This window comes from Haliotis rubra, unplaced genomic scaffold, assembly GCF_003918875.1.
Source record: "Haliotis rubra isolate DU_JTF1 unplaced genomic scaffold, ASM391887v1 Scf845, whole genome shotgun sequence".
NCBI lineage: Eukaryota > Metazoa > Mollusca > Gastropoda > Lepetellida > Haliotidae > Haliotis > Haliotis rubra.
Genome location: NW_025767574.1, coordinates 1 through 123,952, shown reverse-complemented (window position 1 = coordinate 123,952; position 123,952 = coordinate 1). Strand labels below are relative to the sequence as shown.

Genomic DNA, 123,952 nt, shown 5'->3' with positions numbered 1-123,952 from the left:
TAGGAAGGTTTAGGAAATATTCGGAGTTGAAGAAGTTATTACATTCACACACAGTGAAATACCAATTTATGAAAGAATCCATGTATGCCATTCGTTCTGCATGTAACTGTTCAGATTTATTCACTGACCCAGTATATGTTAGGCAGGCAATTTAAACATGAATATTTACTGACATTAACCCAAGTATTCCAAATATATTGTTTTGAACAAGACATTTTCTTTTGTAGTTGACTCAGGGACCCACTATTAGATTATTATTATCATTTAAATTTAATATATAACTTTATTGTTTTGGACAAAACATTTTCTTTTGTAGTTGACTCAAGGACCCACTATTAGATATTATTTTAATTTGATATATTGATATGCTCATGCCAATAATGGTTGTCAACCCCACCCCACCCCACCCCAAGCCCACACACACACCCCACACACCCTCTCCAATAAGGGGAGACAACCTTTATTGGCATGAGTATATATGGTTTCCGAGCAAACATTTCTTTTGTAGTTGACTCAGCACACTTGATATGATTCAGGATACTTAATATGACTCAGCATACTTTATATGCTACTAAGGTCATGATGAATGTCGGTAACTTCACTCCAGCAGCAGAAACATTTGAATTAAATATAGTCACAAAATACTAAAACAGTTTGCTGGAAATCCTTAAAAAATATGTTGTTGGCAATCTCATGCATTCTGTTTCTTCTTTCCGAGGGAGACATTTTATGTCTTGAAACACACTCAGAATAGTTACTCTTTCTGTTAAATGAAACCAAAGCGTGCACATCCTCGTGTTTCGAACTTGTATAACTCGTAGAAAAGAAAACATCACAAACAAGTGACCTAAATTCACATTTTGTATACTAATTCTCGCTCAAAGCAAACCCGTGAAGGTCCGGGTTAGAATGAGCCTTCAGTAACCCATGCTTGTCGTAAGAGGCGACTAACGGGATCGGGTGGTCAGGCTCGCTGATTTGGTTGACACATGCCATCGGTTCCCAATTGCGCAGATCGATGGTCATGCTGTTGATCACTGGATTGTCTGATTATTTACAGACCGCTGCCATATACCTGGAATATTGCTGAGTGCGACGTAAAACTAAACTCACTCACTCGTTCAAAGCAAACTGCGAAATTTGTCCAGATAAAACACGGACAGTAAGCGTTGTGACTATGCACACCATATTTGAACCCTGACATTGTTTTCCGGCGCAGCCAAAATTGGTGGACAGGAGAGTCTTTTTCTCGGGGCCAGTATACTCACCATCGTGGAACTGCTCGAACTATTGACTGCGTGTTTGCTTTCAAGCCTCTCATCGCTGTGGTCCAGACGAAAAGGTTGAAGAGCACAAAAGACTTCGGTAATCCAGTTGACCTTGTTCTGTTGAAGATCCTATTCCAAATGACGTATTTTACGAAATGTGTTCAATCATAACTGTCCAAAGTATGTAATTTTATATAAGATTGAAAACATTTCAGGGACAAATTCTTCCGACAGTCTAACAATCAGGATCAGGACAGGTCCATTGCCTTCAAAGGTGTGACAATTATTAGAATTTAGCATTCACTGGCAAACAGTAGAGATACAATATTATTTGCTGCTTCTCTTGTTCCAGATTGTTCAAGTATCGAGAAAGTTGACCCATTGTACAGGACATTTTGCAGTCATGGTGCATGATTGTGTTCATGTTCCTCGTCCCATTGGTAACAAGCTATCTTTTGTTTGTCGTACCTTGTCTTCATGTAGTCAAACAAGACATGAACTATGTGTACTGACAACGGTGGTAAAATGTATTTCCAACTGCTGTACAGCTCGTATGCATCAGTTACCAAACTGATGTTACATTGGCTTTCTTGACATTTTACCATGTTACCATGTTGTTGGGTATTTTTCAGCTGAAGAATTGACTTGCCTTTTTTGTGACGGATGCATACATGGATTCACAGACAAATTCTGATGGACTGCTTTTAAGACAGATTTCTTCTGTCACGAGGTCCCAACTGCCGGGTTCTGACTCTGTGTACGTTAGACTTTATCTGACACAAGTGTACAATGTTTGAAGCATATTTCTTTTGTCCTGTGCCAAGATATTGCTGGAATATTGCTAAAAGCGGCGTAAAAATCAATTCACTTACTCACTCACTTCCAGTTGGTGTGTCTTAATGCACTGTATCTTACAAGAAATTCCAGCCTTAAATAAACAGTTTAGAAATAACGTTAACGCAAAATGACTCCTTGCCTGAAAGTAATGGAAATGCCATTGGCACACTTAATTCGAGGCCGTTCCGGGATATGACAAACACACTTAGACAAGCTAATGCAGAATACACAATGGTATTTCACTATGGTCAAATCCTCATTCAAAGATGAAGCATTTCATCTGAGGCTGAAATGTTGCTCCATACAAGACACCATACATAGTAAATGTCAATGACAGTTGCCTCATGTAGGGTCTGTGAGGGGTTAAACGCGACACCCTGGTGTGCTATAAGAGAGATGAACCCCACAGTCACAGAATAATCGCGTTCACAGTCACAGAATGGAATCTTGTTTTGAATATATTACTCCATTGTTCATGTCAATATTTCATTTAAACACCGTTCAAGACATTAGTAGAATTAGATTTATTAAAGAAGGTGAAAAAGTTAGCAGTTCTTTTTGTAATTTTGAGTTTGAATTTTGTAAGTAAATCAATTGACTCATTTGATTTATGTGATGGCAATATGTTAACAGATTCTCACGATACAATTTTGGAAGCCGCTAGTTTTTATAAGAATTTATATGTGTAGTAAAGAACATATGTTTGAAGATTCTTAAACTCTGTTTTAGACACAATTTCATCATCGTCTTTGAATTACAGTGAAGACATGGAAAGTGCATGTTCATGTTCATAATAATTAAGTTCTTCAAAACATATGCCGTTTTCACTAACGATTTGGATTCAGCAATTGAGAAGATGGTCCGGGTTATCGATGATAAATCAAGATGGCTTGCATGATTAATTACTATATTAATTATGCTTTTATTAAACGTAACAATTTAATGTACAGTTTTGTAGATCATCGTAATTTACTGTTTGTAAAGTAATTTATTGCCGGTAACATGATTTACTGTATGGAATACAAGTTACTACTTTTTGCAACATATGTATAATGTACATGTATATGTATAACTCCAATGTACTCCTTTTGTTAAAAAAACATATTTGATTTTGATTATCGAATGCAATCCTGTAGTATTGTAGGATTGATAGGCTATTGTTATATTCCAAGATACCAGTAAATGAATAATCACTGCATAATGTATGCTGCTTTTATATTTTAAATACCTATTATGTTCCAAGATACCAATAAATGAATATTCACCACAAAATATATGTTGCTTTATTTATTGTATATTTTAAATACCTAGTCATTTCTTCAGAGAAATGTTATTTTCCAGTATTGCCCCAAAGTTCAATGGTATGCTTATATAATCTATGCTGAACGTAATACAAACACAGGACCAAACACCATTGAAATAATCGTAAATACAGTAGGAAATAAATGCCATGACCGGATTTACGTATGTTTTCAGATATTTCCTAACTTCAGGCATATATTTCATATGAATCTATACCTTTGAAACATATGCTCATCGTACATTTTCGTATGCACAAGCACCTCGTTCATGTATGCCCTGACCGGATTGTCAGGGATTTCCAAACATGAATTGCAAAACAGATACCCCGGTAAATACATGATCATACAGTATTTCCAATGCATTCCTTTGAATTTCAATGGGTGCTGAAATTTCCGATTTCGTTCTAAGTTTACTCGGGTTGGAAACATGTGAATTTACTTAGGTGGGGAAACACATGTAAATTTTCAAATTTGCAAATATTTACACACCTTAGATATTTATGTATCATACCGGATTTCATGGGTATGTATATAAACGGTTCATACACCTTCATGTTGCCTGTACTCAAGCAATATGATCATATATATCCATCATGTGAATTACTTGGTTCATGTAATTTCATTTTCACACGTTTTAATACGTTTGAAATCAACGTTCACATGACCTCAATATTCTTATCACCAAAACAGCCTGACAAAGAAAGCAGTATTACGCAAGCTAACACGCCTTATCAAGCTGCACTCGCTCTTGCTACCAGTATCAGTTACGCCTTGTCTGTGGTGTTGGCAAATCTTGTGAGGTGCATGATTCGAGGGATTAAAAGGTTCAGTGGTGAACAAAGGGCGATGCGTTGCCCCTTTGTCCTCGCAAGTGTTCCTAGCTGTCCCAATAGAATCGCACTTTGTCTCTCTTGGAGCACAGCCAAATATGCTACACGAATCAACTCGTAATTTCTTAAGTCTGTTCAGCTCGCGCATCACTACTGTAAAATATTTTGTGGCAGTACATAATTGGGAATATTATTGCACTGCATGAGACCTTCCTTAATAGTCTCACAGTGCCTGAACAATGTTATTTCTCCATTCGCTCAGCCTTTGCTGTAATAACGCCATACATAAACTTTAAAGTTGTCCACATTTGTTTCACTAACGCAAAAGTATACGATAACAAACAATGCCATATCAAATTATATATTCTGTGAGACATGAAATGAAAAATTGTTTTTTATTGTGTAGCGATTATGACCGGATAGCACAGGCGGGTGCGTTCTCTGAGTATATCATAGGCATGTTGGATCTCTATGCCTTTTGTGAAATTCGTCTATATTGTCCTGTTTAAATTGACGATCCATAACTCAGATTGCGAGTAAATATCACGTAAGTAATTGTGATGTCGCATTGCTGTAAATTTCCCTGTCGGAGAAGTCATTCTCACAAGATATATATTCCCTTGTTTGGAGAAGATCTATGGCTATTACGCCCCAGTGTTGCTAAACATCTTGTAGGCCTTTAGTCTGACACAGACGCAGACCTCGCATGTTCAAGTTCAGATCTGACAGGGGCTGAAAATATCATTCCGACATGAATACAATATCTCAGTGTTTTCCTAAGTAAGTGGAGAGCTTTCTACAACATTGGAAATAACTGTATCGTTGTCCTTCTGATATTCCCCCAAACGAAAGCTCTACCCATTTAGGGTACAATGTGTAAGTTACGGAATTGTAGGGAATAGTCTTAAGACTTTTCTACTTTGACCAGGATTCTTCGAACTTGTAACAGTCGTTTGAGAAGATAAAAAGAGAAAAGGGTAGTGCACAATGTATCTGACGGACGTATTTGGAGAACGTTCGAAGAACTTTATAAATACAATGATAGAAATACCGGTTATGTTTAAAACGTACCCTCAATCTGATAGCCAGATGGATTATTGTGAAAGATCGCAGTCTGTATCATCATAAACGGTCCAAGATAAAAGTACATGTCATTCATCCCCACATTATATCCCTTTTATAGACACGGTGCTTTTGTACTCATAGGCCCGTGGCCTCATAATATCAGAAATAAAGATTTGATATAGACACGGGACATCTTTGTTACAGGTAGGGCAAACACTTTCTTCTAAAGTGTCTGCCGGTTTCACGCTACATACTTGTGTTCAGATTATCGAGAAAACTAGCGACGCAAGTTCTCCTCCATCACACCAGAGACCACATAATCTATCATATGGCCTTTGATCACACATATAATTGTTTATTACCCACGTGGTCAACGTATGGGTAGTTGCATACTAATACCGTACGTCACACGAGTGTCGTATCGCGTTGACCTGTGTCGTAACGAGTTGACCTGAGATTCTAACGATTTGATTGGATAACCGATGACCTCTCAATTAGGTCACATTCTGACGTAACTATTTTTTCATTCATAACAAACACGTGAATTCATTCATTCTACAACTTAAATGCATTGTGGGAATGTAAACATCGCGAACGTTGCTGTGTCGCTGTTTAATTGTGAGTCGAACTGAGACATTATATCCGTCGAAAAACGTAAACGCAATGTTTCCACCAGTGATGTTAGCCGAATGTAGCAACTGCAAACCAAGAAACGGGGTGCTACGGAGTAGTTTACTGTAGGAGGCTGTACGAGGCGATGACAACTGACATGAATCGTGACGTCGGTCACCAAGGCAGTGACGTCATTACAGTGTGACGTCATGCAAATATTGTACTACAGTACAAAACTCTTCCGCAACCTCTTTATGGAACCGGTTTCGGTTTGAAACCAAAATATTAACAAAAAACACTATTTTGTCAATTTAATGCATGTAAGACGTGGGTAATAAAACAATATCCACACTCGGTTCATTACATATAAATTATACGAAACTCGTGACCTTCCTATGTTATCTGACCTCGCTTTCGCTCGGTCAGATACCATAGGAAGGACACTCGTTTCGTATAATTCGTATGTAATGAGACCTCGTGTAGTATTCTCTATATAGATACCCAGTGTTTATTGATAGCGATGAAGCAAAACTTATCAAATTTTACGGCCGACAGTATCATCTGCATTACTCTCTTACATAAGGTGACATATCACAGGGTTGTTATGGTAACGATAATTTGGCATGCTATTTATTGTGTTATTCTTTAATCTGCGATTAGAATTTAAATAAGTTTTGACGTGAGCATGTTAAAAAAAGAGAAGCTGTAAAACGAAATGTATTGTGATCGAACCTATAGGCCTTTGTAAAAGCGAGGATCAAGCTACCTACATAAAAACCTGTTTTCGTGATAAATATCTGCTAATCCTTGGCACGATTCCGACCATATCATGGGCATGTGTTTGTGAATCATAATCAAATAGTGATGTTACAAGGCGTCCATGCCGCGTCAACATCACATGCAAACAGGGGCGTAGCTACCATTATAAAAAACAGCTCTTCTAATTCTTGCCAGAAATACCTACAAACACGTTCCATTTAAAAAGTAGAAATCCCTCTATGAATCATACTGACTACAATATTCTTTGATTAAAGCATTACCATGTACAGTAAACAGGTTATTCTTCATATCATAACCTTCAGTGATGATAGTTTTTCCATCGACATGTATGAGGATGTTTTGTTACAGTTATGATTGTATGTGAATCATCACTGAAATGCAGTTGTTTATTTTTCATTTGTTTATCAATTATTTTAGAAAAAACACCAAATACTCGATGTATGGTATTGTATCAATGCAGCAGACATGTGTAAACTATGTCCAAACATATTTGTATAAGAGGAAATCACATTTCAATTTCCATGGTGGTAAGACCTCCGTCCGTATCCCCCCCCCCCCCTTAATTTTAACGATGAGGAAACTTTCGTTGAGGGGCATTTCTAGAAGTAGAATATGTCTTTCAGTATGTTCAGTTACAATAAACAAATCACGTTAAAACTCATCCTTATCAGTTGAGGAATATATACAGTATATATTCAGGTGATATGATTTGACTAGAATGAAATTTAAGGGGGGATACAGGCGGAAGTCTTTCCACAATATTTTGAAGCTATTGAAATCATCAAACGTCAAACGATAACTCTTCAGGTCTCATAAAAAATGAAAGTTGGGCAAGCCCTCAATACCACCAAATATAAGGCTTTGCAGCCCATAGGGCGTACATGAAAAAAATGGCTTGCTACGCGCCTGGCAAACGCACGAGAATTGCAATACGGGCCTCTAACCACTGATTCTCCGTGACCTGGAGACACATGTGACTGAGCGTATGTTGGGACGTCGTCTGTCATACAGACCCTGAAGCAAATATATCCAAGCCCACGCAAGTCTACAAAATGTGGCAAGTCTAGATTTCCACAGCTTCAGGAGAAAGTCTCAGGGCTCCTTTTCATTATATTATATTTTTTTTTACTATGAACTTGTTTTCTGTAAAATATGTTCATATCAGGGACTAGTTGTTAATCTAGTTCTGACGGGAAGAAGACAAAAGACAAAATGGATACTGTTACATTTTATTATACATATACATTCGTCTTTGTCTCGGTATAAATGTATATTTTCCACCAAATGTACCTATCCGAGGATATCGAAATCTAGGTTAAGCTATTTGAATCATATTTACAATTAAAAGACCCAAACAATGGTTTCTTCCGTCTCTAGGAAAACTCACTGAAGGGTTGGGTTATGGAGTGCCATACCAAACACCCACAGCTGGCGGGACCAACATCTCCAGTAACATTTACATCTGCAAACGCTTAATTCGCGAGTGGTGAGGCAATAAGCTTATGAGGCTAAGGGTCCTGTACCATGTTTGTGAAATATCTATGATGCCTTATATGAAGTCTATCATCTAAGCAAGTCTAGCTATGTATGGCGTTAAGTCACTGCTTGAAGAAAGGCTCCTTTAGAATTTTATTTGGTAAATACATGTATTAGTATTTTCATCATATTGGAAAATACATAGACTAACGCTCAGTGTCTGAATATATATAATTTTGATAGCAACAAACAAACCCATTTAAATTGAAAAGGAGCCCCAGGCAGACACGAGATTCAGTCCGGCTAGCCATGACAGTTAGCTATAGATATGTTTACTTTGTAACCCGACCCCCAAAGTGAGTTAGGTTTCTAGCAGATGTTAACAGACCCTGGGCCTGAGGAGATCTAGACTTGCTTCATTTAAGGCTTTAACATTGCAGAGAGGGCTTGGCAGTAGGTGCAATAATGTGGTTCAGGGACTGTGAGACAGACTAAGCAGTAAGGAAAATAATGTGGTTCAGGGACTGTGAGACAGACTAAGCAGTAAGGAAAATAATGTGGTTCAGGGACTGTGAGACAGACTAGAAAATGCATGGCAGCCTACACTTCATTGTGACTATGATTAAGGCATCATTTCAAAACACAAGAGTTATTTCCTTTGCGTTAACTGACAGGCTTTCGGTGTCAAATTATTTGGAACTCCAGCCCAAGGTGGTATTATGCTGTCTGGAAATATGGCCTTTTTGTAATGCTTTGGTTGCACATAATGATAAGTGATTGTTGTACATATGATGTTTTTGAAGGATAATCTCAGCTGACTAATACTTTGCACGTGTTTCCCCCCAACTCTTTCCATACCCGTAAAAGTTAATTTTCCATATATATGTCTGTAAGAAAATACTGTATATGGGATGGCTGAATTTGGCCACCTGAGGTAGTGACCACAGCACTCTGGTTATACTGCATTGAGAGAGGACAGAGCTTGGCAAGATACCAATAAATATGCTTGTCATTTAAACCTTTATCTGATGTTTGTGGAATATGATTTTATAATTGAAGATGCTTCCTGTAGCCCCGATATAGACGTTGTTAGTCTGTGAATCTTCCAAATTACTCCGTCTCTTTTTTTCAATTGAAATTAAGATCTTTGCCTTTTATCAAAATAATATATTTTCAGTACTTAATGTGCCTCTGTCGGAAAATAACCACCGGTTTTTGACCTGACAGGCGAACGCTTTAACCACGAGCGTACCCCATCATTCCTTGATACTGTTAAAGAATATACATTGGTAGATTTATTATACATTCAAGATTGAACCCAGTTTTGTCACCATATATCCTTCAGTTTTTATGTTAGTGACATGATCTGCACACTGATAATTTAAAAAGTGGAATATAAATAATGATTGTTTGCGATCTTTATCCAATTTAGTTTTCCATTGATCTAGTAATTTTCAGTTTCTATTTTCTCGAAATTCTGTACAAAGGTACTTTTAACAGTTTCACCCAATAACAGTAAAGCAAACAGATAATACGTTTCGGTACTTTGATAGATTAATAAGTACACATTATATTCCATGATATTGAGATTCCAAAATGATTAACATAATTATATAATGTATAACAAATTAGACAGCAATAAGCAAAAGCACGAAAGAAAACGCATGAGCAACATAATGCTGTCAGGTAGTAAGCTTTCAATAATTATCGAAACTGCTTTATGAGCTAATTGCAATCACTACAGTTTTCTATAGTCTACCCAAAAGATGGAAACAAAATAGGTCTATTATGAAAATTATGAGCTAACTGCAATCACTACAATTTTCTTTAGTCTACCCAAGAGGTGGAAACAAAATATGTCTACAGTATATTCCGTCGGGTAATTGAAATTTGAGAAAACGTCCGTATGGAATAATACCTGTATTCCGAATCAAAAAGAGGTCATACCAAGTATGTGCATGTTCACACATTTACAACAGTAATTTACACCGGGAATCATTAATACATTGTAATCATCTTTTATGAAAGTATAGATAATGAAATTTGTTCAGTTATGATCAGTCGGATAACTCATACAAGGGAGCACTAAAATTAGGGACCTACCGGTTCATGTCTGTGTGAACACATCTGTCTGTGATTGTAGATATTATTGTAATTAGCAGTGTCTCCTTGTATAGCATATATAAGAAGTGTACCTAAGGTCAGTTATTTAAACTGTTATGTAATTTCCATTACAAAGAGTATAAACGATATTACCTGCTGGTCAGAAAGACTTATCAGTACCCCAACACCGACCCACCGCCACCACCCCACCCTAGGCCTACCCCATGCCACACCCTCTCCCTCGCACACACACACACTCCCTAAAATACATATCGCTCTGGCCCATAGACCCGATATTTGAACCTGTTAAACAGACACCATGTGTATGTCAAGAAAGACACGCACATTATTAGTGGTGCTCAGTCATGGGTATCACTTCACCATGTGTTTCTAATTATCTCAGTACATTATGGCGTGGTCGGACGCGCTAACGAACCCTATGTGACAGTTACATTACAGAACCATTGAAATACATGTTAAAGTAGTGCTAACCATTTCCAACCTTTTACGCATGTACTAAATATATGACAAACCTAACCCTGGTCATACGAGATTTCAAGGGTATTGAAATGCATGTCCTACAATCACAGCATTTACATATGTTACACATGTTAGGAAACACATGGAAACAATGGCCAGATTTACACACCTGTGAATACATGTAAATGCAGAGTTGAATGTTCGTTTATTTTAACACCCCTTTAAACGTGTGTAAATCTGACGGCCAGATGATACGTAATAATACAGTCATTTTGTGTGGTGAAAGTGTGGAGTGTGTATCCCACCGAAATTGCTGAAATATTACTAAAAGCGGTGTAAACCATACGCACTCACTCACTCACTCACTCACTCACTCAAAAAAGGCAGAGAATATTATAGTTGCCCCTACTGAAATGCAAAACTAACATGTTTTATACACTTAAAATTTATAGAATTTCTGCTCTTGTACAATATAATCGTAGTTCCACAATGTTAGTAAATGTGCTTTGTGTTGGTGGATTTTCTGGTATATCCTTTGATTGTCTACTGTATTCTGCTAATCTTTTGGGCGTTCTGGGCAACAAAAGAGGTACTTTGTTTCCGTTGTCATGGTATCATGTTTGACTTTGATTCCGTATTGGTGAGTTTGTCTTGGCAATACATCCTAAACTACTCTGTATTCCTTCAAAAACACCTTGCACACACTGAAATATGTTTGTCAACTGGTGTCTCTTGACAGAATTTCAATTATTACGTGACATCTTCTCGTTCATATCTTTGCAAAAACCTACCTCGAACATGATGTGTATTAAACGCACCGCCACGTGGTAATGTTTTGGCAACTCAATAACTTCGGCATACTGGAAGATCAGATATTATCGATAATCTCAGCAAAAGTAAACAGATGGCTCTCGCAGAAGATACTCTAACGATAGGTTGATTTTGAGTTGTTTTCGAATTTGTATATATCGGGAAGATTTTGTCACCATTAGACTCATATTTCTAATTGTCCATTTTGTCTAGTCGCTATTTTGACATGCTTCGTTGCGTAGTATGAGCAATAACTTCCGTTGATAAACAAAAATATGTTATACAAATTGTTACGGTCATATGTAAGATACATAGTGATTTAATACAAATCTGACTATACCTTTTAATACTGAATAGCGTGCAAATAAATATAGAAATGCCCCAACAAACCACTATATAGTGACAATATTGCAACCAGTCTCACCGACTTCAAAGAATCAATATTTCCTCTTATAATGTACATTGTACATTATTATGATAATTATCGGATCTATATAGCACATCCCTTGCACATGCTTCTAGATGAAGAGCAACCATTAGTATGCATTTTAAAGAAGATGTTTTTGAATGGTGACCGAAAGCTGCTTATGACATCCTATCTCCTGACTCCTAATGGAAGTTCATTCCACAGACTCCATAGAACAGCACCAGCTCTGCTATTGGTTCTTTCCGTACTTTGTTGCCATGGCTGATGACAGCAGCATATGTTGTTGGCAAGCAGTTCTTATTGACCATTATGTTGGCAATGCCTTGTGAGTTTCTGAAGTGACAGTAGAGTCAGACCATGTCAGCCAATGCAGTTCTTAGAGGAACGGTGTAAGGTGAACATCGTGTAATAAGCTTGGCACCTGTATTTACACAAGCCGTTACCTGTTCAGATGATTTTGTTGAATGACACACGCGGACTAATCATTTGCATTTCTTCAATAAATTCGCAAATGTGTTCGAGTGAGTGAGTATTGTTTTACGACGCTTTTAGCAATATTCCAGCCATATCACGGCGGGGCACACCAGGTGGGCTTCACACAATGTACCCATGTGGGAAATCGGCTTGATGAGCGAACGCTTCAACCACCAATCTACCCCACCCGCCCCAAATGTGTTCGATTTTCCTTAGAGGGGCCACTGTAACGATGGGATTAATGCAGAAGGGTGCCCATTTTCTAGAAATAACACAGACGTTACCTCTTTGCACTATGCACGTCATATGTATCACTTTAATTTTATTCACAGGTGGGTAAATAGTTGGAAACAAATTGGCATTATTTAGCTTTATATAATTATATCAAATACTCAAATGGAAGAAACTTTATTCTTTGATTATTCATGGGCATAACAACAACTGAACAAGCAGGAAGAGGAGCACCATTTACGCCCATAGGGATGCCAGTTTCTTTTCTATATGTTCAATCCCAAGTGAATCTGCGATATGAGGAAATCCATCATTTGACATATTATTTCCAGTAAGCATACCTTAGCAACTACAATTGAATCAACCTGTACTTTGAAATGTAGCTAAACCACGTTTTTTGACAGTCCACCCATGATGTAAAGTTATTCTGTTTGTCATGTGAGAAAGTTGTTTATAGTGTTCTTTCATCGTATCCCAATTGCGCAGGTCGATGCTCATGCTGTTGATCACTGGATTGACTGGTCCAGACTCGATTATTTACAGACCGCCGCCATATATCTGGAATATTGCTGAGTGCGGCGTTTAACATCAAACCATGTTATGAAACAAATTAACATGCAGGCATCTGGACCTGGATGTCACCTTGATGTAATTTGATAGACTAGAGTACAGAGGAACAAAATGTAGGTAAGCACATCGCCTTCTAGATCAACCGCGTGAGAATAGATGCCCCATCATCATTATAGACGACGCCAGTGTGAGAGTACCGTATCTGGGAGGGACTGTGTGACTGCAAAAGCCGGGTTCTAGCGGAATTACATGCTTACCCTGACCTGGTGTTAGCACTGATTTTAAGTGATTGATTCATGTAATTGTGATCGATATTTGTCTTTTACCCCTAATGGAATCTGAGTATCCTCTGGACTTGACGTTTTTAACTGTGTATGACTTTACAACAGCTATGGAAGGCTTTCTGTGCTTCTATATCTAAGAAGCAGCTTGATGCACACTGTGATGGTTTAGAACAGATTCGTGGGCAAACTCAATACTAACACATATTCTACCGTCCACCGGTCAGAAAATGTTGAGTCTAAGTCTTTACTACATCTGATGCTCATAGTTTCGCAGTCCTAGTCGTTAAACAACAAGAAATACTTGATCATTGATTGACAGTTTATTCGATTGTGTTTGATAACAACTGTACAAAGTTTAGGCTTTGGCGGCATACCATGTCAGTCAAAATGATGCTGTGGTTTTGTCTAGTGTGACTGAAAGAAAAACATAGAAAGAATTGTATATCGTTACATATTGTTGCTGATAGTTTTAAACATACCACTAAATGCAATTAACATGTAAATTGGATAGATCACACTGACCTCTAATCAATTAAATATTAAGCAATCTGTCAATTAACTGGGTACTTAGACACATCTGTTTTAAGGGTTTTTTTTAGTTAAACTTTAACTCTCAAATAGTGAAACGTTAAATTTCACCTCTGCCATAGAACATATCACCAACAGTTACATACCTGGACTATCTTTTGGCAACAGTTGGCACAGATTTCACACACAGTGGCATCATGTAGGGTCTGTGGTTTGTAGAACGCCACAGCCTGGTGTGCTGAAGATGAGAGTACCACCGTCATCATTATCATCATCCATACACGGGATTAATATGTAATAGTAAACATATCAAAGATATAACAATCAAGCCTGTAAGGGTGTGACGTTTGACAACACTGCTAATATGATGACAAGCCATATTCAGTGACCTTATCGATGCATCACCGATTAGAATCAAATTAGAAATATGTGTAACATACTTGGCTCATAATAGTCAAAGACATGGATGGGCGACGCCTGTAGCTTAGCAACCAGACCATTCCTTCTGCCGGTGAACCTGATGCACGTTTCGCTGCTTTCAAGCTGGAAACATATTACATAATTCTTGAAATACTGCAGTTCAAAACAGATATTAGTTGTCAACAATTTGATCTTCATCAAGTTATTAGATTCTAGGAATCCTGTTGGTTGAATGTGAGTCATGAAACTTGTTCAGGCAACCCTTTGTAGAACATCACTGTATGTGTAAAACGAATATGTATATATCATATCAAAGCACATTTGACGCCAATTGCATTTTATAATATTTAACTACAAACAAAATTATGGTTACTAACATGGCTGAAGTAGAAGACAAAGTTCTTGCCCAGCAGTTCGGATCGCTGTAAGTTGCGGATGTCATTCAGTGACTCCATATCCGGTTCAAAGCCTGATGGGACGGTGATCTCGACTACGGCCATGTTGTTAGTTCTCGATTTGGTGTAACTGTTGAATAAAGAACAACACAAAAATGATATATTAGTGTTGAAAACAAATGTTTAAATGCATGTTTTTCGTGTAAGAATATATGCAGATTTGTCTAATGAATCGAACGATGTAATCTAAGGATATATATGCAGATATAACAGGCAACATCCACCTATCAGAAGTACAATCCCTCGGTAAATCAATTAGCAATGAGTGAGAGGAGATAGGCATTTTGAGACAGTAGGGCTGCAGTTTGCAGGGTCAAACAGGCATAGGCTCAACAAAATAATTGCTATTACTGATGAGAAACACTCCTAAATGATGGTTATGGCCATTGTATCTCACCCAAACCAACCCTCCATCAAAAGCTTTCACATAATGTCCGTACCTGACACAGGCCCTGAGTGTGTACATGTTCAGTGTCTCGATCTCTATGTCTTGGCTGATATCAAAGTATTGCTCCTCTACTGGCTTTTCAACGTTGAAGAAAGATGCAATCTGTGGAAAACGAAATATCCTGTCATGATTTCAAACCTGTTTAAAATAATCAAACGTTCCAATGAGCTTTTTAGATGAATATAATGAGAAAGATGAATCCAGAAATGAAGTAATGATCAAGGATTCGGGTGCTCTGATTTTGGTACAAGCTTCATTGGACACTAATCAAGTGAGTCATCGGGCGCCCATGGGCAGATGGAAAACTCTGTTGGTTAAGTCATCAAACGTTAAGCTTATTTTTACAGCTAAATGGTATAGAAAAGTGTTATCCAAGATACAAACCTCAAGGTATCCGACTCCGTGTCCTTGGGCATTTACGTTGAAAGTACCAGTGAATTCACTGGCCTGAAAGAGGAAAATGGCTTTGTAAATTGTGAAAGCATTTACCACGTTAAAAAGATTCTTTAATGACAGAATAATGTTACCATGATTTTGAAGTTACAGTATGTTGCATGGTATTGATGTTAAATAATGTCATAACTTACATCAGTAGCTTGAAGGTCAAGGGCGTTCTTGGCATTGATTTCAAAATGTTTACTGAATTTCCCAGAACTGACATCGGCGCTGATTTTGAAGGAATCTGAGTTGATGACGGTGGCAAATGCAGAAAGGGCGTCGAGAGCAACAACAGTATCCTGGAAATTATATGCACAAAACATTATTACTTTGTAAATGAAATCATAGAAAAAGAATGGTGAATTTAAGTTAATTCATGCTGCGTTCACATAATACTGTGTACTATGTCATTTATCATATTCTTCTCTTTTTTCATTTAAATGAAATCATGTTTGCTATACCTGAGTGGAAACGAAGCCACCATTGGGATTCCTGGTGGAAATGAGCCATTTCATGACAGACAGGCCTTTGACAAAGTCCTTCCTGAGAGCATATGTCTTCAGAGCGTAGCCTGTTGTCTCAATGTCGATGGCGTCAGCGTATTGGTGATATGGTCTCCAGTAGCTGGATCTGGTGTGGGTGTATCTCTCCCAGAACATCATGTCGTCTGTGGAGGTTACAAATTGATTTTAGCAGTGAATTCTTTATTTAAGGTTTAGGTGTTTATGATATGACACTTAATAAGCTTGGTATTTTGATAAGGAAGCGGGAGATTATATGGGTAATTGATCCATTGAGGCTTTACAAGACTGCACACATATGCATATTTCGGTTTTTGACATGCTCTAGTTACTACTGAGCCCAATTACCTTTGGTTTTCGAAACATGTTCAAGTTTCTTGAAGGCATCTTCAGCAAAAATGCTACCTGCTTTGGTTAGGGCATGGGTAGCGATTGCGATAGTGTAGGCATCATCAAACCGTATAATGTTGAACTCAAGGAAGGCACTGGCGCGGAGCAAAGTGTCGTTCAAGTTGTGAGCATTCACCTGAAGAAAATGCATACATGACAAATTAATATTAGGTAGTTTAAATGTGACCACAAGGGAACTATTGGCGGTTCGAGAATGAAAAGAAAAATCAGAAAGGCTGAAACGTACCCCTTCCAAACCGCGGACTTCAAGCAGAGCATCCAGAACAAATGCTGTCAGGGCGTATCCGTGTCCAGATCCTCCCTACAATAGAGACGTGATGATCATCAGCTTAATCCCACGTTAACAATTTAAATGTGTTATATATAAAGAAATAACAGTTTACCAGACAGGTATGACAGTTGCAAAATAAACATACTTTCTAGGAATTATTTGGCAAATGGAAAATTTAGATCAGAGTGGTTAAATTGGCATCTCTTGTTGAAGAAAGGAAAAGTGGTCACGGAATAGTGGTATGAATTGTGTAAGGAATGTTCAGCTCTCCTGATCTGATGGTGCAATCGTTTACGTTGACGTTTGGAAAAAAGTGAAGGGGGTGTAGATAAATTTACTAGACGAATGCATAGTTAACATGATGGGCTTACTTAGTTAAGTAATTAGAAATCTCGATGAAGACTCCTCAGTTGTGCATGAATGAAAAACAGTCCCCGATAAACCTTTCACATGTGACCTGAGAGTTCACGGTTATAAAATCAAAAGAACCTTGAAAGAAATATACATTTTCTCACCACCTACGTCTGCGTTGCAAGGGTATTCCTATTTGTAAACTTACCTGTAGGCTAGAGCTGTGCACGTAACCGTTCTCATGGAAGTCACCATTGGTGTTTTGCCTGCCCATAAGCCAGTTGGCAGCACGGGCAATGATTTGGTCATCAATGTAGACATACTGACGAGCCTGGATGAAAGTTTTCACAACAAATGCTGTCAGCCTGAAAGAAATGAACAAAATGTCCAGTCAACTTACATTTACCTTACATTCTGCAAAATACGTGCCTTTCAGAAATATATTTAAATCAAATTCTTAGCTTTAGACTGCACCTACCAGGTGCTTCCGTAGTAGTCGCTGTTCCCCCAGATGGAGTAGGAGCCATCATTGTGTTGGTAGCTCAACTCACGCTGGAAACCTGAGAAAAATTAACAGATGCCGATGAGTCTTTAAGATATTCACATTATGTCAAACTTATCAATATTGGACTATTTTTCCTCGATAAATGAATCAATGCAAATGAATATCTTTGATTTACATTTCTTCATATTATTTCCAATTAGATAATGTTCTTCAGTAATCCAGACTATTTCATGACAATATTGTATTATTTTCAACTTTTTCAGCATATTTGCAGTGACTCAAACGAACTTATTGTAGCTTGATGATTACCTTCCTCCATGAATGGAATGACCTTCTGTTCAATTTTGGCGTCATATTTCTTGGCACTGACAAGGTAGTTGGAGATGTAGACATCAGGAGCTAGTCCCATCATGTTCTGTTCCCCACAGCCAGTGGGCATCTTCAGAAGGCTGTCCAGGCCATCGAGGCTGGGACTCACCACGTCGCCTTTAACATACAGTACACATTGATACCATGTAAAGTGATAAATGAGGTGTCCATCACTTGTGAGCGATAAGGGAAAATTCATGTTATCTCTCGATGTTCTCGATGTTATCTCTCGATGTTCTCCTTGTATAGGATTTTGCAGTTGCCGTTATGAAGTTTGGAAATTCACGTTTGCAATGAATAAAAGATAAACGTCACCATTTAGCAGTCCTTCAATAGTTCAAACCTTTAAAACAAAATCGTATAAAAATCCCTCCGTTTTATACACATCAAGAAAAAGAATGGGATCAGTATGTGAGAGAAACACACTTACCAAAAGCCCTGACTCTTGCTTTCTGTGAGTCTTTTACGATGTAGTTTGGCAGAGGGATGGACAGAGTTTTGTTGTAGGTGTTGCCAGACAGGAGATCGATGGTGACAGGGAAGTTAGTCTCCTTTCTGATACCTTCCGGCTAAATGGGATTAAAATACGTGAATGATGGTAAGGAGTATTTGTTAATGTGGTCTAATAATTGGAGTTTATGAGATGGACAAGCATCGACTCCATTACGGTCCTGAGGAAGAATCCCTGCAACCCATCCTAAGAGCCACCTGGAACTTTTACATTGTCAAGATGAGTGATTTTATGGATTCCATTCTCCCGTAATGATGTGGATCGTTGTTCAATCCACCAATCACCACTGGTCTGTCACCGCCATGATACAGCTTAATAAAGACCGTAGCATGAAACATACCAGCTCGAATAACAATGAGATAAACCAATATGCACGTATTTTGAAACACGGTAACATAGATACAGTGCCCACTACAGGGAAGAGTGAGTGTGTTTAGTTTTACGCCGCACTCCGCAATATTCCAGCTATATGGCGGCGGTCTGTAAATAATCAACTCTGGAACAGATAATCCAGTGATTAACAGCCTGAGCATCAATATACGCAACTTGGTATCAACCAAGTCTGCGAACCTGACCACCCGATCCCGTTAGTCGTCTGTTACGACAAGCATGGGTTACTGAAGATCAATTCTAACCCGATCTTCTCTGTAGAACAACAGAGACTACAGGGAAGAACAAAGAGAATTTGCAAATGACATCAATAATCGTCTATTGCATACGACACGCACCTCCACTGTGATCTTTCTCTGAACGGCATCAGCAGCAGCAGTAGAACGGGCAGACACCTGGATGTCAAGTTGTCCCAGGGTGGTAGGGACGATGGGAAAGTCCACAGTCATTGCATCACCAGAGGCAACCTGAAGGACGTCATACTCTTACAAATGCAATAGAACTATCCAGCAATACAAAAGTTTCTTAATGGCAAGACAAATGGACCGATTAAGTTCCATATGATAACATGATCTATACTGAGATTTAAAGAGAATATTTCATAAAGGGAAGTAAGAAAGTAGCAGTGCAAGGATGTACTCACGCGAACTGTTTTGACTTGGTCTGCAGAGAATGCCTTGAGACTTGCAGTGGACGGATCATACTGGATGTTGTCATACTCGCTGGACTTCTTCATTGTCACCATTACCTAGTAGGAATAATTCAGGTATAGGGTTTCTTACAGAGTTACAGAAAACAGGTACTATAACTATCAAAATATATAATCAGTTCACTGACTTTGTGGGTTGGGTTCACTTCAACAGGACTACGTCTGGAAAGAGTGCAGTTCAAAGAAACAGAAAATACATCACTTTACATTTCACTCGTTGATCTGATATCGTTCAATTATTGCCAAATACCACATTTCCGTCTACTGAGTATCCATCTGAACCAGAATCAAGACCTGGCAACAAAGCTTCAAAGTTACAAAAGGTATCCACACAACACTCTATGAAAGAGGGATGACCTCAACTTTCTAATAGTGTCAATAGTTGAGCAATATTTCAGCAGCTCCGGCCTTTGGTTTGTACATGAATTTTTTTAGATACAATTGACAATCTTTTTCAACAAAAATTGCAAAGTGTAGCATGAAACACTCTTTCAAAAGTTGTTTGATTAAGGTTACAACATTCAAAGCTCTGTTTGAAGCTAAAAACGTTTTATGGCGGACATGAGGAGAACATTTGACCAACTTTATGACCACGTTGAACTGTGGCATGTGAGTTTGATTTTGTCTTTGTATTTGACGGGGGTTCATGGCCGGGAAGGCTAAAGTCGTGACGCTTCTCGGTTCAGTGAGCGTAGCCTTCGCGGTACTTGCAATGCAATGATATGGCTGAATGAACACGGCGCGCCTCGCTGGGAGGCTCTGACAAATTATTGAATTGGATGTTAAAAATTCATAAACGTAGTTTACAAATACGTGACCTTTGCACCATGCTACTTACAACCTCTTATTCCAACTTTCGATTTTTTCGAAATACATATTTGCAATTATTGATAATTAAATACATCTGAAATACAAACGCCACTTAAATAAAGTTGTAAACAAGCGAAGAAGCTAAACACTCTACTATAACAATGTTTTGAAAAGAAATCTATCTATTTCCGACATGGCTTATGCTTCCTGACACCGTATCTTTATCTTTGGCGGTACTCCCCTACTCCCTTGGAAATTAGCTCTCCAGGGAAATCCGAAATACATGTATACATTTTAGCCTTCCCGGGACATCTGAAAAATAAATTTTAGCCTTCCCGGCACGACACCGTGACGGGTGCTATCAATGGGGCAGGGTATTCGATAGTGATCGCACATGGCATAGTCGAGAGAATACAGTGGAGATATATTACGGTTATATTGTCGGGAAATCACGTAACTGGAATTAGATTTTCTGTATTTTCAAAATCATAGTCCCCACGGTCCCTAGTATGGTGACGTACCTTCAGTCGCTGGTGATCTCCAGGCCGTTTTTAGATTGTATTGTCCATAACAGTTTTCGCATTTTACAGTTACATGCTAGCTTTAATTCTCTTTCTGTGATAATATAGTTATTTTACTGCCCTTTGTTGGCAGGTTTTTACAATTTAATTGTGTCTATTATGAATTTATAACTTTTAAGTGACGATATGGCTGAAGTATTGCCAATGTGACTATTAATTTTTACTCATTCACTCACTCAGAATTGTGGGACTCACATCGAGATCAGTCTGCAGATAGTTGAAGACGCTGGCCTGAACCACAACTTGCTCACCACGGATAACAGACATTGGGACATCAACGCTCACAAAAAATGGACGGAAAACCTTCATCTGAAAAACAAAACATGTTACACATATAAATATAAGATACTATTTCAATTGGTTGCCTTAACATAAAACATTCCAATAGTCAAAATTGTCTCTAAATGTAAAAATGTAAACCAATTGCGGTTTGCTAAAATAGGAAATAAAATTTACATTCTTGCAAAAATATACAAAAATTATTTAAATGTGATTGAAACAAAGATTTCTTTTATGTTTTGCAGTATCTACCTTGGATGCGGAGTCTGTTACTCCGAGCCCGGACACTGGGTTAACTGCGAATGCTGTAGCCAACCATGACGTTATGGTGTCGGGGACAGTTGCAGATATGCTTGCAATGCCATTGGAACTGAGGGAAAGATGCGCAATGTCAATGAGGAACGAATTCTTCAACATCAGTTTAAACCGCGTTTATAACGAACACGCGGTGGTGGGGTAGCCTAGTCGTTATTGCGTTCGCTACAGACACGGGTTCGATTCCCAAAAGGGTACAATGTGTGAAGGCCATTTCTGGTGTCCCCCGCCGCGATATTGCTGGAATATTGCTAAAAGCGGCGTAAAACAGCACTCACTCACTCACTATAACGAACACGAACTGTCGGATGTGAGAAGCTAAGGTGTTTAGTACCGTCCACTTGCTATATGTTTAAGTCGAAGCGAACTACGGTTAAAAGTAAATTTAGCGGCCCTTGCAGTTCATAACTGTTTACTTTATATTTTTGTATGTTGATGAAACTGTTGGCTGGATCGTATCATATCAATTCAGTGGCATGTCTTGCTTGACTGTGTTGAATATTCCATCACAAGGGATAACTATTTAAAATCACGAACTATGAAGGATCTTTAAGATCAGTTTTCATTAAATTCTTGCATTTTTATAAGAAATAGATTTGTTAAGCAACTTGTAAATAGATAAATCTTTTATGATTGGAAGTTTGAATTAATAACTCAGATTGTTAGTGGCTGTATCCTCAAAGGGGGTTAAAGTACTGTAAAATTATTGTCCTCCTGAGAGGGTACGTAAGTCCCATAACATTCAAGTTAAATTAAACTTTCGACTTTTTTAATCGTATAATTTGTGCGATTTGAATATATGGCTAGATTTGTCTCAATTGCTAGCGGCTGAAGGGATGATGTAAATCAAGCTAGGGCCCATGCAGGAAGCAACTATACTGTAGTTCCCCATTGTCTCTAGTATAGTGATCTACCTTCAGTCGTTGGCAATCCTAGCCTGTTTTTATATTGTATTGTCATTTATAGTTTAAATGTTTTAGATTTAATTACTAGTTTTAAATTCATCTCTGTGATAATCTAATTATTTTACTGTCCTTCGTTGACAGTTTATTTATAATTTACCATTAATTAATATGTATACCAATAAATTGTTCTCGTCACGATATGGCTGAAATATTGCCGATGTGACGATAAATTTTAACTCACTCACTCACACTCAATTCAGTGTATCAGAAGTTGCATTCCACAACGAATTGACATATATACTTAGAGTGTTTGTTTTTACTGCCGCGTCAGCAATATGACGTAGATAATGATTACTGTATATAATGATGACTGTATATAATCGAGTCTGCACCAGACAACCCAGTGATTGACATAATGAGCATTGATCTGTATGTTTGGGATACGTCATACATCGACCAAGTCAGCGAACCTGACCACCCAATCCCGTTAGTCGCCACTTACAACAAGCATGGAATGTTGAAGACCAATTCTAATCCGGACCTCCACGGTATTTACATTCATACAGTGCCTTCCACTATAAAGTTTGTTTTTCACAGATACTTGTAAACATGTTTCATTTTTACATATGTATCTTATGTGTGTTTCGAGCAAGATGGTCAGATTTAGAAACATATCTTACCCAATGGTCGTGTTGGTCCATAGCCATGTTTCAGGGAAGAAGTTCCTTACTCTTCCCACTTCCTTCAATGGTTGCTGAGGGTTGATGACTCCGGATGGCTTTGGGTTCACGCTGGTCATATGGTGCATCGCGGGAAGAGCTGTTGGGATTGGCATGCCGTTCAGGAAGCCATTCGGGTAAGGCGTCGGACCCATGTAGGGTGTTGCACCCGGCATGGGTGTGTAGCCGATAGGTGCAAACGTGTTATAATGATAGCCAGGAGTGGACACTGAAAAGAAAAAAGGAGTATGTTTTAAAATCACAGAATCACAGCAAATTCACAGAAAATGGCTTATACATTGTACCCATATGAGGAATTGAACCCCGACCTTACGGGCAAACGTATTCACCATTAGGCTACCCCTCCGTCTCTCATAGAAAAAAATGATTTTAAATTGCGACCACTATGAAATTTGCAACATCCAGTGTTAGAATGACAGTCATTGGTAGGCACTGAACTTAAAAACATTAGATCCCAGTAGACTATGAACTATGAGAATTGAAGAATGATTGTTGAAAGGGAAATGATTGTAAATCAATTATAATCCACAGCTTGAAAACATCATCAGGTGCGCAGAAAAACTGCTGTTTGTAAATGAATTGAAGCTATCCGACTAGATCCCTCCAGAAAGAATAACAGGAGCATGGACTTCATTTTTGGAAATTCGAATTCAATTTGATTCAGTCATACTTAAAATTCGTGCAGCTTCCTGTTATTTGTCTACCTGTAATCTGAATGTGAATGTAGTTTATGTTTGTAAATCTTCTGCAACTACAATGTTAATGGTATTTTTTGCTTTGGTATTTTCCATACCAGATCCATGGCCGTAATCAATGCCGCTGGGATTGTATGGGATGGTGGCATCAGTGTAGATTGCAACATTGGCATCCTGTAACGATAGTGAATAGGAATATGGTGAACATTGCATTTTCAATTTCTAGTTATGAGGCTGTAACACCTTAATTCATTTGGAAAACTATTAGAAATATGTCAGCGTGTGCATTCATGTGGAAACGATGTCGGTGGAGAATATTTGTTGATATAATTACTACCGCCACACATTCTTCTTCCATCATCTTCTCCAACAAATAATTTCTTTGGAAAAGTGAGTAAGTTTGATTTAAGTCACATCGGCAGTATTTCAGCCTTATTGTGACTTGATCAAGTTATATGATTTCAAGCAATACATTTCAAACTAAAACCCGTCAACCAAGGACAGTAAAATAACTAAATGATCACAGATAAAGGTCTAAAACTAGTATGTAAGTATTAAAATGTGACTGCTCACTGCAACCTAAAACCCGGTTATATATCACCAGGAAAGTGTCAAGCTACATGTGGAACTCATTACATAGCACATTATGTGTGTGCAGATATCAAGTTACACATTATGTGTGTGCAGATATCAAGTTACACATGTGTGTGCAGATATCAAGTTACACATTTTGTGTGTGCAGATATCAAGTTACACAATATGTGTGTGCAGATATCAAGTTACACAATATGTGTGTGCAGATATCAAGTTACACATTATGTGTGTGCAGATATCAAGTTACACAATATGTGTGTGCAGATATCAAGCCTGAAACAATGTAAAACCTACCCTGAACACCTGACTTGCATCTGTCTCTCCTTCATAGTTGTTGCTAACTCCGCGGTTGTCATAGTACTTCAGTTCAGTCTCCACCTTTTAAGAGACACAAGTATTGTATAAGATCGTCAATGACAGTGATTCAATAATGAAATGATTGTTATGCTTCCTTGGATGTAATCTGTACATGAAGCTGCGGTTACGTTTGCTTTGTGATAAGTGTGATATATATTATTGGTATACAAACCATATCACTCGTGATGTCATTTCCGCTGGCCAAGAGAGTCACTGATTGGTCAACAACTAGCAAGCTGACCAATGACTGTGGGTCAGCTGAAACCTTGACATTAATGTCTTCATGGGGCTGAGATTCGTTCTTGCTGAACTCGAGTGCCACCTGGAAATACAATGAAATTTGTTATATATGTGTCATGGCACAAATGCGTTATAATGCACTATTCATATAACAAACGGAATATTTATTTTGTATGTGTTGTTCAATAACAACTTCTTCAACTTCTAAATGCCCATCAAGCATCTGATCCGCCATCTACATGGAGATGAATCTGTACGCCTCATGAACCTCAACATAATAAAGAAGTTGTAAATCCATACCATACGTTGTTGTGAACAACTTCTTGTCGTCAACAAATACTACAAGGTTAGCCCTTCATAATGGTGTGTTTTATGTGTGTACTCTACACCAAACAAATAACATTCTTTGATATATTCTTTCGGGACATTATAACAATTATTTCATTGTTGGCATTCTTTGTGAAGGGGTCCAAAGCAACGGGGCGTCATTTTTACTGATTGTGGCAGAAGCTTCCACCATTCATGACCCTATAGACAATGTTTTGTCACGTCGTTCAAACGTTAGATTTGATGTCTCCATTTCAGATTTAAGAATTCGCATTTCGTATTATCTCAGAAAAATAAAATAGACTGAGGGTACTATAAGAAATGTCCTATCCCAGCTCGAAATCAAGGCTTGGAGCTTACAAATGGATCAACGAAAAATCGCTGTTGCACCCAAGTCAACGCGAAAGGTTTATGTATATCTAATTTAATTAGCCTTCTGTTGTAGTCATTACCTTGTTGGTAAAAAGACCTTTCACTTCAAAGTTTGTGCTGTCTGCAATAACCTCGCCATCATCAAGGACGGAGTAGACAAGGACGCGAGCATGAGGCGCCATCTTGGGAGTGATTGGAAGAGTTAGGTTCAGGCTCTTCTTCATTCCACCATCGACATGTCCGGCAGTAACAAAGGACCCACGAGAGATGACCTTTGCAAAGCAGATTGAACATATGTGTAGGAAGGTGACCCATGAACACTGTCAACTAATCCAGAAAGTTTTCTTGTTTTCATTTAGTTTGTTTGTGTATTTTTGTTCATTTGTTTGTTTGTTGTTGTTTTGTTTTGTTGGGGTTTTTTGGGGGGTGGATGTTCCAGATTGACAATAGGAGAATACAAATTATATGTGGCAGTTCAATTATTTGTGAGAGTTAGACTTGATTACATTAATACTAACTTCATATTGTAATGTCGTCAACATATCAGTCATCAAAAACCACTTTGATTACCATATAATATCATTTATGAAAACAACACTAATTACATTACAATTATGGACTGGCGTTAAACATTTGATTAACCCATTCTGAAATTGTGAGCAACTTTGGACATTGGAGATTGGATCTATTTACCTCATACCACACTGTGTCGAGTGGCCGGGTGGAATTTATAAAGATATTGGAATCTTCGCCCGCCTGCAAATACAACAGGGACAAGTGTATTCAGAACGGAAATTACAAACATTATGAATACCCATTAGAAACGAAACATAAAATGTGTGTTTAAATATTTTGAATGTTCATATATAAAAATAAAACTATTTTACGAATAGCAGATTATATAGTTGGACTAACAGAATGATCGGTGATATAGTATACGCTTATCAGCATGGAAGTAATTTTCATTAATTATGTCTTCCAAATACATACTGTAAAATAAATATTATTTACCGTGACGTTGGTGTCGTGGATGTAGAGCTGGAGGAAGGAATCTGATGGGGAGTAGGCTTTCTTTATCGTCCATGAAATCGATGTTTCACCATAGAAGGCCTGTAAAACGCATAGAGAATTGTAAGCATCGAAACCAAAATGATTGTTTTCTTCTGGTTATCATGTGAAGCCTTGATTATAACCATCAATATGCGTCAAAACACAATGTCGTGTCGGTTAACTATTGAAATATATTACATAAAATATATTTGGGGAATAAATTATGGCCACAGTTAAAGGTGTCAGTGACATACAGCCAACAAACGCGGGAAATACACCTCGGATAAATGGAATATGTTTTTGTCTTGAAACCCTTGGCTATTACTGTTTAGTCGCTAAAGAAGGCTGCAGTAGGCTGCAACTTCTGGGCAGAGGGAGTGAGGGAAGAAACGTTAATTATCCCACAAAAACTGTACTTCTGACTTTACAAAAATGAAATTGTCAGACACCAAACACACATTGTTGGATCTTTTTTATAGTATAATAGTCTATATTAAAAACTAATATTTGATTTTGTTGATCTAAGTAAAACCATACCTAGTCGCAAAAAATCCCAACTGCGTTGTTCCCAATACGAAGTAGTCGGTCCCTAAGTAATCTTAAGAAATCCCACAAACCTCTCTTAATTTTCATTCACCACCCTGAAAGTTGTGCGTCAAGGAGAATGGATTGTTTGAGTATCACGTCTGTTGTTAAAACAAAACAGCTTTAGAAACTTAATTGACAATCTCATCACATTCTTAAATTATCACCAGCACTGCTCACCGTGATAGTAACCGAGACTGCATCCTCTGGTATCATAAGTTTGACATCTACAAGACCATCAGCAGGAACTGGGAATGTCTCTTCGGTAATACCATAGGTCCCCTGGAAGTTGGAGTCGCAGCTATGGTACTTCTCCTGGTTCGGGACTTTGATGCGGTACGTCACACATGGGTAGATGGTCACATTCTTTCTGGGTGTAGGCAGGGGCAAATCGTCTTGCAGGGAGATTTTCATCTGAAATTTAATGAAATAAAACGTTAATTGTATTAAATTTCGACATAGCAGTTCCATTTGTGTAAGCAAACTTTATTTTTTTTTTCAAAACAGTCAAACTGTATACCTGACAATTCAGTAAATGTCACATGCAGTTCTTCAAAGGCATTTAGAAATTGGTGTAGTAATACAAGACAAATCTCATAGATAACAGCTTTTTTTGTAGGACAAGAACTAGCCCAGAAACGTCGTGAGAAAGAAATAAAGAAGTTGTTATCCATACGATTTGTCTTGTATTGTCAGCAAAATGCAAAACATTTTCAGATGTCATTGGAGGCAGAAGTTACGAGGCGTGTTGAGCACAAAGATGCTTAATGCAAATACATCAAAGTTAAGCACCAGGCTACAACGTTTGTTCTAATAGAAGTTCATAACAGAAAATAAATATTGGGATGCATTCATATGGATGTCACAATGTTTTTTACCGTGCCACTGTAGATAAGGCCAGGCTTGAAATCACGAGCACTGTAGTCGAGGTATTTCATCTTGATGGCATTGCTGTAGAAGGTGGTGACCGACGAACCGTTTAGTTTCTTGCCTGTCAGAGTCTCAGTCACAAATGCCTGGATCTCCAGCTGCTTACCATTGAGGTAGGAGCTGAGGTGTTGAACCTCCACCATTGGGACCGTGAACTTACTTTCCCCATCAAGCTGTACGGAATATATATCTGAGCTATAATTTGGAGCTGTTATTTCGGCTATTTCATCTTGAATAATGACATGTCTAGTTAACGCCGCAGTAAGCTCTATTCAAGCTTTGTTCAATGAATATAGTGGCAAGTCATTAATTAGGGCTCCTTGCCTCCAGGCAGGAGACCTATTGTAATCGTTACTATTTATTATTCCGCCGTATTTTGTACCAAACATAGCTCCTAAACCAGTGGTCAGAATCGCCTCCAAAAAATCACCAAGGAACCCATAGCGCTAAAGTTGATTGCGCAATAACAAACTCTGGACATTAAGCCCAATAGCAAAAGGCTGATAATTCAAAATTAATTCAAAAATTTCAATTTCCAAAGCGATAATCTCCAAATCATTAATTGATAGGAGAATCAGATGCTTCACAAGGTCTGACTCAGCAATTTCTACATTTGGCGAGTGTTAAAAGGAAGCTTTGGGGAGCCGTCTGTAAGAAGCCAGAATCTCCTCTGGGAACATTCTGGTGTAGTTATATTTTACGTTGGATAATTGTGAGAAAAGGAACCGTATAGTATCAGATATGTTATTCACAGCATCATAATTTCTTCTTGTTGGATCCATTGGGAGGTGGTTAATCAGGGAAAATAGTAAATTCTCTACATATATATTTTAATCTCACAAAACAGTCAAAATACCTGCATTGATATATCTTAGTTTTCCTTTCAGACATAAGCATAGGAAGTAAATGTTGGAAGATACTTGAAAATAATACTGTATCCAAAAGGAATCTTTACTTAGAAACTCACGATATATAAATGCCTATTAAACACAAAATGTTCACACAGCGTATGAGCTGTGGCTGTAGAACCTTAAGTGTGTACATACCGGGAAGGACATGAGGATGGCGGGCTGCTCAGAAGAACAAGATCCAGAATAAGATCCAACAATCTTAGCATGTATTTCTGCAACACCTTTCACTCCCTCGCCGAATGTATACCTGCACAGAACAAATGACTTCTATTTCTCAATTGGACACCAAGTAAGAAATATAGCTATTTAAGAACAATAACGAATATAGCTTTTGAACCAAATAGTTGTTGAAAATAATGAATAATTTAGTCTTTCAGGGAATCAAGTGAAATCTGGTCTCAGAGTTTTATATCATTTATGAAAAGAAATCGTTTGACAATTGCACATGAACTCTTTACGATTCACTTACTTGGCACTAACTTTGCCCTTGATATCTCGATCTGTTACTAGAGCAAAACTTGGAACATCGACTGTTACTTCGAATCGTGGCAGTTCTGGATAAAAATAAAAGCGCGGATCGTAAATTAAATTGAACAACTGTATTTACCGATACCACAAACTATTTCCCATAAAATCAGAGCTGTTAAAACAGTTTACACATTCTAAGAACAATTTATTTGTATGATTTCTTGATAAAGACTTTCTGTATGTGTTTGTACATGTCGAGTTAATATTATGGGTTCCACTTACTGTAGTTTGACACCTCAAACGTTTTTTCTTCTGTCGGTCCCTGTGAAAGTAAAGTACATTTGTAACACTGTTCTTTAGTGACATGGTTATTTACGGTAATATATTTTAAAATGCCGATTGTCATTCATATAATTTCCACCACTATTTTGCCTTTTATGCAGTATGAAATCTGTTTTGTCATGAGACTGATTATTCTCTGACTTTGGCATTCTATAAATGATCGCTGTTCTGGTATCATATCATAGATATGTTATTACAATTTATCCACAAAACAACAATGATAGAATAAATTTGATTCAGGGATTGGTTGACATAAGAGCTAATGGTCACATTTAACCCGAGAAAAGCAATCATATGTTTGGCATCTTCCTCACATCGGGAATGGACACCCTGATCTTCCAATGTCCGAGGATGGGCATGGCGCTGAGTTTGAAGGACCGAGTGACGACACCAGACGGGTCTATCACTTCCTTCATCAGCATCAGCTTGTTATTGCTGGGGTCCTGCAATATAAGGAGTGATATATAAGGAGTCCCACATGGGTACAATGTGTGAAGCCCATTTATGCTGTCCCCCGCCTTGATATTGCTGGAATATTGCTAAAAGTGGCGTAAGACTAAACTCACTCACGCACTCACTCACTCACTCACTTATATAAGGTGTTTTAGTGGTCAGGAAAACTTCATCTTTATGCCTCCTTTCAATGATACAAGGACTGATACATTTACAGACTCATTTCTAAATCACCTCCAATATAAAAAATCTCCAGTATGTTCCAAGAAAACTTCTCTGTTAGCAGATGGCTAGATTCATAATAATATGATTACGAAAATAAATTAAATACGTATGTGTGTTTGAGGCAGGGTATAACAAACTTACAAACATCTCGATTGTCATGTTTCCGGTATAGGTAAGGAGGTCAGAGTACACGGCGAATGCACGGAAGTTGACTGCAACATAGGAAGTAAATACATGCAAAGTCTTGTAACAGAGATGGTACCTCACTGATTCTTTTTCAATAGATTGTTGCGTAAAGAGACTTCAAGAGTACTCAACTGATGATTGGAGAAGAAATTAATTTGAAAAACTTGGAATATATTTGCGTATATGTGCCACTCACCCAGCGATCCGGGTTTGTACATGGCCTTGTCTGTCTGGATAAATGTGGACAGGTATTTGCTGTAGTACTGCAGGTTGTAGCTTTTGACGTGTTCCTCTCCAGAGGTGGTCTCCACCTGAACCTTGAGGATGTAGTTGTCAGGCTTCAGATGTTGTGGGACCTGTGGGATATACACATGGCATTGGTGCATGAACACACAGTAGTCGTTGAGTGTTGATGGAAGATTAAATGTATTTGAAACACAAATGAAAGGGTGTTTGTCTTATTATTGTCGGATGGACTGGGGCACATAAAGAACGTTTTCCTGATTTTATGGGACATTTTGGGGTGAGTATTTTAAATTTAATTCAAAAGGGATATTGAAAACTTGTTATTGTATTTCTCTATACAATCTGAAGATATAAAGTCATTACTTGTTTCTAAATTTTTATGATTATATGTAACTCAATGCTCATTAGCATCCTTATGTACCCGAATCAGTGATCAACAGCGAAACCTGATTGACAAGATAGATACTGTAAACAGTCCTTTGTACCTCCCGACTGTGTCACAAGCACGTATTTCTTAATCGATAACAATATTCATGACACCTGGTGTTCGCAAAAGGCACTCAGGGCAAGTGTTTCCCTGAAAAACCACAGGAGCGTATCATCAGACGACAAGTGTCATCGGACTTATACCGCCATTTTGGTCAAGGTGGGTCAAATTTGGAAATGCCATCCATAAGTCCAATTTTAAACATTTGAAAGGTTTTATTGAGACCTTGAATGATTTAGCCCGGAAAATGATTGTTCATGAACACAAATAAAGTCAAACGATTTTCACTTCTTTCAGCGGCAATTGCTTGTGCTTACGGTGAGCGAGTGGCAACAGGGCTACCCAACCGCACCCTTGTGCTTATAGAAAGGGGTTTTCGGGCTATTTTGCAGGTTTGTTTGATGACAAAACACTATCTCAATTTACCTTCAGTTCCACGACGCCGGCGTCTCCTGAAAAATGCAAATTGTAAAGACAATAAGACTTATTTCATATTATCACCAGGTGTGTTTGAACGTGTCATAACAAATGATTGAGATCGCCATTTAACAGAGCAACGCACTTGATCTAGAAACATAATCTCTGTACAAACGAAGTATTTTTTTACATTTGTGTTAAAACCATTCGAAACAAACCAGGTTTAATGGTTTAAACTGGTTTCATGACCCACCACACGTGTACAAAACTAATGGCAGTTCGGGTTCATATAATATCCGTCGGCTACTTTTATGGTACAATGGCCATGACCTACCTGCCATAACACTGTCCGATGTGTTAGCATGGTCGACGTAGATTTGTTCATAGTGGTAGTAGGGGTAGTTACTCCACTCTTGTGTCTGTACACGTGCTGTTACAGTCAGGTCCTGGGTGGCGTTTAGGGAGTTGACCCCCAGACGCAGGGTTGTCGAGGGGCTGATGGTCTTCGGGGCAAGGATCAGAAAGGAGCTGCAAAAGAGAGAGATTACAAAATGAATGAACTGATTTCGATTCTTTACATACTGGAGTTCATATTTTAACGTTTCAAAACAGTAGTTGTCACGAGTCAGGGTTGACATGACAAAAATGTACAATTACCCCCGAAATAAAGTAGTTACAGTCATCTGTTTGAGTAATAGTGATATAACTCTTTCCATAATTAATTAAATACATCATGTCTACAGTACATAAGAAATATTTAACTAGACAGTTAATAATTTCTAGTTATATAATTTCTAGTTCCAGTATGTGCCCTTCTTAACCCAAGCCATATAAGTGAGTAAACGGCTTTGGTGTTTCAAAATCGGGAAAAATCGCATGTATATTATTATACTTATATTATTATACTAGAATACAAATCTGCCAATTTCGATTTTCCCAAATACGTTTCCGATTTATGATCTAAGAAACACCAAAAGAAGACTTACATAAGTCAATACCTTGCAGTAAAGTGTCTTAACTACTTACTTTTTAGCGTTTACAACGCTGATTAGTGTCAGTAGCAGTAGTTTCCACATGGTTGAGTTCCAGGTAGTGGTCGCCTCTATGAAGAACACAGTTGACCAAGGTTTAACACTGATTGCTACACAGTATTATAGTTTGACAGAAATACGTCAAAAACGAGTGATTGAACAAAAAGGGACATGCAAAGATTAAAACACAAATATTTCATATATTCTAAGCTCCAGTCTTAAGGGACAATTAAAAATTGACAGTGATATACTTCACGTATTTCAAACTGATATTAGGTTGCCAAATGATTATAGGCATATCCAAGCTGAAGAAATAGAACAATTAATTGTTTAGTTCTAAAGCTTTCGTTTATAATTAACATAATCTAAATTCACTTGCCTCATGTTGAACAAAACTAACGTAAATAGTCTTGACAATGTGCTTTTCACAGTGTCTCTTATTTAACAGTTTCAATGATTTGCAACCTACTCTCTCTTGCTGCTGTTTAAGGACTTGGTCCTGTGTTCTCTTCTTGTCTCGGCTGTTATCTATTCGTTATTGTCGCACCTGGCTTGCCGCTGTGCCCGGAACTGGCGTCAAGTATTGGTGCCTGGCTTATATAGAACACCTCCTATCTTATCTGTCCGCCCTCAGTACTGCACAGCCTACGATTGCAGACGGACGCTCTCACGCCGAGGCGTTGAAGAGAAAAACAACGCCTACTGGTAATGAAGCTTTGACGATAATTTTCAATGTTTCTACGACATGTTGGCCTATGTCCTCTATATCGTATGGGGGCGAGGGATACATGTACATTGCTACCCCTTGTTTTCTATTTTCAGAGGCGTTTTTATCTATGAGGTTGTGATAAGATTCCAGATGAAGTGACCTCGTCCTAGATAAACTGGACATGGCCACGTTGGACATAGGCGTGAGTTAATGTTTTGTTTGTTTTAGAGACTTTAGAAGATATACTGCAGGAGAGGTGATGGTCGCCTGGTACATTAACTTGTTGCATGGGTAGTCTTGCCTTAGAAGGAGCCTGCCTTTTAAATAGCAGAGGCACCGTAAGTTCTCCTGATCCCAAGTATGGTGACCTTACCTTCGTTACTGACTGGTCCCTTTGTATCACCACCTAGTAAAAATGTTGTAATTTTCCTAAATTAGTTTAAAACAATTCTTTCACATAATAATAATAGTGTCACTTATAGAGTGCAAATGTCCACACACTTATGGAATGTTCAGTACGACGTATTGCTAGTTATTTTCTCTCTTCCAAATAAGAAACGCATAAGCCATTTTAGACGAATTTATTGCGTTAGTTTAACATCAATTATTTCATTTAATTTCAATGGTAAAATAGTGAAAATTCAGAAAAGGAGTTCGCCAACAAAACAGCAACCTTTATTGGTGTGTTTCTGTCCACAAGACTGGCGTCAAAGTCAGTACTTTGTATGGCCACCACTGGCAGCAATTACTGCTCGGCACAGATTGGATAAGCCGACGAAGTCGCTCTTGCGGAATTCTTTTACATTCTTCCTGCAATGCGATATCCAGTTGTGGAAGTGTCTGATGCGTCTTTTGATCTGGTGATTGGGAAGGCCATGGCTAGACATTAACGTTGGAATTGGCAAGCTAACGGACCGTGACGCGTGCTGAATGTGAAGTAGCGTTGTCATGCTGGAACAACTCCCTCTGTCGGTCCATAATCGGAAGCATGTGACGTGCAAGAATTTCGTTGATGTACCGATTTTGTGCCAAATTCCCTTGAACCACCACTAGATCATATCTTTGTGTGCTGGATATTGTACCCCAAACCATGACACTGTCTCCATCGAATCTGTCGACCTTTCGAATGCATTTAGGGGCAAAACGATCATTTCTTCATATCTTCCATCTCGCCTTTTAAGACGAAATCGTTATTCATCATTGAACCAGACACGCCTCCAGTTTCTAAGGTTCCAGTTCCTAACTCTACGACATCACCGCAAGCGATTGCGCCGATGGAAGTCTCTCAACACAGGGGCAAAAACTGGCCTTCTTGGTCGAATCCCCACTTCATGCAAACGATTCCTGACAGTTTGATCTGAAATTCTTCTCAAACCAGGGATGCGCTGTGGCAAGACGTTGACGCAAGTGAGCAACCTGGATGTAGCGGTCCTGGGCTTGGGTGGTAACTCTTGGACGGCCGCTTCTCGGGCGATCTTGGGCGGAATTGGTCTACAGAAAACGATCCCAAAGGCGAGATATGGTGCTCTAATGAACGTTGAAAGATCGGGCAACTGCAGACTGCGACTCCCCAGCTTCAAGGCGGCCTATGGCGATGTTTCAATTGGCGGTACTCAGTCGTGGCATGATGATTTCCTCTTTTCCAGGCAAAAAAGAATGACAAAATTAAACACGTTTTCTCTTTTATAGTGATCGATACCGCATGCTTTTCCCCATTACTTGCACGTGCTTTATGCTTTGCATGTTTACTTGGTGACGTTTTGGCGAATATTTCGTCAAACGCTTCTAAAACAAGGGAAAAGTTAGAATTGCCGCGTTTTGGCGCTGAAGCAGTTTACAATCACACAGAGATTACGTTTTGGAAAGAAATAGTATATTTGTATTGCTTTTGTCAATATTCTCAAACTCACCTATGCGTTTCTTTTTTTGAAGAGGGTATGTAATTATAGTAGAACTGTATAACTTGATCAAGTCACAATATGGTTAAAATATTGCCGACGTGGTCATAAACTCACGTACTAATGGGGATCTACTTTTTGATATTCTTAGAGATTGGACCCGGGATTCGTTTGAATCCTTTGTTCCTTGTAAAATTAGTTTTTCAAACAAAACTAATCGGCTGACTGTTTTGAAAAGGTCATTTTTTAAACTTTCGGTTTCTCCTATCACAGAAAAATATGTATGCGTTTTCAGCTGCAGTGACCGACAAAATATTACTTTGTTTCTGTCGATATTCGAATGTAAACCGAAGTAATATGGTCACCCTCCTGAAGCTGTGAACTTGGATGGACGTAAGTTTCTGAACCGGAATAGTTTCCCTGGTGTAATATTTTCGGATAATTGCCTCTTTAAGCCAATTAAGTCGACACTGATTGGCATCCCATGAGTGCTTTATGTGACAATACAGAAATAGTAATAATAATATCTTTATCTTATATGATAACTTCTTACTACTCTATACATCGTATGCTTCTCTCAAGGATAATACGGTTTGGTGTACGCCTCTTTGTAGCAGTGTCATCCCTCGCCTACCGCCTACAAAAAAGCATACATCAGACCGTATTACCCGAGGGAGAAGTTTACAACGTATTTATCTTACCGCCATGTTAAATGTACAAAATATCATTTTATTTTATTTTGATGATCAAAAAGCTCGCTACCCACTATATCACATGTAAACAAAATGGCGCCTCCCTCTCGGCTGGATTTTTTAAATCAGTTAAACATATTCTTAAAAGCTTAAAACTGCTATAAAGAAACGATTCAATGTATAAAATAGTTTAAATAAAGCAGTGAAAATCGGTAAAATAAATGAGTACATTGTGAACTCAAAAACAGCTAATCGAACGGTTTTCGAACTCTGTCCTCTGCATGCGTATATTATGACGTCATACGATTGTTAGTGATACAGCTTCTCGGCGGAGTTTACCGTGGCAGCGGGTAATATTTCTTCCAGTTGTCACCCTCCTGGGAGAGGTGACTCGGAAACTTGTTATAGCGTGATTGACCAATGGAATTAAAGTATTTTTCATGAAGGTAAGATAAAATCTGTAACATATGTTATATTTGGGATTACACTTTCTCAGACTCAATCTGCCTAAATAAACACTTTTACTTTTGTCATTTGTTTCTTCCATAGTCCAAACATTTTACAGGGTTTATGCGAAAGATTGTGAGAGCTTTGTGAAACACAAGTAAAAATAGATTTGTATTCGTTCTAATTCACACAATATCACTTTTACAGATATATACGGTCACTAGGGATAACCATACACCTTAATTTTCAAATTACACGATTCAAACATGCTAAGCCAAGGCGAATCTTTCCGTGACGCGAGTTCAAGGTCATGTGAAGGAGGTGAGTAAGATTAGTGGTGGTTAGTGCTGGCAGTGGTGGACACATGTCATCGTATCCCAGTTACGTAGGTCGATGCTGATCTTGTTGATCACTAGATTGGCTGGTCTACACTCGATTATTTACAGACTGACGCCATACAGCTTGAATATTGCTGAATATTGGCGTTAAACAACAAACAAAAACAAAACAAACGGTGCTGAGAGAGGTTCTGGATTAAAACTTTCCTCCTACAGAGGACGGATTGGCTTCACATTCAAACAATGAGCCAGAAAGTCGACATAAACTGAGGTTTCAAAGGATGAAAAGTCCCTTTATCCATGTGCGATTGAATCTCAGTGAGTTTCCACATTATCACGACGGGGGACACCGGAAATGGGCCTCACACATTGTACCCATGTGGGGAATCGAACCCTGACCTTCGGCGCGACAAGCGAACGCTTTAACCACTAGGCTATCCCACCGCCCCTGATTGAATCTCAATGCTATGGGGATCACGTTGGACCTTAGGAGGGCTGGTATCGGTCTTTTTGGACAGCCAGGGGTAGTGAGAGCTTATCATCCTGATACTCAATGGTCGACAGGTATGGGTCAGTGCTCTCGGTTGTTCTTGTGCTACCCGAAGTGGGAAGCCGTTTTCATTGCTGTTTTAATACGGAAGGTTCATGTGGAAAGAATATGAACAGTTTAATTAGTTTCTGGTGAATTGGCAGAGAATTATTTAAAGATGATCAATAGCAACTGGGAACAAGTTAGCTCTGACATCAAAGACCCATCTGGTTCAGTAAATCAACTGAAGGACAGGACTGCACCTTTGGAAGATGAGATAAGAGAGATATGGAGGAGAACAATTTGCCGAGGTTATTCTAGATGCAACTAGCCAAGAAATTCAAGAAAATATTGATAAAATTGGAGAGAGATGTTTCATAGATTACCAAAGAGTTCGATAAATGAAAGGCCCACAATAGGCGTGCCAACATAGGTTTCTTTAGTATACCGGATGATGATGATGAAGAAAGTGTGGTTGTGAAAAAATGTACTTGTACTGAGATTTTACCTGCAGGGTCGTGGCACCATAGAGACATTTAAGAGCACAATGGATGGGTTGTCGATCATCCGAGTTTCTTCATCCAGTTGATAAAGATGTAGTGTTCAGAAACCGCAAGTGCTTTATTAGGATGTTCGTCAACAAGATGAGGTTTCGTGGGAGTACATTTGCCTTTTTCAGAGGTGGGAGACTTATGGTGAGAGGTTCCAGTCGTCAACCTTTCACATTAACCTCCAGTAAGACAACAGGAAGACGTGTAGAGAATCAAACTGTATCCAGTATTCCACCCCGACCAAGTAATGAAATAAGTCTGTCTCCTTTGGTGCACAAAGGGTAAGTGAGGGTTATACGGTTTTGGTGAGGAGCATGATGGCTGCAGTCCAGCACAGTGCTTGGGAGCCAGGAATAAAAAATCCAAACAATCGACAAACCCCGAGCCAAAGCACGGTAGACCAGGATCAGAGAAGGGTATCTATGGACTCTGCACAAGGGCAGATAACTCCAAATGTTAATATATTCAGTGGAGATGTAAACAATGCACCCGTGGCACAGAAAACCAGCGTTCAGAGAGGCGTATCAGACTCGTCACGTGCAAGGAGAAGAAGAATCCTTAGACCTTCTTCCTTAACTAGGAAACAGCACGGAGGTCAAAGCAGGCAAAACGATTTCAGTTTCTGGACATTATCTTTCAAATAACATTATGTAAAAATCAATGCCATGTGTAAATGATTCTGCAATGAGGTTATCCTGACCGATTTGTTTTTGCCTTCCTTATTTTACCTTCAGTTATTTCATTAATTAAAATCAGAATAGAACCATCATCTATTTATTCACTTTGAAACGTCTCAGCTTTTTGGCTTTCACTTTCCCTTAAACATGTTATAAAAGTGATCTTTCCATGTGTCTAAATCAATGTTATTTACTCTTGTACGACGTTGTTGCGCTTTCAAAATCGTATTTACTGTTTGCCAAAGTAGATTTGTGTCGTGTATAGACTGCAGTAAGTTCTCCATATGTCTTTCCTGATGTTGCTTCTGTTTAGAATTTTCCTAAAGTGTCTTTTATTTTCAACATAACTACGCAGATGATTATCGCCGTTTCACCTCCTATATTTTTCCCCTTAAGATCCGGGTTAGAATTGATTTTCAGCAACCCATCCCGTAAGAGACGACCTACAGGATCGGGTGGTCAGGCTCGAAGACTTGGTTGTCTTCGTATAACACCAGCGTAGATCGATGCTCATGCTGTTGATCACTGGATTGTCTGGTCCAAACTCAATTATTTACAAACTGCCGTCATATAGCAGGAATATTGCTGGGTGAGGCGTTAAACAACAAACAAACAAACAATCTGTTAGAAACATGGATGGGGAGCAATTATTTTATTATTTAATATTATTGTTGATAATTATTTAGTCATCTCAAATATTTAATCATCTCACACTCAGACAGGTATATGGGTGGAGTGTGCGTTTTCATAATTAAAAACATAAAACAAATAGAAAGCAAGTGCAATCATTTCATTTTTTCAGAATGGCAGGGCGAGTGTTAAATATTCTTCTTTTGTTATCGAAGGTGTAGTCTATATACCACCAATGGACATTTATTTCAGATAAACCACAAATGGTATGGATGTTACGAAGAATAACACTAAGTTATATTTGATTTTAGTAGAAAATATGTTAACTGAGAAATTATACACTATACTTGGCACGTTTTTGTAAGGAAAGTCATTTTATCATCCATGACGAATCTGACGAAAACAAATGTATACCACTCTGTCCTGACGATCAGTTTTATAAGTAATTGCTTATATATAGTAAATGATAGATGTGGCAGCGATTAATTAAGGAGCATATTCGTTTTCATCTCACACAATAGGGGAATGTTATCAATGTTATTGATAATTTGATTGTTTATCTGAACATATTCAACTTCATATCGGATTTTTCTATATAGATTCGTTCCGAGTAGGACCATCCTAGAATCAGATAAAGAAGTCAGTAGTATAAGAGATTATACCTTCACAGACGTAAAGGTGTGTATCAGAGAAGGAAGTGTGTATTAAGTCACTAGGAGAACATATTGAAGGTTGTAGTGATTGCATTATAGAAATATATATTCTAGAAATGATACTAGATTCGGCGGAAGGAATGAAAAAGAAAACTTGCGACATCCGACAAAAAATTGGAATATGCAAGTTTACGCAAATTTAGGAGATGAAACGGCGATAATCATCTCCGTAGTTATGTTGAAAATAGAAGACACTTTAGGAAAATTCTAAACAGAAGCAACATCAGGAAAGTCAATGGAGAACTTTCTGCAGTCTATACACGACACAAATCTACTTTGGCAAACAGTAAATACGATTTTGAAAGCACGACAACGTCGTACATGAGTAAATAATATTGATTTAGACACATGGAAAGATGACTTTTATAACATTGTTAATGGAAAGTGAAAGCCAACAGGCTGAGACGTTTCAAAGTGAATAAATAGATGATGGTTCTTTTCTGATTTTAATCAATGAAATAACTGAAAGTAAAATAAGGAAGGCAAAAATATCGGTCAGGATAACCTCATTGCAGAATTATTTACACATGGCATTGATTTTTACATAATGTTATTTGGAAGATAATATGTATGTGGGTAGTTAATAGCTATTTAACAATAGATAATGTACTTATACTGAACTTTGTTATTAAAAACATGTTTGCAATAAACAGGGTGTGTGTGCAGCGTTTATTGACTTTTCCGAAAAAACGCGTATGATACAGTGAGACGTATAAAAGAGTGAACTATCTTGAGCCTTAGCCATAGGTGTTAAGGGTAAGCTTGACCAAAACATTCAAATTCTGTGTTGAAATGTTACTCCCTGTGTTAGAAACAATCACTTGCATTCTGACTTCTTTGAATGTCCTATGGGCGTCAGACAAGGATGTCTTATGAATCCAATGCTGTTCTCTGTCTTTATAAACGAGTTAGCAGACAGTATGGATTTTCAAACTGCTTTGGAATACAACTCAAGATGTAGTGCAGTTGTACTTACTTTTTTTCGTTGATGACACTGACTTACTAGCAAATGCGTGCAATTATTTACATGAGTAATTAGACATTCGATTTGATTTTTCTAATGAATTTGCAATTCCGGTTGTGCTGCGGTTGGAACTGTGGGCTCATGCAAAAGTGCCTGACGAGCAATCAACTCACCGGGTTGAGGGCGCAGATACAGCTTCAGTACCCGAACAAGTCACGGATATACTGTTCTGTCGCATACATGGGCATACCTTTAACCCTAAGCTGTTTTAATAATTTACGGTATGCCTGGCCATCCTGTTGTTTTTGCATACTCTAGAAGAGTGGACCTGAGTTGTTAGGCCCAAGATACTCTTAGACCGGTTCTGTGCCTCCCCATGAGGGTTTTAGGGATGTTGACTGGGCTGCGGATTTGTAGTTTCTCATGTCGTTCTTGTTTCTGGTTTTTAAACAAACTACCTGGGAAAGGGGGCTTAGTCCTAACTGGTTGGTGTACGTATGGTTCAAGGGAATAAACCCTGTCTATCTCTGCCCACCATGGAGGGGCGATAATCATTAGGCCCTTGTTGTCGTCGTCGTCGTCGTTGTTGTTGTTGTTATTTTATTTTTATCAAACCTTCAATAATTAGTTTATGTTTGTCTATTAATTTACACTGGGACACAAATTCACGTTTCTTCAATGTACACAGTTACATGGTCTCCGTATAAGATTTCATAAATGTGTGCGTGATTCCAAGATAAGCGCCTCAGTGTTCTTAATCTTCACACCGCCTTATCAGTATGTCGGTCATAAAAGCAACGATAAAGAAGGAAAACACACGTGATCCTATAGTATGGGGCCACATGTAGACAGTATCCTTTCACAAATCTTCTCTGGATTACAGGCTGTATCTATAACACTGAGGTATTACAAAGCCGGCACAGTGCGAGTGAGTGAGTATAGGTTTACGCCGCTTTTAGCAATATTCCAGCAATATCAAGGCGGGGGACACCAGAAATGGGCTTCACACATTGTACCCATGTGGGGCATCGAACCCTTGTCGTCGGCGTGACGAGCGACGCTTTAACCACTAGGCTACCCCACCGCCTGGGCACAGTGTGGGGACACGTTTGATACAACAGCTGGCACAAAAATTCTTTTCATGTTCTGACTTGTTCATGAGATTCCAGATTCGTAAAGAAACTATTCAGAGTAGCGTTTTCCCCATATATATAGACTGAGTTTTCAACTTGGAAATGCTTTTTGAACTGTCCACACGTGTATTTGTAGTTACAAACCCTTATGTCTTCTTGCTGAGTATTTAGCATGTGTTCATCTGTGATACGTTGCCGTAAATATTAAAACATATGTTACACTCGACACTTACACCAAACGACCTAGGTTTGAACTGAATGACATGTTTCCATTTAATGCCGTATATACTCCCATTCTACGTTTATAAGTGAGTGAGTGAGTTTAGTTTTACGCCGCTTTTAGCAAAATTCCAGCAATATCCAGAATTGGGCTTCTCATCTACGCTTATATGTCATACAGAAGAAACAAAGGTTGTTATTATCATTCCATCTTCTGTTTTAATCAGCTGTTCACTATTCACTCACTTCATTTCCATGAGGGGCGGTGGGGTAGCCTATTGGTTAAAGCGTTCGGTCGTCACGCTAAAGACCCGGGTTCGATTCCCCACATGGGTACAATGTGTGAAGCCCGTTTCTGGTGTCCACGCCGTGATTTTGCTGGAATATTGCTAAAAGAGGCGTAAAACTGAACTTACTCACTCACTCATTTCCATTAAATACAGTAAACCACTTTTACAACGAATATGTTCATAACGAACTGTTTTGGTGCTGTTTATTTTAGTTGAAAAGTGTAGATTGAATGAGTGAGTGAATGTGGTTTTACGACGTTTTTAGCAATATCACAGCAATATGGCGGCGGGGAACACCAGAAATGGGCTTCACACATTGGACCCATGTTGGGAATCGAACCCAGCCTTCGGAGTGACAAGCGAACGCTTAAACAACTAGGCTACCCCACCGTCCCGAAAAGCGCAGAACAAACTACGGTTATAACAAACGGAAAATAGTGAGTTCGTTTTATCCGTCGTTCAATGTAGTAAATTCCATTTGATTATATAATTGCCGACTGCATGAAAAACAATGATCCATGTTTACAAAAAACGCATACAATCACACAAAGAGTAATATGCATATTCTGAGAATAAAGTCATATATTTTATATTTAGACCATTCCAAGTACAGCCTCGTTATTAGTTTCGTTATTTCAACCTGGGTGAGTGAGTGAGGTCAGATTTAAAGTCACATCGGCAATGTTTCAGCCAAACCGTGACTAAAACAGGTCATACATTTAATTAGCCCTACCATGACTTTCAACTCGGATACATGGGATAGGTGTACGGTTCAGTGGGTGTTGGTAGACAGGTTATGAGCCTTACATAGAAGAAAGTCCGTTATAAAGGAACTGAATGAGTCGCTTTTATCAACATTCATGCATTATCACGGCAGGGGACACCAGAAATATGCTTCACACATTGTAGTCATGTGCGGAATCGAACCCGTGTCTTTAGCGTGACGAGCTTTAACCACTCGGCTACACCACTGCCCTGTTATAAAGGATTCTTTAGATGTTGATATATCATCATAGACCTGAATCACCAGAGCAAATCATTTCGCCGTGACAAGCAAACTAAGCACGGGTGAAATGGACAGTGGAGAAGCTTAACGAACGAGCATTAATGAAATAATCAGAAAAATCGGGGAAAAAACATCCATGAAGATATAAGTAGAACACTATGTATTGATGTCCACCCCTACGTTACCGCAAAGAGGCAGCAGAGTGTAACCGTGACATGAAGAGCCTATGACGAGTGATTGAGTGACATCACAAATGATCCCAAGAGTCCGCGATACCTTGATTCACGAATCAACATACTGCTAGTTCAGTAGACTTCCATTATTGAAGAAACTTTGGCAATGAAGAAATTGTCGACTGTAATCTGGTAAAAAAATCGCACAGAAGGTCTCCTCGGCCAAGGCATATTCAATCGAGACTTTCTTCAGATTATCCATCTGTCCAACAAATAATCCACAGAAAATCTCCCCGCCCACGGCATATTCTAACGAGTCGTCCTGCAGATTATCAACCTGTCCAACAAATATTCCACAGAAAGTCTTTCTGACCCAGGCATACTCCAGTGGGATGTTCTGTAGATCAACCACCTGTCCCACGGTTATATCACAGAAGTAATAATACAAATACTGCATGTGGTATTCTCTCGCCACGCTCTTGGTTCACAATAGGGTATAATTTTTTACATTTCTTGGATGTAAGATTCCTTCGTCCCTTGGCTTGGGTTAGAAAGTAAACGCTGGTGAAATAAGTGTTTTATCCCCTACTTCAAGGCACTTCGTCACCTTAGTGGCCACGGAAGGTAAAACACTCTTCCTTTGGCTTGGTTTAGAATTAGAAGTTGAAGCTACTCTGTTTTCAATTTTGCGGTCCAGGGCCCCGTTCCTCAAAGCGATCGTAGCGCTACGACTGTCGTAAGTCTATGTTAAAGTATGGGAGTTACGATCAACTTAGCGCTACGATCGCTTTGAGGAACGGGGCCCTGTATCGTTGATTTTAGACCGCTAAATGTAATTCAGAAACCGAGCGCGTTAGCATGAGGATTTTTAATTAAACATTTAGCGGTCATAATCAACGATAAAGGACCGCAAAATTGAAAACAGAGTATCTTTATCTTTATTCTAGCATGACTGATATGCATTTTAAAACCGGACTCTTTGGCGCGCAAGAATACAAGGCGTGAAGGGGTCTTTTTCCTGGAAATCGCTTGGAATCGTCCTGTTGAGGGACAGGCTGTGTAATGAACAAAATAAGACATATTCAATAAATGCTTTATTTCAGGAACCAATATGCTTGTATTTGCATAAATAGATTACTATTTAGCTATATGGCGGTGGTCTGTAAGTAATCGAGTCTGGACCAGACAATCCAGTGATCAAGAGCATGAACATTGATCTGCGCAATCTGGGAACCGATGACATGTGTCAACCAAGTCAGCGAGCCTGACAACCCGATCCCGTTAGTCGCCTCTTACGACAAGCATGGGTTACTGAAGGTTCATTCTAACCCGGACCTTCACCGGTTACAGTTTATACTGTGAGCAAGTACTATTATTTGATTTTTCTCAGGCGAATTATTAATCTTCCCTGCTGTATGGCAATCCACTCGCCCCAATTCAAGCCGTGAACTCGCTAAGTTTAGGCGCCGCTAACTTTATTCTCGGAAGTAATTGTTGATAAGCACGCTACTATTCACAATTTGGAAAAGACCTGACATGCCAGCTTTTATGTGGGAAATATGGCCAGTGGAAATGGAAGGACCGGGCATTACGGCCTGGTTAGGACGTGTGGGCCGACGTGTGGTGTCGACGTTATGCCCGCTAGATCTGGACCCAGCTTGAAGTATGGCGGAATACTACCGCGTTTGCGCTACTGACGAATTTTCCTGCTTCGAAGTTTCTTCAGTGGGATTTGATTCAAGAAATTATTTTTCAAACCATTCGCCTTTTACTCCAAAACCATCAAAGATGCTGCCGAGGTAGAAATCGCCGATGTCCGAAATGTTTCTTTACAAACCAAAGGGTCAACGAGTTCATTGTATTCATACGCGGTGAATCGGTCACTTTAATTAGCGGTCCTTAAACTGCCATTTAAGTACGGTTTTGATAAGCTCTCAGCCAGTCAGAATCGAGTATCACACAATGTCGTGCTAGAATGTTTGTTTGTTTGCGTGTGTGTGTGTGTGTGTGTGTGTGTATGTATATAAATATATTTTTGTTGTCCCTATCTATGTTTCTAACCAGGCAGCCATGATGGTAACTTGGTTGTTTTGTTTGTTGTTTCACGCCGCACTCAGCAAATTTGCAGCTATATGGCGGCGGTTTGTAAATAATCGAGTCTGGGCCAGACATTCCAGTGATCATTATCATGAGTATCGATCTACGCAATTGGGATACGATGACACGTGTCAACCAAGTCAACGAGTCTGACCACCCGATCCCGTTACGACAAGCATGGGTTGCTGAAGATCAGTTATATCCACCTTTACGGATGGGTTAGGAATGTACTAATCATAATGACACATAATGTTCAAATGTATACATTTTCATTAGTCCCGTCTTTGTAACAAAGTCATGGAAACCCAACACGGCCCGTGCACGATGTGACACATTACATTAATTATCTAAAGTTGACACATTTAGCCAAATGTCAGAAACACAGCCAACGTGGAAACCACTTTCCCATTTGGATATTTATACTTTGTTTACAATGTTTGAACGGCCCAACGTGCAGATATCAGATCTATTTAGATAACTAACAGCATGGTCACTTTGTTGTGTTACCAAATATTGCCATTTCCTGATTGGTGTAGTAGAATACCATAACAGATAGAAGAATCACTCTGTACATCTCCCTAAAGACTTTCGTTAGCACGTATGCCTTTGTATTAGTCTCAACGCTTTTACTTCCGGTCATGTGACACATACATTAGTACGCCCACTTACCTACCCAGAGTTCCATGCGGCCAGCCAGCATAGTACCTCTGCCACAGGCCAGAAAGATGTGACGATTCATCACATCTTGCACAGTCCATTCAATATAATGTACATATTTCTTAACCCTTTTATTTTTGACGAGTCTACACATCTACCTAAACATCTTTGATAGAATGGTTTAGTTTCACAGATAAAAAATCCAAAAACATGTAACACTATTTCGATTTGCGTAGCGATCCTTTGTTTACATAGGTTGTACGGCTCCACGTGCCGTCATCGAAGCCGACGGAGAGCAAACGATGCAGCCAGTTTGATATCTAAATATGTACTGTCATAAACCTTACTGCCGTAGTTGTGGAAGAATATAAATGTAGCAATGTAAAACATTGTGCAGAAAGCTTGCTTAAGGCCAGTCTCTTCTTATTATAAATATGCGCGTTTGTTTACAAACAAGAGAAAAGTCCGGTCACGTGATATGCAAATTAGCCTGTGGCAGTCGTGTTAAGCTAAGTCATCACTGCGACGGAGTGTGTAGCACGCCGGAAGTGGGGCCAAGGTCATAATGCTGGGAATATTTCGTCCACAGGAAGGTCACGTTGTGCCTGTAGATTTGTGTTGTCATAAATCACATATTCTTACAGCCTCAACCCATGTTTGAGAAACACGACACTTCCGGTAACTATCCGGCTTTTTAAGATGCAAGCTCTATGAGAAGTCACGTCAGTCCATTACGTGACGCCGCACTCAGCAATATTCCAGCTATATGGCGGCGGTCTGTAAATAATCGAGTCTGGACCAGACAATCCAGTGATCAAAGGCATGAGCATCTATCTGCGTAATTGGGATCCGATGACATGTGTCAACCAAGTCAGCGAGCATGACCACCCGACCCCGTTAGGCGCCTCTTATGACAAGCATGGGTTACTGAAGGCCAATAGTCTAACCCGGATCTTCACGGGTCAGTCCACTAACACGGGTGTGACTCATCATAGTCCACATTTAACGTCTACCCGCCACACTATACTTTAGAAATATACAGTTTCATGTACTCAAATGACTCAACAATGAACATGTTCTAGCTTTGGGATTTAAACTGAGGGTGGCTTGTCAAACTGCAAAGTTCTGTTAGTCTCCCACCCCAAGATTTCAAAATATACATATGCATGTCAAAGCATGGCACCACCACTGTCGTGTTCCTGCACGAAAAAGTCAGTCAATTAAACCGGGGTTGTGTTGTCACAGTTTACCTCCATGAACCTCCATCCTCCATCGAATGTTTGATGTATGTCCTTGTCCATGCAGAATGTTAAGCTTAGCTTAACCATCATCATGATTAGATTGACTGGCACCACAAAATAGCTCAAGAAACCGCTGCCGACCTACCCTGAATTTTACTAGGGTCAGGAAAATACCATCCATCACCGATATGATAACGATTGCAGCTGTCAATACATAGATACAAGCTTCAGTCGCGCAGTTGACAGCGGCAGCATTGCCTGCTATCAACGCTATGGCAAATACAATGTTCACAACAACCACCACTAAATATGTTCGAAAGAGTTTTGCGCGCATGCGTCGTATGTTCTCTTCACTTTCGCCATTATGGTACCTATTCAAATGAATGATCTGATTGGCCTGTTGCAGAGATACCTTGAGTATGCTGCATGTTACTGCTGTGAGAAATATGAGAAATACGCCTCCAAGAACTGGGAACAGATACTGATATCCGGGAATCAATACGTGAGAATAGCAGTACGAAATTTCAGAATGTCCAGTATCCATGACCGTAAACACCACCATCGGAAGAGTCACTGACAGAGCGGGTATGATCCAAACAAGTGCAAAGGCAAGGCGGCGTCTAAATGAACTGAGCCATATATGTGCATGCATCGGGTAAACGATCTCAATATAAACAGCTACCACATAGAAGGACGTGTTTGTCATTGACAGCAACAAGTAAACCAAGTTTATATGAATCAAGATAAGGCATGCTGTATAATTAGCATGAACGTGGGACCAATGCATGTAGGCCATGTTGGCTGGGTACAGTCCAAAACACACGTAGAGACAGGACAGCAAATGACTTCTCAGGGGCAAGCTGACAGAGCTTGCGTCACTCTGACGGAAAGTCCGACGGATCAGAACGAAGGTCAAAGTCACGCTAAGAAACCAGATAGGAATGGTCGTTGCTGTAGAGATCCATGCAACAATGGGTAGGTTGTGAAGCTTGGGACCAATGGGCTGAGATGTTAAGTTATCCATTGCGTCGTTTGTTCCTGTTCTCTATAAAATCCCCGAGGTGTTGTATTTTTGTCACATAAAATGTGTTGTCTTTTTGTCACATAAAGTGTGTTGTCCACTTGCCTCTAAAGCAGCAGCTCATTCAGAATCTACATCAGATTGAGACCTGCACGGATATGAAGCTATGCAACCTTCTTTACAATACACGATATCCTGCGCATGGTTAGACTCACAAGTTCTGACACACTGATTATTTGGTCAATGTGTTGTATTGTGTGCGTGTCAATAGGGACGTAAGCTTCCTAATGCAGTCGCTTTAGGAATACCAGCAAGGATGGTCCCGATTGTGAAAAATCTGTTAATGGAGTATAATAGTTCTTAAACTAATAGACATGGTATCCATTAGTCCCACATTAGTATTTGTTATGAGTGATTATGCCTTCGCTGTTGATATCGTTAGCGTTACATTGTTGGATTATTGCGGTCAGTAGAAATCAAAAAGTGATAGCTCTACAGCAGAGCAGGTGTATATGTGTTCGACAAATCCCATTATGTCCTTATCTGAAAAGAGTACGCCAGATGTCGATTGATTTCAGTATTGCTTTTATACAGTTGTTTGTACACACTGACATTAGCATTAATTAATACCTAACCGTATGGTCTAAAACTATACACGTTACGCGTACAGGGTTACGTTTCTGGACATCGTATAATTTCTCCCAAAGGTAATGTGTCCGTTCCATTTGTCAACTTGATTAGGTGTGACAGGGTGGGTAGGTGGGGAGTTCCCTTTGCTCATAGCTGGGTGAGGCTATGTTGTTCCGCTTCACCAAGTGAAGCTACTTTGATCCCCTTAACGACTTTTTTGCACTTGATCAGGTTAGGCTACTTCCTGCCCCTTTATGGGGCCTGTAAGTTTGTAAGTCTTGCGATATGCGAGACGGTACCTCCGGTACCAGATTTCCGGTGACACGCGTATATCAAGAACCAGTTCTTGTTCCAAATTGCGTGGCAGCCTAATAGGACTTGACGAGACCGTAACAAGTCGACAACCATTACAGAAGTTGACAGTCGAAATAGTTGGCTAATTTGGAGATGGTTAGATCGGAAATTTGTCATTCCTGCAACCATGAGATCATTCGGAAAGGTATGAAGCGTTGTTCGTCACTTACTCACTAGGTCAGTAGTGGCCCTAGTGAGTCTTGTTCCTCACTAGGGTTACTACTTACGGACCCTACTGAGTAACGCTTGTTCCTTGCCCTTGTCCATTTGAAACTACTCCTTTCCTTTGATCGGGTGAAGCCACTTCGTTCCTAGTTCTCTGCCCTTGTCCAGTTGAGTCGATTTCTTTGTCCTGAACCAGGTGAAGTTACTTCTTGTCCTATGAAAATCGTTTGTAGATGCTATTTGTTTGGTCCTTGGTAAGGTTTTTGTAGTGTGTATCACCGGTAGAGGGTCACACGCATATGGCCTAGTTGTGAAACTCCACGTGTCTGAATGCGTTGACTGGTATGGGGTCTAGGACACCTGATGGAGTACATGTTTGTCCATATCTCCTGATGATTTCATCAGGCTAATCATGCTTGTATTTCCCCGAAAATAGTCGTTGGAGTCGCCGCAATAAGCTACCCAGGCTTTTTACCCTTGGTCATGCCAGAAACCTATGAATGTGGTTTCGAATCGCCGCCATTACGTTTCTTAAATCCGTTAGGTTAGGGGTTTTAGATGTCAATGATCTCAATTCAGTTTTTGTTTGATCGTCACAAGATCACGTTTACAGCCAAGTGAGATGTACTCACGCACCATCAACGCACGCACTGTAATTGCTCTAAGATATTCATCCGTGAAGATCCGGGTTAGACTTGATCTTCAGTAACCCACGCTTGTCGTAAGAGGCGACTAACGGGATCGGGTGGTCAGGCTCGCTGACTTGGTTGACACATGTCGTCGGTTCCCGATTGCGTAGATCAATGCTCGTCCTGTTGACCACCGGATTGTCTGGTCCAGACTCGATTTTTACAGACCGCCGCCATATAGCTGGAATATCGCTGAGTGTGCCGTAAAACTAAACACACTCACTCACTCCAAGATATTCCGTTGTGCATATGCAGTGCTTCATACCAGCATTCCAATAACTTGCCAACTTTTGAACAGTTGTGAGTTTAGGAGTCTACAAATTTGCTTAACAAAAACGAAATCAATTACAGTTATCTGTAAGAACAGTTTACTGACACTACATATTTGCTTAATGAGCAATGCACATGATGCTCGCCTGTGATTGTAGCACATCAATATCTACAAACAATGTATGGTGCTTCGGAAAGTTCAATATAGTCATGCAAACACACATAATTATGATGTGAATATAAATGGCTGTATGGACTTTTTGTCCCTGCGTGAACTATGCTGTACACAATCTGTGTCTTCTGAAACCTGAACAAGTCGTCTGGCAAGCCAGTACAAAAGTCCTGACGTCATGTTTGAGGTAACGACATTTGATTCTGACGTCATAATTATACATGCCACGACTCCGATACTGTGATATACTTTTAAAAAAGTAGGGAACTTCACTTCAATTTACGATTGAAGAAACTGGGAGATATATCGGAGTAAATCAATGTTGATAAAATACTAATGAATGTTTTGAGAGTGCATCACCACTTACACTTCCTTATGGCCATAGTTGTTCTTGAAAGATGATTGGGTTATGACGTGAAATTTGCATGTGTACGATTTTCATTTTCAAACAAAAAAACGGTTAGAAACAAACACTAAATCTGTGTGATGCAAGATGATGGTCAAAGTGATTTATCGACCTTCTTGAAAACGGTCAAAATCAAGAATGATACCCCATACACGTGTATGGGGCTACTGCGTTGTGCACGTGCATCCCATTCGTTGTGTTTAGGGGTGGTGATAAAGAGAAATTACTGACGAGTGTGCGTTCATAAGATGTCTGTCTTTGAAAGTTTGTTAAGGCTTATAGTTCCTATCTAAATTGAAATTTCAGGTTCCCCTACTTTTTTAAGAGTACATATCTAATTGCTAAACACAAACACACTTGAGAAATAATCTTATGTAACTTGTAATCTTTTTGTATCTGCTTCTTTTGAACACTGTTCATAGTGGGGAGATTCTATTTCGGCGGTTAATCCGCTTCTGTTTAACGCCGACCTCAGCAATATTTCAGCAATATGGCGAGTCTGGATCAGACAATCCAGTGATCCACAGCATGATCATTCTCCGCAACTGAAACATTTAAATATCTGCTATCCTGTTCGAAAGAGCAACAGTAATGGTGTGTACGGTAATGCATCGCGTGAAAGAGATACAGGTATACTCACAGTAATGTAGTTTACAGTAATATATCGAATGTATCTGAAGAAGGAGAAGGTCATTCACAGAATACAATACACAACAGCACATCATACATAATCACAGTTTCTGGCTGTGCGAACATTTTTCTTCCCTCGATGCATGCTTCAAATACGCTCGGATCAGTGCATGAATATGGCATAAAATGCCAGAACTTACCAACCGAAAACTGAACATATCAGTTATTCCAGATAGCATCACTTATCAACCGAACACTGAACATATCAGTTATTCCAGATAGCATCACTTACCAACCGAACACTGAACATATCAGTTATTCCAATTAGCATCACTTATCAACCGAACACTGAACATATCAGTTATTCCAGATAGCATCACTTAACAACTAAACACTGAACATATCAGTTATTCCAGATAGCATCACTTACCAACCGAACACTGAACATATAAGTTATTCCAGATAGCATCACTTATCAACTAAACACTGAACATATCAGTTATTCCAGATAGCATCACTTACCAACCGAACACTGAACATATCAGTTATTCCAGATAGCATTACTTATCAACTAAACACTGAACATATCAGTTATTCCAGATAGCATCACTTAACAACCGAACACTGAACATATCAGTTATTCCAGATAGCATCACTTACCAACCGAACACTGAACATATCTGTCATTCCTGATACCACCATTTACCAACTCAACATTGTACATGTCTGTCATTCCAGACAGCAACACTACCTTACTAAAAATTGCATTGACAGTCATCATCCAACATATCTGATCATTTGTGAAACAGTTCCAGTCACGAGCTTTTATCTTCCGTCGTTATTCAAACAGTAATCAATGTATGTTAAATTTGAATCAAAGAATATTAAACATAGCAGTTAACCCAATCATAACAGTTTACCCAATGCGGCCAAACCTCTCTTTTAGAGGCACTTGCGTTTTCTTATATACATTTAGTACGGATAAATGAAACATTTTCTGTAGCATTTTCGTTCGAATTACATAGAGTCCGGAAGGCGAGAGTTCTGGGGGCCTGGATAAAGGGGTTCCACTTTAAATGATATGTATCTAACAAACATGAGCTGCACAAATGTTCAGTGATAAGACTTACATATGAACAGACCTTATCATTATTGGTGACAAAAGTTTACACAGAGGTCACGCAAACGCGTTCGACCGACTCTGAATTTGACAATGGTTAGGATAAGACCATCCATGATGAAAAGGGCAAGGAGGGTGCCCCCAAGTATGAGCATACGTTTCTGAGATCTATAGTCGACCGTGGATATGGTTAGTATGACTATCATTATCACGAACATAGCATTGATAACTGCAACTACTGCATACGAACGGAACATGTTGTAACGCATGCGTCGTTCGGTGCCATGGTCATTTCCGGTTACAGCCATGTTCAACGTCAGGATCTGATTGGCCTGTCTCTTTGACGTTCTCAGAATCAGGCATGACACTGTGATGATGGTTACAAGAAGTAAGCTCATCACTGCTGAATAGGAATAGGCAATACCGGGCACTATAACTTGGGTGTAGCATACACTGACTTGCCTCGATATGTCAGAACCCGGAGCAAAATGTACGATGAGAGACGTCAACATTAATAGCAAAGGTCCTGCCCACACCAGTGCAACAGCTATTCGGCTCCTGAAAGGACTGAACCACGTGTGTACGTGGAGCGGGCACACAATCTCGACACAGACGGCAACAAGATAGAAACAGGTGCTTGACAGAGAAGAGAGAATACCATATCCGCTGATATTGACGAGTAGGATACAGTGGGTTCGCACCGTGTATATATCGGGCCTGTACACGTATGTACAGCAGACAGGGTATATTATTGTCAGTTGTATCAAGACATTCACCAAATGACTTCTAAGAGGAAATGTCAGGGCACCATTCTCTTCTTTGGTGAAAGTTGGACGAATCAGGAGCAGTGTCAAGGCCGAACTTACAATCCAGTAGGGAATACCAAGACCGAAGGCGATATACTGAAGTGCAGATACACCGATTGATGAAGTGGCGTTGAGATTGAGAGTAGTGTTTAACGTGTCCATCCCCATTTGTTTTCTTGATGAAGGTTTCAGAGACTTCCCTTTGGTGTTTAAAAGAGTCCTTGACACAGACACTGTATGGTGCTGAAAACATATGTTCACTGATGCTGCCTCTCTGCGTTCACTGATGTTGCCTCAGTGATGCTTCCTCTATATATTCACTGATGCTTCCTCTATATGTTCAGTGATGCTTCCTCTATATATTCACTGATGCTTCCTCTATATGTTAACTGATGCTTCTTCTATATATTCACTGATGCTTCCTCTATATGTTCAGTGATGCTTCCTCTATATGTTCGCTGATCCTGCCTCTATATGTACACTGATGCTGCCTCTATATGTTCAGTGATGTTTCCTCTAGATGTTCACTAATGCTTCTTCTATATATTCACTGATGCTTCCTCTATATGTTCAGTGATGCTTCCTCTATATGTTCACTGATGCTTCCTCTATATGTTCACTGATGCTTCCTCTAAATGTTCACTGGTCCCGCCTCTATATGTTCAGTGATGCTGCCTCTATATGTTCAGTGATGCTTCCTCTAGATGTTCACTGATGCTGCCTCTATATGTTCACTGATGCTGTCTCTATATATTCACTGATGCTTCCTCTAATATATTCACTGATGCTGCCTCTATATGTTCAATGATGCTGCCTCTAGATGTCCACTGATGCTGCCTCTGTTTGTTCAGTGATGCTTCCTCTAGATGTTCACTGATCCTGCCTCTATATGTTCACTGATGCTGCCTCTATATGTTCACTGATTGTTAACTGGTGTTCATGCATGGTGGACACTAATTCTGACACGAGATGTCCACTTGTGTTCTCTGATTCTGACACTACTAGTAACTGTTTACACATTCTGATGCAAATGTCCACAACTTCTGAGGTAGATGTTCACATATTATGACACGAGATTTTACAAATTCTGACACTAGATATTCACTGATTCCAACACAAGATGGTCTCTGATTCCGACACAAGACGGTCGCTGATTCCGACACAAGATGTTCACTGATACCAGCACGAGATGTTCACTGGTGTTGCCAGATGTTCGCTGGTGTGGACGCTACAATTTTCACTGATGCCACTGATATTCTCTAAATGTTCACCTTTGCTGGCGGTAGATTCCCAAAACCCTAATTTTAAGACATTAACTCCAGTGGTGCAGATCCCGACACAGGTGGTTTTAAAGAATTGTATCTGGACATTAGCAGAGTGACAAATACAACTGACTGGACAGATCATAAAGTCAGCCTGCCACTGTTTAACGGCAAATCTAATTACGACGTCTCTGAGAGAAAATGCCCATGAAGACATGCCGAGGCTATCACAGCTTATATAATTAATAGAGTGGCATGACTTCACTGAAGTTCAAACTTAGGCGCTTTACTTTATAAAGTATAAGCATATTTGTCATCCACTCATCTCTCTGGTCTGGTTGATGTTGTTCTATCTTATGCTATCATCTCCTTCGCAACTGACGCTGTTGATGGCACGGCGAAGTAGAGTGTAAATTACCTCTAACACGTCTTTGCAATACACTTTTAAGACAAAATTGGACGTTTCCCGTCTTCATTACCTTAATAGGATATTCGATACTACTTTTCTCACATCGAGATTGCAACTCCAAATGTAATGCATGGAATAGATTGTAACATTATTATCTTCGATAACCATGTAACTAAACTGACTGAAATGCCTTTAAGCCTTTCATAATGTCACAATAACTGGCTCACCATGTTGATGTGATGTTAATGTTGATGGCATATAATACCAAAAGGTTACATTTTAAAATGTCATATAATATTATTAAATTACATTGTAGTGGCAGAGAAATTAAAACACGCGGCAGGGATTCGTAGGGGTCAGGTGGTGGCAGTGGCGATGTAGAGGGTGGAGATGTATCTTTTGGGGTGGTAGTAATTAATGCTCCGGGAGGGGTGGGGGTGGGGGTTGGTTTGTTGTTGTTTTGTTGTTGTTGTTTTTAGGTTTTGTTGTTGTTTTGGGGGTTTTTTGGTTTTTGTTTTGTTTTGGGGTTGTTTTTTTGGTTTTTGTTGTTGTTGTTTTTGTTTTGTTTGTTTGTTTGTTTGTTGTTTGTTGTTTTGTTTGGGTTTTTTGTTTGTTTGTTGTTGTGGGGTTTTTTGGGGGTGGGGTTGTTTTTTGTTTGGTGGTTTATGGTTGTGCATTTTATTTGCTGTAGCTTCAAGGCTACTGTCAGTATACATGACTATTTAATTTATAACAAATGCGGTCGTATTCCTGAAATAATAACATACTAAAAGACTTGTGCACTGTAATAATGTACATAAAGCTATAAATCACAGTCAGTGACCAATATTCAACGGAACAAAATAACAACATACCGACCTTTGACGTTCAATTTTTTATTTTGATATACAAATACTAATGACTGGTGGTCACAACTGTTGATAATTTACTGCTAAAAACAAACTTTCTAACCCTTCCTGACCCGTGAAGATCTGGGTTGGAATTGGCCCTCCACTGTCCATGATTGTCGTATGAGGCGACTAACGCGATCGGGTGGTCTGGTAAGTGGGACGTAAAACATTCCATAGCTACACAGTTCCAAAGAATAATTGATCTGTGCTTTGTCTAGATACTGATACCTTCTATGTATGTTTTTGAATATACAGTAAATGTTATTATGCACACGCTTATAACAAACTGACAGTCATAACGACGATGTTCATCCATTGTTCCAATTTATAAGAAAAATAATGTTCATGATTATACTAATTATCGACCGGTTTCACTTACTAGTTGTCTTTCAAAAGTATTTGAGAAGTGTGTTTTTAAATATGTGTCAAATTTTTTTCTAGATAATGGAACTATTACTTCATTACAGTCAGGTTTCACGACTGGTGATTCTACGTCATACCAGCTCATTCATTTGTATGACTATATAGCTAAGGCGATGGATAGTGGCAAGGAGGTACGCGCTGTATTCTGCGATATAAGTAAAGCGTTTGATAGGGTTTGGCACAAGGGTCTTTTGCATAAGTTATGGGCTAGTGGAATTCGCGGATCTCTTTTATTATGGTTTGAAAGTTATCTAAATAATAGAAAACAGTTTACAGTAATAAATGGGTATAAGTCAAATGTTAAATCAATTGAAGCTGGCGTCCCTCAGGGATCAGTCCTAGGACCTTTACTCTTTTTGGTTTATATCAATGATATTGTTGAAGATATACAGTGTAATATTAAATTATTTGCCGATGATACATCCTTATATGTGATAATTGATGACCCTATGGTATCTTCCAATATGTTAAACGATGATTTAGAAATAATAGCTAAATGGGCCCAGGCATGGAAAGTAAACTTTAATCCCAATAAAACTGAATCTATCATTTTTCTAGAAAGAAAACAGTAACATCAATGCCAGATCTTATAATGAATGATATACCGATAAAGTCTGTTGACACTCATAAACATCTGGGGCTGACTTTACAAAGTGATGGCCACTGGAATATACATATAGATGATATTATTTCTAAAGTCAGTCCTATGATCAATTGTTTAAGAAGTCTGAAATACCGCCTTCAGAGGAAAACCCTCCAAACCCTGTATAGTTCATTTGTTTTACCACTTTTTGACTATTGTGATTATATTTGGAATAACTGTACACAAACTCAAGAGTTATTGTTAGAAAAACTTCACTTAGATGCTTTAAGAACCATATGTGGATCAGTTAGAGGAGTTTGTCATTCCAAAATCTACCATGAAACTGGTTTTCATCATTAAGGGAACGTCGTAAAACCACCAAATGTATGTATTTCATAAAATGTTCCATAATAAAACTCCAAAGTATTTATCAGATCTAATTCCAATAAACATATCCTCTGTATCCACATATGGATCTAGATCTAGTAATATGCTTCAAGTACCATTATGTCGTACAGAAACATATAAAAATCGTTTTACCATCCTCTGTGATGGAGTGGAACAAGTTAGATAATGATACAAGAAACATAGATTCCGTTGCCATGTTCAGGAAACACTTTGATCGAAATGTCTCATCCAACGTACATCATGTCTTCAGAAACACCGGTAATAGATTTAATCAAATAATTCATTGTAAGTTAAGACTTGGCTGTAGTGACTTAAACGCACATAAATTTGACCGTTTTCTTCAAAATACGTCTACTTGCACTTGTGGCCATCATTATGAAGATGCCATTCATTTTCTATTTATCTGTCCAAATTTTAATACAATTCGATCGCAGTGTTTCTATTACATAAATGGTTTTAATATTCAATCTGTACTATGTGGAAGTTACTCATATTCTGACGAAATCAATGAAAATATTTTAAAATCTGTACATGACTATTTTACCTTAACAAAACGATTTTTTACCTAATTGATTAATTATACTACTGCCTTTTTCATTAAGTCTTTTACTCCTCAAATGGTGTGTTCTCTTGTCTGTAATGATGAATGTATATAAAATGTTTCCCATCGCATTGTATTCGGAGAGGTATTTCTATAGGCTTATAGCCTGTTTACCAATCCGTTCATTTAATAATGAATAAATATTGTTTAAATCATAACGACCTCTCTCTGTCTCTGCATATGTCTCTGCATGCCACGTGCAACAATGAGTAAAGTAATACTCGATCGTATGTCGTAATACTCGATCATATGTCGTAATACTCGATCATGGGTCGTAATACTCGATCATATGTCGTAATACTCGATCACGGGTCGTTATACTCGATCAAAGGTCGAAATACTCGATCATAGGTCGTAATACTCGATCGGATGTCGTAATACTCGATCATATGTCGTAATACTCGATCATGTTTCGAAATAGTCTATCACATGTCCTAATACTCGATCGTATGTCGTAATATTTGATCATATGTCGTAATACTCGATCATATGTGTTGTTTGTTGTTTCACGGATCTTCATGTAGAGAGACAGACGTCACCTAAACTTTTAGCAGGTCAATATTAAAAAAATGTGGAGAAATGGTGCTACTTGTCGTTAGAATCACGTACATTACGTTCAGATGACTGACTGTGAATATCATATACTCGAAGAGTGTTTGCCTGGCTGCTTAGTCAATCAATGGATGCGCAAGAACATGATAACAGTCAACTTGCTTTGTCATCCAAGCAAACATAAATTCAAATCAATGGCAGAAGCAATAATCATGACAACAGTCACACTGCTTAGTCATTGAAGCAAACATAGATTCACATTAACGGCATGAGCAAAAACATAATAACAGTCACCTTATTCTATTATTTGAATCACCTTAAATACTAAAAAACGTCTATGGTTGATATTAAACAGCTTCAACCCCCCTTACATTGATGGGGGATAAACCAAGACACACACGCGCGCGCGCGCGCACTCACACACACTCACACAAAGACATTTAGCCCAATCACCATCACATTCGCATTACTGGGAGTGACAGAAACTTCGACAGAGTTCACGAAATCGGGACGTACTGACTCTGAACTTCACAACGGTAAGGACGAGGGCATCCATAACACACAATATGACAAACGAACCGCTATTTCCGTACGCACACATTTCTGTCACGCAGTTTACGGTGGAGATGTTACCCGTGAGTAACATCACCACAAATATACCGTTTAAAACAGCCACTATCAGGTACGACCGATACATCTTCGAACGCATGCGTTGTGTGTTCTCTTGGCCATTTCCTGTTACAGTCGAATTCAGTGCCATGATCTGATTGGCCTGTTTCTTTGAAGTTCTCAGAATTAAACACGACACTGACACAATGAAAATGAGAAATACGCCAACCACAACTGAAAACATGTACAAGTACACCGGCGCCAATACGTTGGTGTAACAGAAACTGATTTCATCATTATCAGACCCCACAATATGTGCAACCAAAGACGTCAGGTTCAACAATATAGGCACTATCCACACTAAAGCAAAAGCCAGTCGGCTTCTGGATGGACTGAACCACGTGTGCACGTGAAGTGGGCGCACGATCTCCACGCACACTGCAGCTACATAGAAACACGTGTTTGACATAGAAGCAAGAACGCCGTGTCCGTTGATGTGGATCGCAATTAAGCAACTGATTCGACCCTTGAATACTTGAGGATACAGCACGTATGTACAGTTGAGAGGGTACAGTATGAGAAGCTGGAACAACACATTCACCAGATGACTCCTTAGGGGAAATGTTAGGGCTCCACTTTCATCCTTGGTAAAACTTGGTCGAATCAGAAGTAGTGTCAAGGTCGAACTCACAAGCCAGTAAGGTATCCCAAATCCTAAGGCGAGATATGATAGCACAGACTTGTCAAATAGGGTCCCTGTTTCAGATTGAGAAGAAATGTTCATACTGTTTTGGGTCAATGTCCAAATGGTTGAAGGTTGAAGATTCGTGGAGTCGTCGTCTCGCACTACGTGTTGACAGTATACAGCTCACTGCTGCTGAATAGTCCAACCACTCGATGCACACAGACGGTTGTTGATACTGACCTTTTAAGGCTCACTCTCAGGTGCTGATTTCTGTTGACACTAGACGCTGACTGTTGCTGATTTTTCCTGACACTAGATGCTGGCTGGTGCTGATTTCTGCTGACACTAGATGCTGGCTAGTGCTGATTTCTGCTAAAACTGGTGTTCGTTGGAACTAATTTCTGCTGACACAAGGGTTTCGCCTCACATTAGATACACGCTAGTGCTGATGTCCGCTCACACTAGATGCTCGCTAGTGCTGATGTCCGCTCACACTAGATGCTCGCGAGTGATGATGTCCGCTCACACTAGATGCTCGCTAGTGATGATGTCCGCTCGCATTAGATACACGCTAGTGCTGATGTCAGCTCACACTAGATGCTCGCTAGTGCTGATGTCCGCTCACACTAGATACACGCTAGTGCTGATGTCCGCTCACAATAGATGCTCGCTAGTGCTGATGTCCGCTCACACTAGATACACGCTAGTGCTGATGTCTGCTCACACTAGATGCTCGCTAGTGCTGATGTCCGCTCGCATTAGATACACGCTAGTGCTGATGTCAGCTCACACTAGATGCTCGCTAGTGCTGAAGTTCGCTCACACTAGATGCTCGCTAATGCTGATGTCCGTTCACACTAGATGCTCGCTAGTGCTGATGTCCGTTGACACTGGATGCTCGCTAGTGCTGATGTCTGCTGATGTCTGCTGGCAAGTGCTGATGTCCGCTCACACTAGATACTGGTTAGTGTTGATTTCTGCTGACAATAAATGGTTGGTAGTACAAATTCGCTAGCGCTGGAACTAATTTCCGCTGACGGTGGATGCTGGCAAGTGCTGACGTCTGCTGATACTAACTGCTTGATGATGCTGGTTTCTGATGAACTGCCCACATCTGATGCAGCCACTGGCTCTAGTGGTATAAGCATACGTTGCTGGTACCTGCTGCTCATTCTTGCTGATGCTGACACTGTATGTTCGTTGGAGCTGGCTGACGCTCATGCTCATCGTGTCTGGTGGTGTATGCAATATTGACCATTTTCTCTCACTAGATGCTGATTGGTGCTTTCAAAACCAGATTTATAAATTCAAATGTTTACATAATGTTAATTATCAGGCGCCAGCGTACAACTCGCTCTATAATAAAGCGAGATATCGGCGATGATGCACGGAACATACAGAGGCATCAAACAATTAGATGCGCTCCATCGACTTCGCGAGACCGGTAACATGGGTTTGCTTTTGATGTTAATTGGGCATAGGATCTCTAAATGTTATTGTGAATGTGTAATGCTGTTTTATCTGATCACAGAAAATGTCCACCCTTCACAACCTTCGTACACTTAACGCATATCGATTGATACCTAGTTGACACTGTTGTTCCATGGTGTTTAGTTTGGGGAAGTGTTAACGCGAAAATTGTGCAAATACCATGGATCAGGATCACAAAAGTCGTGTTATCATTTTCATGAGGCGAATTACTCGAACGTGTAGCACCAAACAGTTCTTATCTCAAAAGGTCAGTACGCCACCCTTTCAACAATAAACACGGTGCTTATTATCATTGATCAGTTCATGTTTTGTTGACCGAAACTCATTAAGTGGGTGAGTTTAGTTTTACGCCGAAAATCAATAAATCAAACGAAGGAACCTAACACACTACTATTCAGATATATGTTTTCGTTTTCCTTGCCTTGTAAATCTATTCAACCTCATAATTGTTACCAGCATTATCCCGAACAATGGTTAATAGGGATCATCAAACCAATCCATAAAGGTAAAGGCGCGAATACAAACACAAATTCATATCGCCCTATAACCATCCTGAGCTGCCTGGGTAAACTATTGACAGGTATACTCAATGATAAGCTTACGGAATATCTAGAGACTAACGCAATTTTGTCAAAGTGTCAAGCGGGTTTTAGAGCCTGATACTCGACTATTGATAATATGTACATAATGACATTGCTAACAGATATACTGAAACATAGTAAACAGAAACTTTACTGTGCTTTTATAGATTTCTCCAAAGCACTCGATAATGTCTGGAGAGTTGGCCCAAGCTATACAATAACGGAATTAGTGGTAGGTTCCTCACCCTAGTAAAACATATGTACCAGAATATCAAATCGTGTGTGCAACTTAATGATAACATATCAGACTTTTTCCTCAGTCACTCATGGGTGCGACAAGGTGAAAATCTTTCCCCATTATTATTCTCTATATTCCTAAATGACATTGAAAAGTTGTTCACAAGTGAGAACTGCGAGGGAGTGAGTGTCTCTGGTTTGACTGACAATACTTTAATATATGTACAGTTGTTGTTACTACTTCATGCCGACGATACAGTCTTGTTTGCCACTAGCCCTAAATCTTTGCAACACTCACTTAACTCTTTCAAAAGATACTGCGACAAATGGAAACTTGACATTAATATCGTTAATTCTAAAATATTCATATTTAGTAGTGGCCAAAAAAGAGTTAATAAGTGATCATTTTTCATTGAGAAAAAAGAAATTGAGATTGTTCACCATTATTGTTATCTCGGATTTTTATTTCACAAAAATAGAAAATTTACCTTCTGTTTGAAATCATAAGCGGTGAATGCCAAAAAATGTATACTGAGCAGCAAAAGAAACGTCAGTACGAATTCAAAATTAGATAGGCACTGTAATTAAATCATTACAGAAATGGACATAATAAGCGGATCAAAAACATTTTTTGTGTACAGTATCTTGACACATCAATGAATAACTCAGCAGAATTTCAAGAAATTACGTGAACGTTTGCAGAACGTTTTGAGAACACCGTACCATCTCCGAGATCAGGTTGCGTTTTGGAGACCAATTCCTGGGTTCCATTCTGAGTTTGGGAAGGAATGTTTTTGCTCAGGTAAACTTGGAGATGTTGTCAAAAATATACAATCAAAACATCAAATGAGTTTACAGTTTTCCGTTTCTGCGAAGGAAAATTCCAAACTGACGTTTCTTTTGCTGCTTAGTATATGTATATACTTTTAAGAAATGTTCGTAACCTTAATCTACCACTTGGCTGTACGATGAAAGCCTTCGATGTCATGATACTCACAATTCTTTTGTATGGTGAAGAAATTTGGGGGTATTTGTGTATTCAAATTCAAATATAAATATTCTTGAAAAGGTACATCTGAAGTTCTTGAAGTTGGCATCAGGTCTTAAAATGTCTACGCCTAACTTGATGGTGTACGGTGAGTTAGGCAGAAAACCTTTAACAATCCCGATAGCTAAAAGAATGATATACTACTGGCATGAACAAGTGTCAGGAACGGAGGAACTACTGCGTGACATGTTAACTTTCATCACAACAGGTGTATCTTCTAACTATTAATCACCTTGGGTTAGCCACATTGAATCAAAATTAAACAGCTGTGGTCTCTCATATGCATTACTGATGCCAATCCTATATGGCATGCAGCGGTTGGTTAATATGATCGACACAGTTCTCAGTGATCAATTTGTTCAATCATGGAACTGTTCAGTTACTAACAGATCAAAAGGCTTTTATTATGAATATTACAAGAAATTACCTAAATTTGAAAATTACCTTTATCTACCAAAATCAATCTCTTATCCCTTACTTAAATTTAGAACTACAAATCATAAACTACCAATTGAAAAAGATCGCTGGACCAATACACCCAAACAAAATAGAACCTGCAATCTTTGTAATTCATCAGCCATAGATGTTTTGCTGTACATCACTTGAAAGTCATAGGAAAAATGTTATGCCAATTAAATATACCAAAAATGCCAGCCTCCACTCTTTCAAATTACTCTTTTCATCCAGTAAAAGAAAGTAAACCCTTGCAAAATTTATAAATATTATTGCCACAAGAGTGACATGTATGTATGTATGTATGTATGTATGTATGTATGTATGTATGTATGTATGTATGTATGTATGTATGTATGTATGTATGTATGTATGTATGTATGTATGTATGTATGTCTGTCTGTCTGTATATATGTATGTATGTATGTATGTATGTGTGTGTGTGTCGCGCGCGCGTGTGTGTGTGTGTGTGTGTGTGCGTGCATATATACTCCCCATCAAAAGTTTAGACTAACTAGTGTACATGTAGCCACTTACTTCAGGCAACTGTTCTAAACTAAAGTTTGCAAATTATTCCATACTGTTTAAAGGTGCTGTTTATTCATGAACTGATGTATTGTAAAACAAATGCATCACGTTGAAAAGAATATTGTCATGCGTTCAATGAAACTTGGTTAAAAATGGCGAATTCTTATCAAATCTTTACACCCAAACGCAGCTGTTCACATGCACGATATATTTAGCCTCATGTCATTAACCGTGGTAGCATACATGCCAGGGGTTTTGATCGTAATAGGGATATGATACATTGGATAATCATGAATTCCTTTAAACAGATTGACATTACCAATTCTAATGCTCTCATCTCACGTCTCGATGCTCGACAGAGATTGTGCCTGAAAAGCGAAAGTCGGGTTGTGACGTTTAAAGATGGTACTTGTTGTTACCATATATAGAACTCGGTATTGTGGTAACAATACCGCCGTGGCGTTGGACAAGGCGAACTGAGAGCTAAGGTGATCGCAACTTTATGGTGGCTGATTAGGACCATCGCTTTCTCGCCTACAACTCCCCTACTTCAACACAAACTTAGCGCTAAGGTGGTTTTATACAACGGCACCCATAACTGTTGGTGCACGTCGCTTTGAACATGGAACCTTGCCATAACCTTAGTTGCTAAGTGCAATAATCTTGAACGCAAAATATTAAACCCCATTTCACATCACCTCACAAGCCTTAGTTGGATTTCTTACCTCACTACATAGCACGCCTATACTTGGGGTTCAATCACGCCTACTCCTTAGTACAAGGGAAAGACTGGCAAATTCAACATCCAGAGTTTCGTCCCATTGACTTGACAGTGAGATCGAAGCAATCAAGTATGGTCCTATCCTATCGGCATAGTGCTCGCAGAAGAGGCTGTGGGGTAGAACTGGTTTCGATTCCCCACATGGGTACAATGTGGGAAGCCCATTTCTGGTGCTCCCCGAGAGGATATTGATGGGAAATTGCTAAAAGTGACATAAAACTTTATTTGCTCACAATTCGCATTAGTTAACATTAAGTTAAGATTACAACGATATCAAGCGTCTCAATTTATACCAAGCAAAATTGTACAAACGTGTTAGGGGTAACCAATTTTCATTAGCGTTCAAATGTCACTCTGAAGGCCGGGTTCGATTCCAAACTTTGGTACATTGCCTGCGTTTCCTCTCCATAGCATCGCTCACTCAAATATATTTAAGCACATTTTAATGATATACATCCTGTCTCGTCACATAGTGAGTGAGTATATTTTTACGCCGCTATTAGCAATGTTCCAACAATATCACGGCGGGGGACACCAGAAATGAGCTTCACACATTGTACCCATGTGGGTGTTCGGCGGGAGGAGCAAACGCTTTAACCACTAGACTACTCCACCTCCCCCGTATTGTTATATAGTGTATGCTATAGGCGCGCATGCTAATCTATATGTATTAGGTTCTCATAATGAATATCATACGCAGATCCGATGTCAGTGAGGCATACATTGAAACCATTCAATCATACAAGTTTCATACCTGTATGAAAATCTGTATGTATTTCTTAAAACCCATGGCAACAAAATAGAACCTGTGTATCTTTTTCTACTCATTCGGGTAAGAATTAATCTTCAACAATCCATGATTTTCGTAATAGGCGTAACAGAATTGGGTGATCTGCCTTGCTGACATGTTGTTGTTATCGTATCCCAACTGCGTAGATCGATGCCCATGATATCAGTCACGGGATTGTCTGGTCCAGACTCGATGAGTTACAAACCAGGGTGGATAGCTGGGGTATTGTTAAGAAAGGGCACTAAACAGATCCGACGTCAGTATCTCATACACTGAAACCTTACCATTTCAAATCAAGTTTGATACCTGTATGAGTGAGTGAGTGAGTTTAGTTTTACGCCGCTCTCAGTACTATTCCAGCTTTATGGCGGCGGTCTGTAAATAATCGAGTCTGGACCAGACAATCCAGTGATCAACAGCATGAGCATTCATCTAGGCAATTGGGAACCGATGACATGTGTCACCTAAGTCAGCGAGCCTGACCATCCGATCCCCTATTTCGCCTTTTACGACAAGCATCTGTTTCAATGATCTTGGTCAATACATATAGTTAACATTTATTTATCTTCAGTAACCCACGCTTCTCGTAATAGGCGACTGATAGAATCCCAACTGCGTAGATCGATGCTCATGATGTCAGTCACTGGATTGTCTGGTCCAGACTCGATATTTACAGATAGGTACACTCATACTTTTACACTATACCACTCCCACCAGGAACATTAGAAGGAAACAGACATATCAATGCAGCCTGTGCAAATAAATAAAATATGGCAAATCTAGATTAATGTTTTTGGGTTTCTTTTTGTTTGATTTTACTTAGGTAATCTCTTTTATTAAAAATTTCTGTAACATATGTTCATTTCGGGTACACAGGTACAAACAGTTAACGCTAAATAGTATTTGACAGTAAATAGTATGTGATAGACTACATACTATATATACAGATGCGAATGTACATGTTGGCAGTAGGGCTAGTATGATCTTTAAGGAAGATAATACCATCTCTCTCTCTCTCTCTCTCTCTCTCTCTCTCTCTCTCTCTCTCTCTCTCTCTCTCTCTCTCTCACACACACACACACACACAGACGTTATAATAGCTGGAATAATGCTGAGTGCGGTGTTACACAACAAAGAAATATATTGTTTTGCTTGTTAAAATTGTATAGCGCAGTTGTCTTGTATATTTATCATGCACTTTAAAACCATTACGCAATACCACCGTCTATTTCAAATATCACTGTAGCCTATGGTACAGAAAAATCCTCCACACAATATCAACAGGCGAGACACGGGCTGCTTAACCTGCATCAGCCACGTACTCGTAACCGATGGACCGCGGTGTTGGGCTTTCTACAAGGGAGGTAACTGCTGTAAGCTTGATCGTAGCAATGTTGACGAAATAGGAGTTGAAACTTCGCTCGCGATTGCATGAGACGAATATGTCGTTATAAATGCGAGAAGAGAAGATCGTGTTGTCAATTTCAGCTTGAATACTGCGACACACACATCGTGAACTGTTCAGTTGATTATTTTTCATCAAGATACATCTCGTAATGTCTGTTGCCACTGAGGTATCGCAAGGTCCGGAAGGAAAACCTGCCATCGTTACCGAGTCCTCTCCCACGCAGGGGCAAAGGAGGCCAGGATTCTGGGGCAGACGCCATCACCATGGCAACGGGGTGCCCGATCATGGGAACTCTACGGTAGACGGCAGTCTACAAGACGGGGTGCCACACCCAACAGATTGCGAGGGTCGAAAGAGGCATCCTTGGGCTGGTAGGCGTGATTTTCGGCACAACATGGAGCAGTACGGCCCTGGCTCCCACGGCCCCGAATTCGTTCCTCCTATGGAGGGTCAGCGTTACGGGTGGGGTCACCGCGTATGGAGGCGCTGTGGGGGCATGCTAAAAACAGAGGAAAAGGCACTGTTTAAGGAGTTCGATTTCTGGTGAGTGTGAAAGGGACCTGAGCTTATGATGGTGACAGTCATGTGATATATTCAACGTGACAATGACATCCACTGAGCAGAGCAGTGACATCATCCATTAGATGTCAATCTAGTTATCTACTTCATCTGACTGTTCTAGGATCCATCGAAAGTGAGAGTGACATCGTCCATCGAATGTGACTGCCCCGTGATCCTCTGAATATGACAGTTCTGTGATTTACTGTATGTGACAGCTTTATGATCCACTACTACGAGAGTAATATGATCCATATCATGATCTCCCGAAATGTGAATTGTGGTATTATCCATTGAAAGAGGCAGCTGTTGATTTCAAGGACGTCGTGTGTAACAGTGACTTGATTTCATAACATTCGTTCATTCAGCGACATGTTTACATTTTGTGTGTTGCGCATATGTGTGTATGTGTGTGAACATGCGTGCGTGCGTGCGTGCGTGCGTGTGCTCTCAGTAACAATATCCTGGTTCGGTTTAATGTTAAGATCCCGAGTCATTAAGGAGTTTCTTGATGGGGTATACTGTTTAGCGCAAGCAACTATTTAAGACTATCATAAACAAAGGATTAGTTTAATCCTTATCGTGAAAGGTTTACGTTTAAATGTCAATAAAAATATCTCTGTTATATATGGTAATCGTCCTAAAGCTCGATTATGACTAGATCCAACGACTAAATTTAGTAATCGAAACCATAAATTTCAGCCATGGATCAAACCAGATATTCCAATGTTTCCCCGTAGAGAAACTGACAATCTGCATTTACATATAGCTATTTCACATTTTAGAGTCAGCTTGACAGCTTGTCCTCTTTTCAGTATTAATTACTGAAAAAGGAAATATCTAGTCGTCTGCTCCTAATTTTACTGACTCCTAATTTGTAACACCCTCCGCCTGGACCCTCCTTACGGGAAATTATTTTTGATTTGAAAAACTGATATTTGTCGTTCATTCTTTCTGCTGTCACAGTGGTCACATTTAATGTTTGTGTTTTGGATGCTATTAGTTTGTTCTTCTGACGTGTTCAGAGTCTGTTAAATGCGTGTTTTTAAATTTGTACAGAAATACAATCGATATGCTTGCATGTATTAATCATTTTGTAAATAAAATCCTACAGTTTGTATTTATTGTTGTAGTTTGGTTTTGTTGACATAACATTTAATGACAAATGATGTCTGCTTTTAAACGCCGCATTCTTAAATATTCCACCTATAGGATGACGGTCCATGGAGTTTGGACCAGATAATAAAGTGACTGACATCATGAGCATCTATCTATTTAACTGGGGTACGATGAAATGCATCAGTGAGGTTGACAACTAGTATAAAAACATCTTATTGATCCGAATTTTGACTAGCGCTTTTGATAGAAAGTGGCGTACGTCAGGGTTGCATTTTAAGTCCGTTTTCTTTTTGCGAGAAACAGAGTTTCAGGGTATGCTGCAGAATTCAGGTCTAAGGGGTACCTGTTGTGTCAGATTATGTTGATTTACTTCTGTTATATGCCGATGAGGGCTGTGGGGTAGCCTAGTGGCTAAAGCGTTGGCTCGTCACGCCGAAGACCCGGGTTCGAATCCCCACATGGGTACAATGTGTGAAGCCCATTTCTGGTGTCCCCCCGCCGTGATGTTGCTGGAATATTGCTAAAAGCGGCGTAAAACCAAACTGAGTCAGTCAGTCAGTATGCCGATGATCTTAATTTATTTGATGATACTGTGATAGGCTTACAGAGGAAGATGGATATTTTACCTGAGTATTGTAGCACTTGGGGCCTGGAGGTTAATATGGATAAGGTTTTGGTATTTCGCAATGGTGGTTTATTTCGTTCTTATGAAAAATCTTTTTTACAATGGCATTCCAGTTAAAACATCAACATAGTATGATTAACTTGGCATTCTATTTTCTACTCGGTTGTCCTGGACAAAGTGTACACATTCTTTAGTTGGTAAAGCCAGTAAGGCACTTATTTCTCTGAAGGTATTGTTTAACAGACATCCTAATATGCCTGTTAGCTTAATGTTCAAATTATTTGATAATAAGGTCAAACCAATGTTATTATATGGCGCTGAAACTTGAGGAAAGGAAAACGATTGAACTATTTCACACTAATTTTTGTAAATATGTTCTTGGTGTTGGAAAGCATGTCTCTAGTAATAGTATTTTAACAGATTGTGGTTGATCAAATATTTATGTGGATTATTGCGTAAGGTGCATTAGCTATTGGTGTAACTTATTAAAGGTCACATGCAACGTAAAACACAACTTTGCAGATTCTGATACCTTTCGGTATGGACTTACCGAAACATATTGTCAAAAATGCGAATTCAACTTATAAAGTTGAAAAATAACTCGATGAAAAAAAACGCGCGAAATCGGAGTTCAAACGTTTCACTAATTTTCCCCAGACTTTTCTGGGGAAAACGGGTTTCAACAGCTGGGCTGAGCTCATAGCACGTGCGCAGTGAAATAGGTCCGTGCAGCTTGGAAGCGCGTTGTCCGGTGAATACTCGCTGAAGGCTTTGGTGTGAGCTATTTTTCTAATGTTTTGTTGATATCTCACAGGCGCGAGCATTTTATATGTTATGACAGTAAATTAACTGTTTATATAATTTCATTTGTCTATTTCACCACACGTTCTTCTTACCGAGACACTTTCTCAGTTCAATACTTGAAAGCAATGTCATTATTTAGCGTTGACAGAATTTCTAACTGTGATATAGATATGTCGTTGTCACAGACAAAACTCAATGTCTTGTTTTACTGACACCTGTGTGTCTGCCTGCCTGTCTGCTAATGACAATAGTCAATACACAGCTGCTATCACTGACCACATGCAATTTGAACTTAACACCAATCAGGCTATACACCATAAACAAAATGCATTGATTTATGGCCCGAGTTCGGTCTCTGTCACATTATGTTATTACACAGACAGGCAGGTGTGATACTTGAACACATGACATGTTATGATGTCTGTTGATTGCAAAATGTTATACACAAAAAATGAGCATGTATTTACAAAACCCAACATCTCTTTATATACACACACAATAAGCCGTGAGGGCATCTGCAAATGAACCAGCCGTTACACTTGAGTGCACACCCACCCGCTCTGACTGGGTTCGGTATCCCGGCTGCTTCGTTTCTTGGGAAGTAAACCGAAGTACACAATATTGCACTTTTGATTTGCGATTGTACGCTTATAATTTTGTTTATATGTTTTTTCATAACCAGCAATGTATATTATATGTCACAAATAAGTGATAATTGTGTTTTAATTATGTTTGATTTTTTGGTTGCATGTGACCTTTAAAGATGTCCGAGGATCCATATCCAAAACAGTCTTGTTTACTTATGAAGAAATTAGATTCAGCCTGCAGAGTGACTTGGGCGATATCGATTAATATCCTTTAGGTTCCTATGGTTTCGGATTTGTATGGTATAGTCAGGATGTTGGCGATATTTCCATTTTGCTTCCTTTTTTAAGAATAGACGTCTTAATTGTGAAAACAACGTATTCTTAGTAAAATAAGCGAATCTCTCCATCTGAGATGTTTTAAAGAAGTTAAATCATCTTTATATGTTGATTTTTATGTTACTTCCATTAATAACAAATAGCAATTAGAAGAAATATATGTTTACATGCACTTCCATTGAGATGATATATTAGAGATATTAATTTTGGACAGGATAGCATACTGACTAAATATCTTGATTTCACACACTTTTAAGCGTTTCGAAATTTCGAAATTTATTAAAGAATGTCTTTCTGTTAAAAATCTGTAAAATATAAGTGAACTGTTTTTTCTCTGTATAATTTGCTTCACTTTATAATGTAAACTGTTTTCTTATTGTACATGGTCAACGGCCCATAAAACCGAAATAAAATGAATTGAATTTATAATACGTTTTTAATTAATTCCATTTTAAATGAAAAAGAGCCTCGGTGAGGTCGGAGACCTGAGGAAATCTAGACTTGTTTCGTTTAGGGCTTCAGCATTGCAGAACGGGCTGGGTGGAAGGAAGTCTGTAAATGTATGCGATCCATACACTGATTCTTCTGTGTGTGTGTGTCTGTCTGTCTGTCTCTGTGTGTCTGTCTGTCTGTCTCTCTCTCTCTCTCTCTCTCTCTCTCTCTCTCTCTCTCTCTCTCTCTCTCTCTCGGATTATCACCCCCACCCACTAACTCGCTCACCCACTCACTTACTTACTCACTCACACTCACTCAGTCACTCACCCACCCCCACTCACTCGCTCACCCACTAACCCAACCACCCACCCTTCATTCGCTCACCCACTCATTCACTCACTCAATCAGTCAGTTTTCTGCACTACCAACGATTAACCAAAGGTAATTAGGAATCCATCAACATATATAGAACTCTTATCATAAAATCATTCTAATCATGAAATGTGATCGGGCTTACACGTGATTAAAGCTTTCATTATCGATAAACCAATGAACAGAGTCAAAGCATGGAGTCCACTCTCCTTTGATTACGGTATCGACAGAGATGAGAGAAGTCTGTAAGCATTGAACAGTAAACATGTAAATGGCGCCTGGTGGTCTTTGGAAATCACAGTCAATAAATCAAACAAATGTCAGTACATATTGGTTTGTATTTTCACAATAGCCGACCATCAACTATACATTAGGGGCGCGTGTTTAATTATTCTGGCTTTGGGTACGTGATCGTTTATACTGTACGTTAATCTATATAGTTTATACATATTGTACAGAAACAAAGAGTCACTCAATCCAGTATGAAAGGAATAGGAGATGAAACCAGGGAGTTCCGGAGGGATTCAGAGCAGTTTAGGGTGAACCACATCTAGAAACCATTGGTGATAGTCAAGCAGTTTTTCAATATGGGCAGATACATCTGCATGGCCATTTAAGCCGGACAAGGTACGTAGTGATGGTGAACAAAGACCCCATTGAGGCAGTATTGTGTTGAAGTTGTTGAGTAACTGTTGAAGCTGGAAAAGGATAAACGTTGGACGGACCAGGCGTCGTTACAGATGGACAGAGAACGGTCACCGAATAATAGCCGGTGAACCCAAAACCCTCAAAGTCAGTATTTTGTTATACTTGTTGAATAGCTGCTGAAGCTGGACAAAGGATAAACGTTGATGACGAACCAGGTGTCGTTACAGATGGACAGAGAACAGTCAGGGTGATTTGATAGCTGTTAAAGGTGAACTAAAACAAACACTGTGGGTGAAGATGGCGCTGCCCCCAAAGGCTAAACCGGGACCATGGCGCCAAGTCTGGTCTTCGTTTGCTGAAGACACCAGCCTCCATGCCTGCAATAAGCTGGTGAAGACACAGAAGACACGTGCTGAGAGGTAAGGGACATTTGGTGACCACTCCACTCCACTCCACTCCACTCCACTCCACTCCACTCCACTCCACTCCACTCCACTACACTACTGTAAACGTCGTCCTGCTAACAGCAAGCACGTGGACTCCGTGGGACTCCCTCTTATCTTATAACCACTCCTGAATAACTCCAATGATTAAGATTTATTATTATGTCCTCGGAAAAGTATTTCAATACCAATTTGACGATAGGAAAACCAAGTGACGAGAAAAAGATAATTGTATAGAACAAAATAACAAAATATTACAAATCTCATCTAAATGTTACTTCCCTCTCTAGGTCATCCATAGACAAATATATAATTTTATCGGTTTCTCCCGTGGTATGAGTTAACGTACGAACTAACGATTCAGATTTGCCAGTGTTGTCAATACCGAATTCCGTACAATAACAAGCAGGCGAAGTTTTATATCAATCGTTAAAACTCGTCTCCATACAGCCTTCCTGAAAGCAATTCCTGAGATAGGGTATGACCCTAACAGGATATCATAGGTGGCAAAGATTGAAAGTGGGAAAGGAACAGCGATGAATGGCTGCGTGATAGTGTTTACAACCGAATAAAAGTTGAGTGGGAGACTATGGGCTTACGTCGATTTTACTAATATTCGAGCAATATCACGGTGTGTTGGGGGGAGGGGGGGGGGGGACCAGAAATGGGCTTCACACTTGTACTTATAAGGTGAATTGAACCCAGCTCTTCAGCGTCACGACCCAAAGCTTCAACTACTAGGCTACCCAACCACCACGGCGAAACAGAGTCTTGCCTCCAGTTAACAAAAGGCATGCCCTGTCCTACTCGTAGCACATAACTCACTTATTAATTTTGTACATATTTACACCCTAAAAACTAAATACTGTTAATCATTACTCACATAATCGTATCTTTTCGCAGAATATGGTGGTTCATCATTCTGTGTTCAATGGTCGTGTGTCTGCTGTGGATTGTTGTCGACCTGACATTATCTTACTTGAAGTACCCAGTTATAACCAAGTCGAGTGTGGAATATCTCCCGTCCATGGATTTCCCCACCATTACATTCTGCAACGCTAACGGATACAACAGCAACGTAGTGGAAAACCCCACTGCCATGAAGGAACTGTTTGTGTCTCTGAACCCGATTCTCTCCCGTATGATAAAGGTAAACATGTCTTTAGTGTCTCCTTTAATGAAGACACAGCAAGACATTCTCTACAGGACCATGTCCCTCAGGAAAGAGGATCACATGCTGATGGCTCTCTTCCGAGGGAATGACGTGAGTGTCGACGTATTTGAAGACGTTAATGGTGTAAGTGGATACTGCTTCCGGTTTAACAGGTATCTGTCCCCAAACTATCATTTAAAATAGTTTATGCATTGGATGACTAATATCAACAACGGTGCTTCCAGTACAGGAGACATCTAAACAAATAAAGTTTAAGAGAGCTTCTCTCAAATGACCTTAGAATGTCGACTTACATTCAATCATTTTATGAACTATCAATGAACCTAATAACACATTGACGGACTCATCCAACCTCAGTATATACACCACAATAAGCATTTTCTAAAAAGTAAATTATCAAAGCACGTGTACATTAAAATTTTACATGCTAGAGATTCTAAATACTTCTTTGGAACTGAATTTCTATTTTCTCAGAAGTAGCAACAATGGAAAACAGCTTGAAATCCGTCACCAGTTTTAATAAATATTTGGGTTAATCAATGTTTGTAAGCGAGGAAATGATCCGTCGTCATGGAGTCCACACAACAAACACTCCAGGCCCAAGTGGATCTCTGGAGCTTCTCCTGGACATCCACCAGGAACACTACTTTCCCGGTCCATTCAGCCAGGCAGCCATGATGGTAATTTGGTTGTTTTGTTTGTTGTTTAAGGCTGCACTCAGAAATATTCCAGCTATATGGCAGCGGTATGTAAATAATCGAGTCTGAACCAAACAATGCAGTGATCAACAGTAAGAGCATCGATCTAAGCATTTGGAATATGATTCCATGTGTCAACCAAGGCAAGCAAGCCTGACCACCCGATCTCCTTAGTCGCCAACTATAGGTTCCTAAAGACCAATTCTAACATGGACCTTAATGGGTACATGATGGAATTGATATGGTTTACTTTTCGAGAGATTTGAAAATGGCACATAAGTACGCCCTTTCCCGAGCTGGAATAAATTGAGATTTATCCACATATTGCTGACTTATAGGCTATCTGATGTTGTTGATCTGTTATAGATATACATCAATCACCCGTCTGACAAACAGAGTCATCTTGATCCCTTGATCGCTGTGGCCCCCGGGACGACGGCTTACATCTCCATGACCAAACACCAGGTAGGCGATGTCGTAACATTTTGTGGAACTTGAGTTTTGTGCGTATACGTATGCAATGTACATACACATACATGCATGCATACATACATACATACACACACACACACACACACACACACACACACACACACACACACACACACACACACACACACATACATACATACATACACAGACACACACACACACATACATACATACATACATACATACATACAGTGACGGCGCGGTTTCTTCAACGTTTCCTGTTGTGAGATTTTTTAACCCAACGTTTGTTGAACAAATGTCCTACACGTTCTGCCTATATGCTTCTACCTGTAGTACAAGTTCCTGCCGAAGCCCTACAAGTCGTTTGGTGATGACACCTGCATTGACACCGACAGTCCCACCTTCACTAACCCCCTCAAGTATGCGTCCTCCTACAGCTTCGAAGCCTGCATAGACGAGTGTCTGAGCCACCACTCCACAACCAACTGTAGGTGTAAGACCTCTTCAGACCCGGGTAAGTTGTATGGAAGACTCTCTGGACCAACTATGAGTGTAAGTTCCTGTAAGTCAGATATACACCCGATTCTGGGGGTGTGAGACCACTTTAGGTCAGCATGAGTGTGACACCCGAGGCTCTTCACAATCTGTGGGTGTAAGTCACTGTAGGATATACACCCGATTCTCCACCGCAAACGTTATGTGTAGGACCACTTTAAGCCTGAGTAAGTGTGACGCCCGACTCTCCAATAGGAACTGTATGTGTAGTGTTACTGTTAATAAACTGCCGTGACAAAAGGTATTAGAGTCCCCTTTGAACCAACAAAATATAACACAGACAAGTCTAAAATATTCAATAACATATTGAACAAGCAATGAGCAAGCTACAATGAATGATCATACAGATATTAGTACAATGCAATTGAGTCACAAATCTAAAGTAATGGATATTACAAATTACAAAAAACACACTCTCGTAACAGTAGGACCACTTTAGGCCTGGGCAAGTGTGACACTCGACTTTCCAATAGACCCATGGTGAGTGAGGAACCCGAAACTACAGGCCAAGGGTTTGAGAGAAATAAGTGCTTAAAGAGTTGAAGAGTTGAGCTGAAATACCGCAGAAAACGTACCTTTCGTTATTACGCATCAGACCCGTGAAGGTCCGGCTTAGACCTTCAGTAACCCATGCTTGTCGTAAGAGGCGACTAACGGGATCGGGTGGTCAGGCTCGTTGACTTGGTTGATACATGTCATCGGTTCCCAATTGCGCAGATCGATGCCCATGCTGTTGATCAATGGATTGTCTGGTCCAAGTGGATTGGGTTGTCATGTTCGCTTGCCTGGTTGACACATGTCATATTCCAAAGGCTTAGATCGATGCTGTTACTGTTGATCACGGGATTCTTTGGTCCAGATTAGATTAATTACAGACCGCCGCCATATAGCTGGAATATTGCTGAGTGCAGCGTTAAACTTAACTCACTCACTCACTCACTACGCATCATAGCATATCGCTCCATTCTCGAACTAGAAGTAGAGACTTAAGTTTTGTATAGCATCGTATCTACTCGCCCCCAGCTTTAGATACACCTGTTTCATGTTTCAGACGACCTGCCATACCCATACTGCACGTTGGAGGAACTCTTCGGCTGCACCTTTACTTACACCGGTAAGAACATGCGTATTCCACGTCATTGTCCATCTATTGCATCGTGATTTATATCATACCCTGTACCACATCTGATCACAGAGTTAGCACAGAATTGCTTTCGCTTACAACTGGATGGCTATATTTAGCCTCATGTCATTAACCGTGGTAGCATACATGCCAGGGGTTTTGATCGTAATAGGGATATGATACATTGGATAATCATGAATTCCTTTAAACAGATTGACATTACCAATTCTACTGCTCTCATCTCACGTCTCGATGCTCGGGTTTTGACGTTTAAAGATGGTACTTGTTGTTACCATATATAGAACTCGGCATTGTGGTTACAATACCGCCGTGGCGTTGGACAAGGCGAACTTAGAGCTAAGGTGATCGCAACTTTATGGTGGCTGATTAGGACCATCGCTTTCTCGCCTACAACTCCCATACTTCAACACAAACTTAGCGCTAAGGTGGTTTTTTACAACGGCACCCATAACTTTTGGTGCACGTCGCTTTGAACATTGAACCTTGCAATAGCCTTGGTTGCTAAGTGCAATAATCTTGAACGCAAAATAATAAACCCCATTTCACATCACCTCACAAGCCTTAGTTGGATTTCTTACCTCACTACATAGCACGCCTATACTTGGGGTTCAATCACGCCTACGTCCGTAGTACAAGGGAAAGACTGGCAAATTCAACATCCAGAGTTTCGTCCCATTGACTTGACAGTGAGGTCGAAGCAATCAAGTATGGTCCTATCCTATCGGCAAAGTGCTCGCAGAAGAGGCTGTGGGGTAGAACTGGTTTCGATTCCCCACATGGGTACAATGTGTGAAGAACATTTCTGGTGTCCCAGGCCGTGATATTCCTGGAATGTTGGCGTAAAACCGTACTCACTCACTGTACCCGCACCATTGTCATTAAAGTCAGCAAAGTGGAGAAATACATCAATTTCTTACTTAAGGTGACAAGCCGTACTCAACCTGAAACTGTGAATCATGGGGCGTGAACCAAGTTATTCCCTCCTATGTTGCAACCATGGGGCGTCAACCAACGTATTCCCTCCTATGTTGCAACCATGGGGCGTTAACCAACTTATTCCCTCCTATGTTGCAACCATGAGGCGTTAACCAACTTATTCCCTCCTATGTTGCAACCATGAGGCGTTAACCAACTTATTCCCTCCTATGTTGCAACCATGGGGCGTTAACCAACGTATTCCCTCCTATGTTGCAATCCTATGTTGCAACCATGGGAAGTTAACCAACTTAATCAATCCTATGTTGCAACCATGATATTTTAACCAACTTATTCCCCCCTATGTTGCAACCATGAGGCGTTAACTAACTTATTCCCTCCTATGTTGCAACCATGGGACGTTAACCAAATTATTCCCACCTATGTTGCAACCATGAGGCGTTAACCAAATTATTCCCTCCTATGTTGCAACCATGAGGCGTTAACCAAATTATTCCCTCCTATGTTGCAACCATGAGGCGTTAACTAACTTAATCAATCCCATGATGCAACCATGGGGCGTTAACCAATTTATTCCCTCCAATGTTGCAACCATGAGGCGTTAACCAAATTATTCCCTCCTATGTTGCAACCATGGGGCGTTAACCAACTTAATCAATCCTATGTTGCAACCATGGGAAGTTAACCAAATTATTCCCTCCTATGTTGGAACCATAGGGCGTTAACCAACTTATTCAATCTTATGTTGCAACCATAAAGCGTTAACCAAATTATTCCCTACTATGTTGCAACCATGAGGCGTAAACCAACTTATTCCATCCTATCTTGCAACCATGGGATTGTTGCAGCAATTGGGCGTCAATCAACGTATTCCTTCCTATGATGCAGCGATGGGGCGTGAACCAACTTATTCCCTCCTATGTTGCAACCATGGGGCGTTCACCAACTTAATCCCTCCTATGCTGCAACCATTCGGCGTGAACCAACTTATTCCCTCCTATGTTGCAACCATGGGGCGTTCACCAACTTAATCCCTCCTATGCTGCAACCATTCAGCGTGAACCAACTTATTCCCTCCTATGTTGCAACCATGGGGCGTTCACCAACTTATTCCCTCCTATGTTGCAACCAAGCGACGTTAACCAACTTATTCCCTCAGATGTTGCAGCAATGGGACGTTAACCAACTTATTTCCTCCTATGTTGCAGCAATGGACCTTAACCAACTTATTCTCTCCTATGATGCAGCGATGAGGCGTTAACCAACTTATTCCCTCCTATGTTGCAACCACGAGGCGTTCACCAACTTAATCGAACTGGTTTCGATTCCCCACATGGGTACAATGTGTGAAGAACATTTCTGGTGTCCCAGGCCGTGATATTCCTGGAATGTTGACGTAAAACCGTACTCACTCACTGTACCCGCACCATTGTCATTAAAGTCAGCAAAGTGGAGAAATACATCAATTTCTTACTTAAGGTGACAAGCCGTACTCAACCTGAAACTGTGAATCATGGGGCGTGAACCAACTTATTCCCTCCTATGTTTCAACCATGGGGCGTTCACCAAATTATTCCCTCCTATGTTGCAACCATGGGGCGTTAACCAACTTATTCCCTCCTATGTTGCAACCATGGGGCGTTAACCAACTTATTCCCTCCTATGTTGCAGCAATGGACGTTAACCAACTTATTCCCTCCTATGTTGCAGCAATGGGCGTTAACCAACTTATTCCCTCCTATGTTGCAGCAATGGACGTTAACCAACTTATTCCCTCCTATGTTGCAGCCACTGGACGTTAACCTACTTATTCCCTCCTATGATGCAGCAATGGAAGTTAACCAACTTATTCCCTCCTATGTTGCAGCAATGGACGTTAACCAACTTATTCCCTCCTATGTTGCAGCCACTGGACGTTAACCTACTTATTCCCTCCTATGTTGCAGCAATGGACGTTAACCAACTTATTCCCTCCTATGTTGCAGTCACTGGACGTTAACCTTCTTATTCCCTCCTATGTTGCAGCAATGGACGTTAACCAACTTATTCCCTCCTGTGTTGCAGCCACTGGACGTTAAGCTACTTATTCCCTCCTATGTTTCAGCAATGGACTTTAACCAACTTATTCACTCCTATGCTGCAACCATAAAGCGTTAACCAACTTATTCACTCCTATGCTGCAACCATGAGGTGACATATTAGGATGAAGAAATTCAGGAATATATATTATTATACTTTCTTTAGGTTGTCTTCCACTGTAATTTTGTAGAATTGATCTATCACAACCAGACGTCACAGCGAGAACTCTGCCATTGTCACAAGCCGTGTAGATTCTTTGTGTACGACACCAAGCTGTCGTACGGTGCATTCCCCTCCAATGCCGTCACCGACTACATGGTTCGGAACAGCGTCGTACCGTCGGTGGAATATGCCAGGTTAAGTACACTTCCGTGCAAAAGAAAGTACACACAAAAGTTTGAAAGGCAAAGGCTTAGTCTCTGAAAACATATGATTTTAGCAAAAGCAAATAACTCCTATTCAGTTGAACAGGAGCCCCAGTGAGTTGGGGGATCCTGAACGTGCACTGTCCCTTCAACTGGACGTACAAGGATAGAACCATAGAACCGTGGACTTGTCATGCCGGTTTCTATTCCCCGTTTGCGTTTTAGTTTCTGGTTTTCCTCTTTCAATGGTCGTTTGTTTTGAAATGGGTTGCAACAGAACCTATGATATGAATACGAATGTGCAGACAATAAAACGACTTTAATACACCATTTATTTCAGACAAAATCTGGTCAGCATCAACATATGGTACGAACGGTTGATTGTACATAAGCTTGAATACGAACCGGAGTACACACTGACCTCGATGGTGGGTAAGTTGTCTCCCTTTTTATTAAAATCGTATCATGTATTCGTCACGGTGTGTGTTTTCTTGGGGTTTTGTTTTTTGTTGTCGGGGTTTGTTGTTTTTTTGTGTTTGTATTTTTGGGGGGTTCTTCTTTTTTTTCTTCTTTTTTTGGGGGGTGTGGAGTTTTTATGTTATTTGTATAATGTTATACTGCATCGGGAATATACGGTTGATACACGTGTGTGGAGGTGGGGGTTGGTGTGTGGGGGATGGGGGTGCACTGTTAATTTTTACCCGTTTTCACAAGAGTTGGTCATTTAATAAACTTTCAGGACTGTTACGTGTACCATCAGTGACTCACGATATAACTGTTGTTTTTGTGTGTTTGTAGGCACCCTGGGAGGTCAGATGGGCTTCTTCCTCGGGGCGAGCATTGTGACGCTGTATGAAGTGTTTGAAGCCTGTTTCCGCTCGACCAAGGCCTTTGCCGGACAGTGGATTATTCGGAAACAAACACACCGCCCCGGACCAGAGCACTAGAACCCCATTGTCCACTACAGTCGGTCCGAATGTTGACTCCGTGAATCATGGAGACGTCTTGCATTGATACAAGCGCATATAAAATATAGACTGTGTTGTTGTGTTTGCGCTCCAGCATTTCAGTGAGTGAGTGAATATTCCTTAACGCCGCATCATCAATGTTGCAGCTATTCGCGGCGATCAGTCAGGTAACCCCTTGCTTCACGTTGTGTGGACCTCACACCGGGGTATATGTTACCAGCCGCTTATTCCTGCTACAATCTCCATTTATCATCGGAGCAAAGGGGGGCGGTAGGGTAGTCTAGTGGTTAAAGCGTTGGCTCGTCACGCCGAAGACCCGTGTTCGAATCCCCACATGGGTACAATGAGTGAAACCCATTTCTGGTGTCCCCCGCCGTGATATTGCTGGAATATTGCTAAAAGCAGCCTAAAACCAAACTCAGTCAGTCAGTCGGAGCAAAGGAGCTAACTCAGAGTTGATTAGTCTAAGTAGTCCCAGATGGAATATCTTTTCTTTGTTCCTTGACAGCAGGCTAATAAATAATGTTACTGCTTAAAATAAAGAAGTTGGTAAGTTTTTCAGCAGCATCACAACACCTGAAGCATATCATAAGAAATTTTGCTGGACGTGATCCTTACATATCCGATGGGACAACAATTCAAATGAAATCCCAATTTCGCATTTTAGAAGCATTCTCGTCCCAGCTCTTGTATAATGTTTCTGCCATGTAGCCTAGTGGTTAACGCGTTCGCTCGTCACGCCAAAGACCCGGGTTCGATTCCCACATGGTACAATGTGTGAAGCCCATTTCTGGTGTCCCCGTGGTGATATTGCTGGCATATTGCTAAAAGCGGACTAAAATGAACTCACTCACTCATTCGAGTCACTCAGTTGCTCGTAGGAGTAAGTCCGCCAGGCTTCATCCTCCGGGGTAAAAGAACATGCAATGTTTACAAGTATATTTGTCCAGGAGTCAATCCATCAATCTTCAAGACTTGGCACATCCCCACCATAAGTCAACCATGCTGTTAAATGTCTGAAAATCCCCATATTCCTTGGCCTGTTCAATGAGCACAACGCCTGAATGGTTCACACACCCTTTATTGATGATTGTGGTACCGTTGGAGCAGGAGAATGGTAGTATCTCTGATGCTTATTTTCACTATCACTCACTCACTCACTCAGCCACTAACCTACTCACTCACTAACCCACTAACCCACCCACCCATCCACCCACTCTCTCACTTACTCAATCAATCAATCAATCAATCAATCAATCACCCAACCACTCACTCACTCACCCACTCATTCACTCACACACACACACTCAATTCATCTATCACTTTTCCTGCACAAGGTTCAGACATTTTCAATAAACTGTAAAACATGTAACCAATGGTAATTAAGAATACATCAAAATAAATTGAACTCATATAAAAAATTCATTCTAATCATGAAATATGATCGGGCTCACATTTGATTAAAGCTTTCATTATCGATAAAGCAGTGAACACACTCAAAGCCTGGGGTACGCTGGCCTGTGATTACGGTATCGACAGAGATGGGAGAAGTTTGCAAACATTGAACAATAAACATGTTAATGGCGCCTGATGGTCTTTGGAAATGACAGTCAATAAATGAAACAAATGTGAGTACATACTGGTTTGTATTTTTACAATCGCCGATCCCCTATACATTAGCAATGCGCGTTAGGCGAAACACTTTAATCATTCTATGTCGGGGTAGGTGATCGCTTAAAGGATATAAATTATTCATAGTGTTCAGTAAGTCAAACCAGTTCAGTATGGAAGGACGCTGAATCTGTGTTCGCCCGGAAGAGGTGATGAAAGCAGACAAGGGGAGTTGTCGGAGAGATTACTAGCAGTAATAGCTGTTTAGGGTGGACCAAGCAGGCTTTCAGTATGGGCAGATACAACTGCATGGCCATTTAAGCCGGACAGGGTATGTAGTGATGGTGTCGCCATGAACGTGAACAAAGACTCCATTGAGGCAGTATTTTGTTATAGTTGTTGAGTAGATGTTGAAGCTGGACAAAGGACGTTGGACGAACCACGTGTCGTTACAGATGGACAAAGAAACGGTTAGTGTTTTAACAGTTGTTGAAGATGAACTGAAAACAAACACTGTGGGTGAACCAGACGCCTTTGAGGAAAGACAAAGAATATAACTTGCGGATAAATCAGTGACCGGGAAGGACACCCAGTGCTAACCGGTAACCGTTAAAGTTGGACATAAAACGATGCTGAGGTGTGAATGAGCAGTTGCCTTTTAAGAGAAAACAAGTAACAAACGTAGATGACAAGTCGTTTTGTAAGTGAACCAGTAGCCTTTGAGGGTGAACCCGTGCCCGTTGATGGTGAGAAGAGAACAAACGTTGAAAACTAGTTTGCAGTTTTGGGGAGAACTAGTAAACGTTCGAGGTGAAAAAGTCTCCGTTGGGGATGAAGAAGACAGAATCGTGAAAGTGGATGAAACAGGAACCGTTCACTGGAAAATAGGAAACCGCTGAGGTTAAACTTGTAGTTGTTGTGGTTGGACAGAGAACAACAGGTGGCGACGAACCACTAAAGTTCAGCGTTAACTCGTAAAAGTTCATGAGACCGACGCTGATAGAACGCCTGACGTACAGATCAAGATGGCGCTGCCTATCAAGGCTAAACCGCCGGGGGCATGGCGTCAAGTGTGGTATTCGTTTGCTGAAGACACCAGCCTCCATGCCTGCAATAACCTTGTGAAGACACAGAAGACACGTGCAGAGAGGTAAGGGACTCAGCGTTTAATATTTGGGGAGCGATGTCTGGGGCCCACTTTTGGTGATCACTCCACTCCGCCCCACTCCACCCCACCCCACTCCGCTCCACTCCGCTCCACTCCATCTCCGCTCCATCTCCACTCCACTCCGCTCCTCACCACTTCACTCCACCCTGCTCCACTCCAATCCAATCCACCAATCCGCTCCACCCACTCCACGCTCCTCACCACTTCACTCCGCTCTGATTTTCTTTCCTCTCTTCTCCTCTCCACGCCGCTCCATCTCTGTGATGTCCCTCCGCTCTTCTGCACTCCACTCAACTCCATATCCGCTCCACTTCACTTCACTCCACCCCCTCTCCGCTCCACCTCAACTCCACTCCACTCAACTCAACTCAACTCAACTCCGCTTCTCCATCTCCCTTCTCTCTCTCCACTCCCTCCACTCCACTCCCTCCTCCATCTCCACCTCCTCCGCTCCACTCCTCCGCTCCACTCCACTCTTCACCACTTCACTCCACTCCTCACCACTTCACTCTGATCTCCTCTCTCCTCTCCTCTCTCTCCTCTCCTCTCTTCTCCGCCCACTCAACTCCACTCCGCTCCATCATGGACTGCAATGCTACTGTATACGCTGCCCTGTTTACAGCGACACAGGTCACGGGGAGAGTTCACGTCGGAGATTATTTCATATAAACACTGAGGTAAATGAATAAATGTCCAATGATTTAGATTCACAATAATATACTCAAATAGAAAAGTAATTTCAATACCAATCAGTCGACAGGAACACCAAGTGCCGAGGAAAAGAAATTATACACCTCATCAAAATGTTGAGGGGGAGGGGTGTGTGTGTTGGGCGGGTGGTGGTGGTGTTGAAGCTGTTTACATGTGGAATACAGCCTTTATTGTCTTACCCACATCGTTAAATGTGTATGTCATCCACATATAAATATATTATGCTGTCTTCTGCCATTGTATGATTTAACAGCATACCCCAAAATTGATTTTATACATGGTAGGATGGACGATAACGTTGACGTGTATATTAACATTGCTGTCAACACAACACTTCATCACACTGGAATGACTCATTATGCATGAACAACGAATCTCAAACTACCCGTCACCTAGACAATGTCGACTCATTAATTACTTGCACTACGCGACTGATTCAGATTTGCCAGTGTTATCAATACCGAACTCCGTACAATAATAAGCAGACGGAGTTTGATATCAGTCGTTAAAAATCGTCTCCATGTAGCCCGCCGCAAAGCAAGGCGTCCTGTGAAAGGGTTTCTCAGCTAACAATTTCACGTTGCCACAACGTTATTCTGTGGACATCATTGTGACATGACGTTGTGATAAGACATTTTCACGTCGTCACAATGTTAAAGTTATTTGATGCTAAAGTATTTTACGTTGTCTTAACGTTCTATTTAACGTTAATAGTTGACAGTTTTCCCAGTAGTGAACAGTACATAAGAAACAAAGCAGAAATTCACTTCAATGTTTATTCGTCAATTTGCATGTTGGTTTGGTCGGGTGTTTTCTGAAGCTGCAGCTGAATAGTGAAGAAAGAATCTCAAAGTGAAAAGTTTAACAGAAAATTCTATCGTGACACCAAGATATTGTGTAATAGTCGATACCGAACGTTTTGACAACGTATATATGTAACGTTGTTGTAACGTTGTGAAATAACGTTGTAAAAAGATGTAATACTAACGTTGTGACAACGTTTTGTCATGACGTTACCAATCTACAACCTTCCCACAACTTTATGAAAACGTTGTGTGTTAGCTGGGATGACCCCGGCAGGTTACCATAGGTAGCAAAGATTGAAAGTGGGCTAGGTACACTAGTGACTGGCTGAGTGACAATGGCGTTCCGCCATGTTTACAATCATGGTTGAGTGGGTGAGTTTGGTTTTACGCCGCTTTTAGCAATATTCCAAAATATCACGGTGGGGGACACCAGAAATGGGCTTCACACTTGTACCCAATGCTTTAAGGAGAATCGACCACTTCACACTTGGACCCAATGCTTTGACCACAAGGCTACCAAACCGTCCCTCCGAATCAAGGTCTTACCTTCAGTTAACAAAAGGCATGTCCTGTCACACTCGTAGCACTAGCAAACAACTCAATTAATTTTGTACATATTTACAGCCTAAAAACTAAATACTGTTAAACATTACTCACATACTCGTATCTTTTGGCAGAATATGGTGGTTCATCATTCTGTGTTCAATGGTCGTGTGTCTGCTGTGGATTGTTGTCGACCTGACATTATCTTACTTGAAGTACCCAGTTATTACCAAGTCGAGTGTGGAATATCTCCCGTCCATGGATTTCCCCACCATTACATTCTGCAACGCTAACGGATACAACAGCAACGTAGTGGAAAACCCCACTGCCATGAAGGAACTGTTTGTGTCTCTGAACCCGATTCTCTCCAATTTAATAAAGGTAAACGTGTCTTTAGTGTCTCCTTTAATGAAGACAGAGCAAGCCTTTCTCTACAGGACCATGTCCCTCAGGAAATGGGATTACATGCGCTTTGCTCTCTTCCGAGGGCAAGAAGTGACTCTTGACATGTTTGACGAGGTTAATGGTCCAACAGGATACTGCTTCCGGTTTAACAGGTATGTGTCCCCAAACAATCATCATAAACAGTTAATGCAACTACTATCACAACGGTGCTTCCAGTACAGGAGACATCTGAACAAATATAGTTTAAGAGAGCTTCTCATTTCTCTCAAATGACCTAAACACTAGGCTACATAGAAGGTCAGGTCAAAGGTTGGTTGCTCTCAACGTCACCTCAATGGTGGGCTACACAGATAGCCACCTAAACACTAGGCTACATAGAACGTCAGGTCAAAGGCTGGCTGCTCACAACGCCACCACAATTTTGGGCTACATAGATAGCCACCTAAACACTAGGCTACATAGAAGGTCAGGTCAAAGGTTGGTTGCTCACATCACCACCACAATGGTGGGCTACACAGATAGCCACCTCAACACTAGGCTACATAGAAGGTCAGGTCAAGGGCTGGCTGCTCACATCACCACCACAATGGTGGGCTACACAGATAGCCACCTCAACACTAGGCTACATAGAAGGTCAGGTCAAAGGCTGGCTGCTCACATCACCACCACAACGGTGGGCTACACAGATAGCCACCTCAACACTAGGCTACATAGAAGGTCAGGTCAAAGGTTGGTTGCTCTCAACGTCACCTCAATGGTGGGCTAAACAGATAACCACCATAACACTAGGCTACATAGAAGGTCAGGTCAAAGGCTGGTTGCTCTCAACGTCACCTCAATGGTGAGCGACATAGATAGCCACCTAAACACTAGGCTACATAGAAGGTCAGGTCAAAGGTTGGTTGCTCACATCACCACCACAATGGTGGGCTACACAGATAGCCACCTCAACACTAGGCTACATAGAAGGTCAGGTCAAAGGGCTGGTTGCTCACATCACCACCACAATGGTGGGCTACACAGATAGCCACCTCAACACTAGGCTACATAGAAGGTCAGGTCAAAGGCTGGCTGCTCACATCACCACCACAATGGTGGGCTACACAGATAGCCACCTCAACACTAGGCTACATAGAAGGTCAGGTCAAAGGTTGGCTGCTGTCAACGTCACCTCAATGGTGGGCTACACAGATAGCCACCTCAACACTAGGCTACATAGAAGGTAGGTCAAAGGCTGGCTGCTCACATCACCACCACAATGGCGGGCTACACAGATAGCCACCTAAACTCTACGCTACATAGAAGGTCAGGTCAAAGGTTGGCTGCTCACATCGCCACCACAATGGTGGGCTACACAGATAGCCACCTAAACACTAGGCTACATAGAAGGTCAGGTCAAAGGCTGGCTGCTCACATCACCACCACAGTGGTGGGCTACACAGATAGCCACCTCAACACTAGGCTACATAGAAGGTCAGGTCAAAGGTTGGCTGCTCACATCACCACCACAATGGTGGGCTACATAGATAGCCACCTAAACTCTAGGCTACATAGAAGGTCAGGTCAAAGGTTGGCTGCTCACATCACCACCACAATGGTGGGCTACATAGATAGCCACCTAAACTCTAGGCTACATAGAAGGTCAGGGCAAAGGCTGGCTGCTCACATCACCACCACAATTGTGGGCTACATAGATGGCCACCTTGGCACTGGGCTAGAAAGTAAGCCAAAACAACTGTTGACTACATAGAAGGTCATGTCAACGGTTGGCTAAACAGAAGTCTACGTCAAGGGTGGCATACACAGAAGGCAACGTCAACGGTTGGTAACTCTGATGGCCACCTCAACCGTTAGCTACAATGAAGATCACCACAATGGTTGGCTAAACAGAAGCCACCTCAACGACTGGCTACATACAGAGCAACCCCCGCCGTTGCCTGCATAGGAAGCCACCTCAAAAGTGTGCTACATAGAAGTACGCTTTAACGGTGGGGTACACTTAAGGCCACCTCAACGCTGGGGTACACAGAAGGCCAGGTCAAAGGTTGAGTACATTTATGGACACCTCAACATTGGGATACATAGAAGGCAATCTCAAAGTTTGCTTACAAAGAAGGCCATACCCCAGCTGTTGCCTGTATAGAAGGTGTCAACGGTGGCCTACACGGAAGGCAACGTCACCGATGTGCTACATACATGGCTAACTCAAAGCTTGGATTCTTAGATGGCCACCTCAAAGTTGGGCTGCAAAGGGGTTTATTTCACTCTGAAGCACAATAGTCCCTCTTTGCAAATTTCGTTGGTCACACTTTCCTTCATGATAAAATCTCACATGTCGTACGAATCCTAAGAATGTATACTTGGTTTCAAGCTTTTTACGAACTATCAATGAACCTTATAATACATTGACTGACTCATCCGACCTCAGTTTATGTACCAAAATAAGCATTTTAAAAAACATTTCAAAGCACGCATACATTAAAAATTTACGTTCTAGAGATTCCAGATACTTCTGTGGAACTGATTTTCTACTTTCTCAGATGTAGCAACTACAGAAAAGAGCTTGAAATAAAGTTTATAAATAGGTTTAATAAATATTTGTGTTAATCAATGTTTGTAAGCGAGGAAATGATCCGTCGTCATGGAGTCCACACAACAAACACTCCAGGCCCAAGTGGATCTCTGGAGATTCTCCTGGACATCCACCAGGAACACTACTTTCCCGGTCCATTCAACCTGGCAGCCATGATGGTAATTTGGATGTTTTGGTTGTTGTTTAAGGCTGCACTCAGAAATATTCCAGCTATATGGCAGCGGTCTGTAAATAATCGAGTCTGGACCAAACAATGCAGTAATCAACAGTAAGAGCATCGATCTAAGCATTTGGAATATGACATGTGTCAACCAGGCAAGCGAACCAAATCAACTATGGGTTGCTGAAGACCAATTCTAACATGGACTTTCAAGGGTACATGGTGGGATTGATATGGTTTAATTTTCGAGACATTTGAAAATGGCACATAAGTACGTTCCTTGCCAAGCTGGAATCTATCCGCTCTTTGCTGACTTCTGAAGTAACATCTGATGTACATGTTGTGGATCTGTTATAGATATACATCAATCACCCGTCTGACAAACAGAGTCATCTTGATCCCGTGATAGCTGTGGCCCCCCGGGACAACGGCTTACATCTCCATGACCAAACACCAGGTAGGCAATGTCGCAACGTTTTCTGGAGCTGGAGCTTTCTGTGGACGTTTGTCAATTTTGTCACTGTGCGAGGGGAAAACCCAAAGAAAGTTGATTTTTATTCATGTCATCAGTTACGTCTGTACGAAAGGTAAGACGAATAATAAAATCTATGTTGAGCAAATGTCCTACACGTTCTGTCTATATGCTTCTACTGGTAGTACAAGTTCCTGCCGAAGCCGTACAAGTCATTTGGTGATGACACCTGCATCGACACCGACAGTCCCACCTTCACTAACCCCCTCAAGTATGCGTCTTCCTACAGCTTCGACGCCTGCATAGACGAGTGTCTGAGCCACCACTCCACCACCAACTGCAGGTGTAAGACCTCTTCAGACCCGGGTAAGTTGTATACCCGACTCTCTGGACCAACTGTGGGTGTAACTCCCTTTAGGATATACACCTGATTCTCCACCACCAACTGTATGTGTAGGACCACTTTAAGCCTGGGTAAGTGTGACACCCGACTCTCCACCAGTTACTCGGGTAAATGATACCCGACTAAGACCCGACTAAGTCTGACACCCAACTCTTCAACGCCAGAAAATGAGCCTGTCAGATCTGGGTAAGTGTGATACTCGAAGTTTTGTCACTTGCGTGGGTAGGAGCCCACTTCAGAAACGGATCACATCCGACTCTCCGCCAGTAAAGGTCCATGTAAGACCACTTCTTACCCCTTTTGTTGTGTTACCTGAATCTTCACCACTGATTAAGATTCAATCTCAACGACAGACACTGGTAAGTGAAAACACAGACGGTGAGGTGAGGTGAAATTGGGTTTAACGTCGTGCTGGAGAATATTTCGCTCATATGACGACGTGCATGCGTGTGTGTGTATGTGTATGTGCGGCTGCTTGTACTAGCCCAGACTGAAGCTGGTTTTATAGTGCTAGCCCACTGAGATACCATGCCGCAGTGAAGCATGAATACCCCACTCAGACACATTATACTGACTCCGAGCCGACCAGTCCTTTTTGTACCCATTAATGCCGAGCGCAAGGCAGGGACCAACAAGTACCATATTTTTACGTCTTTTGGTATGACGCGGCCGGGGATCGAACCCGCGACCTTACGCTCTCCGGGCGGACGCTCTAACTACTACACTACGGAGGCGGTCGAAAACACAGAAGGAAAGGTGTTTGAGTGAAATCATTGTTTAAAATGTTTGCTGGAATACTTATCTTTCCTTAAAGTAGAGACTAAAGTTCTGTATAGTGCTATGTTGGTTAAGGCGTTCGCTCGTCACGCCGAAGGCCCGGGTTCGATGCCCTAGATGGGTACAATCTGCGAAGCCTATTTATCGTGTCCCCTCCGTGATATTGCTGTAATATTGCTAAAAGCGGCGTAAAACTAACTTCACTCACTCACTACTAACCCCCAGCTTTAGATACACCTGTTTTATGTTTCAGACGACCTGCCATACCCATACTGCACGTTGGAGGAACTCTTCGGCTGCACATTTACTTACACCGGTAAGAACACGCTTATTCCACGTCATTATCCAGTTCCTGATTAATGTTTCATGATTAATACCCTGTAACACATCTAATCACAAAGTTAGCGCAAAATATCTTTCGCTTATAATTGTATTTTGACTGCATGGCTTTTTAGCCTCGTGTCATTCGAATCGAGCACTTAACAAACCGTGGTAGTATACCTGCATTCACCGGTATGAATGTTCCAACCATGGGGCGTTAATGAACTTCTTCCCTACAATGTTGTAACCATGGGGTGACATATTTAAGATGAAGAAATTCAGGAATATATATTATTATACTTTCTTTAGGTTTACTTCCACTGTGATTTTTTTTTAGCGTTGGTATACTACAACCAGACGTCACAGCGAGAACTCTGCCACTGTCACAAGCCGTGTAGATTCTTTGTGTACGACACCAAGCTGTCGTACGGTGCATTCCCCTCCAATGCCGTCACCGACTACATGGTTCGGAACAACGTCGTGCCATCGGCAGAATATGCCAGGTTAAGTACACTTCCGTGCAAAAGAAAGTACACACCAAAGTTTGACAGACCAAGGCTTAGTCTCTGAAAAAATATAATTTCAGCCAAACCAAAAACTTCAACTGAATAGGAACCCCAGTGCCCTCGGAGATCCTGAAGGTATGCTGTCCCTCTATTTGGACTGGTTTTCCTGGTTCAAACTCGGTTTGGCTGGCCCTAGTTTGTCATACAGACCCTGAAAGAAAAATATTCAAGAAAGTCCATGCAAGTATAGAATATGTGGCAAGGCAAGATTCCCCCAGTTTAAAGTATATGGGCTCCTTTTCATTACATTTGATCATTATAATTTAGGAATACGTTTTCGGTAAAATATGTTAATTTCAGAAACTCGATGTTAGTCTTGGGCCAAACTGTCGTCCATATTGAGTTTTGCAGACGATAGATACTTTGACATTCACGTAACAATATTTATTACGAAACACAGAATTCTCCAGCATTTCTAACACTTCCCTCCTGTTACAACGAAGTGCAACTCGTGTAAATTTTAATTTGTAAATTTGCTGCTATTTCTTATGCATTGCTTCACAGTCAAGACGTGTGGTGGGGTAGCCTAGTGGTTAAAGCGTTCGCTCGTCACGCCGTAGGCCCGGGTTCGATTCCCCACGTGGGCACAATGTGTGAAGCCCATTTCTGGTGTCCCCCGCCGTGAAATTGCTGGAATATTGCAAAAAGTGGCGTAAAACCAAACTCACTCACTCACTCACAGTCAAGACAAATCATGGTCGTTTGTTTCGAAATGGGTTACAACAGAACATATGATTATGTATACAAGCGTGCAGCTAATAAAACGACTTTAATACACCATTTCTTACAGACAAAATCTGGTCAGCATCAACATATGGTACGAACGGTTGATTGTACATAAGCTTGAATACGAACCGGAGTACACACTGACCTCGATGGTGGGTAAGTTGTTTCCCTTTTTATTAAAATCGTATCATGTATTCGTCACGGTGTCTCTTTTCTTGGGGTTTTGTCTTTTGTTGTGGGATTTTTGGGGTTAGTGTTTATGTTATTGTATAATGTTATACTGCATTGTGAATATATGGTTGATACACGTGTGTGTGGAGTGATATATGGATTAATGGTTTAATCTTCCCAGGGCAGATATAGCTTCTTTGAGAGAGGGGGATGGGGGTTGGGGGTGCACAGTACATGTTTACCCGTTTTCACACGAGTTTCAATGGTCAGTTTACAAACTTTCAGGACTGTTGCGTATTATATCATCAGTGACTCACAATATAACTGTTGTTTTTGTGTGTTTGAAGGCACCCTGGGAGGTCAGATGGGTTTTTTCCTCGGGGCGAGCATTGTGACGCTGTATGAAGTGTTTGAAGCCTGTTTCCGCTCGACCAAGGCCATTGCCAGACAGTGGGGTACTCGGAAACAAACACGCCGCTCTGGCCAAGAGCACTAGAACCCCATTGTCCACTACCGTCGGTCCGAATGATTGGCTACCGTGAATCACGGAGACGTCTTGCATTGAGACAAGCGCATATAAGATATAGACTGTGTTGTTGTGTTTGCGCTCCAGTATTTCAGCCAAGGAGCGAGTGAGTGAATATTCCTTAACGCCGCATCATCAATGTTGCAGCTATTCGCGGCGATCAGCCAGGGAACTCCTTGCTTCACGTTGTGTGGACCTCACACCGGGGTATATGTTACCAGCCTGTTACCCCTGTTACAATCTCCATTTATCATCGGAGCAAAGGAGCTAACTCAGAGTTGATTAGTCTAACTAGTCCCAGAAGAAATATCTTTTCAATACCCCTTGACATCAGGCTAATAAATAATGTTACTGCTTAAAATAAAGAAGTTGTTGTGTTTTTTTCAGCAGCATCACAACACCTGAAGCATATCATAAGAAATTTTGCTGGACGTGATCCTTACATATCCGATGGGACAACAATTCAAATGAAATCCCTATTTCGCATTTTAGAAGTATTCTCGTCCCAGCTCTTGTGTAATGTTTCTGCCATGTAGCCTAGTGGTTAACGCGTTCGCTCGTCACGCCAAAGACCCGGGTTCGATTCCCACATGGTACAATGTGTGAAGCCCATTTCTGACGTCCCCGTGGTGATATTGCTGGCATATTGCTAAATGCGGACTAAAATCAACTCACTCACTCATTCGAGTCGTATGGTGATTGTGGCTTTTCAGTTGCTCGTAGGAGTAAGTCCACCAGGCTTCATCCTCCGGGGTAAAAGAACATGCAATGTTTACAAGTATATTTGTCCAGGAGTCAATCCATCAATCTTCAAGACTTGGCACATCCCCACCATAAGTCAACCATGCTGTTAAATGTCTGAAAATCCCCATATTCCTTGGCCTGTTCAATGAGCACAACGTCTGAATGGTTCACACACCCTTTATTGATGATTCTGGTACCGTTGGAGCAGGAGAATGGTAGTATCTCTGATGCTTATTTTCACTATCACTCACTCAGCCACTAACCTACTCACTCACTAACCCACTAACCCACTCACCCATCAACTCAATCAATCAACAAATCAATCAATCACCCAACCACTCACCCACTCACTCACCCACTCATTCACTCACACACCCACTCAATCCAGCTATCACTTTTCCTGCACAAGGTTCAGACATTTTCAATAAACTGTAAAACATGTAACCAATGGTAATTAAAAATACATCAAAATAAATTGAACTCATATAAAAAATTCATTCTAATCATGAAATATGATCGGGCTCACATTTGATTAAAGCTTTCATTATCGATAAACCAGTGAACACAGTCAAAGCCTGGGGTACGCTGGCCTGTGATTACGGTATCGACAGAGATGGAGAAGTCTGCAAACATTGAACAATAAACATGTTAATGGCGCCTGATGGTCTTTGGAAATGACAGTCAATAAATGAAACAAATGTGAGTACATATTGGTTTGTATTTTTACAATGGCCGATCCCCAACTATACATTAGCAATGCGCGTTAGGCGAAACACTTTAATCATTCTATGTCGGGGTAGGTGATCGCTTAAAGGATATAAATTATGCATAGTGTTCAGTAAGTCAAACCAGTTCAGTATGGAAGGACGCTAAATCGTTGTTCGCCCGGAAGAGGCGATGAAAGCAGACAAGGGGAGTTGTCGGAGAGATTAATAGCAGTAATAGCTGTTTAGGGTGGACCAAGCAGGCTTTCAGTATGGGCTGATACAACTGCATGGCCATTTAAGCCGGACAGGGTATGTAGTGATGGTGTCGCCATGAACGCAAACAAAGACTCCATTGAGGCAGTATTTTGTTATAGTTGTTGAGTAGATGTTGAAGCTGGACAAAGGACGTTGGACGAACCAGGTGTCGTTACAGATGGACAGAGAACGGTTAGTGATTTAATAGTTGTTGAAGGTGAACTGAAAGACAAAGAATATAACTTGTGGATAAATCAGTGGCCGGGAAGGACACCAAGTGCTAACCGGTAACCGTTAAAGTTGGACATAAAATGTTGCTGAGGTGTGAATGAGGAGTGGCCTTTTAAGAGAAAACAAAAAACAAACATAGATGACCAGTCGTTTTGTAAGTGAACCAGTAGCCTTTGAGGGTGAACCCGTGCCCGTTGATGGTGAGAAGAGAACACACGTTGAAAACTAGTTTGCAGTTTGTGGTGAACTAGTAAACGTTCGAGGTGAAAAAGTCGCCGTTGGGGATGAAGAAGACAGAATCGTGAAAGTGGATGAAACAGGAACCGTTCATTGGAAAATAGGAAACCGCTGAGGTTAAACTTGTAGTTGTTTAGGTTGGACAGAGAACAACAGGTGGCGACGAACCACTAAAGTTCAGCGTTAACTCGTAAAAGTTCATGAGACCGACGCTGATAGAACGCCTGACGTACAGATCAAGATGGCGCTGCCTATCAAGGCTAAACCGCCGGGGGCATGGCGTCAAGTGTGGTGTTCGTTTGCTGAAGACACCAGCCTCCATGCCTGCAATAACCTTGTGAAGACACAGAAGACACGTGCAGAGAGGTAAGGGACTCAGCGTTTAATATTTGGGGAGCGATGTCTGGGGCCCACTTTTGGTGACCACTCCACTCCTCCCCGCTCCACTCCACTCCACTCCGCTCCACTCCGCTCCACTCCACTCCACTCCAATCCAATCCACTCCCACTCCACTCCACTCCGCTTCGCCTATCTCCGCTTCATCTCTCCACTCCGCTCCTCTCCACTCCATCTCCGACCCATCTCCACTCCGCTCCAATCCAATCCAATCAAATCCAATCCAATCCGCTCTTCACCACTTCACTCCACTCCTCACCACTTCACTCCGCTCTGATTTTCTTTCCTCTCTTCTCCGCTCCACGCCGCTCCATCTCTACTCCATCTCCACTCCACTCCACTCCGCCCCTCTCCTCTCCGCTCTTCACCACTCCGCTCTTCTCTGCTCCATCTCTACTCCCTCCGCTCCACTCCGCCCCTCCTCCTCTCCCTCACTCAGCTCCACTCAGCTCAACTCCACTCAACTCAACTCCCTTCCTGCCTCCATCTCCCTCCATCTCCACTCCACTCCACTCTACCTCCCTCTCCACTCCACTCCACTCCATCTCCACCACCGCTTCCTCCACTCCCTCCCAATCTCGCTCCTCCTCTCACTCCTCACCACTTCCTCCACTCCCTCACCACTTCACTCCTCTCCGCTCTTCACCACTCCGCTCTTCTCCGCTCCATCTCCGCTCCGCTGCACTCCACCCCACTCCGCCTCCTCTCCTCTCCTCTTCGCTCCCCTCTTCCCCGCTCCATCTCCCTCTCCGCTCTTCACCTCTCCCGCTCTTCTCCGCTCCATCTCCTCTCCGCTCCATTCCACTCCACTCCGCTCCACCCTCTCCTCTCCGCTCACCTCCCTCTCCCTCTCCCCGCCCATCTCCTCTCCGCTCCCCTCCACTCCGCTCCATCATGGACTGCAATGCTACTGTATACGCCGCCCTGTTAACAGCGACACAGGTCACGGGGAGAGTTCACGTCGGAGATTATTTCTTATAACCACCAAATGAATAAATGTCCAATGATGTATATTCACAATAATATACTCAAACGGAAAAGTAATTTCAATACCAATTAGTCGACAGGAACACCAAATGCCGAGGAAAAGAAATTATACACCTCATCAAAATCTTGAGGGGGTGTGTGTGTGTGTGTGTGTGTGTTGGGGGTTTTGAAGCAGTGTACATGGGGAATACAGCCTTTATTGTCTTACCCACATCAGTAAATGTGTATGTCATCCACATACAAGTATATTATGCTGTCTTCTGCCATTGTATGATTTAACTACGTACGCCAGACTTTATACATGGTGGGATGGAGGATAACAGTACTGACTAAGGACAAAGGGACTGATTTAGCTATCGTTGACGTGTATATTGACATTGCTGTCAACACAACACTTAATCACACTGGAATGACTCATTATGCATGAACAACGAATCTCAAACTACCCGTTTGTTTCGCAAATCAATGGTGTCAGGACGATACACGTGTAAAACACGTCACATTGACAATGTCGACTCATTAATTAATTGCACTACGCGACTGATTCAGATTTGCCAGTGTTATCAATACCGAACTCCGTACAATAATAAGCAGACGGAGTTTGATATCAGTCCGCAAGAAAAAAATCGTCTCCATGACGTTGTGATAAGACATTTTCACGTCGTCACAATGTTAAAGTTATTTGATGCTAAAGTATTTTACGTTGTCTTAACGTTCTATTTAACGTTAATAGTTGACAGTTTTCCCAGTAGTGAACAGTATATAAGAAACAAAGCAGAAATTCACTTCAATGTTTATTCGTCAATGTGCATGTTGGTTTGACCGTGTGTTTTCTGAAGCTGCAGCTGAATAGTGAAGAAAGAATCTCAAAGTGAAAAGTTTAACAGAAAATTCTATCGTGACACCAAGATATTGTGTAATAGTCGATACCGAACGTTTTGACAACGTATATATGTAACGTTGTTGTAACGTTGTGAAATAACGTTGTAAAAAGATGTAATACTAACGTTGTGACAACGTTTTGTCATGACGTTACCAATCTACAACCTTCCCACAACGTTATGAAAACGTTGTGTGTTAGCTGGGATGACCCCAGCAGGTTACCATAGGTAGCAAAGATTGAAAGTGGGCTAGGTACACTAGTGACTGGCTGAGTGATAATGGCATTCCGCCATGTTTACAATCAAGGTTGAGTGGGTGAGTTTGGTTTTACGCCGCTTTTAGCAATACTCCAAAATATCACGGTGGGGGACACCAGAAATGGGCTTCACACTTGTACCCATAAGGAGAATCGAACCAGGCTCTTCAGCTTCACGACCCAATGCTTTGACCACAAGGCTACCCAACCGTCCCTCCGAATCAAGGTCTTACCTTCAGTTAACAAAAGGCATGTCCTGTCACACTCGTAGCACTAGCAAACAACTCAATTAATTTTGTACATATTTACAGAGTAAAAACTAAATACTGTTAAACATTACTCACATAATCGTATCTTTTGGCAGAATATGGTGGTTCATCATTCTGTGCTCAATGGTCGTGTGTCTGCTGTGGATTGTTGTCGACCTGACATTATCTTACTTGAAGTACCCAGTTATTACCAAGTCGAGTGTGGAATATCTCCCGTCCATGGATTTCCCCACCATTACATTCTGCAACGCTAACGGATACAACAGCAACGTAGTGGAAAACCCCACTGCCATGAAGGAACTGTTTGTGTCTCTGAACCCGATTCTTTCCAATTTAATAAAGGTAAACGAGTCTTCAGTGTCTCCTTTAATGAAGACAGAGCAAGCCTTTCTCTACAGGACCATGTCCCTCAGGAAATGGGATTACATGCGGTTTGCTCTCTTCCGAGGGCAAGAAGTGACTCTCGACATGTTTGACGAGGTTAATGGTGCAACAGGATACTGCTTCCGGTTTAACAGGTATGTGTCCCCAAACAATCATCATAAACAGTTAATGCAACTACTATCACAACGGTGCTTCGAGTACAGGAGACATCTGAACAAATATAGTTTAAGAGAGCTTCTCATTTCTCTCAAATGACCTCAACACTAGGCTACATAGAAGGTCAGTCAAGGTCAGTTGCTCTACAATGCCACCACAATTACATAGATAGCCACCTTTGGGCTACATTGAAAGCCACCTAAACACTAGGCTACATAGAAGGCCAGGTACATAAAGAGTTGCTCACATCACCACCACAATTTGCTCATCAACGTCACTCAATGGTGAGCTACCATAGATAGCCACCTCAACAACACTAGGCTACATAGAAGGTCAGGTCAAAGGCTGGCTGCTCACATCACTCAATGGTGGCTTCATAGACATACAATGGTAGACTACACAGATAGCCACCTCAACACAAGGCTACATAGAAGGTCAGGTCAAAGGTTGGTTGCTCTCAACGTCACCTCCAATGGTGAGCCTACATAGATAGCCACCTCAACACTAGGCTACATAGAAGGTCAGATCAAAGGTTGGTTGCTCACAACACCAATAGTGTAGAGGTCTGTTGAAAGGTTCGTTGCTCACATCACCACCGCAACGGTGAGCTACATACAAGGCTACCTCAACACTGGGGTACATAGAAGGCCAGGTCAAAGGTTGGATACATTTAAGGCCACCTCAACATTCGGATACATAGAAGGCCACCTCAAAGTTTGCTTACAAAGAAGGCCATATCAGCGGTTGGCTACCAATTGAGCCACCCTAGCTGTTGCCTGTATAGAAGGCGTCAACGGTGGTCTACACGTAAAGTAACGTAACAGGCATGTTACATAGATGACCTTAAAGCTTGGATCCTTAGATTGCCACCTCAAGATTGGGCTGCAATTTGTTTTCCCTCTGAAGCTTTCTGTATGCACAATAGTCCCTCTTTGCAACGTTCATTGGTCACACTTTCCTTTATGATAAAATCTCACACGTCGTGCGAATCCTAAGAATGTATGTATGGTTTCAACCTATCAATGAACCTTATAATACATTGACTGACTCATCCGACCTCAATTTATGCACCAAAATAAGTATTTTTTAAAACTTTCAAACCACGTATACATTAAAATTTTACATACTAGAGATTCTAGATACTTCTTTGGAACTGATTTTCTCAGATGTAGCAACTACAGAAAAGAGCTTGAAATCCGTCACCAGGTTTAATAAATATTTGTGTTAATCAATGTTTGTAAGCGAGGAAATGATCCGTCGTCATGGAGTCCACACAACAAACACTCCAGGCCCAAGTGGATCTCTGGAGCTTCTCCTGGACATCCACCAGGAACACTACTTTCCCGGCCCACTCAACCTGGCAGCCATGATGGTAATTTGGTTGTTTTGTTTGTTGTTTAACGCTGCACTCAGAAATATAGCTGTAAGGCAGCGGTCTGAAAATAATCTAATCTGGACCAAAGAATCCCGTGATCAACAGTAAGAGCATCGATCTAAGCCTTTGGAATATGACATGTGTAGACCAGGCAAGCGAACCTGACAACCCAATCTACTTAGTCGCCAACTATGGGTTGCTAAAGACCAATTCTAAAATGGACCTTTTCTAGAATTTGAAAATAGCTCATAGTACGTTCCTTGCCAAGCTGGAATAAAATTTAAATCTATCCGCTTTTTGCTGACTTATAGACTTATAGACTTCTCAAGTAATATCTGATGTTGTTGATCTGTTATAGATATACATCAATCACCCGTCTGACAAACAGAGTCATCTTGATCCCGTGATCGCTGTGGCCCCCGGGACGACGGCTTACATCTCCATGACCAAATACCAGGTAGGCGATGTCGAAACGTTTTGTGGAGCTTGAGCTTTCTGTGGACGTTTTTCACGACTGCGAGAGGAAAACCCAAAGTAACTTGATATTTATATCAGTCTCGCCAGTTACGTCTGTACGAAAGGTGTGAAGAATGCTATAATCTGTCTTGAATAAAGTTCCTACACGTTCTGTATATATGCTTCTACCGGTAGTACAAGTTCCTGCCGAAGCCGTACAAGTCGTTTGGTGACGACACCTGCATTGACACCGACAGTCCCACCTTCACTAACCCCCTCAAGTATGCGTCCTCCTACAGCTTCGACGCCTGCATAGACGAGTGTCTGAGCCACCACTCCACAACCAACTGTAGGTGTAAGACCTCTTCAGACCCGGGTAAGTTGTATGGAAGACTCTCTGGACCAACTATGAGTGTAAGTTCCTGTAGGATATACACCCGATTCTCACCAAAACAGTAGGTGTGAGACCGCTATAGACCAGGGTAAGTTCCCGATTCGAGCCAAATTCCCTGCTCAGAATTTGTAGCGGTAACTTGCCCATTTATTTCACAGTATACACAAACGACATGCACCAAACCATGTTGAACTGGTGGCTATCAGCGCGCCATTCTTACGGAGACACTTACTAAGATCCTGGTACGATTCCCCATATGGGCACACTGTGCTGTCTCCGCCGTAATAACTAAAACTCACTCACTACTCACCCAAGCTTCAAATGCATATGATTCATGTTTCAGACGACCTGCCATACCCATACTGCACGTTGGAGAGGAACTCTTCGGCTGCACATTTAATTACACCGGTAAGAACATGCTAATTCCGATGTCATTATCCAGTTCCTGATTCGCCTGTCATGATTAATAACCCTGTACCACATCTGATCACAAAGTTAGCACAAAATTGCTTTCGCTCATGGCTGTATTGTGAGTGGATGGCTAGTTTAAGCCTCGTGTCATTCGAATCGAGCACTTAACAAACCGAGGGTTATTATTTACACAAGCCAAGGGTTTTGATCGTAATAGCGATATGATAGTACATTGGATAACCATGAATTCGTTTAAACAGGCAGACATTACCAATTCTAATGCTCTCATCTCACGTCTCGATTACATTGGATAATCACCGTTATGGGGCGTTAACCAACTTCTTCTCTCCAATATTGCAAAGCCAATGGGCGTTAACCACCTTATTCCCCCTCCTATGCTGCAACCATGGGGTGACATATTAGGATGAAGAAATTCAGGAATATATATTATTATTATACTTTCTTTAGGTTATCTTCCACTGTGATTTTGTTTAGCATTGGTATACTACAACCAGACGTCACAGCGAGAACTCTGCCAATGTCACAAGCCTTGTAAGATTCTTTGTGTACGACATTTCACCAAGCTGTCATACGGTGCATTCCCTCCAATGCCGTCACCGACTACATGGTTCGGAACAACGTCGTGCCGTCGGAGGAATATGCCAGGTTAAAGTACACTTCCGTGCAAAGAAAGTACACACCCAAGTTTGATAGACTTGGAAGCTTAGTGTCTGAAAACATAGAATTGAGAAGGACTCCCAGTGAGCTCAGGGATCCTGAAGATGTACTGTCCTTTTATTTAGAAGGTCGAATCTATATAATCCATGGACTTTTCATCCAGTCTAGCTTTGGAACATGGCTTTGGTAGCCTTTTGTGCGAGTAGTTCGCTCGTCATGGAGAAGTCCCGGTTTTAATTCCCCGTTTACGTTTAAGTTACTGGTTTTCCTGGTCCAAACTCGGTTTGGCTGGCCCTAGTCTGTCATACAGACCCTGAAACAAATATATCCGAGAAAGCCCATGCAAATCCAGAATATGTGGCAAGTCAAGATTACCCTAGTTTAAAGTCCCTGGGCTCCTTTTTCGTTATATTTTATTGTGATCCTATTTTAGGAACAGTTTTCGGTAAAACATGTTTATTTCAGAGACTAGATGGTAGTCTTGGGCCAAACTGTCGTCCGTATTGAGTATTGCTGACTGAGACGATATATAGCCTTCGTTCTCTTGGAGAAACTTTGACATTCATGCAACAATATTTATTACGAAACCCAGAATTCTCCAGCAATTCTAACACTTTCCTCCTGTTACAACGAAGTGCAACTCGTGTAAATGCTAATTTGTAAATTTACTGCTATTTCTTATGCATTGCTTCACAGTCAAGACGGTCGGTGGGGTAGCCTAGTGGTTAAAGCGTTCGCTCGTCACGCCGTAGGCCCGGGTTTGATTCCCCACATGGACACAATGTGTGAAGCCAATTTCTGGTGTACCCGCCGTGATATTGCTGGAATATTGCTAAAAGCGGCGTAAAACCCAACTCGCTCACTCACAGTCAAGACAAACCAATGGTCGTTTGTTCTGAAATGGGTTACAACAGAACGTATGTATATGAATACGAATGTGCAGACAATAAAACGACTTTAATACACAATTTCTTACAGACAAAATCTGGTCAGCATCAACATATGGTACGAACGGTTGATTGTACATAAGCTTGAATACGAACCGGAGTACACACTGACCTCGATGGTGGGTAAGTTGTCTCCCTTTTTATTAAAATCGTATCATGTATTCGTGTGTTTTCTTCTTGTTGTTGTTGTTGTTGTTGTTGTTGTTTTGTTGTTGCTGCTGCTGCTGCTGCTGTTTGTTATTTGTATACAGTTACACAGCATTGAGCACATACGGCTGATACGCATGTGGTGGGATGATATATCAGATTGATCTTCGTACTCTCCACGATTTCCTTTGCAGATAGACCCGTGAAGGTCCGGGTTAGAATTGATCTTCAGTAACCCATACTTGTTGTGAGAGGCGACTAACGGGATCGGGTGGTCAGGCTCGCTGACCCAATTGCGCTGATCGATGCTCATGTTGTTGATCAATGGATTGTCTGGTCCAGACTAGATTATTTACAGACCGCCACCATGTAGCTGGAATATTGCTGAGTGCGGCGTAAAACTAAACTCACTCACTCCTTTGCAGATGTTCACAACAGATATAAAAATAGTGTCTTCAAACTCAAATCTTCAGTTTAGGACATAAAGTGTGCAGTGTGGGTTGATGCCCGTGCTATCAGACACGAGTTTGCCTGTCCGCACTCGATAATTTGCCTGACGCTGTGACCACAGGTACGTGTCACGCTTAGAAACAGCGTTAGAAAGACAAATAGGTATATAGACCCTACCCTAGTACTATATAAAAGGATACTACTAGGGTAGGATCTATATACCCATATGCCTTCTAACGCTGTTTCTAAGCGTGACACCCCCTGTACTGTGACTAAGCTTGGCTATCACTGACTGTTACGTATACCGTCAGTGACTCACGATATAACTGTTGTTTTGTGTGTTTGAAGGCACCCTGGGAGGTCAGATGGGTTTCTTCCTCGGGGCGAGCATTGTGACGCTGTATGAAGTGTTTGAAGCCTGTTTACGCTCGACCAAGGCCATTGCCAGACAGTGGATTATTCGGAAACAAACACGCCGCCCTGGCCCAGAGCACTGAGGCCCCATTGTCCACTGCAGTCAGTCCGAATGATGACTCCGTGAATCACGAATCACGGAGACGTTTAGCTAATAATAGAAGCGCACGTATAATATGTGCGGTGTGGTTTGTGTCTGTAATACAGCATTAAAAGCCAGCGCCAGTAGACCAACACACCAGCTTGTTTACAGTAAGGACACTTTGTGAATCTTCACAACTATTATCCTGAACAATGGTGCACACAGAACAAAAACGGCAGAGGAGGGCGACCGAGATATTATATTGCTAGAGGTGATTCTTACACATTCATTGGTACAAAAGTTAAAATAAAATCCCTATTTGACATTTCAGAATTATTCTCGTCCCAGTTATTATAGTATATGCTACAAGTCTGAACTGAAAGCAGTCAACATAATACACAGTATATCTCAGATCCTTTTCATAGCAACAGTTGGTATTATTTTAGCTGTGTGTTCTAGAATGTTTAATTATTGCCTTTCAGACTCGTAAAAGTCAGTCTGCCATGTTGAGGAGACCAAAATTATTTGCATTTTGCAAAATTTGTGTGTACAGAATATGTTATAGGATGTACAGAATGCATTTGCTGTAATCTGGGATCCTACATGTATTTCCAACCTTTAACCATTACACCCAGAAGCCAACTATATCTGCACATTTCACAAGTTACCTTCACATTGACCTGGATCATATACAGAAATCATGCACTACCTTCTGGTTTTACACCAGACACAGCATTCAAAGTGGTTTAAGGCATCTGCTGGTCATGCCAAAACCCTGGTGTAATGTCCCCGCCGTGGCTTTTCAGTTGCCTGCCTGAGTCCAAGGAGTAAGTTCACCATGCTTTTTCCACACTGATTCTGGAGTTACCACCAGCAGACAAGCTCATCTCAGTCCATGACCTTGTGGATGGCCTTGACACACTGGATCAAAATTCCTGAAGGTCACGTGTTCTAGAATTGGTTATAATGTGGCATTGCTTGATTACTGCAGTTACTTAGCAACGTGTGAGTGAGTGAGTGGCTGCTTGTAACAGTCGAACAAATGGCCTTTTCACCCAGCTTGCCATTGAGACAAATGCCACAGTATATTATGGATACCCCTTCACATGCGGTATACAGACTCTGAGATGACCACTTGTTGACTCAAACCCCAGTAATGCTGACAGGTGGGCAGGGTAAAAGAGCATGCCATATTTAGAAGTATTTTGGTCCAGGAGTCTGTTAGTCAATCTTTAAGACTTGGCACATCCCCACCATAAGTCGACCATTCTGACAAATGTCTGAGATGCCCATATCCCTAGGCCTGTGAAATCAGCACAACACCTGTATAGTTCACACACCATTTATTGATGATTGTGGTACCGTTGGAGCAGCAGAAAGGTAGTACAGCAAAGAGGGTCAGCTGACTATAGGGCTAGTACATGTGGTTATCATCGTAACTTCGTATGTAGCTACGCGATATACAACTTAACCAAAGGTTCATACAAGCGTCATACATAGGTATGCAAACTCAGTCGGGCCCTATACACAGTGCATGATTGCATACACTTTTGTGTACACTCGTGTATGTGCAACAGTGATATGATATTGCATAAAAATGTACGTAATACACGGGGTACAAGAGCTTCTTCCATCATGCTTACAAAGGTCACGCATAGGTATGCAGATAGGGGTACAGACTGGTGTCAACCAGCCCACTAACATTGTTACTTTGCCTTCAGGAATATCCTAACTTACATCAAATCTTTTGAAATGACAATAAATAGTCAACTACAAAAAATATCAAATCTACAAATTCAAAAAATATCTCTCATGCTTTATTGCTGGTTAAGAAACACTGTATGTTGACATTGAAACCTTGGAGGGAGATAATGACAAGATCTTTGTAGTTTAACAATGCATGCACCAAGACATCGCAGTCCCATGTACACAGTCACAAATAACTTATTGCAATGAAAAAATTGGTTATTATAAACTGGTGAAAAATAAACGATTTATGTTTTATCTTACAACATGTCACGTCACAACCATGCTTGTTAAAATACCCAAACAACCTTTGAAAATACCTTATGTGAAGATGTCCATGATGGGCTTATGTATTGCTGATATACAAGGCCAAAGGTCACACAGTTAGGAATTTCTTTGAACTAGCACTTTAAGCACCTCTTATAATGCTCAAAAATATGGCATAACGGTAAACTACGCGATGAAACTATTCACAGGTTATCGCTGATTTTATCACATTGTACATTAGTTTCCACAATGTCCACATGGTCCACTGCAAATGAAATTCATTTAGTCGGAGGAAAATCATAAACTTGTATGGTTATCTCCCCTTTAATCAGATCATAACTTCACTAATGAAATCACAAATATGTACACTCGTCTCGTGCGCACTGACAGATTAAGTTGTCATGGCGATCTTTTAAATATCTAGAAATAATTGGCGCCTTAAACATCCAGTGAAATTTTGAAAACGAAAAAAAATATTGCAAGCACTTTAAGATGGTGTGCTAGCTGAAATAATAAAGAAAATATTATGGACAAAATTTACAAATAAAAATGACAGAAGGAACCACAAAAGGCATATGTACAGCATAGATTACACGAGGGCCAAGTTCCAACAAGCTGCATCCATCAGCCTCGTAATATATGCATCCAAATGACTAACTGATATATCTCAACGTAAATTTCAAACAAAATCAAGCAGATTCAGTCGTATAAAGAACCTTTCTTAATTCCTAAACCCAAAAACGTACACAAGAAGAGGTTACGATGGTTGCAGTTTCGATGTTCTGATGAAATCAGCTATGACAGAAAATCAGGGTCCCGATCCAAAGCGTTCGTAACGTTACGAAATGTCATAACTCTATAGTTTATCATTAGCTAAACAAAAGTCGTAGCTCTACGAACGCTTTGTGGATCGGGCCAAGGACAGATATGTGTGTCTTTGCCTTCAGAGCAACAGTAATTTATATACAGCACAACACAGGCAAGTAAACCGAGAGTGATGAAAACGATGAAGACAATCTGAAGTGGAGATTATGATGTCTATTTTTTATGTAAATCTGCAATCGAGACCTACATCTATATGCTAAACACAGAGAAATACCCTGTGACATGTGCATCCTTCTTCCCCTCACAGCGAGGACTCACAGACACTCAAGGAAGGAGGGTTTATACTGTGGCAATTGCATATTGTTACTTTCTAGAGTCATGATGACAACTTTGGCTCGCCCATCCATTCTGTCACATATTTTCTTAAAAATTGAACACACTACCACTCCTCAGAATCAGTGAATAACGAAAAATATATATATTCTGAGAATCAACAATCCGATATCCAGTTCATTTTGACAGACTGTATGGTTTTGACAGCAAGAAGCATCAAACATTTTATCACAACATTGTCACAATGTCTCTATATCCCAGGAAGAACGGTGCATCTGGAACACCAGAATTCTTTTCCATAGATTCAATATATGTTTGGCAGAGTTGTCTTCCCTTTGGCCATAGTGTGGAACTGTCCACATACCTTGCATATTTGAATCATTCCTTGGACTTTTTAATTTTACTTAAACTTATGTCAGCTCCATATTTTAAAGAGCTTTTCGGAGTTCAACAAAAAGCATCTCTTCAGTACCGTTGTTCCATTATGTTAATTGATGGTTAATAGTCTTAGCTTCCATGTAAGGAGACTGGTTATAAATGGCTGGAGCACTGGTCTCTCCTTGTCAGGGTTAGATAAACTGCCTTCTTCCACATAACGAGAAGAGTTGTCTCCCTTGTTAGAGTTATCTCCCTTCTGTTAGCCATCTGGGATACTTTTCTTCAACTCCTGAATCTGCTCCTCTCCCAGCATAATCTTGTCCTCCAAATCCTGCACCTGTCTATTGTCAGTTTTGACTTCATTTTAATGAAGTACATGTAATCGTCAAATTCATCATTCGGAAAGGAAGTTACTGAAGCATGCCAGCCACACTTTCACTGGGCGCTCATCAATGTCTTCCTTTAATCCTTTAGCATCCTGGTACTTTGCATGGAGTCGCTCTCACGCTTGTCGATTGTCATCATTTTCTGTAAAACAATGCGTATCATTAAATTAACATCCCTACAGCTACTATATGCTATCAAAGACATGCACTAAAGTTGAAATATTAAAGACCAGTTATCTGAAAGAGTTCATTCTTGTTTGTGGAAATCAAGCTGTAGGACAAAATTATTTATTCCAACAATTTCACTCAACATGATCCTTCCAAATTCTGGCTACCAAACTGTTTTTATAAAACACAATGGGGCCATACTGAATCACAAATCATTTCCTACAAGTTCCAAAGGGCATAGCACTTCTATGAGATCAAGTGAGAACTCTTAGGACGCTTATCTACAATGAAATGACATCACAATGCTTTGCAGATTGTTATGACCTCATACAGTTACCTTTACAACACAATCTTATGACTAATCTCGCTGCCACTGAAACTGATCAGCTCTACATTTTACCCTTGGATACTGTTTATTACGGTATACAAACAAAAAATTGTGGATATTTATAACATTTAGTATCTGAACCAAGAATACACTTGGGGACAATATGTCTGCAGAGTGTTAGGACCATGTTTTACCTTGATCTTAGCATCAACATTAGGCCCAAGACTCTGCACTGCATTCTCAGCTCTGGCCAGCTGTCCAGACAGATTCAGCATCAGGCGTACTATCTTCTCCAGTTCATCAATGAAGCGGTTGAACTTGCCCCTTCTCTGCCGAGTAATGGGCCTGTCTCTCAACCACCTCACACACCTGGGGAAAAAAGAGCAGTATCACAGTCAGCAAAGATGCATAAGACTTCACACGTAGGTCATTGTGATTGTAACATCCAACATACTTCAGATCATACCAACTACATTAGACTAAGGCTTAGTCTCTGAATATATATAATTTGGATAGTAACAAACAAGCCCATTTATATTGAAAAGGAGCCCTAGGGAGACCAGAGATTCAGAACCTGAGGAAATCTAGACTTGCTTTATTTAGGGCTTTAGTACTGCAGAGAGGGCTTGGCAGTAGGGAAATTAATGTGGGTTTAGGGACTGTGAGACAGACTACAACTACATCACAACATGTGTTTGATTAATGACATTCTGACTTGTCAAAAGTTTTAAGTGCACATGCAACATAGCTAAATATTTCAATCACTCAAAGAAGTTATCTCAATCACTCATTCAAATTTTCATTTATGGCAAATGAAACATTCATAAAATCTCCTCCTCAGCCAATGAAGTCCCACAACTACTGATCTTTAACAAAGGGTGTCTCTATTGGTAAGATCAGACACAGATAAAGCTACCTCACATAACATTCTAGAACTGCTCCTAGCAACTTCGAAAACTGTGAATGTGTTTCACACAACATAAAAATAACAGGGAAAGTTTGAAATGTGAATAATACAATTGCTAATCACATTTTTGTAATGTAAAGGAGATGAAAGAGTAACTATTATAAAAGTACTACAACAGTATTTACAATACTTTACCATAGGTAGAACGGAGTGGTCAAAGCTTTTAATAAGATTACACCCCAACAGCCTACATATACATGACCCAATTGTCACACTTAGCAGCAACACACCTTCTTGCCCAGATCCTCGTTCTCCTCGATCTCCTGCTGCAGTGACAGTTTCTCCTCCTTCAACACCTTCAGCTTGGCATATAACTCTCCATCAGCTCCTCCTAGTGGCAGAAACAAGAATATCATATCATTTGAAGTCAATGCTATTTTAAATTTAGAACTTGAATGATCTATTGAGTGGCACTTCATTTTTATCCATGAAACATTTCAACACATCAATCATTGACAACTACTACCATGTACTTTAGAATCTTTGTAAATAGTCTACTGCTTGTAAGACATTCTTTAAGTGAAGTTTTCATATATAGTAAAGGTACAGAACACCAAGCAGCACAAAAAATGGGATAACAAGATAACAAACAATGAGAATTAAACTCAATTTCATAAAGAACAAAGTTTTAACCCATGAACCAGACTGACAGTTTTACAACCTCTTTGTTTCCAGCTGTTGCCTGAACAACAAAACGATCCCACATAAAACTGTAGGTATTCAGACAAATGTCAAACTACACAGCATATCTTTCTCTTCACCATATCTCAAAATATCTTACTTCCTTAACGCTTAACTTAGGTGGAGTTGTTACCTTTTGTTTCCTGAGGCTGTCATTGTCCTGAAGGTCTTTGATGATGTCCTTGTTCACCTCTTCATTCTGTCGTCGCAGCTCCATCTCCACCAGAGCCTTGGAAGATCCCTTGAAGTAAGACGCAGGTAGGGCACCTCTGTAAAGACAAGGATCGTATGTTTATATCAGGGCAACTTTTGCCTCTACACAAAGCATGAACTCAATACAAAACCAGCCTATTATCATCTTAAGTGTCACATCAGGGCAACTATTGCCTGTACAGAGTATCACATCAGCACAACTATTGCCTGTACAGAGTGTCACATCAAGGCAACTATTGCCTCTACAGTGTGACCACATCAGGGCAACTATTGCCTCTACAATGTGACCACATCAGGGCAACTCATTGCCTCTACAGTGCCACCAAATCAGGGCAACTATTGCCTCTACAGTGCTAACACATCAGGGCAACCATTGCCTCTACAGTGTCACCAAATCAGGGCAACTATTGCCTGTACAGTGCTACCACATCAGGGCAACTATTGCCTCTACAGTGTCACCACATCAGGGCAACTATTGCCTCTACAGTGTCATTCCACATCAGGGCAACTATTGCCTCTACAGTGCTACCACATCAGGGCAACTATTGCCTCTAGAGGTCACCAAATCAGGGCAACTATTGCCTCTACAGGTGTCACCAAATCAGGGCAACTATTGCCTCTACAGTGTCACCAAATCAGGGCAACTATTGCCTCTACAGTGTCACCAAATTAGGGCAACTATTGCCTCTACAGTGTCATCATATCAGGGCAACTATTGCCACTGCACAGTGCATGAACTCAATACCAAAGCTGCCTACCGGGATCTCCACAGTGTCAGATCAAGACAACCTTTCACAACCTGCCACCACAATCTCACCACACAGTGTTAGATCAGTGCAACTGTTGCCACTACACAATAACGACCTAAACAAAATCTGATTGATAACATCATTGATTACCTCAGCGACACATTACCTCCACACAATAGCATATGCAGCAACTTAATACACATGTTTCTGTACAACAAAACATACAATACAAACTTCCTGAACCAAGTCATATTTGAGACACAATTCCAAATGAATCGATTACTAATAACACATCACAAAGCTTGCAAAATATCTCACAATTTCCAACAAACACACAAGATATATCCTTAATGAAACTATCTCAGACGCAATGTTTAATCCTGTGAACACTCACTCTTTGCTAGCCTCCATGTCTGTCTATCCTATACTGCAGTCCCACATCCAAAACAGACCTCTACATCTCAATCCAAACACGACTAACTAGAATGAATTACCCTCACACATATTTACCAAATATCTGCTAATAGCGGTCACATGACCACGCAATTAGCCAGGAATGTCATTTATCGGCTAACTAGGTCAGTGGGGTTCAAACCCAGCCTATGAGGCGGCTTTGTGCTATCAGAGTTTGGATGTGACAAGCTCCATTGACTGGCTGTCTGGGAGCAGTCAAGAGATAGGGATACTGGCTCTCACGTCAGTGGTCCGGAAGATATATTCAGGGTTAGTTTACAGATACTTTATAAACCACGAATGAAATGGGATTCATTTTTTATCAGTGATGGTGGAATATTAAACGTTATTTAGAACTATGAGGCAGATAATAGACACCCATATCAATATATTTTTTTATATATTATCACGTGGAGTCCACCATGTTGACAGTTGCAGCTGTCTTGCAATGACAACAACATCGTAAATCATTTAATTCACCATATCAAGTATGAAACTTAAAAGCATCATCTTGAATCTTCAGATTTGATCCTGAAAATATTCTGTCTTTAAGATGTATTAATCTCCTTCCCCACGGATTCTATATTTGGGGCAAGTGGTAAGAAGTTATTCTGAATAAGCAAAATGCCCATCCAAAGAATGGTTTTTTCATAAAATGAGAAAAATTGAGATTAGTACTTTGAGAGCATGACTTCCCATTACAGTGACTGAACTCAACTGTTTCCTACCACAGATGTTAGTCTAGTTACTAGTTTGTTGAACAGACCCTGAGACAAATATATATCACACACAGCCCATGCAAAGTATAATATTTGGCAAGTCAGAGTACTGCAGTTTCTGAAAATGAAGACTGTCACGCGGGGCTCTTTTCATTATATTTTATAAAGATGAATTAAGAACTGTGCTTTCTGTAACACATGTTCATTTTAGAGACTAGATATTAGTCTATCAAGCCAATAGCCTATGGTAATGATTACCCCATATGTTGATGATGAGGGTTTGATAAGGCTTAACTATTTTGTTTCAGCCACAGGCAACATGTAAAACACATTGATAAAACTTTTCATCAATAATGTGATTAACAGCAATAATTGTCACAAAACTTCTCAAATTTTTCTTTACTGCTTGTGTTTAATATTTCATTCTTCAATGTTCAAGCTACTTGATGGTAGCATGTAAACCATCCTGTCTAGACCAGTGACTGATGTTATGAGCAACTATCCACACAGTGGAATAGAGTCACCAAACAGCGCTCTGAAATTAGCGTCGGTCCTTGGCCCGAAGCCGACTGAAACCACTTGGACCCACAGCTTTGGTTTTCTGCAGGTCCTTATGACCAACAGCATTTTAATCCCCTGATAGCTAAGAGTATTATCTTTCAGAAAATATCATTCAGTAATTTCTAGTTTTCATCTCGATCAGCAGCTGTTGTCTGTAAGTGAAATGACTATCATTTACGAAGAAGCAATTTAGACTACTGAGATATGATTGTTTGTTGGGAATTACTTTTATTGTATCTATAAATATAAGGCTAGACTAACAACTAGTCTCTGAAATGAACATATTTTACTGAAAAAAGTTCATAGTAAAAAAAATATATATATAATGAAAAGGAACCCTGAGACTTTCTTCATTTTCCTGAAGCTGAGGAAATCTAGACTTGCCATATTTTCTAGACTTGCGTGGGCTCTCTTGGATATATTTGCTTCAGGGTCTGTAATGCGACAGACTAATATAAGGCCTACACATTCTGATCAGGACCAACAACCTTTTTATGATTCTTGGTCCTTAGGGCAGTTTTTCAGGGTTAAGGGCAAACACTGACACCAAGATCCATATGGTGGATAACCTGACCACCTGATCCACATGGTAGCCTATTACAAGCCAGCACAGGTTGATGAGGACCTAGAATAAACTCTAGGATTGCACATTTAAACATTAAATTATCTCAGAATCTAACTGAGTTAGAGATCCCTTTGACACTAGGTGAGGTGGTGTAGCTAAATACTAGCAGACTTGTTGCAGGTCTTCAAAGAAACTGATAATGTCGAACCAGTTCCAGCCAGATTCCAGCTGATCCAGATCCAATCATTCCTGATCTCTCCTACTCAGAGTATGCATGTCTAACATCTCGGAAACATACAGGACATATGTACCGAAGCTGGGCTATATTTACAACTAATAGATCATCAATTTGGCAGCCAATCCTTCACAAAAGAATGCATAATTTCAGTTTTGCGTTTGCTGGCACTAATGCATCATAAAGACACCCAACAATTACCTCACAGCGTAACAAGAACAAGAACAAGAACGTCCAGGACAGGTGCACATCTTGAGTATAGTCTCATGCTAAACAACTCCCTCACGAGTGGCTTTGAAATAAGCTCATGCAGTTGTTAAATAAAATGAAATATAGCTTGTCAATTTCTTTCACTTTCATCATCTCCTCCCTGCCTCCTTCTAAATATACATACGTTATATTCCACAAGGCAGATGTTTTGGCATCAGATTTTTACTTCCTTTAGTTTCTCAGTAGGTCTGTGTTATTTTCTGTTATGATGTGCTACCACTGGTATTTTCATTGTAAATGTTCCCTAAAATGTCAGCTCCAAGATGGGATTGAAGTGTGTTAACACGATAGTGATGGGAATTTTACCTCCACAAAAGGTTCAGCAAATGAGTACTGAACTCAACAGCTTTCACATCTTGCTTACTGGGACTATGTAGCAGCATTGTAGCAGAACATTAGGAAGGAACTAGAGGTGATTATCCCAGCTGGAGATAAAATCATACTCCTAATATAGAGACCCTTCTTCCTACTGTATAACATCTTTGACCATTCTTGGAACCCCTTCCACAGCAGAAAGTTCATGTTATCCTGTCCTGCATATCAGACCCTTCATGTTATCCTGCATATCAGACCCTTCATGTTATCCTGTCCTGCATATCAGACCATTCATGTTATCCTGCATATCAGACCCTTCGTATGTTATCATGTCCTGCATTTCCAGACCCTTCATGTTATCCTGTCCTGCATTTCAGACCCTTCATGTTATCCTGTCCTGCATTTCAGACCCTTCATGTTATCCTGTCCTGCATTTCAGACCCTTCATGTTATCCTGTCCTGCATATCAGACCATTCATGTTATCCTGCATATCAGACCCTTCATGTTATCATGTCCTGCATTTCAGACCCTTCATGTTATCCTGTCCTGCATTTCAGACCCTTCATGTTATCCTGTCCTGCATTTCAGACCCTTCATGTTATCCTGTCCTGCATTTCAGACCCTTCATGTTATCCTGTCCTGCATTTCAGACCCTTCATGTTATCCTGTCCTGCATTTCAGACCCTTCATGTTATCCTGTCCTGCATTTCAAGACCCTTCATGTTATCCTGTCCTGCATTTCAGACCCTTCATGTTATCCTGTCCTGCATTTCAGACCATTCATGTTATCCCTCCTGCAAATCAGACCCTACATGTTATCCTGTCCTGCATTTCAGACCCTTCATGTTATCCTGTCCTGCATTTCAGACCCTACATGTTATCATGTCCTGCATATCAGACCCTACATGTTATCCTGTCCTGCATTTCAGACCCTTCATGTTATCCTGTCCTGCATTTCAGACCCTTCATGTTATCCTGTCCTGCATTTCAGACCCTTCATGTTATCCTGTCCTGCATTTCAGACCCTTCATGTTATCCTGTCCTGCATTTCAGACCCTTCATGTTATCCCTCCTGCATATCAGACCCTACATGTTATCCTGTCCTGCATTTCAGACCCTTCATGTTATCCTGTCCTGCATTTCAGACCCTTCATGTTATCCTGTCCTGCATTTCAGACCCTTCATGTTATCCTGTCCTGCATTTCAGACCCTTCATGTTATCCTGTCCTGCATTTCAGACCCTTCATGTTATCCTGTCCTGCATTTCAGACCATTCATGTTATCCCTCCTGCATATCAGACCCTTCATGTTATCCTGTCCTGCATTTCAGACCCTTCATGTTATCCTGTCCTGCATTTCAGACCCTTCATGTTATCCTGTCCTGCATTTCAGACCCTTCATGTTATCCTGTCCTGCATTTCAGACCCTTCATGTTATCCTGTCCTGCATTTCCAGACCCTTCATGTTATCCTGTCCTGCATTTCAGACCCTTCATGTTATCCTGTCCTGCATTTCAGACCATTCATGTTATCCCTCCTGCATATCAGACCCTACATGTTATCCTGTCCTGCATTTCAGACCCTTCATGTTATCCTGTCCTGCATATCAGACCCTTCATGTTATCCTGTCCTGCATTTCAGACCATTCATGTTATCCCTCCTGCATATCAGACCCTACATGTTATCCCTCCTGCATATCAGACCCTTCATGTTATTCTGTCCTGCATATCAGACCCTTCATGTTATCCTGTCCTGCATATCAGACCCTACATGTTATCCTGTCCTGCATATCAGACCCTTCATGTTATCCCACATCCAGGGCAATGCACCCCTCCCACCTACCCACATCCAGGGCAATGCACCCCTCCCCAACCTCCCCACATCCAGGGCAATGCACCCCTCCCCAACCTCCCCCCTGCACTGGTATATGGTTTCAGGTCAGTGCAGAGGTCAGGCTTAACTTGACACTATCAAAGGAAAGCATCTTTGCTCAGCCTTATAAGATCCAAAACACACTTGTACTTTTCCCACAAACTTGGAATAGTTTATTTTGATTTTCTTTTTCTCCTCTCATGTAAATACTCCAAATGTATTTGCTAAACCATAAATATGCATAAATGTTTGTGTAAAACAACCGACAGATCACATTTGAGCCTTGCTTCATTCACTGGAAACACCTCCTCCAGAAACAAACTACACCACTAACATTCCTAACACTGTCTAAATTCCTCTGTACTAATACTCAATACAAACAAGGAATATAGCCCCGAGTGACTTGAATGAAATTGAAAATCAGCATCAGAATACATTCATCCCTACCATAACCACAACTGAACATTACATGGATCTACATGGTATCAAGTCCACTACCGTCCCACGTTCCCCCTCCATCAGCCACGTTCCCCCTCCATCAGCCACGCACACATCAAACACAGCTCCCCTCACCTAGCTCCTTCAGCCCACTGTGATGTATGTAAACACAGCAGTAAACTCCGCTGCCCACCACATGTCTGCCCCTAGTCCTGTGCTACTGCAGTAGCTGATAGACACCGCATCATGGTATTCATAGCGTTAAACCACACAGAATAACAACAGCATGTCATGGTATTCACAGCATTAAACCACACAGAATAACTATACCACATCATGGTATTCATAGCGTTAAACCACACAGAATAACAACAGCATGTCATGGTATTCACAGCATTAAACCACAGAGAATAACTATACCACATCATGGTATTCATAGCGTTAAACCACACAGAATAACAACAGCATGTCATGGTATTCACAGCGTTAAACCACAGAGAATAACAATACCACATCATGGTATTCATAGCGTTAAACCACACAGAATAACAGCAGCATGGACAGTGCCAAGTAGAAATTCATACTACCAAATAGAACTAATTGTACAAACCACGCAACTCTTGAGTGAGTGAGTGAGTGCGTCGCGTGTGAGTGAGTGAGTGAGTTCAGAGACGCGCACGCGTGTGTGTATGGTGTGGTGTGTGCATGACTGTGGGTGTGCGTGCATGCATGTGTGTGGGTGTGTGTATTGTGTGGTGTGTGCATGACTGTGGAGTCCGCGTGCATGCACATGTCTGTGTGTGTGTATGGTGTGGTGTGTGCATGACTGTGGAGTGTAAGTGCATGCATATGGGTGGTGTGTGTGTATGGTGTGGTGTGGTGTGTGCATGCATGTGGGTGGTGTGTGTGTATGGTGTGGAGTGCGCATGCTTGCATGTGTGTTGGTGTGTGTGTATGGTGTGGTATGTGCATGCATGTGGGTGGTGTGTGGGTGGTGGTGTGTGGAGTGTGTGTGCATGCATGTGGGTGGTGTGTGTATGGTGTGGAGTGTGTGTGCATGCATGTGTGTTGTTGTGTGTATGGTGTGGTGTGGCATGTGCATGCATGTGTGTTGGTGTGTGTGTATGGTGTGGTGTGGTGTGTGCATGCATGTGAGTGGTGTGTGTGTATGAGTATTGGTAATAATCCAGACATATAGGGACTGTTGTTGTTTTAAGAGCCACTACACCACCATACAAGGAAGCGTTTTAACACAGATACCCTAGTCAGTATACTGCCACTCAGGACGAGCAGTCCTTGTTATCTCCCCTTACTGGGGGACCGCCTCGTGGTGTAGTGGTTAAGCTGTCAGCCCGAGAGCGGAAGGCCCACATCCCTCCAGACAACAGAAGCAGCCCTTTCTGTTACGAGCCATTCTGACCAACATGATGCCTAAACATGTTTTGGCATTAACTTTAACTAAAAAGTTATCGGTAGAGATTTTACTTTGAAATTCCTCATTAAATAACTTTATGATAATCTGCAGATTGTAAATAACATAAAATTCCTAAATATCAATGCATGATAGAGAACCTTTGTAGTTACATACACACACATGACCCCATCTACCTGGTAATCTTGCAAGGTTTATACAAGCATAACATTAATTATTCCACACATATACAGGCTCTCATTCAAACTTTTATCTCTAACGTCTGCAAATTAGAACTATTCCAGATCTTTTATCATTAATTTTTTCTTATCTCCCAATTTTCCATGTAATGGTTGCTATCAATAATTCCTATGATCTTACAAGGTCATATGGTTTTCTTCAGATAATTTGGAGGTGCATCTCCAAGGTATCTAAACTCGACATACTCCAATGAAAATTGTAGAAAGTAATTAAAAATCAAGTGATTGGATCTTATCTTAGGCAGTCCATTAAACAGGAGGCTATGTTGACTTCATGTGGGACAGGTAAAATGTTTACTATTTTGGGGAAACCTAAAAATAACACAGGATCTCAAATTTGGGATTCAGGATTCAAACCGAGGACATAGAAGGTGTTTTGGACCAACTGACTACCCATGTCTTTTATAATTATATGGTCTCTCTGTCACATTACAACTGTAAGTCTTGGATAGAGTGAGCTAGTGTGTGGGTTTAGTTTTACATCAAGACTCAGCAATATTCAGCTATATGGCAGCAGTCTGTAAATAATCGAAGTCTGGACCAGACAGTCCAGTGATCAACACCATGAGCATCGATCACTTCAGATAGACTAATGCTTAGTACCTGAATATATATAATATTGATAGTAACAAATAAAACCCATTTATATTGAAATGGAGTCCCAGTGAGTTGGGAGATTCTAACTGGGGAATCTGGACTTGCTTCATTTAGGGCTATAGCCTTGCAAGGAGGGGCTAGGCAGTTAGGAAAATAATGTGGTTCATGGACTGTGAGACAGACTAGTCTTCCAACAACCCTGGACCTTCAAGTATTGAATCATCTTCGAGGCCAGAGATAATCGGTTCTGGAGATTCGGTCTGCCCCACAATTATCACAGTAATGCCGAAATATGCAATCAAGATATACAGAATCCTTGTTTGCGTAACCTGGCTTTCCATAGTCTACATTTCAGTTACAGGGTATGCACCAAGATTGCACCGAGTGCTGCATTCATTAACCTGCCACAATGTAACAGCTCATCCCAAAACTGGCCAGTAAGTACTCCCCAAGACGGTTACGACTTCATTACACTATTGATACTCATGTTGTGTCACTAAGGTCATAAAGTAACTCTTATACTTGAAGATAATACAAGGAGGGAAGAGAAAAGATCATGTACCTACCTAAAACTGCAGCTTCTCCAGGTTTGAGTTAATATCCACTATGTAATGACGTCAGGCATACTAACTTCAAACCTAAGGAGATCTACAGGCTGTAGCCAAACAAATTTTTATTGCATTGCCAGTGAGGGAAGTTTATCAAGCTGGATATAGCTCAACTTGGGAGTAATTATCCACAAATATGTACACTCCTTGTAGATAAACATCACAAAATTTGTAACATCAGTGAGTAGGTGCAGCTCATTTTCCACATTTCATAGACCATTGTGAAGATCGGGTTAGAATACACCTTCAGTAACCCATGCTTGTCGTAAGAAGGCGACTTAGCGGGATCGGTTGGTCAGGCTTGCTGACTTAGTTGACACATGTCATCACATTCCAATTGCATGGATTGATGCTCATGCTGTTGATCACTAGATCATCTGGTCAAGACTTCGATTATTTACAGACCGGCCATATAGCTGGAATATTGCTGAGTGTGGCATAAAACTAAACTTACTCACTCACTCACTCCACATTTCATACCAACAATAGCAACATTTTAGCAATACTTACTTTTGTCAGTATCAGCAGGTTTGTTGGTGTCTTCAGGTGTGTTGACTTCCTTGAGCTGCGTTTTGCCACAAGAGAGGGCCTCCTGTTGATGTCAACAGGATCAGTGAACATGCCATCCATGTATTTCATCCTCTTGTGATCCTGAGTAAGAACCTCCGATAATTTCTTGTCTGAACCTTCCAGTTCCATTGCTAATTGTTTGGCCTGCTCATCACCTCAATCTCTTCTTTGAAGGCGCTGACGACCATGATGAACAGGAACTGCCATGGAATCAGGATCAACAGGTTGGGGATTTTCCTTCTCCACCTGAGAACTGGGTGCTGATTTCTTATTATCCTGAGTCCGAGGAGAGTCTGACCTCTCAGTGTTCCCTTCTCATGTTATTAACATCACTAGAAGCACCTTGTCCTCGCCGGAGATTCACTAACACCTTTATGCATATCTGGATGTGGCTGATGATATGTTCGGGGACTATATGTTTCCACCGTCCCGATGCACACCATTTGAGTCTTGGTCGCGTGTTTGGCAATCTCTCGATCGTTTTCCGATACCTGGGTGACAAGGCCTGAGATTAGCCTGACAACATTCTGGATTGGTCCTGTCCCCGAGGAGCACCATCAGGAGTTCTCTGAGCACTACTCTGGAAATGTCTTAGTTCTCTTTGGTTATATGCACTCTGATTCACCTGACGGGAGCGTGAGGACTCCGGCTTATCTACAGCACTTTGTTCTGCTGGGGCCGCATGTCTGTATCTAGGATGGACTGGGGAGAGTAGCACTGTTAGCAGGATTGTCCTGAATGTTGGGTCTCCTGTCGGACACATTGGGAGGAAGATTGTCATGATTATTGGATCTCCTTTCGAGAGCTAGAGACAGTTGAGTTGGATGAAGGCGAACTGAAAGACTCGTGTAGAGTCGTGGTGGCGAGGCGAGGGTCATCCCGCCAGGATTCAAGCATATCGCTGAGATTTCTGTGTGTTGTTTTGGCTGTTCTGACTGTGAGCTGCTTTCTGAGCAGAGCTTTGACTGAGGTTCTCAATTGTCTCCAGGAGCTCTCAGCTTTCAAGTGACCACCGACAGTTTTGGGTGATGATGTCCGGGGATAGGATCTGGGTTAGTCTTCCATGAACTGTCTGCAGGTTTTGGTGATGCTGTGTGTTTTGGAGACCCCAAATTCTACCACCTTGTTCTAACCTGGGTGACCCCACATTCTTATTGTGCCTCCATGTTCTATTTTAGAGATTCTGTCTCTCACTGAATTGGGTGTACTAAACCTTTTGCCTTCCCTCCTTCTCCCTCCCGGAATGATCGCGAAAGCGAGAAAGGGCCGGGGAGAGAATAAACTAGACACACCGGAAGGTGACTGCACTGAACCATGGGGGGTGAGCTGGGCCTGGAAGAAGGTGATTGCACAGATTTTAACCACAGGTGGTGCGAAAGTCCCTCCAACAGAATTACTGTGGGTGCAGGATGCAATGCATGTCTTGCACTTCCAGCTGATGTCTGTGGTTGGACCAGGGGGCTTCACTGAAGAAGCTGATGAAGGAGAGTTGAGCTGGGCAGACCGAGAACTTGAGGGAAGAGCTGCATTGTGACAGAGTTTTGTTGAGGTGGACCTGGATGATGGTGAGTTGAGTTGGACGAACCCGAGAACTGGAGGAAGAGCTCCATTGAGAGTTTGTTGAGGTGGACCTGATGGTGAGTTGAGCTGTGCAGATCTAGAACTCACTAGGAAGAAGAAGAGGTCGACTGAGAGAGAGTCTGTTGAGAGTTGACCTGATGATGGCGATGGAGTTGGGCTGGCCCGGGAACTGGATGAGGGAAGCTGTCATGGACAAGGTTTGGGGAGGTCGGGCAGCTGGTTTGGGTGCACTTGTTGAGGGGAGGATGGATAAAATAAAGGGGGCAGTTTCGTTGAGGGAGAAAAGAAGCGGTTTGGGTTGCAGAGAGTTTGCACTGTTCCTCTGGACACATTTTTCACATGTTCCACATCAGCTTTGAAAGCTGGGATATTTCCAGGAAGGTTTGGCATCTCATTGTGTCCAATTGAAGCACCAATGGAATGCCTTGATACAAAACAGAACTCACTGTTCCATGCCTGATGTCCCAGCTTCGTCACTGAACCACGCTGTTGGCGTCCAGTGGCGTTACTGGCGTCATCTTCATCTGGGCGCCAGTGCTGCTGCAGAAGCCGACCTCTTGTAGTTCCAGTTCCAGAGTTCGCGCCCGCATACTGAATGCAGCCGGTTAAATATGCGGGGTCGTCTGCATATCTAAAACCAAAATTTACACATATTAGTATAACATGTCAGCTGATTTTCATACTGATTAAATATCACTGAAGAGGCTCAAAGGAGCGGGCAACAACGTCCTGTTAATGAGACATGACCCAAACCACTTATTCTTATTAAAGCAGTCACAGATACCAGTTCTAGAGTCTCATGAACAATAAATAGCATCAACTTATATCATGGTATCACCCTTATCTGACATTCTCAAGAAAAAGTCAATGCCATTTCATCAATTAGTATGAAGATGTTAATTAAATAAAGTCAAAGTGTATTTCCTATACTAAGTATATAAATTCAACAGAGT

General features: G+C 40.8%; 3 protein-coding genes and 3 long non-coding RNA genes across 7 annotated transcripts; 4 read left to right on the top strand and 2 right to left on the bottom strand.

The window, feature by feature from the left end:
- Nucleotides 1-13,853: 13,853 nt before the first annotated feature.
- LOC124262560 (CD109 antigen-like) lies at nucleotides 13,854-33,986 on the bottom strand. 2 transcript variants are annotated; one of them, XM_046697061.1, is made up of 37 exons: nucleotides 33,887-33,986; nucleotides 33,417-33,490; nucleotides 32,725-32,918; nucleotides 32,400-32,425; nucleotides 31,437-31,596; nucleotides 31,196-31,266; nucleotides 30,691-30,819; nucleotides 30,317-30,356; nucleotides 30,036-30,120; nucleotides 29,702-29,813; nucleotides 28,604-28,828; nucleotides 27,906-28,139; nucleotides 27,102-27,200; nucleotides 26,784-26,846; nucleotides 26,171-26,362; nucleotides 25,324-25,473; nucleotides 25,089-25,172; nucleotides 24,299-24,374; nucleotides 23,446-23,713; nucleotides 21,798-21,915; nucleotides 21,462-21,575; nucleotides 19,810-19,914; nucleotides 19,505-19,633; nucleotides 18,696-18,834; nucleotides 18,206-18,382; nucleotides 17,870-17,951; nucleotides 17,600-17,756; nucleotides 16,996-17,070; nucleotides 16,707-16,884; nucleotides 16,299-16,504; nucleotides 15,987-16,136; nucleotides 15,784-15,846; nucleotides 15,392-15,501; nucleotides 14,874-15,021; nucleotides 14,517-14,619; nucleotides 14,223-14,314; nucleotides 13,854-13,962 (listed from the first exon to the last, which is right to left on the bottom strand). In XM_046697061.1, the coding sequence occupies exons 2-37, from the start codon at nucleotides 33,464-33,466 to the stop codon at nucleotides 13,954-13,956; spliced, it is 4,413 nt and encodes a 1,470-aa protein (XP_046553017.1). In that variant the 5' UTR covers nucleotides 33,467-33,490; nucleotides 33,887-33,986; the 3' UTR covers nucleotides 13,854-13,953. The 2 variants fall into 2 exon arrangements, with proteins under 2 accessions (XP_046553017.1, XP_046553016.1); XM_046697060.1 differs by having other exon boundaries at nucleotides 33,417-33,492; nucleotides 33,891-33,986.
- Nucleotides 33,987-75,341: 41,355 nt separating this feature from the next.
- Nucleotides 75,342-93,226, top strand: LOC124262570 (acid-sensing ion channel 1-like). The gene is made up of 5 exons (XM_046697067.1): nucleotides 75,342-75,578; nucleotides 76,553-76,651; nucleotides 91,341-91,521; nucleotides 92,589-92,651; nucleotides 92,994-93,226. The coding sequence occupies exons 1-5, from the start codon at nucleotides 75,342-75,344 to the stop codon at nucleotides 93,224-93,226; spliced, it is 813 nt and encodes a 270-aa protein (XP_046553023.1).
- On the top strand, nucleotides 77,861-78,113 carry LOC124262579. Its single transcript, XR_006894641.1, has 2 exons — nucleotides 77,861-77,952; nucleotides 78,054-78,113. It is a non-coding gene; the product is annotated as an uncharacterized LOC124262579 (long non-coding RNA).
- Nucleotides 93,227-99,741: 6,515 nt separating the features above from the next.
- Nucleotides 99,742-102,808, top strand: LOC124262578 (acid-sensing ion channel 1-like). Its single transcript, XM_046697073.1, has 5 exons — nucleotides 99,742-100,127; nucleotides 101,392-101,521; nucleotides 101,883-101,981; nucleotides 102,176-102,356; nucleotides 102,718-102,808. Exons 1-5 carry the CDS (start codon nucleotides 99,829-99,831, stop codon nucleotides 102,795-102,797), a joined length of 789 nt encoding a protein of 262 aa, XP_046553029.1. The 5' UTR covers nucleotides 99,742-99,828; the 3' UTR covers nucleotides 102,798-102,808.
- A 579-nt stretch (nucleotides 102,809-103,387) lies between these two features.
- LOC124262558 lies at nucleotides 103,388-105,470 on the top strand. Its single transcript, XR_006894633.1, has 3 exons — nucleotides 103,388-103,451; nucleotides 104,442-104,533; nucleotides 105,356-105,470. It is a non-coding gene; the product is annotated as an uncharacterized LOC124262558 (long non-coding RNA).
- A 4,804-nt stretch (nucleotides 105,471-110,274) lies between these two features.
- Nucleotides 110,275-121,567, bottom strand: LOC124262569. Its single transcript, XR_006894638.1, has 4 exons — nucleotides 121,355-121,567; nucleotides 111,716-111,851; nucleotides 111,132-111,232; nucleotides 110,275-110,303 (listed from the first exon to the last, which is right to left on the bottom strand). It is a non-coding gene; the product is annotated as an uncharacterized LOC124262569 (long non-coding RNA).
- Nucleotides 121,568-123,952: the final 2,385 nt, after the last annotated feature.

Bases quoted from the DNA above. Each gene is read 5' to 3' on its own strand.
- LOC124262560 (XM_046697061.1), bottom strand. From the start codon at position 33,466: ATGTGGAAACTACTGCTACTGACACTAATCAGCGTTGTAAACGCTAAA. The intron at 18,383-18,695 runs GTAAGTGTGTTT...TGTATGTTAAAG, and splicing joins AGCAAGAGTCAGGGCTTTTG to GCGACGTGGTGAGTCCCAGC. The intron at 17,757-17,869 runs GTAGGTGCAGTC...CATTTCTTTCAG, and splicing joins GACTACTACGGAAGCACCTG to GCTGACAGCATTTGTTGTGA.
- LOC124262570 (XM_046697067.1), top strand. From the start codon at position 75,342: ATGGATTTCCCCACCATTACATTCTGCAACGCTAACGGATACAACAGC. The intron at 91,522-92,588 runs GTAAGTTGTATA...TTTATGTTTCAG, and splicing joins TAAGACCTCTTCAGACCCGG to ACGACCTGCCATACCCATAC. The intron at 92,652-92,993 runs GTAAGAACACGC...ATTTTTTTTTAG, and splicing joins CTGCACATTTACTTACACCG to CGTTGGTATACTACAACCAG.
- LOC124262578 (XM_046697073.1), top strand. From the start codon at position 99,829: ATGGATTTCCCCACCATTACATTCTGCAACGCTAACGGATACAACAGC. The intron at 100,128-101,391 runs GTATGTGTCCCC...AATGTTTGTAAG, and splicing joins TACTGCTTCCGGTTTAACAG to CGAGGAAATGATCCGTCGTC. The intron at 101,982-102,175 runs GTAGGCGATGTC...TTCTACCGGTAG, and splicing joins TCTCCATGACCAAATACCAG to TACAAGTTCCTGCCGAAGCC.